Consider the following 144,179-nt stretch of genomic DNA (forward strand, 5'->3'; position numbering starts at 1 on the left):
CTTGTCAGTGAAGAACACAGCTGCCTCATATCGGCACAATGATCTCAAGTGTAACCAACGAGGGGCGCTGTCCGTCTATCAGCTATAACTACTTGACATGGATAGCCTACATGATTGATCTCATCACTGCTGGCCATTTGTGTTTTACTACTATAATTAAAAATAACGTGTAAACTGTATTTTAATATGATATTTGAATGTGTCATATCGAATTTCGGACGTGCATATATTAGGCCTATAACTAATAACAGCTTCTTCAGACAAAGTTTGCAGTGAGGCTTTTTTTTTGTAATGCGGAATCAAATATTTTTGTAAATTAATTTTTGACATTTTTTTTAAAGTATTGTGTAATTTTTCCCACTCGTGCAAAAAAAAAAAAAAAATTGCAAATGCATAAGTATGAACTAAAGTTGATCTTTTATAATACAGCTACAAGTAAGAGAATATTTAAAACAAAGGCTGCATGGATATCTAACAGAATTTGGTTTTGTTTTGCGTGGTAACTTGCACACATCATGCAAATAGATAAATGTCAAGTTCAAGCACATACAAAAAAAATATTGTTGGTCAAAACTATGGCGTTGCCATAAACAATAAGTGGGCTGACTGCCTATTTGTTCCATATGGAATTTGGAATGATGCATAAACTGTAGGCATATTTGATTCACATTTAATTGAAAAAAAAAAAAAAAAAAAGAGATCAGTTTAAAACAACCTCTGTGATAAAGCCGTGAGCGAACTTGCTTGGTGGCTGCTAATAAGATTCCCTCCTTTTCCCCACGCTTTTTGCCAATCAATCCATTAGGAAACAATGCAGGTGAGCATAATGAAAGTGTTGTCCCAATAAAGTGCATCGATGGACAGCTGGGCAGCGGCCGGTTGATTGACTTTGCCTTGACATCTGGGAGGCCCGCTGGCCCCTGGCACGCGTATAGGCTGATGTCGCCATTTACATGCAAATTTAAGGAGATCATGAGGGCCTCGCCCCGTAAATTCACACAAAAAAGAAGACGTCACCCTCAATACGGAGGAGGCTCGTCCCGTCGAGACGGGAGGTCTGCGAAGTCACCCTGTACATTTTTTTTTTATTGGAAACCACGCGTCTCGAGGAGTTTGGTTTTATGTCAGGCCCAAATCTTTGGGGGTTCATTCATTGTGGTCACTGAATAGAAAAATGAGATAACAGGCCCCTGTGTCATCAGCCGGTCATTTAAACGAGCATTCAGCCTGGCTCAATGCGGCCGAGATACAGAGATCAGAAATAGTTTGCACTTGTCTCCCTTTTTGACACCCATCACTTACCTCCAGCATGCGGCTGAGAGACAAGGTTTTTTGGGTTTTTTTTTTTGTGTGTGTTTTTTTGGGGGGGAGAAGGGGAGGGGGTGTGAGTAATGACAAAATGTGACTAAGATCCTGTTATTCCAAGCCCGTGCAAACTTTTCATGCATGCAACCACTAAAAGCAAACGGGGATCAACATTTCTTTTATTTTGATGCGAACATTTCACCTAATGATGAAGAGCGCATTTTCCACGGTGTAAGCCCACCACGCAGATGATCCCACAGAATGAGCTGAGACGGATTCAGGCTCCGCGCCTCAGTGTGTGGAGCAGCTGACTCCCTCTCTCCACGTCCAGATGGCTCCTGCACACAGATTTGCATTCATTTTCCTTTAATATCTTCTGAAATAGCGGGGCAGCTGCATTTGTTGTCAAATACGGTTTAAAACTCCCTTTCAGGACAGCATCGTTACCTACGTGACGGGTGTGGAGATCCATTTTCCCTCTCCAGTCAACAGTATCAGATCTAAGAGGATTTGTCTCAAAGTCGCCTAATTTGATAATCAGATTTAAATCGCCTTGGTGCGTGTAATCAGGGGTTAAGTTCTAATAAGCGACTTGAAACTGTGCAAAAAAAAAAGCAAGAGTGAGTTCTGTGCAAAAAAGATATTTGCAATCTCGGTAGAACAGACAAAACATTTACAACACGCGTCTCGGTTTATTTCATCTAAGAGGAAAATAACAATTAACAAAGAGCCCCCTTTGAGTTTTTCTCTGATATTTTCCCCACAAATTGAAACTTGTATTTCTCTTAAATAATAATACATTTTTAAAAAAAGTAAAAAATGTACACTCTCATTTTGTGACTGGGCAATTTGGCAATAGATTGTGTAGAGGTGAAAGCAACAGCTTATAATTCACTTATCTTTGGCAGCAGCTATTAACCCTCAGCACCAGCTAGATAGATTGCTCAGGATATAGCACACATCTCTCTTCCTCGCTCCCTCCCCTCTCTCCCTCCATCCTCTCCCCCTTTTCACCACTAATGAACCGAATTGCTTGCTTGTCCCTCTCGGACAGAGTCGGACATGTAGGCAGTTGGCTCTTTAAAAATGATTAAGATGTTTCTGATTATTACTGATTTTACTGGACGTGCATGAAATAAGGAAGACACGGAACCATGGATTCGCCTGAAGTTTGTTTAATGCCATGAGACACTGTGACTCTGATTTTTAGTCCATAGAAGAGGTCAAAACATCTGACTTTATCTCCAGTAAATGGCTCAGCGATGTGACTGTTTTATTTTGACATCATTAAAAAACAAACAAACAAACAAAAAAAACCTGTCTGATTTTCAAACTTTTTTCATATTTGATTTGAAGCGCAACAACTAAAGAAATTATCCCTGCGATACACAGCGAAACAATTGAAAGTCAATTATCTGTTGTTAAAAATTGTCAATGAAAACTTAATGCAAATTAATAGATGTATAATCATGTCTGATTTTCTGAAATCAGCGTTATATTAATTAGGCAACATTTTAATTACAATAAAATAACCCGCAGCGTCGGGTTAAAATGCACAATAAAAATATATCAATTATATGAAGAAACATGATCTGCCATTATTAAAATATGATTTATGGCCTGTGTTCTCACAGCTAGTGAGATGCTTTCGATACATCAGTGAACAAACAATCTTGTCAAGTCAACAGAACAACTTTAATCCAATAAATATATCAAATGCTATTAATTTCAATCCTATATAATAAACCTAATCACGGAAATTGCAATCATTAGGCCAGTTAAATATAATAAGCAATGAATCCCGAGTTATTATTATGTATTTTTTTATTATTATTATTTTTTTCCTCATTATGTGTGATGGTTACACCCGGTTGAATTTTCCATATCATTAAAAAAAAAAAAAAAATCAAAACTCACCACATATAGGGCCTAAGCAAGAGGAAAAGTGGAGCGAATGAGTGTTCTCAGGCTGCTGCACTATAGGGCTGTACCCGTACATTGGAGCGCCACTGCCTGACAGGAACCGTCAGAGCTCCATATTTGGTCAAAACCACGCCCCTTCAGCGTCATATTCTGACAGCGCCTCTCCCGTGGGTTTAGAGTTTTGGCTCCCGGGAAAGATTTCAGTCCTCGGGGAAAGAGGGCTTAGTTTTGCATGTTCCCATCCATCCTGCACGACGCGAAAGGGCCCCTTATCCACCTCTCCTGTGTACTAGGAACACCTCCACTGGTGATCAGCCTTTGCCTGTGTTTGTCTTGTGGAGAAGCAGCAGCACCTTTTCAGGAGTGGGTTTTTTATTCAACAAGAAGTCCTGAAGGTTTTGGATGCGGTGCTTCAGGGATGTGGGCACTTTGAGAGCAGCATCACCCACAAACACAAACAACTGCCATCGATTTTTCTGTGAATAGCACAAAAAAAAGAAAAAAAAAAGAAAAACAGAGGAACAATAGCAACACAAAAAAAATCTTGTCTATTGAACAATTCACTTTTCCAGTCTGTGGATACCGCTCTAACTAAGTACAGCACTTTGAGAATTGTTCACATCGGACGGACTGAAGAGGGAGGCAAGACCTGTGGACCGGGTTTTCCCTCGCAAGTCTGAATCGGCTCTCGCTACTTATCCCGTGAAAAAAAAAAAAACCCTGAAGGATAACACGCTTGGACGTTTATTTCCCTAATTTCGCAGGAGGCTCTTTTTCACGCAAATTGTCCTAAATGTTTGGGATTCAGGAAACTATACCGCGGGGTGGGACGACGATGAAGGAGGAACCGCTGGGTGGACTGAACTCGGTCCGCTCTTGGATGCACACAGCTGGGGTGGTGGATGCAAACACAGCCGCCCAAAGGTACGCATGCCAAAAGCATCTGATTTTTCTCACGCATTCCCTCCTCATCATATCGACCCCTCAATCCCCTGAATACTCTGTATCAATTACGGTCTCCCAATAAATGCCCCCCCTTCGGCTTTCCCTTCTTTCATTACATCAGATTACCCATTATTGTGACAAATCAAGAAATCTCCCCCGTACTCAAGCGTGCTTCTGCATCTCCAATGTTTCCATCAGCTTCTCCATCATCTAGTATCCCCGGTGTCCGGTGCTTAACCGAGATGGTCTCTTGTTTTCTCCCCGCAGCGGTGTCGGCTTGGCACGGGCACATTATGAAAAGCAGCCCCCTTCCAACCTCAGAAAATCCAATTTTTTCCATTTCGTCCTGGCGCTGTATGACAGACAGGGTCAGCCCGTGGAGATCGAAAGGACAGCTTTTGTGGACTTTGTGGAGAAAGATAAAGTAAGCGGTGTATTTTAGAAATACATGCACCCCTGTACATAATCAGCACATGTATCGAAATTATGTTCTCTGAAATGGCAATGGGTTACTAAGGGGAAGTCACGTGTAATATTGATTTAAAAAAAAAAAACAACAACACTCAATTCGTTGACGACTGAGAGTCGTTTAAAGCCGTTTCTCGTCTTTTTTTTGCACATCCAAAAACTATAAATAATTTCTTTTGCAACACTCAGACATGTGGCAGTGATATAGGCGGCTTGTTGTATTGATACTGATTTTCACAAACTGTTGTCTTCTGCAGGAACCAACCAGTGAAAAAACTAACAATGGGATACATTACAAACTACAGTTATTGTACAGCAACGGTGAGTCAAACTGTCACTAATATTTTGCAAACACGTGCACACACATCAAACACGAGTTTGTCGGTGAGCATATAACCATACATAGTAATAATAACACTAGGATGAATAATACTAATAACAACAATAATATTAAAAAAATAAAAGGCTGATCGTTTTATAAATGTAATCACTCTTGAAACTCTTTATATTTTTATGACTTGTCACCAGACTGATTTTTTTTGTGGGGCTTTCTTTGTTTATTTATTGCCTACAATTCCTTCAAAATTCTCAAGTGCTCCTCTCTTTTCTCTCCCCAGGCGTCAGAACAGAACAGGATCTTTACATACGGTTAATCGATTCCATGACGAAGCAGGTAAGCTGCTGTTCCACTTGTTTCTGCGCACAGTGCAACCTCGCTGCACGTCTACGGTTCACTTGTGTAAAACCTTAACATGCCGTGCAAATTCTCACCCCTGAGATCCATATGCACTTCTAAAGGATCCCCCCCCCCCTCACACCACCAAAAAAATAAATAAAAAAAATCTGCTTGTAAAATGCAGTTGTGGCACAAACTAAAATCAAATTACCGCTGTAATAAGAAGAGACAGCTTCCATTTTGACTGTTTACGTTTGACCAGATCATATTGCGAGACTCTATAAAGTCAATTTTAGTCCGCCAGAGTTGGGCTTCTTTGTAAGCTCAGTTTGTCCAACATTAAAATTTAAACACTACCTCTGCTCCATATGATCTGATTTGACTCTCCCTGCAAAGAGTCAGAGGTGACGCTCTAAACATATTTTAAAAATTTGCATAAAGTATTATTATCATAAATATAAATATAAATGTTTTTGCTGGGGTGCGTCTCACTCATCCTCCTCCTCCTCCTCCCAAACATATGAGTGATTTTAACCCAGAGCCAAACGCAAAAAAAAAAAAAAAACACCGATATAATATGAGCGTTTTAATCTAACGCAGTGTTTTGCAGACTTAAGTATAATTGTGGAAATAAAATCAGACATCCTTATTTCAGCTCTGCATGTCACGTTGGGTTTTTAAACAGAGGCTTTAGGTAGAGGCTCCTGAATAGAGCCGTGAAGCCTGGACCACTGGTCACAGACAACATTCCTGTGCGAATGATCCGAGTCAATGACGCAGAACAAGCAATTTATGGATTTCTGTTTCTACAGCTGCAAATAGCCACATAAATCAAACCAATATAGATAATCGCCCGGTTCCCAGGAAAAAAAGAAGAAGAAACACATCAGGTCAAGTAGGACAGCTTTTGGAAGCGGGAGAGTGATGCGACCTGGTTCAGATATGTCACTTTTTCAAAGTCATTTTCTCTTATTAGTCTGAAGCGTGCCAGAAAGAAAAAAAAAAAAAAAAAAAAATAGAATTTATTAATAGCTGCAAAATATAAAATATCAACTTAAAACACCATGCTTCTTGTTTATTGTATTTTTGTTATTATGTAGACTATTTAGTCAATAATGTGCTGCTTTGCTTGTATTTACACTTGGTGCCGGTTCAGTACGAGGGAGTAAAGTGTCTATCCTTAGAAATGGAAGAAGGAGGGAGGGATCGAGGGAGGGAGAGAAGAGCGGCAGAACTGATAGCTCCACGCCATCTGTTTCAGCCAATGCTCAAAAATTACTCAACCGTACCGCCAGACACCGCTTTTTATCCACAGAAAGATCATTGTTAGCGGCTCAAAATAAACAACAGATTGCCCATTAACACTTTCCCCCAAATATCCCCAGATTATAAGCATATTGATGACACTTCTATTGGATCTCTCCTTATGAAAATCTCTCTGTCTCCCTCTTTCTCTGTCTGTCTGTCTGAGCCACAGGATATTATCTAGATTAATAAAAAAAATACACTTTATTACTATTACCATTTATTCTATAATTATATTTTTATATTATTGCTGCCATTGAAATATTATTGTTGCCTTTGATATCAATGGTCTTAGTTACTTTTTTTTTTAAATTGTTAATTTAAGAATATACAAATGATGTTTAAATGAATCAATATAATTTATAACACATGGGGATTGCTGGGATTATTTTAACCATGTTTCTTACTCAGCCTTTGCTCTCCTCTATTATATTGCATCGTTTTTCATCATGTGTATTCATGCCCTGATTTATTTTATCAAGTCAAAAAACAATAGATAATTTCATCTAATTATTTGTGAATTTGTGCAAATTAATGTGTGTTTAAGAGATGACTGTGTTTTCACTTTATTTCCATCTCATTTTGTTTCAAAGGCCATAATTTATGAGGGTCAAGACAAGAATCCAGAAATGTGCAGAGTTCTTCTTACTCATGAAATTATGTGCAGGTAAGCACTCTTTTTTTTTTTTTTCTCCCGTTATGTTCATTTTGCAGATTGAGGCAAAAAGTAATTTCCTCCCCTTCAATAAGTTTTGACACTCATGACATGATGCAGCAATCCAGACTGTCCTGTGGTCCTTCAGCAACCACAGAGACACACACATAGAAAGCTGCTGTCATTTCTAACTTTGATATGATGTGATTCAACTTTGATATGAATATGACAGTGAAAATGAACTGACTGTCTTTTTCAGTGAAGGGAAATTGAATGTATAATAAACAGTCAGAGACAAAGTACATAAGTTCTGTTTTTTTTTTTCCTACCTTTTTTTTGGTTTGTTTTTAATGTTTCTTTTCATAATTAAATGCCAGCATTTAAGCCTGCCAGAGACAATGTGTTTTCAGTTATGCATAAACGCTGCATGCTATGTATCATTTTTTTTATTTATTTTTTAGCACAGAGTCAGTTCTCGGTTGATCCCACCTGTCAACAATGATCAGCAAGCCTTTTAGTGTCATTTAACCACATAAATCTCAACTGCTCATATTGCGCTGCTATTCAGCGGTGTCATTGATACTAAAAGGAAAAACGCCTTTTGTTGTTATTGTTGAGCTCAGCATGAGCTTTGTGAACATTGAATTCGGATACTGTCGGTTAACCTCTCCTTTGTTGCACCGGTGCATTGTTCAAGTTACTGGTTGAGAGCAAGTGCAGCATGAGAGCTGAGAATGATTTGTCTTTTTCCATGCATAAACTCATCACTCACGCTCAATTTATACATGCATCCATCACTTATTTGTGACACATTGAATATGGTCGTGCTCGAGAGGTAATATTTTTTTTTTTTTTTTTTTTTGTCAAGAGGAAGTGCATTTTGCTGCTGAATAAAACAACTCCTCGAACTGCTGCTTATTAACACATAAGTCGATATATATATTAAGATATATTATCGAATCATGTCTTATTTTTTAGGTTTGTAATGCACTAGTTTTTGAATTATATTTTTGTTTTGATATTTTGCAGCTATAAAACACGTCTTTATTACTGCTTCTAGAAAGTCATGTAAATCAAGGATATTTAAATAGCGTGTGGTTGACTGACAGTAGCTTTGCACCAAATCTTTGTTTGTCTTTCTGCACCATATGGCATAAATCAATCTTATTCACATTTGTTTATATGTTTTCATTTCAAATTGAAGCTGGGATGATGTATTTGTTTATTTTTGCAGTTTTGATTCAAGTCCCAATCAAAGAAGTGAGAGGCAGCGAGCTATAGGCTCAGGGTGGAGATGGTTGAAACATGTGGTGGAAGATAGATTAGTGCTTTTGAGGCCATAATTGATAAATGCCCCGCAGAAATATTGGTTGAGGGTGGCACCTTGCATCTCCCTCAGAAATAGCAGCTTGGCAATTAGAGGTAAACAAAAGCTGAAGCTGTGAAAAGTGACTCCCCTGCCTCCTGGCCCAATCCCCACTCCCCTCCCCTCCAACACTAAGCCAAACAACACAACATGTTGTTTTCACCATTTTTTATCAGCCATCAGCATCAATGGAATGGATGGATTGAGTGAAGGAAGTCTCATGGCAATCCCCCCCCCCCACCCTAATATAAAAAACACTCTCATGCACTTAATAAATCTATGCAGTTTTGTGTGTATTATTTGTTTATTTCTATTTATTTAGCAAAGTATTTCTTGTCCTTAATCACACTTTCTATGTTTCTGCAGCCGATGCTGTGACAAGAAAAGCTGTGGAAACAGGAACGAGACTCCATCAGACCCGGTGATCATTGACAGGTAGGCTGTGTGCAGCTTCTTCTGTGTTTGTGAAAAGGGAATGAGTAAGTGAATGAGTGAGTGTCAGACTGACTAAATGGATGAGTGACTGAGTGGATGAGCGGGCACACGGATGAGCTCGTGAACAAATTAGTTCCCTCTCGGTGTAGCAGACGGCCCAGTTGGGCTGACTTGCATCTTATAGCCCACAGTGTGGGAACTGTGGGTGACTCTGTGTGAGTGGCTGAGGGGCGCCTTTCCCAGGTACCTGTGCACTGAGGGGCGGTCACCACCTGGATAGGGTTTGTTCAATCACAGGTGGTTCAATCACTAGAGGATCATGCTGGGAATACACCTAATTAGCTTAGGCAACTTCGCATTTATTTGGCTGGCTTCCTCTCTTTGTTTATGACAGTGATGCTTGCACTGTCAATAGTTGTTTTTCATTGACTGTTTCCTTCTCTCAACTTAGCTGTGAGCAAGACGCCATTAAAGTTTTGTTTTCGAAGAGATAAACATTTTATGTCTGCTGTTTTCTTCTGCTCCTTCAGGGAAGTTACATCTGGCACATTTATATTACCTCTAAAGAGGTAGAATAAATGGCCTTCTTTCAAGCATTGACATTTTTCTGACACTGCGAAACTTTAGGTCTTGGTTAGTGTGAATATGTTTAGGTAGGCGGATAAGGGTGTGCGCGCTTAGGTGTGTGCGGTGGACATAGAGGTGATGTAGGGGGTGTAGTTTGAGCGTCGATCTCAATGTAACTCTCACCACGTAGTAGGGAGAGACAGCAATGCTAATGTTTGACTAGCCGGAATCACTGTTTGCTTAGTGGAGAATGCCTGGTATCTGACAGAGGGGACAACTCTCTTATTAGTAATCAAATAGGGCTGAGCAGTTGTTGCTGCCACTCCACTCCAGCGGCTTCTCATGCATCAGGAAGTAGGAGCTGGCTGCCCTGGGAGCCTGGATGGATTACCAGAGCTACTGCTGTCTGAACTCAAACTCACACAGACACACATGTAGATAAACGCAGATACACACTCAGATGAGGACACAAACGCAGACAGAGAGACACCCACCCACCCCCCCCCCACACACACACACACACACACACACACGCATGCACATCCCCACACACACGCCTGTATGTTGGTTATGCTGTGGTCGAATGTTTATATTCTTGATGACAGTCTCAGTGGCTACACCAGAAAAATTCCAAGGTCAGTGTAAGTAAAAATAGAGCTTTTTTTGGTTTTTTTTTTTTTTTTTGTGGCTGTCTACGGGTTTCTTAATTTATTTGTCAGGTGTATTTGTTAGTGACGGGATGATAGTGCAAACGTTAACATATAACTTGAGACGTCTACTTTGCCCGATTTCCGCCGCTTTCATGTTTGCTTTGTGTCGCTCTGCTGCCTTTTACTGTTTAGAGTTTCGCACGCCATTGTTCTTCAATCTGCGGGACAAAACATGTAACTTAAGTACAATAAGCAAAATGAATGCATGGAGAATTAAAGTCGAGAAGAGGGGTGGGAAAAAAAAAAGAACAGGGGAAAAAAGAAGCGGATGGATATTGTAAGCTCAACTGGCTCAGGGAGGGCTCGGATTTTCATTGTGACGAGTCTGAATAGGAGTAGAGTATCCCTTTCCTTGCACAATGAGCAGCTCTGTTGAAACACAAAAGCATATGTTCCTCATTAGACCCTCCCATTGTCTCCATGTCGTAACTATGAGCCCGTCAGCTCACCCTAACAGACCCACACAGGTTCCCAGTGACTGAGGGAGGCTTGCAGAGAGGGGTGCCTGCGAAAGGTTGAAGGGTTTAGCAAGAGTTACCGACACGACCAGAGCACACTGTAGGCTCGCTCCGTAAGATTATTTACTGCAATTACTTGACTGTTACCGCTGTGCATATGGGTAAGCTTTCAGTTAAAGCTTCCATGTTTTACAGCCATTTCTGTTACATCTGTCATTTTCTCATGCACATCATTACAGGCACCTGTGCTGCGGTTGCTGCTGGCAGAAACTGATTATTTCCAATTGAGTAGAACATAGTTGAGTGACATAAACCTAGAGGAGAGGTTTGATTGTTGGATCAGGCACGTCTCATCTGTCTACAATTACGGTATGAAAACCAGCTAGCACTGCCACATTTCCGAGAGAAACAGTAGCATGGCCGAACCTTAAGAAACAGATTTGGAGTGAATCATTGATGGCGTTCATTCTCTGTAACATTTTCCCAGATGGTAAGAGGGGAAAGCGCACACAGCTAGCTGGCATCTAGCAAGACATTAACTGGCGTTCCCATGGATCTGGCATATCCAACGGAGTTTGGGAAACTTATCATTCCAAATGTGTCCTATTTTCCTGCGGTCAAGCCAGACATCTGTTTACCCTATTTTCTCAGAGTTTTGATACAGATTTTCACTCAGATTTTTTGAAGAGGAAGGATTCTCTTTAAAAAAAAAAAAAAAAAAAAAGAGTTGGTTAGATATAGGCCCAACAGCTGTCACAAAGTTTCAGCACTGCTTAGTCTTTAAATATTTCAACACTTACATTTGATGCCTTTGCATAATTCATATTCATTTTTTGGATGAAGAAAGGCCCTATTTTTGTTGCATTTGGGCTGGTTTATGTGTTGTGACTCAAGTTACAGGGTCTTTTAAAAAGTCTGCACATATTTTGTTCTACTGAAAAAAAAAAGAAGTCTATTGTCTGTGAATATTGTGAGCAGACTTTTTTCTTTCCTCCAACATCAAATCCGACAGTAAAAATTTCAAAGTCAGCTGGTGCTTACATTAAATAAAAGAAACAGTAAATTTATCTAGTGACTAATTGTTGCTGTGACCGCATGACTTCGCAGTGTGGTATAATCATCTCTCCCCTTTATAAATCTAGCAGTGCTACAGATGTCACATTTATAAGTTAATGGTGCTTTAAAGTAAGTGGGGGTGTGGGTTTATTTAGTCGGTAATTTGAGTCTTTAGAATTATAGTGATGAGGTACCCGATATCTGATTAGATGCTGTTCCCATTTACAGTACACGTAGTGTATAGGCAAACATAACTCAATTTACGATGACTCTCCTGCTCTGGTATCTGTCTTCACTCTCTTGCATATTGACTTTGTCTTCTCTTGTGTGAAAGATTAGATACATTGTTCAGGCTTACACATGGATTTTGTAATAAGACGGCACATGTTGTTGAAAGAGGAGAGAAAATGAGTCATTCTGCCTGTCAGAGTTCAAAGGTCACATTTTACTCCGGAAAGCTCCGGCAATTTATACAAGAAGAATTGAGCCAGACAGAGAGCAAATGTGATATCAATGTGTATTCTCCCCATATTTGAATTTTGATTTTAATGTTCATACAGTTTAACATCCCGTGTCAATTTGCGCTGCCATTCACAAGTAGATTCTCGACCACATCTAAACATGTCAGCTCCATTTATTCCAGTGGCCACGGCACTCCCTTTCACTTCCTGTCACAAAGGTCAAAGAGCACTGACCTTTGGAGTGCAGCCCAGCCACTGAATAATTCATGACATTGACTTGTTTTTCCCCTTATTTTTTCCCCTTGTCTCTTTTTTCGGTCAGCACACATGGTTCTGCTGTGGGAGGCTTTTATTCATTTAGCTCATTTATAAAGGCCTCACTGCACCTGTTCGTGTGTTAATGCAATTAAATTTTGGCCTAATGTAAATTTTGCTTAGCTTTCTGTTATGTCCCTCATTAGTGAGCCTGTATTTTCTAAATGACTTTGCGTTATCGTTCATTTGTGGAACACCTACGAGGTCATTTCCCAGAGTGCACTTGACTTGTTGTCAAGTTGTTTACCAGAAACAAAAGACCGCAGCCTTAGAACGTCTCACATGTGGTTCCCTCTGCCTTCTAAGAAACAAATCGGAAAATTTGTGTGCTCCCATCTGGTTTTTGCAAAACCGTGATTACCTCCAAAAGCTGAACAAATGCCAGTATTTATAAGGTCAGCCCTTTATGTGGAAATGTGATGTAAATGAGAATCAGCGAAAGGGGACATTAAACAAAATTAAATTCATTGTCTCCTTTAATGTCATTTACATTTTTGGCTAAGCCCTGGACTGTCAAAGAGGATTTCTAAAACCATTTTAATTGCACATCAGCATTGGAAAAGAGGGTGTGTTTCCACTGAGCGGCTGTCTTGATAACCTGCAAAAAGAAGTCTGTTTATGAAGTACCTAAATGACATGTTTTCACTGCATCTGCAGAGGGGCAATTAAGATGGTACTTGGTAGGTAGTGTTAATCTTGCATTGTGCTCCCACCATCTATAATGAAAATGATGCAGTGGATGGGGTCACAGTTGTTGTGATTTAGAGTTGATTGCTGCAGGTGTTTCCCCCCCCTCCCCCTTCTTTTTTATTTTTTATTTTTCTTGTATTATATATTTTTTTTAAAACATCATACCATTGCGCTATGGGACCCTCTCTGCAATGTTTCCTCAGCTTTACACTGAGTCATTGAAAGCTGTTAACGTTTATAGGAAATGCTCTCTTATTATATTTACTCACACTTGCAAACACCGTATTATTAGCGGCTTAATGGCATATCCATCTTGGTGTTGTATTTATGGCTGTGTTTGGTGTAATTCATGTGACAGATGTGAGTTTTTGACGCCCATTGAGAAATGGGAGAATAAAACTGGCCACCCCTGCCTGAGTCGACGTGATGTTTGAGTGAAGCCTGTCTCCTCCCGAGCCAGAGTAGGAAGAGCAGGAAGTGTTGAGAGCGAAAGCTGTACTTGGCAGCTCTCCTTTGGCTTACACTTGCCGAAAAATGAAACCCAGACTCTCTGCAGCCTCCAGAGCCAGAACCTCCTTCCCAGTGCTCCAACATCCAGGATTGGGTAATACTGTTCACTAAGCAAAACATTACCTCAAATTATTCTCGCCCTGTTTTCTATTCCCTCCTCCCTCATGTCGGTTTTATCGCAGTTTGTAAATGTCAAGACACGTACAAAGACGCACAGTATAAATGATATTTTCCAAATTATGCTCACATGTTTGGGTTCACATGAGTGGCGGCTGAATGTAACGTGGTGCCTGACGTTCCCGAGGGACACCCACCTCACTAGGGTAGGATTCCCCAGTGGCATCAGCTAATGGCAAGACTTGACAACAGCAGAGAAGCCGGGGGTGTTGTGTTTTACTAGCGCTGAGCAGGGGTGATGACTTTAACATGTGTGCAGAGAAAGACGGAGATGTTTGTGTGCCGTGTGTGTCTCCGTGTGTGTGTGTGTGTGCGCGCACACTCGCGTGTGTGTGCGTGCCGTGCTAAAGAGAGAGGTGTGCAGTACGAAAAGAGTGGCGCGGGCCAACAGAGCGACGGATTCGGCTCCAGCTTGACGGCAGTGAAAGACGAAACATGGTTCCACATGTGTTGAGAAAGAGCAGTCCATCTGTCCATGGAGACAACCCCTCCCCCTTCACCACCACCTTCTCTTTCCCCCTTTCCTTCTCTTCCTCTCCTTCTCCTGCTCTCCTCTCCCCCTCGCTCTTTACTCCCCTGGTTCACTGCTGACAGAAACAAGGCCAGAGTTGGGGTGATGGGATGAATGCTGGGCCAAGAGCAACACTGGACCTTGTATACACAGTCACACACACGCATGCACGCACGCACACACGCACACGCACGCACGCACGCACACACACACACACACACACACAAGCACATGCTGAAGACGAGTAAGGAAAAGGTTATTACATTTTTTTTTTTTTTGGTGTGTGTTTTTATGTGTTTTTAGTTTGCTATCTTCCGTTGCATTTGCTGACTTGGTTTAATGTTCATGTGATTCACATCCAGCTGTGGAGCAATGTAAGTAATTTATTTTGATATTATGAAAGAAAACAATCTATTAAGATTTATTCACGTTTCCCTGAAAGAGTGCTGCAATAAGCCACCGTGCTGAAAATCGTACATTATTGAAATTAAATCTGAAGTAAATAAAACATGCCAGTCTTTCTCAAATATTTAGCAGCTCTCCTTTATAATTAAACTTTGTAGCTGTTTTGAAGATGTTGTTTGGTTTCTTAAAGCATTAATGACGCAAGAGCTTTGTCAAACAGCTCCTGATTCTGTGAATCACATTTAGGTCACTTAGACCTATGTTTTTTTTTTTGCAGTTTTTTCTTCCGAAAAAGGGTCTCCTTTCTTTCTCTTGGCATGTTCCCATTCCCATTCAATCCTTATTAGGTTTCCCCTAATTGTCAAACAAACTGTTGGGTCAACCTCAGTCGTATCTGGCCGTAAAACAGCACATTAGGCCCTGGTGAGGGATATATGTGGTATTTCATCGGAGACGGAGTAATGCTGGGGTTTTATGGTTAAGTACCAGTTCACGCCCACGCCATTTGTTTCGCATTAGAGTGGAGGTTTTGTAAATCAGATCAATATGTTCGCTGAGATGTGATTCCATGTTGGGATCTCCCGAGTTGTTCTTTCCTCAAGTATTTTTCTTCGGGGACTGGTTGTCGATGCACACTCCTCCGCTCCCCCGCCCTGCCCATCCTTCCCTTTTTCCCCTACCTCTCTCTCCGTCCCTCCCTCCACCTCCACCTCAATCTATTTCCATTTTCTGAATGTAGCAATTTGTAGTGTGACACGGGCAAGATTAGGATGGGAAGCAGTCTGAAGATTTCATCGGACATGGTCCTGCTCCCGCTGGTGTGAGGTCACAGGACAAAGATGGGGGAATTCAGGGATAGGGTCATCAGTTACCTCGGGGAAACGAGCTGGTCTGCTGGCTGCTCTGTTGGCCCCAGGGGTGCCTGGGATGTATCGGAGGAGAAGCCCCTGAGAAAGAGCCCTGAACCAGTGTCATTTATTAAAAGTGACAAGTTATTTCTAACTATAGCTCTGTTTTTATTGTTTTACAAAGCTGTCATTTGGAACAGTGCCCCTCTGTTCAGGAATCACAAACAAGTGATAAATGAACCAGGTGACCAGCTTTTTTTTTTTAACATATACACATGCTCGATGCACTTTAGCGGCACATGTGTGCTGTTAAATTATATTAAGTACAATTGTACTAAATTAAATAAATGTGCAGGTTTAATTAAGATCGACCATCTGATAAGTGTAATAAAAACATTTCACCATTCAGCAGCTTTCTCCAGGACATTTGTTCAGTAAATTAACAACAGTTTACAGTATGAATCTCAAGCTGACCTCTGCATAATCAGCACCAGAAGTCCCACAACATAACCACACTGTGGTGTGTGTGTGTGTGTGTGTGTGTGTGTGTGTGTGTGTGTGTGTGTGTGTGTGTGTGTGTGTGTGTGTGTGTGTGTGTGTGTGTATGTGTGCACAGAGAGTGGAGCTTCAGCTTTTTCGGTTGAAGCTGGCTAGGGTTTTTTTCTTTTATATTCTGGAGTTTCTTCATAAAAAACATAAAATTCACGCTAATAATGGAGTATTTATTCAATGTTTGACCAAGGCTCTTCATTGAGGGTCACAGAGGTACTCTACTCCCCCTCTATTTTTTACTGCCTGCCCCAACTGCGTTAATGATATATGACAGAAATTTCCTTGTGCTGGTTCAGTGGCAAGAAAGGTCCTGGCTAGTCTATATCAATCCATCTGACTTATGTTCCCATGTCTTGAATTACCGCTTGATGGAAACCTGCTGTGGGCTTCTCTTGCCAATTGAAATCAGATCTCCTCCACTGCCTGGTGTGATATTGATCCATATTCAACACCCAGGCTGCAGATCGATCAGTATTGATTTACAATAAAAAACACTCCTCTGCTTGTTCAGCACTGCGATCGATACTTTAAAGCAAAGGGGAAAAAAAAAAAAAAAAAAAAATTTAAAAGAAGAAAAACAAGACTGGGCTTTTTACCATGCGGTGACCAGCTGGAATATATAAAAATGTGGGGAGATGTTTCATTTCATTTGAGGTGTATGAATTTAAGTGACCAAACCTTGACCACCCCAGCAAGCAGCAACCATGTGAACAATGATCCTCTCCCGCCATGTGAGACAAACCAATAAAAATGGTTTAACGGGATGACACTTCTATAAGGACCCATTTATTGAAGGATGTGTGTGTTTCTGAATTAGTGGTACATCTGCACTGCAGCGGGGAGTGCTAAAACTGTCAAATCAAATCTATCAGAAAATTGAAATGGAATGCTAAAATTGGTGGATCACTTTAGCTTGATTTTGGCGTGTTAACATGATGATATGATTTCCTGTGGTTTTGATATTAATTCATGTCTGATTCTCTATCCCACCCGCACACGCCAGACCCCTGCCTCCCACACGGTCATCATTAGGACCCGGTACAATACCGAACACACTGGAACAGACCAAGACAACACATTGAGCTCCATCCAGATCCACTTTCCTCCCTGTCACATCTTAGTCCTAATCTCTCGGACTTCCTCCCCTCTGCCAAATAACTGTTCCCATCCAGCAGGTCCCAGCATTGGCCTGGGCTGCCAACATCTGAAAGTTATTATCCCCAATCTCTGACATCCAGGAGTTTACAGTTATATAATGATGGGGAAAACCACATGTCCCCAGAGGCAGAGAACATTTTTGAGATGCCTCCCCATCTGTTTTGGGGGAGCTGCCCATTTTGGGCCAAACTCAGAATGGCAAGCAGGCAGATATTTTTTCTAATCTTTTATTTTCTACCACTGGAACAGGCCTGTCTGGGAGTCATTATATGGGGTGATAAAGCAAATCCAATTGGGTCAGGTTCCCCTCCACACAGTGCTGGTGGCACCGGCTCTCCCTGCCTCACTGCTCGTCCCTGACTGTGTAAGTGGTGGTTGTTTGTTTGTCCTAGAGAGGCTGGGCTGGGGGACTAATGCAAGCCCGGGGGCCAGCCAGGTCGGAGGCGACGGTAAACCCGAGCTGCCTGGTGTAGCAGTGCTCCCTCGCTGCTGGCTCGGCCTTGTTTGGACTGCAGCTCCGGTTTGCTTTCTTAGAGGGAAGCTGAGCCTCCGTAATCATTGAGCCTTTCGCTTGGGTGGGGAGCGCAGCCGAGACCAGAGGGAGTGATGACATAGGTCCGCAGAGGCCTGGCCCGGTCCACCCCTGCTGCTCTTAGCATATTTATTTTCTCTTCTCATTGTATGGTTTAAGTCACACCATATTATGTTCGGACCTTATGCACGTGCATATTCACTCAGATGTGATGAGGTGCATGGCGTACAGCTGTAGGCTTTGTTTTTACTAATAATGCTGGGGATTAGTGACTTGCTGACCTCAGTGTAATCTTTATTAGTGTGATAACCACATACTCTAGTTATGAATCAGGTCTACCTGATGGGAGTGCAGCTGGTTAGAGGAAAACTAACCAAATTGCATGCATTTATTAAATCAGTACGTAACAGACTATTTTATGTTAGGTCTCGATAAACGTGTGTTTCCTCTAAAGCGTTCCAAATCTTACAGATTTAGATCATTTAAGACCTCCATCTTGCCCCCTGGGCACTCCTCAAAAATGTTTTATTCAGCATCACCACTCTGTTCTGTTTTGTTACGTTATTGAAATGGGTTGTCGATTCGAATAGAGTCAACCTGGTGGGCCAATCTCATTGTAGCCAGTGGAGAGTGAAAGCCATCTCTGCAGCATAGGCTCACTAGAACACACACAGAGATTGGACGAGGGGGGCAGTGAGAGCGAGAGTGCGTTCTCCAGATGGAGATCCCAGATATGGGGGAAAATGTCCGGGCCATTTTCCAGGGTTTCCATAATGGGAATCTACCCCTTGCTTGCTTATTAAGTTGTGCACACAAGGAGGAGTGAGGAGAGAGATGGAGAGGACAGGAGATAAGGGCAGGCGAGGCGAGAGATGGACAACCTGCGTACCGTCACCTCTCTGTTGTAAGTGTCAAGCAGACCCTGTCGGAGAAATCACAGGTCATGTGGATAGATGATTGTCAAAGCTCCAGATTGCTATAAGGGTTTTCCTTTTTTTCCCCTTAGAGCCGTGGAGGGGCATGATAAGATTTGTTTTTGTTTTCTGTTGGAGAGGGAGAAAGTATGACGTTGGGGTCAGGACGGTCAGCTGTGGGGGTCGCGGGGTCGCGGCCTTTTTGGTACCTGAGTAACCTCACATGGCTGAGCCATTTCTCAGACTCCCTGAAATGATGGTGGGGTGCGGAGGGGAGGGGGTAGGTTGATGGGGTGGGCAGGAGAGTGATCTATCAGCGGCAGCAGGAGACATGCAGACAGCATGGCAGCTACTGCAGCTAAACAGAGTGAGACAGATAGGCAGAAGTCTCTCATACGTAACACCAGGAGCTTTAAGACGACACCGCTGAGTGTTATGGATGCTTGACATTGACCTCTTATACAGAGATGGTGTATTTATCAAGGTTGTGGGACAATAGTATATTTGTTTGTAAATTATTTAGTTCACTAGGTGAAATGCTGCTTTCCTCACATAAGACTTGCCACCATTGTAGGATAAGAACAATCTGTTTCCATTCTTCCTTTTGTGCTGCTTGTCAGCTGTTTCCTACAAGGCTTAGAATTTAGGAGATCATATTTTGAACACTGTCAGTTCTATCAAGTCAAATCTACTTTAAAAAGAGAGGAGAAAAAAAAGCTCTGAAGCTTACATTTTTCTCGAAGAGAAATATTTGTGTACAGATAGGCCTGTCATTCTGTGAAACAACATTCATGATTCTTTTATTGGTGCTCAGCCATCACCGCCTCTCTTCCTCTGTGGAAAAAAGGGCTAGTCTACAAAGTGGCTTTTTGTCGTTTGAGAGAAGTAAACTTCATCAGGTCGACGGCGAGGTGTGCTTCACATGTCACTCAGTCGAGCTCCCTCCTAATGAAATGCTGCATACAGATTTCTGCCTGCGGGCTCAGGGGGATAAGACCGTGGTAACAGAATGAAACAAACCCCTTCCCATTCCCTTCACTCACACACACACACACACACACACACACACACACACACACACACACACACACACACACACACACACACACACACACACACACACACACACACACACACACACACACACACACACACACGTGCAAAAACATACACGCACAAACACATTCATACACACACACACACACACACACACACTCTTGCTGGAGAGCATCCATGTGAGGAGATCCAAATCTGCAATTTATTCAAATATTGATATTTCTACTTGTCAGGAGAAAGGTGCCTTGAAATTTCCTCTGAGTACTCCTGTCAAAAAAATAGCAGGAAATATGTCAGATAATTCATAAATGGAGTTCAGCGCTGCAAAGTCAGTTGGGAACAGCAAAAAATATATATGCTTGTCAATGAAGAATAGGAGCAATATTACAGAGCCTGCTGCTCATTCTTCCATCATGTCAAGCAAACAGCTTTTGCAGGCCCATAAGTGTATGTTTCAGCGTCTGTGTGTGTGTTTGTGTATATGCATGTATATTTGTATATGTCTCCGTGTATGTACATGTGTATGTATATTTATGCATGTGAATGTGTGTGTGCTTTGGCTGTGTTGTGACTCCTACTTAGATGTGTTTGTTATCTTTTTCCATCAAGACACCCCATTTCCCGTCCCGGAGCAGCCAATGGGAATGTGTCCTCTTTTTGCAGAGGTCCGTAACCGGACGCTAGCCTCCATGTGGTTTGAATTAGGGCCCCCGAAACTGTGAAGGACGCCTCGAATGACGTGAGGCACTTGCAGACCAAATTCCATTCTGCTGAATGGTGGAGAAAAGAACTCGGCGGAATCCTCCGAGATTTTTTGGCTTGGGCCCGCCAGCGATTAAAACAGGGCGGAAACCAATAACTCAATGAATCATGGGGCAATGTCCCATGAAATCTTTCACTGCTCTGTCACACCCTCATGCAAACCCAAAGCAACGTGAACTCTGCTGATTAGTCTTTTTTCCAAAGTGAAAAAAAAAAAAAAAAGAAATCAGACAAAAGTCTTGTTCTTTCCTCGTGTTTATTGAACACAACTTTCAACACTTTGAGCCGAATAGGCAGCCCTCTCCCTCGCTTTCTCTTTCTGTTACTTGCCTCCATTTTGACAAAGTGTCGGCTTCCTGATGATGCATCGCTTGACCATGCTTTGCCAAGGCAGGACAGAATAGGACCCCACATATCTCTTGCGGTCATGTGATGCCATAGTTCATAGCCGTTGATGAGATGCAGTTTGGCACAGCTTGGGACCCATCTGGGAGATGCAGATACGCAGACATGAGAAGTATTTTACAGCAATGCATCTGCGTGCTTGAAGAGCTATTTAGCATATGCTGCTATACAAGAGAATTTGCTTTGCGGTTGCCAGCTGCAGATTAGTCTTCATTTCACAAAAATCCGACAGAACAGCTGATCTATCGTCCAAAATGGCATTGAGCATCGACCAAATTCATAAATGTTAATGCATCTTGTTATTTTCACATTTTACTGAACTGTGTCTGCATTATGTTGAATAGTTTTGATATAACAATATGAGAAAAAACAATTGTATTTCCAGTTTTCCTTGTATCAACAATAACAACGTCCAGCAGTGCAGTAATGCCGCTGCCAGCACTGGTCGTTTTGTTTCTGTTAGCTCTTGCAGAAGTCAAAGCCCATGCTGCTGCTCTAACTCAAGTGGCTGATATGTTCGGCCATCTAGGGCATGGCAGGCGGTTGACAGTCCATGCAGCCTGTCTACCCACAGGACATCTCCACATAGTGTGTCCACAGCGGGGCCAGCGCTGTCATCTGGGCCCACTATGGACCACTGCTCTGCTGACAGTGAGAGGGTAAACGTTTACCACCTCAATCCCCCATTAACTCGGTGAAGGCACTTCGATCCTCTGTGAAAATAATGATATTGATTGGAGCTTGGCTCTACAAACGAAACGGTTGCAACTAAAAGAGGGATGGGCCCCTGCATTAGAATATGGGATTTTCGAGGATAAAAGAGTGTTTGGATCTTGTTATATTTTTCCTCTCCTCTATCTCCCTCTAGCTTTCCCCCCCACCTCCTTGTCTCCTCTCTTTCTGCATTTTTATGTGTGTGCATGTAGTGTGAGAGCCCGCGTGTCTCCTAAGATTACCCTCCGCTATCCCCGCAATCAAACAACAAATGACAACATCATTGCTCAGGCCTTTCAAAATACGACACAAAAAGTGTGTTGTAGCTACATTAACTTGCAACAACCCCCTAATAGACCCTTGTGGGTTTTGTATCTCTCCCCCTACTCTCTCCTCTCTTCTCTCTGCGAGGCTGTCACATATCCACCCCCCTCACAGCGCGAGCCTCCGAGCCTCGGTGGAGATCAGGAGCTCCCTGTCGGAGGTGCTTTGTCACGTAGCCCAGGGAGCGTGGAACTCACCCAGAGCTGTTGAACAAACACAAGCACAGGGGCTGTCAATAGCAGCTCCGCAAACTAATTGCCTGTCAAATGAACCACCCTCGTTAAGCTGCCCTCACACACAGTCACACTCTCTCACACACACACACACACACACACACACACACACACACACACACACACACACACACACACACACACGCACACACACACACACACACACACACACACACACACACACACACACACACACACACACACACACACACACACACACACACACACACAGATATGCATGCACTGTGACATTCGTACGCTCTCACACACATGCACACCCACCCACACACAAAGCCGATTTGATTCAAAGAGTAGTGATACCTTGTTAGAAGAAAAGACACACGAGTGGCACTTCTCTGTTTGCTGTCTTGTTGCTGCAATCGTTACCAGCGTGTGTAGTGCAGTCACCGTGAGATTGCCTTTTTGTAATTATTAAGGGGAACATAGCATTGTAGATTATAGCTGATGTAATCCAAACACATCCCGCACGCCCTACAGTATATCAGCTGGTGTAATATTTCAGTTTTTAAAACCACTCATTAGATGGTAGCAGAGCTCCATACGCCAAATGTTATTGTTTTTGTGTTTGTTTTGCTTTTTTTTTTTTCTGTAGTCATTAGGCGGTAGCAGTGGAGTGCCCAGCGCCTTGTCTGGGTGCCTGTAACAGTGCTGTCGGATTGACACAGCTGGGGAGAGCAGCTTGAGGCTGCACGCTCAGGAATACACAGGGGTGTTCAAAGCCCCTCTCTGAATCCTGATCAGAGCGCTGCCCCGGCCAACTGATGGCCTATTAAATATACATGCGCAGAGGTCAGAGCTGGAGGTCCCGGCTTCCTCCCAGCCATGTGCACTTAAGCGGAAGGGCTGGGCAACAATAAAACCTCCTCTCTCTCCAGCGAGCTCTCCCCTGACACCCTCACCTCCAGTGTGTACGTCAAATACAGTGCTCACCTAGCGCTATATTACAACTGCCTTTGTGAAAAGGCCAAATGATGCATTTTTTACACGGTTATTATATATTTATATTCAATAACACCAAGGACCACTCTTGTGTCTGTCTGTCTCCCAATATTTTTTCCATTGTCACTGATAAATAGCCTCGCTCAATACAAGCAGAGTTTGAACTCAGTTCATATCCGTAGTCCTTGTAGTTTACCAGAGAAGGAGACAAGGAGGTAGAGGGAAGAGCCCCATAATGGCTAGTCATGATTAACATATTCAGAGTGACACTCTCTCTGTGTTCGTTCGTTAAGCCCGGTCTGTCTGACTAATGAAGTGGAGCGGCAGTTTATCAATTAATCCAGCACTGAGCCATTTGTGCTGGGGATAACGCTCGCGCTGGGTGTCACAGTGATCCAGTTTGGTGCCCTTTAACCTCAACGAGTGTCCAACAAGGCACGACTGTGTGACAATGACGGCAACGCACACACAAGTCCACAACCGGAGATCCACTGAACAGGATTTGTGCCTGCTGTTCGCCTGCAAAATGCAGAGAGAAGGGCGTGGATTGATTGGATAATAGGATCAAGAAAGGAAGAAAAAAAAAAAAGATCTCCACAAACTAACATTGGGGGGTTTTCAGCATTCTCAGACTTCGCATAGATCATAGCAAACAACTTAGTGCTGTCTCTATTAAAACAAGCCCTCCCCTGCCATTATCTTTCCCCCCACTGCTCCTTCCTCCATTTCACATTGTTTGTGTTCATTAAGACATGGGCGACCTGCCTTATCCACACATCAGACCTAGCTCTCAAGAGTAATTGCGATGGTCTCGCAGAGGATAATGTGGTTTAAACTCAGTATAGCCTGTCTATTAGGAGAGACATGATGGCAACCACAAATAATAAAGAACTATTTATTCCTCTCTCTGTGACGCTAACTAGGTAACATATCAAGCCAGCAGCGCTAAGGGTCTCTCTTACTGTCAGAAATGGCACCCTTCATCCATTCCCAATGGCCCTTGCCTCGACATCTCTGCTCTTCATTTTCTACATGAGCCTGGTCATAAATGCACACACACCTCATATATATTTGATAGTTAATATTTATCCTCGCTAGGGAAGTGCACTTTACATGTGGTAACATACGATTACCTGCAATTCTTATAGCAAAGAAACAAAATCGATATGGATATATAATTCATGACGGAGGGGCTATCAGTTTTTATGGCTCTCTATCCAGCCTCATTAAAGTTTTATCGTAATTGACTGCAAGCAAGAGTTTTTAAGGCATGTTTCTCCCTCACTTTCTACCTTTAATAATTAAGTAAAGTTTAATTGGTTGTATTTTGAAGCACCTAGTGGATGATATGAGTCTCCCAAATTCAGAAGCATGAATTATAGAGTGATATGTTATGCATTAACCTGTCAGTTGGTTCATTTGTTAAGGCAGAAAAGTATGGTCCCTACCCCCCAAATCACATCCAGAAATCGAATAACTGGCCGGGCCCTTCAAAAAATTCCTTTTTATGTCTTTCATTGCCGTGTTAATGTAGTGACATGACGCTGTCACTCAGAATGCTCCCATCAACCGCCAGCCCCGAATCGACTCCCCTGATTGGTGGTCAACTTGTTCTCTTGAAGGGAGATTGACAGACGGAAAATTGCACTCTCAGATTTCACCCTTCATTCGTTGCAGTTGTTCTTCCACTCGTCAACTCTCCGCCATGCCTGAGACAGACAGAGGCTTTATCCATTAGCTGTTGGCTTGGCGGGTGGGTGGGCAGATTGAGGCGGGATGGAGGAGGAGATGGGGGTAGGAAGACAATCCTACATTTGAGCACTCTGAGGGAAAATCAATCATGTCATCATAAGTGAGAAGTATGGATGAATTTCATCAGCTGGTTCCTGTCCTGTTCACGCCGCTGGCTTTCTGACTGGCCTGTCCCTCTGATTGGCTTTCTCAATGACCCTTAAATCCGAAAAGGGAGAAGATTTTGAAAACACTTTAATAAGAGAAATCGGACAGCAGTTGCAGGGTTACAATTTCCCACTTTGCCTGCTGCTACACTGTGGGAAACCTCAAGTGGTTTCTCTTGACAAAGTGGTAATAGATTTACCATATGATTTTGTGCCAAAGCAACATTAGGCAGTTTTGTAAGAAAATGTTTCTCAACTATTTTCCGTCTGCAGCAGATATGATGAAGTGTTATAAAGGGCAGCATCGCTCTGCCACTGCAAATTTATCATATAATTTTCCCCATCATCTCACGAGGTCACCGATGAGCACTAAAAGCATCATAGGTTTAGGGTGTGAAGCAATCAAAAATGGATGAAAATGAAGACATGGGAATCACAGATGAGAAATTGACAGCCGTTTACTGCCTTGTTGTTGATGTGAGTGACAGAGTGAGGGAGAAAGTGAGAAGGCATGAGTGAAGAGGAGGAGAGGGGAACAGGGAGAGTTAAAGTGGTGATAAATTTAATGGAAAAATCAAATACAAAACAAATTCATTCCTCTAAACTTGATGCTTCAGTCGTTCTTTTCTTGGCCTGTGCTAAGCCTTAGAATAAACTGTCACTCCTTATCGATCGCATCTGAATTGTTACCGAGATTTCTGAAAAGTAGTCTTGACACACACCCAGCGAATAGTAATCTTTGGAGATGAGAGCATCCAGACTGTGCAGCTAACACCCCTGACTTAAAATAAAAGAGGCTTTTCTTTTCTCCCTTTTTCAAATCCAAGCTAATACACTTTGGTGAATTACAAATTCAGTGATAAATACGGTCCAGTGAAAGATGTGCCCTTGTTGGATTTTATTGTCTTTCCTTGTAAGTGTGAATGCAAAGAGCAGCTTACTATTTTGTCATGGGGGGAATGTTTGTAAACAGCAGCTGAGCATGAAATGTTTGTGGACAATTTGTTTGCCATTTGTGATGGAGATGACATGATCAAAAAAATCAATTCACTTCACATTTGATTTCCAGCAAGCAGTTAAATGACTGCTGTCGACAGCGGCCACTGTTATTCATGTATCATGGTATGGTTCATTATATTCCGATGGTGTATTAATTATGGCTATAGATAGAGAGCTCTGCTGTGAGCGGTAGCCTAGCTGCGGTGTGCCAGGGGGAGCTAGCCTGAGGAGGAAAGCTCTGCTTGTATCCACTCATCCCTCAGCTGACAGGCCTGCTCCAGGAGAAAAGGATTTCTCCGGATTGAGTGCCATTTTCTCTTCTTTAACAAGGAAATTAGTGTGTAAAGGAGATCTGTCAGGATAAAGTGCAGCTTGACTGCTGCCGCCCTCCCCTCCTCTCTGTCTTTCTTTCCCGCCCTTCTCTCCCTCTCCTCCATCCTGCAACTCGCTCTCCACCTCTCTCTTGCTTTCTCTCCCTCTATCTGCCTCTCCTCTCTTTCGTTTCCTGCTCCCCCCACTCAATGGCTCCCTCAGGGGATCTTCCTTGAGCATTAGCAGAACACATCCAATGTCCCAGCTACATGATTTCATGATATGATTTGTACCGGGGATTTGCAATAATCCGCAAATAAAGTTGAAAGTGAATGACTCTCAATAAGAGACGCAGACAAGCAAAACCAAACCTTTTAAGATTTTCTTTATCTGTAATAGCATGAAAAATGAATTTGTTTTGCATTAGATCAGAACAATTTAGCAATGGCCTGAGTATGTTGTTTTGTCTTTGGCTTTTATGATCATGATTAATTCCTGCACAGGAACCTCAGTGATATACATAATGCATCATTCGCTCATTTAAATGTTCAGTTCCTCTGCAGTTGCAGAGAGCTTGGTAGCTCATTACACTTTACCCATGTGTGCCTGGGAGATGGAGTATGCCAGCTTCTCACTTGTAGTCAAAGATACAGTATCTGCTGCTTTAGCAGGATGTCATGAATTGACGACGCGATTAAACTCAGGCGTCATCTCCACCGCACCGGCTTCACCCACCTCATGTTCGTCCCTTTATTTTGTCTCGACATTAGTGAGAACTAACTTTTTACCTCGAGTAGACGGACAGGGATGAGCCCCACTGGCACATGTTAATAAGTCTGCTTCAAAGGTGTAGGGTGAGAAAAAAAAATCAAAACATTCTGGGTTAATTTGAAATGTACTCTGCATCTGTGATGGGAAACAGCCTCACAGGTAAGTAAGGGAGACAATTAGGGAATATCCGTAAGTGCAGGAGCTGCATACTAAAAAACGCAAATCACTATTTCCCCATCTGGCCCCTACTGTGCCGAGAACTGCAGCTGAGGTCCGATTTCACCCGTCAATCACAGCCGCCTCGCTGTGGGGTGTGTGTCCTGGTGAGAGAGCCTACCCCCAAGTCATTAGCACACACAGTCAAACTGTACTGAGAACTGCCCTGCACCGCTCCGCTCTGCACCACGGTTTAAATATCCCCAGCCTGTGACAGGATCAGTTTAGCGATCTGTAGGATTGATCTCCTCTTTAAAGTTTTGCCTGAGGCGACTCTAATTGGGAACGAGGCTGCCTCCCACTCCCCTCACTCCCTTAACTGTCAGTCTTGGCTTTGTTTACTGAGGACATGCCCAAACCTATTTACTCAATAATGAGGAGACGTGGTGGGGATGCTGCTGATCACATTGAGGCCCCCAGCGGGACTTCTGCATGCTGGGAAGGGCGGGAACATCAGTTTAGACTTTTTGAGCTGGTGAAAGTTAGCCTACGCCGTCACTGTAATGTAGTGTAGTGATTATTTTTCCTCCTTGTTTTTTCATCTGGACCTCATTCCTTGATTTGCAGAGCACTTGTCTACTCCTGGGAATCTATTGTTATTTCTCTGTCATGCCATGCAGTTTGCTAAAATAGAACAGCATTTAAAAGACAGCTCATGAGTAGAACCATTTTACACTTATATAATGCACTCCATATGTTTGATGCCATCTAAAGCAGACCAAAAGCCCACTCCAAACATGTAAGGTATCGCCAATGCTTTGCTGTGGAGTGGGCTATTCATGACTGGAGTGCTTTGGCCTTTTGGGCCGTTTCCTTGTCTCTTGTAGTGAATTCCTTAGATTCTCACTCTCATTTAGGTTGTTTTCATTTGCAGTGAATGACAAAGACTTTGGTGTGGATGGCGAGGCTATAGAGTCCATTGATGCCCATTGGGATTATGAATGATGAAGTGGGGAAGCTGCCGCTATCAGAAGGACACAACACTGCTCTTAATAGAAAAGCATTTAGAAAGGCAGCGGGGAGGAGGCGGTGGTGCTGGGGGCTTTCTGACACTCGACTGATAAGAGGCAGCTCTTCAGAGGTGGTAGTGTGTACAATGAAACACGCTGATGGGGATACAATGACACACATGTTGCGTCTGACAAGCGCATGATTTAGACGTGGGGTAAAAAAAACAACCAAAAACCTGGACCACACAACAGAGTTTTATGACGTGATACCCTCGGTGCAGAATTTGCGTGTCTGTCTGTGCATGTTTCTACTTATTGGTTTGATTTGAGAGAAAACGCGTTGTCATTACTCATATCCGGCCTTGACAGATTGAAGAGGGACAGGGAAAGGGAGAGAGAGGAGTTAGTAGTGTAGTGGCACGGGAGTGAAAGAGAGATATGCAGAAAGGGAAGAGCTGTCAGTTTGAGGAATGAGCCTGATAAGAGGAAGGGACTCGGCAGATGGGCAGAAGAAACCGGCAGCGCACTTCTCAATTAAACATGTAAATACCAAAAGCAGGCAGCGACGGAGAAGAGAAAGTTAAATAAACACAGCAACGTGCTGTGATTACAAGCTCAAAACACCACCACCTTTACTACTTTTTTTTTTTTAGTTCCTGCAACTCCAAGGAACTCTTTAATCCAGCCAAACTTCTGCTTTAACATGTTTTATATTTCTTCTTTTTTCCCCTTTTTTTTTTTTTTTTTATCACCTCCTGTGACTAAACTGATTCACGCAGAGTCAGATTCTTGGGGAAGTTACACGCCCACCAGGAAATCTTGATACAGATCTAATTGAGCTACTCATCCATTCTCTGTGCCCTTTGTTGTAATTTCGCTGTTTCAATATTTTTTCAAATAATCGTTGTCCATCATTTTTACATACATGCCCCCACTTTCCACCCCCCATGTGCACCCTGCTGTGAACTACAGGGAGTATCTTAAATACTTCTGTAGGCAGTGTCCCTGACATTAATAACAATGAGCTTGGCATAACCACAGTACATTCTTAGGGTAGATTCACAGTTTGACATTCAGCCCAGATGCTATCGCGGAGCCTCAGTGCTTAAGACCGCGGAGAAGACAGACATCTGTCACTTGTTACCTTTGAAGTGAATAAGAGAGGGATGCAGAAAAACACAGTGGACAAAAGGCCATTCTGACCACAGACCTTCAGTGTTTACAAACGGAAAGAGAGAGTGACAGGAGAAACTCAAGATGAATGGATCACCGCCGTTGATCTCTCCTCCTCATTCCATGTGCTAAGTTATTCTGTGGCTGCTACCCCAGTGGGGGGTGTAGGGAAACAGGAAGTTGAGAGCGGCAGGCAGAGGCAGACAGAATGCCTCAAGGACTCTGGAGGAGCAGAGCACTGCAGCCTGCATGGGAAAAAAAAAACTCCCTAACAACTTACTGTACACTTCTCTAACCTGAGGTCCCAAACATTACAAATGTGAACATAATCCACATTTTAATGAGTAGATGATGCTATATTAGGGAAATATTTGCAATAGTGTTGATTTGCAATGTCGAGACAACCGCATCTATTGCGTTGGCTGTTAATTGTGTTGAGCCTTGATTAGGAACTGAAGTGTAAAGAAACGTATTTTTATACAATTATTAGAACAATGGCCGCATTCATTTATCTTCTGTCATGTCTCCTTAGACCTGTTTCTATTTCAGGTTGCACGTCAAGTGAGAGCAGCTATATCTGGCTGGCAATTAAGCTGGTCCTGCCTCCCCTTGATGCTTGATTAGTCCGATTGATGGAGGAGGCCATATGTGGCGGTGTCAAAACTTGGCAGCCAGTCTCCATCCTCTCAAATGAGAGGCAGGCAATAAAGAGGCAGGCTGCCCAGAGTGGGTGCACGTATGTGAGGCCTGCAGCGCCACGATTTGGGCCCCCTGATATGTAGCATTTTCTCTGGGGGTCTTCGGGGCACTGACCACTCCAGCCAAGTTCTTGTCCGGGCAGAGGTGGCCACCGGCTAGGCGTGTCACTGTACTGAGCCCTCTGGGGCACAAGCTCCAGGCAAGGCGTGGAGAGGGGGGTTGTATAAGGGTGTGTGTGGGGGTGGAGGGGTTTGGGAGGTGTGGGGGGGTGGTAGATGGGGGGTTGGGAGGTTTAGAAAGCTGAAAGATATGGCCCCCTTCCCAATCTCGCTCGGAGACAACAAAAAGGGAATGCTTGAGAAGGGGAAGCAGCGGGAGGAGAGCACAAAGACAAAGGCGCGGGCAAGGTCAGTCTAGCTAATGGGCCTGAGCCGTAGGCTGCCTGGGGCTAGGCACACTTCTGTTCTCTCTCACACACTGGGCCTTCAAAGACCCTTCAGTCCACCCCTCTCCTTCTCTCCTTCTCTCCTCTCTTCCTCCATCTTTTCCACTCCTCTTTTACTCGTTTCCCCACTTCCACTGGTGACACTTCCTCCTTTCAAAAGGCGATGCACGGGTGCCTTTAAAAACACATTTTCCACAAAACACCTCCCAAATACTCACTCGTCCGACGCATCAACAATTGTGTTCTTAATGAATGACATTCCTCCTTGCTGAAATGCTTCAAAATGAACAGAGAAGCTATTTTCTTTCTCAAACTGAGACCGTGCATAATTCCCCAGGTTTCTCTGCCGTCAGCGGCCATCATTAGGTCCAAGGTGGGTCCCGGGAAGTGCTAAAAGGAACTGTTGGAAATGAGGAGGAGGTGGAGTGTTGTTGTCAGGTTGGCTGGCTGGCGTTGCTTGGCTCCACTCGAGGGCTCCTTTAATGTGCAGCGGAGTAGAATAAGTGAGTGGCTGTGGGCACCAGCTGAGCTCACTCTCGTCTTCGCCTGGTAGCTGAGGGGTGAGCCGCTGCCACCTGACACTGGGCACACGGCTCAGGGCTCCTCTTGGCAACATGGCACAGCACACATGTCCCCTCATTTGGATGGAGATTCAGACACAACACACAAAAGCTTTACCCCCCCGGTCCTCCTCCTCCTCCTCCTCCTCCTCTTCCTGCCTTCCCTCCCTCACTCGCTCACTCACTCACTCACTCAGTCTCTCTTTTCCCCTCCTGGTTTTTTTTTTTTTTTTTTTTTTTTTCTCCCCTTCCTTTAGTTTTTGACAGCATCATAATAATCTGAGTATCTTCTTGATCATGCCCCATGTTTTTTTTCTTTTCTTTTCTTCCTCATCTTCTCAGAGATGAGTTTGAAATTGCCTGCGTCAGGACTTTGCTAATTAAAGTCATACTTTCAAAAATGCCATAATAACTGTTAATTAGCTTGATGCTATTTTCAGCATAATTTGCTAATTAGTGGAAAACCTGTACAGCGTTTCTCTCTAATTACAGTATGGCTCCGCACGGCGCATCTGTGCCTTGACTCCAAATGATACCATTACAAAGTCCCGTATTACGCATTCTCTCAAAACAGTTAATTGCCTCCACAGATAGTGAGATACTTCAGTCAGCTGATTTTTATGGTAATAAATGGACAGGCACAGACACAAACCACCCTGGTTCATATTTATGAAATATGAAAAAGGAAAACAACCTCCTTATGAGATGCATGGAGTTAGTTTGGAATATAATCTGGTCGGTTCTGTGATGATTTTGTGTGCTCATGCGTTGAGTTGCTGAGACTTTTAATGAAGTTGATGTTGTTCTTTTTGTAACCTTTTGAGCAAGTAAGCCACGAAGAAAAAGATGCAGAGAGCAACCTCGTGTGGAAAGCGAAGCTCCGACGGTTTGCACTTTCAAAGGTGGTCGCCATGTAAAATACGAGGAGCAACGTAGTGTGGCCGTGCCACAGCTTGTTACCGAGAATGTAACTAACTTGTCGTCCCGCCACTTATTTCCATGTAGCCTGGCAAGGGGGAGAAAATTATGGACATGACCACAGGTTGACCCTGATACATGTGTATACTAGACACAAATTATGACTCATTAAGTGTGGTGAGGAGCATGATTGGCATGACCCCTGAACTCGGGACGTCAGCTGTGCCCATCCTCCGCTTTGCCCTGCTTTTGACAGCCACCAGTCTGACAGGGCTAGCATCGGCGCTGGCTAATTAATGCACCACTTCAGAGACCCTTTCATTTATGGCTTCTGAAAGGCATTATTAAATTAATTAAACCACCAAGAGTTAGTCATTATGAAATCAGGAGGTTTACATGGATGACAGCGTTTATGAATTAAACATCCCCAAAGTTCCTCGCAGGAGATACCCCGAGCTGCATGCGGGTACCTAGTGCGACAGATGTTTGCCCCCCCCCCCCCCTACCCCCCCCCCCCCCCCTCAAGCTAACCTGTATTGCAAGCGATTTAGGTCTCATTTGGGGGTTTGAAAACTAAAGGCAGGAGAGAAAGAGGTTCAGGATAGCTAATGAGCAGAGAAAGAGAGGGGAAAAGGAGGTCACTAGCTCTGTTCATCTGTAGACAGTACAGATGGTTCTGTTTTATACAATACAACAATGGCGTACATCAATTTGTTGATCGCTAATAGATAGCTACTCTCAGAAGGATTGCAGACTGGGATCAGTTGTCTGTGGGTTTTAGCTGAGAACTCTACATTTATAGCCTCAAAACATTTCGAAAAGCTGTATGCTGTTTTTAACTCATCATGTGATGTGAAAACTACAAATGGTTCACGAGATAAATCCCATAAACTTGGGCTTAGCTGGAGAGCAGAGGGCAGAGATGAGTAGCTCACTCAGGAGCCTTGACGATAGACTCCTTTTCATCTGTGGACTGAGATTCACAGATTATCTCAAGAGGCTCTCTATCTCTGTCCTCGTCTCTATTTCTCTTTTTCTGCTGCACCCTCCCTCTCTCGCCCCTCGATTCAGGAAGTTTGCCAGCTACTGTCTTTGTTTACAATGCCAAGGGAAAATGTCAGAGCCGTTGAGAAAAATATCCTTAGAATCTTTTTTTTTTTCATCTTCTTAATCTAACAGTTTACTGAACTTGATAAGTGTCCTATCAACATGCTAATCAAATTACTTCGGAACCAAAATTGACAGTTTTCATTAATTATACAAGATTATTCTAATTGCAATTCAAATTTATTCATTCCGAACAGAAGGTATTCAGTAATATTTTACAAAATTTGCATATTAAATGGAGGGAGTTGTGCATTATGCATGGTAATGTATGCACAGTTTCTTATTTTTAACTTCACGGCCATATGTGGTGTCGTTGTAGGAGCAGGTGAAAAGTCTAAGTGTGTTTAATTTGCTTGACAAACATTCGGCTGGAGCTTGTCAAGGGGAGTATTGTGAATGCCAATCTTTATTCCCTCTTTATTGATTACCCCAAACTCTAAACATCTGGAGGTAAATGGCACTGAGAGAGATGAACTGAATCATGGGATTAGTACCTTCAATGACTGAATCACTATCAATTACTTCAATAGCATAATTCAAGTGTACTGCATAAAAGCTGCGGTACCTTGGTTTGAGCCAGGATTAATATTGCAATTTAACGTAACAATGGGAGCATGGGAATGATATGGATGGCGTCCAACTTTTTTACATTGATGTCATAAAGCTAATGCCGTTATCTAAATACAAATGTATTTAATTCCTAATTTAGGCTTTGTTTGTAGAATGAAAAGGCTCAACGCATTAGGCACATGTTTTAAAAGGTAATGGATTCTGTGAGTAAAACAACCTTATTTATTCACTGAGACGCAAAACCCCCAATTTGCTCTTTGTTTTTATTTCCTAGAGCGGGCAGTGAAGTGCAAACAGCTTACTGGGAAGCTGTTTACTACTGTATATGACAAAGAGTGTGTGTGCATGTCTGCGCGCCCTTGCGCGCGTGCGTGTGTGTGTGTGTGTGTGCGTGCGTGTGTGCGTGTGTGTGTGTGTTTATGGGGAAGGCTGGGTTTTGCTCTTCCAGCTCCACAGGCAAGGTCTTGTGTTGTAATGTAAGCGTAATAATTATCAAACAGCATCGGGGTCTGTGGGCACGGGCTTTAACAGGGGGAGAGCATGTTTGATATGTAGAATCAGCCCATAGTGCATCCATAGAGGGTGACTAAATCGCACGGTTCATGGATCACATTAGTATTGCTCTGCATCCACCCTCACACTATAGGTGATTTCCATTTAGACACACATTTCCACATGAAGATAAATATGACTTGAATCGTAATTTCCCTGAAGTAAATATAATACAAATACAACATAATACAGTGTCAGACCAGGCAGGCTAATAGATTACTAGCGTGTTTTCCATTTGTATGGTAAGTGGTGAGCCTAGGTGGTGGTCTGGCGAGTAACAAATTGAATGTTTAATCCATCTCAGTGCAGATTGAGGGTATCAGAAAGATCGGTAGTCGTTGGAGTTCTCCTGTGACTGGTAGTATATTAGATATTTTTTACTCTTTAGGGGTTTGAGGAATGTTGTTGGATTAACAAGAGGTGCAAAGTGGTAGATAAATTCAATTTCTTATCTTTTCTGAAGTCATCTGTTATTTTTCAAATAGGTGTTTGGATTTGACATGCAAGTGTTTCCAGTCACTCAGGGGTGTAATCTCTGATGTCAGATTACAATAACACTGGCTCTGTTTGAGTGAGATACTTAAACAATATTTTATGACTTTTAATTAGAGAATTTTATATTGCATTTTATATTACAGTATTGAATTATTAACTGGAGTCTCCCTCACCACTTACATATGTGAAAGTCGTTACACTCACTTATGTTATTCTTTCAGAGTCTTCTCCCTTATATGCTAAAGAGATGATTGTGGAGAAACCATGACAAATATGCAAAAGATATGCTTCCTTAATGTTACCAAACATCCTCTAAGTACATATTTAATTCTTTAATAAATGTTTGGTCTGGCATTTTGGAGAAGCTAGATTAGCGTCAACTGCACAGCATCTCGTATAAGTGTGACAAATTGATATTTTTATATAGCTTAATCTGTTTACTATGATGTTTATGCGAGGAATTATTACAAACTAATTAAAGAAATCACTTTGATATAATTAGTCAGAATTCAGGAAGCTCATTAGTAGTAATTTGCATGAAAAATAAGCCCTGTAGTGGTGCTTAGACCCAGCTATCCGATCCGTGTTTTTATCTGGTTACACATCAACCCCCATTGTTTGTTGTTTGAGGCTGTCTGAAGTGGCCTGCAATATTTTCAGTCATTGCCCTGAGAAGCGGCGGGGTGTCTTTCAACAAATTCCTCCCCTAAAGCAAGTCAACCTGTACGTGGAAGCAGACACACGCCCGTGTGTACATAAGGCAGGAGGAGTGAGCGGCAAACCACTGTCTATTCATCTGTCAGGTTCCTGACAAAGAACTGAGCTGACAAGTAAGGGTTTCCCTCAGCAGAGCAGGGGGGCTTTATTCACCGCACTTACATGCCCAGTCTATGCCCAGAGACTCATGTTATTTGCAAATCACACTCTTTGAAAATTCACAAACGGGGCGAGACATGCCACGCTACGGGTTTGTCAGCTGCCTTCACAACAGCAAGCTGTACCGCTAACAGTGTGCGGTTCGGTAAGGAAGCAGCTTTCTCTTAGCATTTGCCTCGCTGTCACTTTTTTCCAACACATGCGTTCTGCGTCTTCATGCTTGGGGTCTCTCCTCCCTCAGAGGGTTGCCATCTTCCCTTTGGACTGACAAAACGCCCTCACTCCCACTGACATAAAAAAAAAAGGGAAAAGAAACCAAAAATAAAACATTCCTGGAATTACATCATTCTCTGTTGGAGCACTTCTTCCAGAAACTGATACGTATATATTATATTTATATAATTAGATAAAAGGAAGTGATAATGATTAGAAATGAATTGAAGTTATTTTAAATGGTGTTTTTTTTTTTAGGATACCCTTGTCTTCGGCTGTGGGGTTCAAAATGCTGGTACAAAAACAGGACCTGTTTATTCTCTATACCCTTTTCCCACCATGGGCGAAATCCTTCCCTAAACATCCGGACAGAGAAGCACTTGTGTGGCGCTGATGTCACGGACCTACCTGGCCTCCCTCTCACAAAAGCTAAGGTATCATTAGCTAGGCCCACACAATGGCCATTCAACCAAGCCACTGCGCTCCTCAGGACTTGGGAACAATGTTATTTTTTGTCTCAGAATTATAAAGACAGAGTTTTGCAGGAAACCTGACAGACAAAACCTTTTAGAGGTAAATGCTCCAGGCGGCTTTTGGGTTTAATCTTTTCCCATTAGCATTTCGCCGCGCCCCCCCCCCCCCGGTCCCCCTCCCCTTGCTCACACACAAAGACCATATTTACAGGGTCAAAAGTAAAGGATCGGAGTCTCAGGAGACTACTTTTTGTGTAGATCTTTACAATATATTTACAACGCTTTTTTTTTTTTTTTTTTTTCCCTGATGTGTTTCATACGGGCCAGTGAATAGTTTCAGAACATTTTAAACAGGTATATTTGTTTATGGTGCTAAATATATTTTTTTCATAACAGAATAGAAAGATTGAGAACCCCTTAACTAAATATTGTGAACGATTACAAGTGCATACAATACTAAAAATGATTAAGCCACAAAAACACAGCTTTATATAATATAATAGTTATATTGTCAACAATACAACAGCTATGCTAAGGGTTCATATATGTGCTACCTTCGTGTGTGTGTGTGTGTGTTTGGGTGCATATGTGCGTGTGCGCACATTCACTTACGCTTGTGTGTGCCTGTGTGTGTGAGCGAGTGTGTGTATGTGTGTGTGACTCCATGTGTGTGATTCATTCCAGGGCAGTTTTAGTCCTTATAAAATATTCATTTTGGTTGTGCAGGGCCCTGTAATTGCCATCTCTCACCCTGAATTATTTATACCTCGCACAGACTGACAAAGCTTTGCCATACGGCCCCAGATGAATCAGAAAGCAGCCATCTCTGCTGCCAACAGCACTGGGCTTTCACACAAATATGGCAGCCACGTCTCTCTGCCTGGCCTCTCTTAATTTGACATTTTCTTTTTCCCCCTGCCTTTGTCCTAGGTGCACAGAAAGGTTACCTGTTAGCTTTAAGCACCGACCCGCTCTCTGTCTTTCCGTCTCTATCCCCCCCTCTACCTACATGACAGTCCACAGTGGGTGTTTTTTTTTTTTTTTTTTTTTTTAAACTCTTCTGAGAATGCGTTAATGTGGTGGCGATGTCAGAGTGGCTGCCTCATGTTTTATGATGACTGACCAGTCCTGACAGCCACTTTAGATGTATGTATTATACATTAGTAATAATACGATGTAGGAATACACTCGCATACATTTGAGCATGCATGGACAGACAGCAAAACCACTGACTCACTGACCTATATGTAACACACACACTTATACTTACACACACTCATGCAAATCAGCCTGATGTCTGTAAATGGTCAAAGCCCCCCTGCTGGCCTTCCCTGTACAGCTGTGTGTACCTCTGCGTCTTGCCTGGGTCTGATCACTCCAAGGTGCCACAGGAGAGAAACGCTGCTGTATGGCTCTCATTGTAAACCAGCTCTGGGGCCTTCCAGAACCCCACATCCAACACCCTAAATACTACTATTCACCCGGGCCAGTTACTCCAACATGTGCTTATCTTCCATCTCACTAGTGCAGGGAGGTGATGACTGGTATTTCCTCAAGGCCCGAGCTCCAATGCTGACCAGCAATCAAAGCGCCACATTTCTCCTCCTGCGCAAAAATAACCCAGCGATACCTCTCTGCCATCCAGCTGGTGAGCAGAGTAAATAGTCCTGAGAGTTGTATTGTTGATAGTTTTTGTAATGTCAGCAACCTCAGGACTAACATTGTTATCACAGTCATTATCAGTAATAATCCTCACCCCGTTTTAACGGTGCCGGTGATGATTCAGTAATATTTAGGGATTCCAGTTTGGATTGAGATGATGTTGGCTCTATAGCGGCAACCGATGTTTGATTTGTTCTTACAGCAGGACCGTGCAAGACAAAACAATGAAGAATTATTTATGTTTTGTGTCTTATTATATTGTGTTCAAAGTCCTGGTAGAGAAAAGCCATATTCGGAGTAAAACAAAGAACAGCGTGCAACAGTACACAGCCACAGCAGTATCTTGATGTGAGGGGATGGGAGAGGCAGAGAGAAAGCTCGGGGCTAAACATGCAGTATGTGGCGGGCTGGAGCTAAAAGCTGCATAAAGCACACAGCCTTAGTCCACTGTTAGCAAGTGATGGATAGTTAGCAGGAGCTCCGAGTCTTCGTCTAATCTGTTACAGTAAACCTGTGCCAAAGCCTGAAGGGAATCAGTGGGGGCTAGCAAGGAGTGGGTTTGACGTGAAACCATTTGTGAAGACGAGCGATTCTCTTAAGTAAGAAACTAACAGTGTCCGGAGAGAGAGAGAGAGAGAGAGAGAGAGAGAGAGAGAGAGAGATAGCTGGAGAACGAGCGAGACAGGAGGTGAGGAGAATGAGTGAGTGTGCTGGAGAGAGAGAAGGAGGAAGAGATACCATAATGAGTCCTGTAGCCATGGAGTAAATGAAGAGGGATTGACAGAGTGAGGGATCCTCAAGTGAAATAATGTCAATGCCACTCTGCCCATTAGAGAGAAAGGGGGATGGTGGAGGAGAGGGTAAAGAGGGATGAATGGAGGGACACAGCTACATCTTACAGTGTAGAGGAAGCACATAAATTATTTGTGACACCCCCACAACACACATACCACTAACAAAAATATGAAATATGAAACAACAAAATGAACTGACAATGGCAGCTGAGGAAAATAAAGAAATAAAAACAAAAAAGGCCTTGGAAATACCCAATAAATTCTCCGAGACATGTGCTTGGGATATTTGTTGTCGAACAATAATAATCACAGTGACATCTGCCTTGCTGCTCTCGGAGGAGATGGGCAGAGCCTGTGAGTGGAAGGGGTTAATCTTCCAAACCCAATAAGGTTGGATAGTGAGGCACTTGTTCCCTGATAAAGAAGTGATAGGATCTGTGGGTCTGGTCCCTCGGTGCTTGTACAGGGGTAGAGCAAATATTGTTAATGTGCTGTGGTTTACTTCAGCTAAGGCGAGAAAAACAGCTCTGCTTGACGAGAGAAGACAGTGGCAAACCAGAATACGACAGGAATGGCCACGCAGCTCACTCCGGCCTCCCAGATACTTAGCTGGCATATATATCCGAGCCCACTCAGCTGCATGAATACGTGTTCGGGAAGATTAGGATCTATAAGTGTCTCTATTTCTCGTTTTACCTGCTCCGCCTTGTCACAACAGGGATCTGAATGCAGTTCAGTGAAGTGCCTAATAACTGGAGCAGTAGGTAGGGAAGGCAGGAGGCTTGACATTAAGACCCTGGCGTTTTGGAAATCCGATACGCTATTGACCCGTGTACTACTATCTCAGCGTAGAGATCTGGTGTCAGCAGATTGTAGTCTGGTGTTGGGAGCCGTTTCTTACAGGGCTCCTGTAACAGGGGCCCATTGAGTCTGGGAGGCAGCTGGGGCCTGATGGGCTGGAGCTGGGTGGTGATCGATACTCACCGCCCTGCAACGGATGACCTCACTGTCATGGCTGCCGGCTGTGGACACTGCATGCTAGTCATTAGTGCCGGGGCACCAATCAGGAGCTTAGAGTTGTCAATACCTGACTCTTACAGATACTGTGGCCATCTGTCAGTGTATTGTGTAACGGTATAGTAAATACGGGGTAGCTCTTTTGAACAATAAGAACAAGGTGTACTATTGGAGGAAAAAAAAAATTTACTCTCAAGTTAGTAATTTTAAAAAATCGGTGAGTGAAGAAAATGTCAAATTGCTCAGGCTTAACTTTCAATTTTTAACAAGTCATTAAAAATCATAAAAATCTGTAAAAGAAATGAATTAAAAAAAAAGTGAATGAAATTGACAGGACAGCCAGTCTCCACTGTCGATAGAGCCTTCTTAATAATACAACATTATCCTTATTTGCCCTCTTCACTCAAATCAAAGGAATGGACATTTATGCATGAGTGACATCAACCCGGCAATTAAGTTGGCCATTTAAATGAGAGAAGGCCTTCCTCACCTCGCCTGTTTGTTTTTTTTCCTCTCTCTCTTCTTTCTTTTTTTTTTTATTCCCCCTCTGTTTGATGATGGGAGAGGGTGAGCTAGAATTAGGGCGATGGGTCTTCCTTTGAGTGTCAGCCTAAAATGATCAGAGTAAAGATAAGAGGGTCTAGCAGCCCTCAAATCAGTCAAAGTGCCAAAGTCGGCCTTTTTCTCCTCAATTACCGAGTCTGTGAAGCCAGGGAGTGGAAGGCGCAGAGCCTGCTGCATTACTAAAGAGACAATCTATTTCCCCTTTGACCAGAGGGAGAGAAATCATTATGGCATGATTAGTAGCTTCGGCAGTGGGCGAGCATGGAGGTACTACAGGAGGATCGTATTAATTGCCTTAGACCAAGGCATGAGCAGGATTGTTTTAACGTTGATTTGTGGACCTGTATGACTAGCTGTCAGAGATAAAAGCCAATGTCAGGTCTTAGTTATACTGGCAGACTTCGGGCATGCAGACAGAGAGAGTTGATGTCAAAATGAGCTTCCGTGGCTGCCCTGGAAGTCTTTCTCTATATGCCTGTCGATGTCTTCCTCTTTGTCTTTCTTCACACTTCATAGTTTTCCTTTACGCCTCCCACTATCCCTCCCTCTACTCCCCCCCCTTCCCTCAGATGGACTACACCCCACCCCTTCCCGCACTCCCTTTCTCTCTCTCCTCCAACTGATAGCTGCCTTGGCCGATTATTTCATCCAGTGCGGTCCACTGAGAGCCTCCTCTCCCGGCTTTGGAAGAGCTTTAATTAGCCATGTTAATATCCCCTTCATTGGCCTTAATATCACTCAACACCTTCCTCCATCTCAGCAGCCACCAGGGTCCCCCTGTCCTGTCAGAACAGCTGATTATTGAGAAGGATAGCTTTAATCAAACCTAATTGCAGTTCATTCTTTCTCTCTATCCCCCTTTGCCCTCCATTGCCAACATCTAATGGCAGCGACGACTTGATATCCCATTAAAAAACAATTAAACAACCTCCTTTTGTCTCTGTGCGTGCCAAAACACCAGCACAAACTTCTGTAGATATTTAAGAAGTAAAAGAGAGAGAGAGGGGCCTTGTCTTAATTGCTCTCCTTTTCACCAAGGACCAATTTGCACTGTGCTCATGGAGAATCTTAACCAACTCAAATGTAATGGATGCTATAGCACCGCCACTGCTGTGGACTATGAAAATTAAGCTTATCTTTTTAGGAGAGAAATTGTGCTTAATTGCCTTCATAACAGTAAACATAAAGGAGGTACTTTATGAAAGCGTGGGCACTCCATTTCTTGTGTTTATTGTTTCTTAACTTTTGGTTTCGCCGTAGTGGAAACAGTATGTAAAAGCTTTAAAGTATCCAAGAAAACAGTCAAGACAAGCTGAAAGTAATGTGTTTCTTTTATGAAGTCAATGCATTGCCCAGGAAATATATTCTATGTCTCAGTCTGACATAAATTGTCTACCAACGGGCGATGAATGTACACACGCACGCACACACGCACGCACGCACGCAACTCATACGCGTGTAGGCGTGCACTCACAAACACACACCATGAGTCTTACCCAATCTGTATGAGAGGCGACAGACAAATAAAAGTCGTATTTCAGGTCTGCTTTCCGCAGATGTCTGCTGCTCTACATTATGACTCTTTGGGGAAATAAAAACAGGGTCAGGGAATTAGAGTACATAATGGTCATCTTGATGATCAGCCAACAGATGCAACCCGAAAACACAGTGAGCACAATCAAGCGAAATGCACTAATGACAAGTCAGGTTTTTTATGGCCTCACCACACACCGACAGGCAATCAGCATTCTGGCATGGGTTAAAACGTCTTTTATTGATGTCCGAGCCAAAGCTCCTTGGATGCGGAGTGAAAATATTTTCTCACCTCTCATCTCCCTCCTGGGCCCTCAGCGAAGCGCAAGGTATAGGAGTCTATCGAAGAACGCTTCTAAATGACCAGTGCATGTGTTAATGTGGCCAGGGTTAGAAGGGTCATTTCAGACTCTGATTTATGGCCTGGCTGGGATCCCACTGGGCGAACGAGAAGTCTTAAGTGTTGTGAAAGCGTCCTCGCAGGCCACACAAGCCACTGTATTTAGCTGAATGAAATGGCCGTGCAATCTATGGTGCAATCTATGGTAATCCAATGAGCCGCTGTTATTCTGTGAGCCAAGTCAGTATTACAATGGAACCCACAGTATTGCATATAGTAATGATAGCGCAATGCGATGAAAAATAAATATCACAGCACTGTATCTATAATGAATCGGAGAAAGCAAAGGCGCAATTAGTCATGATTCTGTGGGGAGAATTTGCAAAAACAGCAAGTCGATTTCGCTGTTTATTCTGTGTGGTCATGTAAGATTGTACACAATAGGCTACGTCTGAGATAATTCCTCTTATTTGCCTTGTTTTTACTTTTCCTCTCTTGAACTATTTTACGTTTGCATGGTCACATCTGATACACAATTCTCAACAGGCGGCCTTATCAATAAATTCAGCGAGACCCGAGAGAAAGCGAGAGAAGAAGGCAGCTTACAAACTAACCAAGGCCAGATCTCACTCAGACGTGACATTTGTTCAGAGACGATTAGCCAGGTTGTAATTTGTGGCATAATTGCCTCACCCACCCACAAGTACACGGGTGTGTGTATGCGTTGTGTGCGTGTGTCTGTGTGTGTGTGGCATACGGTGGTCCCAGGAGTGTCCGCCTAATTGCCTGACAGGACTATAAGTTTTGTGGCGCGCTCTCACCTTGTTAGGTCCTTTATCCCTGATGCTCTTCAAACAAGACCTGGTCACAGGTGGGCCTCATTTGCTTCCCTATTGAACAGGAGAACTTTAATTGCACAGGGGGTGTCCTGGGATTAAAGAGGTGGGTGGAATATCAAGTGACTTCCTGTATGTTAGTGGCAGATGGGTGTTGGGAAAGACCCATGAACTCAGGTGAGAGGATGAGATCACAAAGAGACTGATGCTCTTGATTTTTGAAAGAGTAATAGAGTGTGACTTCCCAAACTGAAATAATGTCATGCTGCTTTCCGACTGACGTGATCAATGAACGAATGAATGTGCAACCTGGGAGTGTTTGAGGAATCTAATTGAAATATTCGGTCGCGCTGCTATTTAACATTTTAGCTTCATAATTAATAGTTTTTGCTCCTCTTTTGTGTGCTCTCTTTCAGATTCTTTCTAAAGTTCTTTCTCAAGTGCAATCAGAACTGTCTGAAGAATGCAGGGAATCCACGAGACATGCGCAGATTCCAGGTGACTGAAATTTATTTCACACATATGCTACAGTCTTTCACTGTCTGTCGCTCTTCTTTTTTTTTTTATGCAGACACTCGCGCGCACACATACACACAGGTGTGCAAAATGCGCAGCTGATAGACTATACTAAGTCACACTGACACAGATTCACATATGAATACATTTTTAGTATTGGCACTGAAGGAGGCAAAAACCAGGGAAAGACCGAGCGAGGGATTTTGTGTCCTGTGCGCTCTGGACAGAATATTTATTAGGGAATACCATCTGACACAAATAAGGATATAGGATTTAAGAGTGCCATCAATTGTGTTCCTGACAGCTTTCTGAGCCTCAGCGCAGAGGGGAGGACGATCCAACCACATGTAACAACAGTGTTAACTCAGGATCTGTCTGGCAGCGGAAACGCATACCTTCTTGCACACACATATGCGCAAGAAATGCATACAGACGCGCACACGCGCACGCACACACACACACACGCTCGGAGCGCATATGTTTGCTTTCTCTATATCCATCTCTCATTCTTACCCACATATGCATACACTTAATGTCACACATATGCAGCTCTCTATATAGCCAATGAAAACCATCTTAAGCCATCTGAAAGCCATCATTATTGCAGGCTGACAAAATTTACACTGAAAGGACACGACCGTTGAGCACTTTTACTGTTTCTTTAACCCTCTCACATCTAATGTGTCAAGTAGTTGAGCCTAGAAATTATTGACCCCCTGCTGATCCATTTATCCCACCCTCCATCCATCCTACCGAGACATGTTCACCGCGGACAGCCCACTAGGTCAAGGTGAGACAGTGAGACTTTAGTGTGATTTGTCCTATCAGGGTAACGACAAACTGCAGGAGGGCGTCCGTCACTGGCAGCACTGCATTGTGATAGACACATGAGCCGGCATCCTCCAGGAGGAAAACCAGACATGAAACAGACAAGACAGGGTGTCCCCTCCTGATGTCACCACCATCAGACCTCCCCTGCCTCCTCAAATCTTCCCTCAGGGTGAATGTGGACTGATTCATGACAGCCACCAAGGACTCTCACCTCTCAGTTCTGTGTGTCAAAAGGAATGCAAGAACTAAGTTTGAGCATCACTCTTTTTGTTAAACTAGTTTGTTTCTAAAACAGGAAGATTTTTTTTTTTTTTTTTTGTATTATTGTTCTCGATTATCATGCATTATCTTTAGTCCAACGGTTAGTATGCCACTTCCCCCAAATAGATTTCCCAGATGCTCCACCATAGGTGTTTCTCTGGCCAAAGTTGTGTATTCTGCATGCCTTACTCTCTACTTATTACCCCCCAAAACCAGCTGGAGGCCAGAAAGGGCCCAATCCATCATCCTCAGCTTGGCCCAGCTCTGAACCTGCTCACAAGAATGGAGCTCTTTCACTTCCCCTTCTTTCCCCCTCGTACCCCCCACCCTTTCCAAACCGACCAAAAAAAGCGCCCCCCCTAAATTCCACTGCTGCACCGAGGTCACTTACCGGCGAAGCAAACCTGAGAGGGGCTCTCTGTTTCCGGCTCAGAAACACTTTGGCCATTCACATACCGCTCACTGTTTGGAATGCGGTAGCCAAAAAACAACAACAAAAATAAGCATTATGAAATATGGAGTGTGGCTTGGAATTTGATCCTAGTAAAATGTTTGTTGAGTGATGGGATGGAGTACGGTTCAGTTGCTAATGACTGCAGTAATATTTTAAAAGGGAGGCCTCCTGTCCTCAAATAGATGGACAAGCTGATCAATAATTCTGAGCTTCGGCTATGATGACAGTTGGCAGAGTGGGTAAACGGAAATGGTATTTTAGTGATTGAAAAGTCAATTAGCTGTACACAAATGCGAGACACTAAAAAGCAAAAACACAATGGCTGAGAAGAGAGGTAACTGTAATGTGATATGTTCAAAGAGAACAACCACTTCAAGAGGTCTGACAATAGTAATCAATACCACAGAGGAATGTACCTGGACAGGACAACATTTTTATGGTATTATTGTATCCCCTCTGAACCAGAAGTTCTCTCTAAAACTAGACTAAACTATTTGTCACTCTTCATTTATGTCTTGAAACTTGCTAGATGTAATGTTTTCCTTTTACTCCTCTTGCAGGTTGTCGTATCGACGACTGTCAATGTGGACGGCCATGTCTTGGCTGTCTCTGACAACATGTTCGTACACAACAATTCCAAGCATGGGCGAAGGGCTCGCAGACTCGACCCTTCAGAAGGTACGCCTCCTTATCTGGAGAATGGTAGGCACATTTTTACATCTTATAATTTGCTCTGCTTTTTTTTTTTTTTTTTTCTCTTTTCAGACATCCTCACACTTTTTTCAGAGCACACATCTCCAGTAGTTGCTTCTAGTCCCTTAGAATCTTTTGTTCCTCCATCACTTTCATTTTTTACTTTTTACTTACATTTTTTTTTTTTTTTGCGTCCGTCAGACCTGCTGTTTTCTCACGACTGGAAATAGTATGCATCACTCCATGTGTTTATTATTTCAGAATCACTGAGGATGTTGATGATACTCCGGCTAATTCATGATTTAAAAATGTTATACTACTTCCAGTCTCCTAATGCACCTACATTTGTCCTAAAAGCGTACGTGAAACATGATCAAATTGCTGAAGAATTTGGCTGTGAGGTCAATTTCCTGCCATTGGGTTCTGCAGATTTAGCTGTGAGAGAGCTGAAACAGGGGGAGGAAGGAGAAAGACAGAAAGAAGGGGGGGGGGTGAGGGACGGGTGGGTTGATGGTGTGAGTGTGTGCGTGCGTGTGTGTGTGTGTGTGTGTGTGTGTGTGTGTGTGTGTGTGTGTGTGTGTGTGTGTGTGTGTGTGTGTGTGTGTGTGTGTGTGTGTGTGTGTGTGTGTGTGTGTGAGAGGGGTGGGGGGTAGGGGGGCTATGAGAAAAACAGAACTTACTGTTTTTCTTCCAACTGATTCCATATGATAGACTGATTGCCTTCTCAGCCAAAAGAGAGAAAAGAAGGACCACCAAACCATGGGAAATCCAAAAAGTAAAATGCACTGAACATAACCTTCTGACCCTTTTGGCCTCCACTTGCAAATGGGAGCACACACACACAGCTGAAAGATTGTAAGGAAGAAAAAAAAAAAAGAACTGACTTAGGCCAATTGTGCAAATTGCTTATCTTCAGATTTCAAGACCCAATTATGGCTGGAGAAACAGTTTATATACACCACTGACTAAAACAAGCTTCTCTGCACATTAATGGGCATTAATGGTTCTATCACCAAAAGCAAATGTAATGTTTAATACAACAACTACTAATACAAAAAAAAAAAAAAAAAAAAAGACTAGACAATTAATATATCTCAGTGCTCTCCAGTCTTAGTGGGGGAAAAGCTAATCTATTTGTTTTTGTCTTTATTAATGACTCCTCTACTGGAGAACAAAATCAAATAATTAAAGTCCTGCCCGGAGCACCAAAGTCATTATGTTCGCTGACGTTCTGTTTGTGTGTTTCACGTTTATGACACGATAGGTGTGGATCGCCTAGCAACCAGTTTCTTAATGAGGAGAGCAATTAAAGAGGTTGAGCCCTCGCCTCCATGTTCCCCCGTTCCCGTGGGACCCCCTGTGTTTTGTGTGCGTGTGGATGTGTCTTATGTATGTCTGTGTGTGTGTGTGTGCTTGTGTTCTTTACAGGTTACCCCAACCCATCCTTTTTTTTTATTCTTCTCTTCACCACACTCTTCAAAGCAGCAGAGTGACGCCCCGTAAAGCAAGAAAAGAAGCTATTGTCAACCGCCCAGTTGAACATGTCTTTGTCTAATAACTTTAATACACCTTCCCTCTGCTTAACCGTGCACCAGTTGAGAGCTGGGTTTTTTTTGGTTGTTTTTTTTTTCTCCCTCCAAGGCTCAGCTCCATAACAAACTAATTTAACATGCATCAACAGCGATCGCTCACTTTGTTTGAGTCACCTTTAACAAACAAGAGAGGGATGTGACACATGAGAAAAGGAGACCGGGTCATAAAATGTAATTCCAGCCATGTCCTCCATAGTGCTTTGACAACTAGCAGGCAGACAGACAGCGTGCTTTAAATTAGCAACACATTCTTCCTCGGGAGTTCACTGGGCGAGAAGCCTCAGATATGTGGCTGGCTGGCTGGCTGGCTGGCTGACTGACTGACTGACAGACTGTGTGGCTGAAAACAGAGAGGCTCACGGCTCACACTACACTTGCACTGCCTGCCTTGCATTGATCAAGAAGTGCTGCCCCCTATTGGCCCAGAGAGGGCACAGCCTGTGGCTGACAGACAGAAACCCACCATGTGACATTTTTTGTTCACTTGTGTGTACTGTCACACAACAAGCATATTATGCATTCAGACAAGAACGTGCTTTGTGGCTGCCTGTCACTCAAACATGTATAGATTCAAGCTCAAAGGTGCATAAACATGCTCACAAATAGCTGAGTCTTTCACACACAGCATCACCCCCACTGCACGCACACACAGACACACACGAACAGCATAACACCAACACACATAGAATCGGTCTCTCTCTCTCTCACACACACACACACACACACACACACACACACACACACACACTCGCTCACTGACACGCACACACGTTCCTTAGCTCAGTTCCACCATTATAGAGCCCCAGACAATATAGGAGACTCAGCATAGAGCCTGCAGCGCCTGGCTCATTTGCATGCCAAGTGGCTGTAATGCTGTTAGGGTTTATGCAATAAAGACAAGTGAATCCAGACTGCTGGGCCTAAGAGGAAGAAAGAGAAGGAGAAAAGAAGGGGGGAAAGGGAGAGGAGGAAAGGAGAAAGAGAAGGAGAGAGTATGAGCGAGAGAGGCTGAGAGTGAGTGAGAGAGAGAAAGAGAGCGAGGGAGAGTCAAAGGGAACAGATGGCCCAGGGAGAGGTAAAAGGTATAATCCCATCAGCTGCACTATCAACCGACCATCTGGACATCCCACAGCACAATTACAACACATTTCAGCAGGCAGAACAAAGGACGGCTTCACGGGGCCACATCAGACCTGTTTGAGTGTCACAATACTAGAGCTAGGACCTCCTCTGCTCAGATCTCGGATCAGTTTTGACGTCCTCTACGGCTAACCCCAACCAGACTGGGAAAAGATTAGAACAGATCACAGATCAGCAGCCTGCGGTCATTTCACGGCAAAGAGGATCTTGAAGTAAATTCAAGCACACCAACAAAATAAACAGGGTAACAATTGAGCATGAAAAACAACGCCCAAAACAAAATAAGCCATAACATATGAATTGAAATCAAGTTTATTTCCTCCGCTGCAGCTCAAAGTTTGCAAAGATTTAGTGATGCAACACTCAGGCCGGCAGGCCGGCTCTTTGCATCCTCATCCTTCCACTCCTCATGATGCCTATCATCTGCTGAGGGGGCATTGTGCGTGTCTGTCATCAGATCGCCTGCGCTGACTGTGTAATCCACTTCGCCACGGTCCCCATTCAGCACATGCTCCCCTCTCTGTCTGTGCATTGAGACATATGCAAATTTTTAGGCAGAAGGGTGGACGGCTTAGGGCCCCGGTCGCTGCCTCTCCATGGGTCCTTCTGTGTGTGGGAGGGGGCACTGGGATTTCCGAGGTGGTGCGTCTGTGTTTGTTTGTGTGTGTGTGTGTGTGTGTGTGTGTGTGTGTGTGTGTGTGTGTGTGTGTGTGTGTGTGTGCGTGCGCGCGCGCGTGCTGGCGCGCGTGCGTGCGCGCGTGATTGTGGATGCCCGTCGTAGGTTTCAGGCTGCAGCTGCCCCCCAACAGTTACCGTCACCATCAGGCCCTCTTCTTGCCTCCTCCTCCTTTCTGCCCCCCCCTCTCTCTCATCCCCAAAGTCAATTTGTTTACAGTAATTTTGAAGGGTGAATTATTTGCTGTAATCGTCCGCACTGATGAAGGTCAGGCCCTTAGAGGGGGCCCAGCATGCCCATAGAGGGTTGGTCCTCTTTCAGACGCTCTGCTTCGCAATTAAGGAAAGCAAATGTCACTCCTCCAGGCCTCACAAATGAAAATCTGTACGAGGTGATTAGCATGAAGTCAACAGCGCCTGTTAAAGTCAGATTCCCTGTAGTACCAATGTGTGTGTGTGCACTTTATGGGCAGGGAGAGAGAGCAAACATGACCTGAACAGACCCAACAGCAAGGCAAACAAAGGGAGATGTCTTGTCTGAGGTGATCCATACAACAATGGCTGACTGTGATTTACTTACTGGATGGAAAGGATAATAGAGGTTTAGAAGTGAGCTTGTAAAAAAAAAAGAAAAAAAAAAGGAACTTGCTGAAATAAGTTGCTCGCATTTTTAGGAGTAGGAAAAACATGCACAATTCATAGTCTATTAAAAGATATTGATGGAAATAGATTAAAGTTGATATTGCTATTTTATGGCTAGCTGTCATGCTATTTCTGTTGTAAACACGGTGTTGTGCTGAACACCATATTAAGGTAATGCATCAAATGACAGTGAATGTGAGGCACCAGATCACTCAAATTAGATTATAATAACAACCCAGACTGTTGATGAATGGCAGAGCTACATAGCAGAAGTCATGCCAGATGAAAAGCATTGTAATAAACAATATGAAATGGATTGAATCGATCACAAAAAGAAAGGAAAAAAAAAAAAGATCTCAGTCTGAATAATTCATGAGTGCTTTTCGCGTTATGAAACCTGAAACTCTACTGCACTGTACTGCACATGCAAAACAAAGGTAATGAAATAACATGAAGCAGCAAAGCTTTAGCTTGTCATTTCCACTTTAACGGGCTTTATTCTTGACTCATTTAAGATGTGTTCAACTTTGAAATTTTACTGTACATGCGGGTGCATGCTTAATCAATTCTGATAGCTACATTTGCCCTGACACATAATTTGCTCCATCAAATCATTTTCCTGGTGAGCCTGGCGTTTAGCCTTTGTGAAGTGGACCATTTGAAGGGTCTGCTTAACTACACCACTCCAGTGCGCTGATAAATGATTTTGATTCTCACGCCTTAAAGGACAAATCCATCATTTTTTTTTTTTTTTTTTTCCGGGGGGCAATTTCCATGATATGTCTTTGTGAGAGAGACATGGAGGGCTGAACGTAGAGGTGATGCAGTAATGTGTCTGAGTGGGAACAGACATGCGCCCGAGTGTTGAAGACTAGGTGCTGAATTTGCTCTTCTCTTTGTCCTGGATAAGCAGCCACCCCATGCATCAAGGCAATCAGCCCTAGCGAGGGATGGACCACTGGAGGAGCCACTGTCATCATCATAGGGGACAACTTCTTTGATGGCCTACAAGTTGTGTTCGGCACCATGCTCGTATGGAGTGAGGTATGATGTCAAATTTCAGATTTCAGTCAAAAGTTTACGTTTTGTAGCTTTTTGGAAAATGTATTTTGAAGTATTTTAAGATTAAGACAAACCCTCTTGCCAGCACTGATAACATACATGCTCTGTAGTTGTTATTGCCGGTGACTCATTGTTTATTTTCTTTTTCTCTGTAAACCAGCTCATAACTCCCCACGCCATCCGCGTCCAGACTCCACCTCGGCACATTCCTGGTGTTGTGGAAGTCACGCTGTCCTACAAGTCCAAGCAGTTCTGCAAAGGTGCCCCTGGGAGATTTGTCTATACTGGTGAGTCTAAATCTTCTCTTCCCCTCTCTCTCTTTTTTTCTCCAGGCTTCTCCTGTACCCCCCCTTTTTCCTCCCTCTCTCTGGACGGACCCCTCAGCCCCGAGTCCATGCACTAATAATGAAGTAACCAGGGCCCTGCTGGCTGAATGTTAAATGTGTGAGATTTGCAGCGCCAGTGAAAAGTTGTTTCGTGGAGGGGCTCCTACAAGTGCAACTTGATCCCCCTCTGACATGCCATCATACGAGGGCGTTGCCAAGCTCTGTTAAACTAAAGTCGACAGGATAACTCATTCTGACAATTCTCTTTATCTGTCCTTTAGCAAGATGGATAATGTTTTCTGGTAATTTGCAGATTTTGTAAGCCAAAATGTGGTTAAATTTTTTTAAGAATCAGATTAGAAAAGCAATATCTAGGTTAAGTGCAGGAGTGTGACTGAAGTTATTCTCGTGTGTTCAGCACGAATTCAGAGGAGGGAAAGTGTGCGAGGAGATGAGAGAGATGTGTATGTGGCAGAGAAAGAGTGTGTGTGTGTGCGCGCGCGTGTGTGTGTGTGTGTGTGTGTGTGTGTGTGTGTGTGTGTGTGTGTGTGTGTGTGTGTGCGACACTCTAAGTAAAGGATCTGATTATCTTGGCTAACAGAAGGAAGTGGTGGTCTTATCTGTCATCATTGGTGAGGAGACAGAGGTTGCGAGGGTCAGAGCCTGTCTGACCTGGAAGCCTCTGTCTGTTCCAACTCTGATGGGCAGAATGAAACAGGGGCACGTTTAGAGCACTCTCACTTCCCCCAGCACTCCCAGGCCTCCAGCACAGCCCTGGCCTTGCAGTGCTCAAGGCCAGGACTGTGCAGGAGACACCCCCCACCCCCTCCGCACCCCCTCCTAAAATCTCCATCCAGACCCCTCCATCCTGGGGCAGCTGTTTCTCATCAAGTCCCCCCACTCTCACTCCCCAGACCTCCACCACCACCACCACTACCACCCCCAGCCATCCGTCCCCGTCTCCTCCAACCGTGCAGTCTGGCCCAGCTCTCCTGCATTTAACCTCCCTAGCAGGAGCGGAGCAGAGGCCAACAAGGCACCAGGATAATGAAACAGGAGTGTAGTGTGTAAGTGTATGTGTGTCTGTTTGTGCGAGAGTAAGTGAGGGGGAGAAAGTGAGTGAGTGTGTGTGTGTGTGTACATGTGTTACTGCACAGCCCTGAGAAGGTGTATAAGTTAAGACATTAATGGCTTCTATAGCACCCTAGTGAAAGTGCCAGGTCCCTTAAGAACAGACCCCATTAGTCACAGAGGCTAAGCGGATTGGGATGATTACCATCAGGTTTTACTGGGGAAACGTGTCCCCTTCTCTCTATCTTTGTTGATTCCCCCCCCCCCCACCCCCATTCTTCCTCTCTGTCTTCCCTGGGTTCCTACTCACTTCCAGTTAGTATAAAGATACAATTACCCCTGGAGGCAACGGTGGTACAATTGATTAGTGCGGCGAATTAAAAGAGAAAGTCACCAATAGACAGGTCCAGCTCCTCTGCTCTGCTATTCCCCATGTGCCTCACCTTGATTGTACAAGGGTTGACGCTTGAGAGAATGAAACCAGTAAAGAGAGCAGAATGCATAACGCCAGAATGAGGTATCGCTGATTCCATATGTACAGTAATTGCGAGGTGAAAGAGTGTTACTCCTCTCAGACATTAAAATGAGAATTGCATCGAGTGCGGGAGGGTGGATCATGTATTTAAGAATGAAACAGCTCATTTCCAACCTTGGAGCGCTTGAACAAATGGCACAACATGAGCAAATAGATTTGAAATGACCTGGAGTTACAACAGCACATTAGATGGGCTGCAAAGGGCATGTAGTGACACATTAATGTCTGAAAGGCACAGAATGTTCCGGTGTCATATTGGAGAGCACCATGTGCATATCAAAGGTCTACTTATCAAAGCATATGGCTTCAAGCGTGACTTGAGAGCACGACTTGAGAGGAGTGCCTTTTCAGACTATTTTTTTTTCATGTTGACTCTTCTTGCACCGCCACCCTAATTGTGGAGATTTAACTCGCTCAATTTAAGAAATTATCACAAATTACCAAAGAGTCAACACAGAGGAGACTGCAGTCAATTCGAACAGCAGAGGGGCACGTCCTTACTCGGGTTAGCACTCTGGAACGACTCCAAAACTCACAATCCATTCTCAGAAAGAGAGCACCCTGTAGTGTATGTCAAATAGTCCTGTTGGCATTGACTGTCGAATGTTTAAAACACTAATGAGACAAACAGACATACCTTATAAAACTTCACTCAGCTATAGTTTACTGACTGCTCAAAGAGCTTATATCTGTTTATTTAATTGGTGCATTTTTATAGGAATGACAAGTTGCCTATTTTTTTTTTATTATTATTTTACAGTCCATACCTTTTACCTTCTAACAGAGTGTTGTCCCTTGGAGCTTGCTAGCCTGTCCTCTGTCTAATCCATGTATTGGTTATCCATTGGTCAGGACAGGACTCTTACAATCAACTGTCAGCAAGGTTGTAGAAAATCAAAAGGAGAAAGTCCTGGCTGTACCTGAGTCAATACTTTATTATACTTTGCACTTTATTACGCAATAAAAACAGCACAGGCCGGCTTGATCGAATATTTTAAAACAAAAAGTCTCAATTTTCAGCCTCATTTGCGGCGTCGTAACCTTTTTACTGCACAGTTACAGAACTCTATGAAAGAGTAAATCATAAATAAAAAACTTGACCGTACAATTTATCCAATTTAAGCTCCTAATTGCATCAGAGCTTTTGGTTTTCTATCTTAGCCAAGTTTCCACGAGAGCTCCCCTCCGGGGGCAACGATGCAGGCCCTTGATAATATGGTCCTGCAAGCAGTCCTAACACACTCAGCCACTATTTATCCTAATCAGTGACATCCACATAACCAGGATTGCTTAAAATGAACCCCTTCCGCGCCCCAGAAAACGCACATTTACCGGGACCCCATTTGTCATGGGTAAATTGAGGGTCAGTAAACTTCGCCTGTATCCTCCAGTGGGGATCCAGGACATGCATCATAACGTTAGGAGAGAATGATTGGCGAAGGCGAGCTGTCACACATTTGTCAGGGGGAAGGGAACATTATTTGCTAATTTCCCAAGCTGGGCACTGACAGGGTGCTTCGTCTTCAGACCTTTGGTGACCAGCATGGCTTCTCAGCTATTAGTACAAGTCAAGTGTTTTTTCTTTTTTTTTTTTCTTCACTGTAAAGCGGCAGTAATAAGAGCCATTCGTTCGACCTCACAAGACTGCAGCACACTGGGTGAAGGATTTTGGATGAAGCAGATGCCCCATACAGAGAGCTGCTCTTGCCAGGCCTTAGTTGTGGCCAGACAGCCTTGAGGGCTGATGGATCACAAACTTTCCTCGTCAAGGTGACGCTATCGACTCCACTGCACCAAAATCTGACAAAATGGGTATGAGGCAGTCATTCATCAACATAAGGACAAAGGGGTCATGTGTGCTTCACTCAATACTGGTGGAGATCAAGAAATGTCAACCCTGCAAGGGACGGAAAAGGAAGATGTTGATGCAGAAGTGAGATTTCTTTATAGATTTACTTTTATGTATGTCAAAAAAAAAACTTACTTTCTGTCTTAATATGCATGTACAATGGAAGTCCAAACTGAGCTGGCAACCTTTTGTGCGCGGCGAATCAGAGATATAAATAGTGATATGCAGTTCTCAAATCCAAAATTAAACTCACTTCCTGCTCCACTCTTAGAAAGAGGAACAACATGTTATGCAGCCTTGGACCCTCCTCTCCCATAAAAATTAAAACAAACAAACATAGACGTCTTTATCGGAGCACATCAGATCGGGTCCCGTGCTGTCCGGCTTGTGAGTCGGGCCTATCCTTACGTCTCCTCTCCGCCCTGCCCTTACTTTGAAGTCCCAGACTTACAAGCTGATTAGATGGAGAGCTTCCTTTTCATTTCCTGTCCTGCAGGGTTGGGTTTGGTACTCTGTCGGTTGCTGGTCAGTGACGGGGTGTGGCCTGCAGCCAAGATATGCTATAATCAAAGACATTCAGGGAGGTATGTAAACAGATCAGCTTTTGAGGAGGACTTACAAATACACAGCATTTACCTCATATGAAGGCTGTATGTTCACAGTGTATACTACATAGCATTTTATTCCTATATTCTTAAAAAAAAAAATCCACCCCGTAGTATGAAGCAATACAATGAGAGAGGATGACATAGGCATTTATAAATGTCATCGCCACAGTCAAGTGGGTTGTAACCAGTTGGCACAACAGTTTTAGCATGTGTCAAAGCATGTTATCCACCAGGCACATCCCCATACCTGCCTGTCTCATTACAACTCTGGTATTTAGCACTAGCTCCACAGGAGTAGCGCAGACACTCGTTGCCAAGTTAGATGGGCCTGGTTTGAAGGCCTTGTGAGCCTGTGTGGAGCGCGACAAGGTTCCACGGAGGAAGGACCTTGTGTCCAATTAGAGGGCTGACGTGACACGTGCTCACACTCCCCCACTGTCAGGCAGCTTGTCAGGTAGGCTTTGAGAAGCACACTGTGGCATTATTCCACAGCGTGTTATCAGCAAGTGACCTGTGAAATCCAGCTCCAGGAAATTGATTGAAATAAGTACTTGCAGTTGAGCATGTATTTTCCCCATTATGTCTCTCTGTGAAATGTATTGTGGTTATCTTTCAAAAGAAAAATGAAAAGCATGGGTGTGTGTGTTTTTTTTTTTCTTCCCAGTAAGGATGGTATTCATTGATTTAATTTTAATTGGACCCACTTTTTGTCCCACAGTATCGTTAGAGGTCTGTTTTGTAATGGCTCTTAAAATGGATTGTCCTCACTAAGTCACAGCATCAGTCCTCTGCCACAGGAAATATAGACAGAGGAGGCAGGGAAGGGGGGCTCTTGATAGACGAGGATCTTTCCCCTCCTCCTTCTCCTCTTTTCTCTACCTCCTTTTCTTGCCCCATTTTCAGTATGATCCACACCCAACGGGCTTTAAAAGAACTCCAGTCCCCCGCCCCCTCCGCTGCCGCATTTTGATTGAAATTCATCGGCAAGTTTATTGAGAAATGAATGAGGGAGGCAGCACGGTATTGACTTTGAGAGGAAAACACAACTCATCTTGAATGAGGGGGAAAATGCGGCCGTAATTTAGCCGTCATCGATCTGTGCCCCGTCCATGTATTGATCTTCATTTTACAATATTAATTTGCGCTTGCAATCAGCTGTGAAGGGAACCCATTTGATTTCTGTTGGCCGGTAATGTGTGAAAGTCCGCTGACGTCCTTAGAGAAGTGGCACACATACTTTAGATGTCATCTAAAAGGATTGAACAGGTGTCTTTGTCCCTTTCTAATAATACAACCGATATGAAGGGAGTATGAAATTATGGATGTGCAATCTGTAACATTGCTCCCTTTTAACCGCGTTAATTACATTTGATCTGTTACAGGAGCAATATCTGCAGGAGACTGTAACTGTCTAGGTTTTTTTTTTTTTTCATCTGTATTGGCTCAAAGTTCATGAAATTTCAATGAACATTGATCTGTCTCCATTGATTTATCTTAACTGCAGATCTTTGAAATTTTAATCTCCTGTTCATCTTGAGACTGCTGGAGATGGAATCACTGAGTGATAACTGGCTGCAGTGGATGGAGATGATATGGTCAGTGTTAAAACAGACGAGGTTTGCTTTGCGTGCGTTTGCTGTGGAAAAAATCTGTTTGGTTTGTTTTTTTGTGTTTTTTTTAAAGATGGTCTCTACATGCATGTGTGTTTTCTATTCTCTCAACACAGGAACATGTCTATACTGAGGAGAATCAGCAGCATCACTTCTGAGTATGCTGCCTTACTTTTATGCACGATATTCAGTTTGAACTCCTTACAGTGACATAGAGAGGATAGTCACTCCCTCTATGTCTGCAGTCGACTCTGCTGAGTATCGGCGAGGGGTCAAGTTGGTGCTGTTGTGAAGTGCATCCATCTAACAGACTGAAGGTGCCTAGAAGGCTTCAGTTTGACTGTTTGACAAGTCAAAAATGCAATAACACTAGAATGAACTTCTGCCTGTGCTGTTTATCTGTCTCCCCCTTTCCAACTCCCACTCCACCTCTAATTTGTGTTAAGGGGAAAGAAAAAAATAACTGCTCAATGGTGTAGGAGGAGTGGAGATAAGCTCGAAGCAGTTAAGTATAATTAGCGAAAGTAATAGCTGGCAAATGGCAACAAGGCTAGGTTTTTATCTCCTGGAAAGATAGAGTTATCGTAATAAGCTGTAATGGCTGGCAGGAATGCTAGTACTCTGTGCAAGCTTCCATTCAGGCTCGTAGACTTAACAAGGAACAATTTCCCTTAAATTTACTGCTTTGCTCAAACATTTCCCTATGTTTATACCCCGATACTGTAAGTCAATACACGTGTTCAATCCACTTTCATATAGACCAAGGGCACACAGTGGTGTATTGCCATGTAAGCACTTCTGGCTGCCAGCGTCGGCCATGTTACGCTGTTCCTGTAGAGCGGTTACTCATGTCCTATTTCTAGAGAACATGGAGAAGGAGCAGCAGACCACACTCAGATGCCATGTACAAGCCATCCACTCTACATTTTAAGTGAAGTGGCAAGACTGATGCTGCTAAAGGAGGTCTCAAAGAAAAATGTGTTAGTGGCATGAAAGGGGGGCGGCAGATTAAGGCGGCAGATCAAAACAAGATTGGGAAGTGCACATTCCAGGATGAGGAATTCCACTGAAGGCCTGCCACGGATGACCGTGCGCATGCGTGATATTCAAAATTGGAAATGATATGGTCACAGCTGCACACCGAGTCATGCATTCCATTTCTTCATATTCTGAAACACGATCATTCCCTCTCTGGAGAGAGAAAATTACTGAAATATTCATAAAAATGTTCTTCCAAACCTTCACGAAGCAGAGGCACACTCCTTAGCGGGTCTGTTCTTTTGTCACTTATCATGTTAATTTTACTCACATATGGCAATAATTCTTTCAGTTATCAGCTGTTTAATTTGAAACATCTTTGCTGTCATTTTGTTGTCTCATTACATTTGCAAAATTTAAATCATCTCGTAAATTAAAAAGCGGACCATCGCCGCAGCGGCAAGGAAAAAGATATAAGCGATATAATTGAACAAAACACGCAACCTGTCTGAATCTGAAGCGAAAATGAGAGAAAATGAAAATTCTATTAGTCCATAATGTTCCCTCTGCCCCCCTCGCATGTGCTCTTCATCTCTCCTGCAAAGTATTCAAATGCAAGCCCTGCCTTACCTCCCCGTGTCTCTTTTTCTCTAATTATCCATGAGGTCAGTAAGCAAAATGGGGAAGAAGCCAGGAGATCAATACAAATTATCCCTGAGCAAACCAGTGCTGACAGTTTGAATTGCAGCATATGTTTACCCAAAATCAGGCAATTTATCTTAATATCAGGCGAGTAATGCAGCAGGGGTGAGAGGTCACACAATCTCTCCACCTCATAATTACCCGCCTCTAAAACAGGAAAGTGGTATTGATTGGCCGCGGGCCGGGAAGCGGGCGTGACTGGAGCGTGCCAGCGACTCAACCCCCCCCACATACGCCCTCCCCTATCATACCTCCCCCAGTCCCCCCCCCACCCCCACCCCCTCCTTCCTTGGTCCCTCCTCCCCTCGGCTAGACTCCCCACCCAGTTCAGGATTTATGGGATGTGTGTGGAGGGTTTCATGTTTCCTCGCAGCGATGGAGAAGCCTTACAGGAGGGGTAAAGAGGGAGCGTAGGGGGGCGAGGGGGGATGCCCCCAGTCCCCCAACCCACCACCCTCTGTTTCACCATATTGTGTTGGAAGGACAAGGAGGACCAAACAAATTTCGGCACGCATGGAGTCATGCAAGGGCATCGCAAAGCTCGATGCGCTCTTTAGAAGAGAGTAAAGTTTACGACAGAGTGTGAAGTTGGAACATAATGATGTGTCAAGGATTAAAAAGAAAAGACACAGGGTGAAGAGGTTGGGGGCAAAAGAGGGGAAAGGCCGCTGTCAATGTGTGTGGCGTTGGAAAAAAGTAAGAGGAGTAGTCCCAATGATTCTTGTAAAAGCTCGGCAGATGAAAGAAAATCTTTGCGCGGAAGAAAAAATGCGCGGAGCAATGCACCGACTACACACGTAACACATTTACTGTCGAGATTGAATATAAGTGCTCAGTATATATCATCAGCAGCTCTTACAGGATTATTGACATTGTCTGTGTCTGTCTGCACCAGTGTACATGCTATGACTACAAAACTGTCAACTCATCAACTGACAGCACCGTTTAGCGCTAATGCAAGTCTCCATCAGCTGTCAAAAGCATTTGCATGAAATCAATAGCAGATGGCGGTGTGTGTCACCAATTTCATTACGCCGGGGTTGTTACAAAGATCATCTCCATGATAGATGAGATGGCGACATGTCGACATGTGGAGATCATGCCTGCCGCTCGAGCCGCAAGTGCAGAGCAGCGGGACATGTTTTCAGCCTCAACTTTAAATATGATTTTTCTTTTGTTTGACACATTTCAATTTCTCTATTTCAAGGCATGTCATGTAAACTGTAAAAACTGTTGATAGTGTGCTTCAAGGATTCAGGATGCCTGACCATCCGAATCACATTTATCGGAATTCTTAGGTGTGCATTTACAGTGGGCGTCATTATAATTAGAAAGGCACATCAAACAGAAGACCTCTCCCAACCTATAGGTCTCGTCCTGTACTGTACGACTCTCCGGCTGTGTTCCCAGCATGCCTGGCGGGTTGTGTAGGCCCCAGCTGAGGCAGAGGACAGGAGAGCGTGATGTATCACCCTGAGAGAGCCCACTGACAGCCTCTGATGATGGATGGCCTGATTATGGAGTGCTTTTTACACATACACAATTTACATCACACTGAGCAGCGGGGTCTGGCAGGGCTGCCGCGCACGTATGCTCTCTCAGCCGGGCACATGCACTCACACACACACACACACACACACACACACACACACACACACACACACACACACACACACACACACACACACACACACACACACACACACACACACACACACCCTCGTGTGTGTGTACACATCTACACATGTATAGGACTGCCAGAGTGCATAGATAAGAAGGGGGGTGGAAATAACAAAAGAAAAGGGGCAAATTCCTTGCTACAGCCTTGTCATGTACGATCAATACGGCAGATCAATCCTTTATTAAGGAGAAGATGGCTTTCCCCCACATTCCGAAGCAGACCTTTGTCGTTCCAGGACACATGATGACATGTCAAATCAGATTTCCTCCAGTGTATGTTGTTGTGGCGTGGGGTTTATTCAGGTGTGTCAGGCCTATAGGGCTGAATACCACTGTATTTGTTGGCCAGATCCTTGCTATCGATTAGCACCCTGCATTGTCCATGCTTGAACACATAATTGCTCCATTTGATCACGGTCGAGCTGGCAATTACTGTATTCAGGTTTTGGCACAAGTGGTGCATGTGTGATTGTACGTGCATGTGTTTTTGGGTACATGAGTGGGTACAGGATGTGTGTGTGTGTGTGTGTGTGTGTGTGTGTGTGTGTGTGTGTGTGTGTGTGTGTGTGTGTGTGTGTGTGTGTGTGTGTGTGTGTGTCCACAGGTTGTGTGCAAGGAGGCTTGTATGTGTATTAAGATGAGAGGGAACAAAACAAAGAATGAGAAACATAAATGTTCGACTCCTTGGCTTGTGCTTCAGTGTGTGTGTGTGTGTGTGTGTGTGTGTGTGTGTGTGTGTGTGTGTGTGTGTGTGTGTGTGTGTGTGTTTTTTGGGGGGTGAGGGGGTGTTCGCTTGCTTTCACATTCTCTGGTGTTCAGCAGGTTCAGCGAGCTGTGCGGTGTTAATGCTGAAATTACATGCTGAGTAATGAGTGATGGGCCAAATTACAGGCTGAACAATGAATAGAGGCAGGCAGCTCTTATTAGTCTCCATAGAAAGCCATTGATTTATGAAGCGCCTTGTTCGGCGGAGTTACTCTCCTGAAAATGATATCTACATTGAGAAGTGATGTTCTCTATTAAGTCGTTCCTTCCCCCTTTACACTGCTCTCCTCCTTCCTTCCCCCTCCTCCCCTGCTCTGCCCTCCCTCCCTCGCCGTGTCCTGCCTATGAGTGTACACATGATTGTTTAGAATCAGGCGGAGCTGTAAGGAAACCTTCAATTACCCATTAGGACTGTCAGACATAAAACGCCCTGCTCTCACCAAAGTCTGGGTTATGATTCATTTACTTTGTGCCTCTGATTCATCGCCCAATATGCCTCATGCCCCAGATTACTATTTGAGGGGTGGGAGAGATTAATGGCTCCATGGGATCTGCTGCCGTATTTCACGGGCCCAGTGTTGCAGTACAGTTGGTGCAGAAGGGTGAAATGACAGCAACTTACACTAGATCAATGTGTGGACAGCCTTTCACAGATTATTAAAGCTCTGTTAGATTAAAAGACCCCTGCTATGTAGTTTGCTGTAGTCAATATTCTCAAGCAGATAAAAAGGGGGAGGGTCCCTCAGAAGGATTCTCAGACTGATGTAGGTCATCATGGCTGTTAATGGAATAGCACTTGGTGGCACAAGTGTCAGAGGGACCTGTGTCATTTTCCATCACTCGCCCCCCCTCCAGAGCCGCTGATGTTTCATAAAACATTGTCTTACCCCTGAGGTTTCCACGAAATTAGGCATTCTGAAATGACTTTTATACTGTAAACTCTAACAGATTTCTCAATTAGTTTCTCCCCGTCTGTGGCAAAATTAGCCCTGAAATGCTTCTAATTTTCATCTTCTCTTTCCTTCCTTCTTTCTTTCTGTCTTTCAGCCCTGAATGAGCCGACCATCGACTATGGTTTCCAGAGGCTGCAGAAGGTCATCCCCAGACACCCCGGCGATCCTGAGAGGTTACCAAAGGTCAGTATAGTCTCTCCGCTGCACAGAAAAAACCCAGACCAGCCTGGGTTGTGATGTCTAAATACTCTGAATGTGACAAATAAACAAAACAACATTAGCGCAAAGCACTGTGACCCTAAACTGCTTTACTTCACATATGTGGCTTAGCCACTAACCAGTGTGGTAATGGTATTGGTCTTGGTGTGTGGAGAGAGGCGCAAACTCTCTGTGTGGTAAAATAGCTCAATCAGGCGTTTTCCTCTCCAGTAGTCTGTGGAGATGGTAATCTGGTCAGAAACGACGTCTGCACCCTCATTACCCCACTCATGTTTTCCTTTCATTTTCTGCAGCTCGATTTGGTTTAATCTTTTGTTTACAGAACCCTGTGCCGTAAACCCCCTAGTCTTACTGCGGCTAATAGACAAAGACTGCATGTCATTACGCTTTGGCTTTCTTATTGTTTTCTTTTGAACCTGAGCGAACGAGTTGAAAGCCACATCAGTTTTAGACACATTGGTGTGGCACATAAATGGGCTGCCATATTGAAAGACTTGAGCATGAAAACTAAGGTGCACATTTTTTTTCTTCCTTTTATTAATTCTCCTCCCCTGCAGAAACTCTTTGATTCTTTTATCCTTTTTCTTTCCCTTTGATTCTTTTAGTCTTTCCATTTCCTATTGATAAAATCTATCTGTGTGTTTGCACTAATTGCTACCCTGCCAGTAACCATTTTGATGACTGACGTTCCAGATGTGTCAAGTGTAATAATATGACTGATTAGTACATTCAAAACCCCTCAGCAGGCAGTAAAGTGGAGGCCACCTCAGAGTTTTAATAATACTGTAAAACCTTTAAAGACCTTATCTATTAAATCCCAGCATGCAACACAGCAATATCATTAATGTCCAACGGACAATTTAATAAAGAACAGACTGTGTGGTAGCTATAGACGTTTGACCAAGGCAATGTGGAGAAATGGAACATCACAGCGAGTCCCTGGTTCACTATATGAAGTGTTTCAATTAGACTCAGTCCCTGTGGAGACAGGAAACAACACCTAGACATGAAATGTTGCTCTAATTTCAACTGTAAACGTAGACCAAAAGGTAAAGTACACTTACCTTTAATATCCACATGACTCGCTCTATCTCCACAGGCATCACCGGTCAATCTAGCTTCACTGTTTCTATTTTATAAAGTAGCACAGTGTCTTTGTGAAATCCACATCTCTCGAACAAAGAGAGCAGCAATGTTAAACACAGCTTTATTACAGAGGAACCTCGCTTCTTTCCTTGAATACAAAACGTTGTTGGCTGTGAGACAGATTTTGACACTGAACCCGAGATTAGTTTCCTGGGTGTGCGTATACTTAATATAGCACGGTCTCCCAGCCTTTGCATGAAACAATCACAGAGTGAGATGAAACCCTGCACTTCCAATAAACAACATAAATATTTGATTTGCTCTCTAATGGACCCAAATATGGGGTTCAGGGGGCATGTAAATGATCCCACCAAGTGATTCGTCATTGTTAAGCTTGCCATCTGAGGGTCAGCTCTCGGGGTCAAAAGCACATTCCCAATAAAACAGCCTGCGGCGGGCTGAGGCTGGCATGTACATTTGGAATGAGAACAGAAACAGCATATAGAGAACAGCCATTACAGGGTGCAGGTGAGGTAGGGAGACTCTATAAAAAGAAGATAAAGCTGGAGGACGCACGGTGTGCATTAGCAGAAAGGCAAATCGACACCAAGCCCACTCGCCGCCTCTACCCCCCCCCCCCCCCGCATGACTTCACCCTCCAGTTGATAATATTACTGCGCTATTGATTTCCACCAGCCTTCTCCCTGGGACCAGTAAGACACGTGGTAATTGTAAGGAGACAGAAAGCCAATATGGGAGTGCTCATGGATAGCGAGGGATGCACGCTAATATTGTTGCTACACAGAGAAAAAAAGGGGGGAAGCTGCCTCTGATTGAAGTTTACCTCGTAATTCTAAGACAACATCGCAGATGACAGTCTGACCCTGTGGGAGGAGTGGAGATATAAAAATTCAATGCAAAGTCCAGGGTGAATATGAAAGTAATAAGTGTGAGCAGTCAAGTGATGAGAAAGGAGATTGGTTTGCGGGCATCGCGTTAAGTGAAGAGAGACTTTGGAATTCACCCTCCTTTTTAAGATCTTGTTATAAAACAATTTTCTATTCATAATATAAAAAAGACAATTTATAATACCATTTTGTGCCCTCTGGCAGTAATGGACAAATAGACTGGATATCACATTATATCACACTCAATTTCTCTCTTCTGTAACAAATTAGATTCATTATGAAATTAAAAGTGGAAACTCAATATTGTTTTATTATTAAGCTGATTGCTTTGGATTCTTTTCTTTCCTCCCAAAATGAGCATAAGCCCATTCTTTTCCAATTCTTTGTGTAATCCACAAGGAGAAAATATTACAAATGTGTTCATGTCAAGCAATTACCCATGTATTTAAATGAATCTCTCTTCCTGTGCTCTTTGAAGTACCTTCATCTAATGGCCCTATGCTTCTAAATGCATTCATTACCTCAGGCTAGAGCTAACAGAGTAATTGCCTTACAGTTTTATAATGGCATTAGCACTCCGAGCTACATAACCTAGGCCCTCTTTTATTAACTGTGATAATATAAATACAACATCCGTGTTAATCTAGTGCTTGAAGAGTCACATTCAGGCTGTTTTAGACCACGTCTCCTTATTGTTAGATATTTTTTATAACACATCATTTGTTATGGCTTCCTCTCATTCTTTTTTTTTTTTTTTCCTCAGCAATAACATAAAACAGCCTCTAAATCTTAGGTGATCTGTCATCGGAGCGGCGCCATTTAAACAGTCGCGGAACAAGAGACCTTTATGCAAAGCATGGCAAACAATAGAAGAAATCTGTCACGCATTTGTCACAGAACAACAGAAATCATTTGAAGCCTTTAATTGTTTCCATTTAACATGGTGTGTTCTGATATGTCTCCATGACAAGAAAGCCAATTACACTTATGCTGGAGCAGTATTGAGATTTACATGGAAATGCCCTCAGAACACTATTCCGTGCTAATCGTATTCACAGCGTGAGCTAATACGCCTGAAAGCGTCTCGTCAGAGGAAAACAAACTTCTTCCTTGATTGGGTGCAGCACTTCTCATCATTCGCCGATATGACTAGGTTGCCACTTAAGCATAGCCCTGCGAGTCAGCTTGGTTAGTTAAGACACCACGCGGTAAACGACAGATTAAGGATGAGAGGCAATATCGTTTTCTCTCCTCCTTTTTCCAAGCTGTCCTTATGTCACTGCTGCAAAGCACCATATGGACAAGGAGGGAGAGGACGTTTTACAGAGAATGAAACATGGCTTGTGAATGCGACAGTCTTAATTGCTTTAATTGTTGTTTAAAATTGAGAGCCATGTAGAAGATCTTGAAATATGATAGAATAGATTATTGGTAATTATTAACTGCAGACAAAAAGAAAGAAAACCACTTTATCTCACTCAGCAAGAGAGAGAGAAATCTGTTCTGCCTGATGAGAACACATCAAGACAGCTGGTCCTCTCATTTAGTCTACCTGCCTCACGACAACCATAATTCTTTATTTGTATGCAAACTAGATGCATGCAACGTTGAGCATACACACCAATTTCAGAGGTAAATGCCCATTCTAAGAGCCACCCATCCGGTAACTTGGGGTGGATTAAGCGATATGTTTCTATAAGAGAGCATGGCATACGCTGGAAGTGGCTTCTACAGTGATTCATCTTGATAAATCAAGGGCTGTGGTAGATATGCTCCTCAGGATGAAAGGGCCCATACACACACTCCGTACACACTACAAACGCTGTGCCTCGGAAATGCAGGCCAAGTCTTGGAGGCCGCTGTTTGAAGGCGCGAAGGCTGTGTTTACATTCATTTACGGCAGCTGCCGTCTTAATCCCACACTGCTATTGCCAAGTGATGGAACACTTCAGACAAATTACCGAGGCCCGCAAAAGAAAACACAGCGAATGTGGGAAGAAAACAAGCACCATCTGAGATGTTTCTGGTGACAGATTTGCATTGCTTTTAACCAGGGTTCTAACAGCACACTCGACAAATCTCTGCTTTACAGCAGGTGACAACAAGCGAGCATTTTAAAAACACACGCAACAGCCATGTCTGCAACTTGCCTTTGTCAGATTAGATGCACTCTAAAAGGAGGAGAGGGTTTTCATAGAGCATATTGCCTTCTGTATTATAGAAAACAAAGAGAGCAGTCTGGTTGCTTGAGAGGGATTTAATTGTAAGTGCTGAATTCAAAGAGCAGATAAAGACACACAAATGGGCCAAACCCCACCTAGCTAAAAGCCCGAAACAGAGTGGGGGGAACAGGATCCGGGGCCAACTCATTTTCAGTGTTAAGAGCCAAAGCAACACAGCTAATCCGCATTGTCAAGCAGGGGCAAGCATGCAGACATGGATAAGACCACATCCTGAGCATCCGTGTCCCCAAGGCACAAGCACCCAGCTCTTGCTGGATGGGAAGTCATTTGTGAAGTCCTTTGCAACAGCCAGTCAAAGAGGTTAATTGAAAAATTCCTTAATGTCATTACAACAGAACTAGATTAACCCAGAGCTAATTCACTTTATTGTTCTGAAGAGAGGGGACTCAGCGCTGAACTCCAGAGCAAACGCGAAGCCCAGAATCAGGGGTGAAGTGTTGTTTTTAAAGGACTATGCCAGTTTAATTAAGATAGGGAACATTATTCACTGCTCTGCATGGTTGGAAGGAGCAAAATGGTAGTGCCGTACAAATGCAGCTCTGGTGCCCCTTAAATCAAGGTGGCTTTTATTTAGACGGCTGACTATGTAAACATCTCTACAGCTCTCCCCGACTCTGCTGTGCAAGGTTGCTTTTCATATTTCTTTGTTACTGTACACACCACTGGGGGTCTCCGCTATGATCTGTTTGGGTCTTAACATTTCCTCTCCCTGTTTTCCTCATCAGGAGGTGTTACTGAAGAGGGCGGCTGACCTCGTCGAAGCCCTGTATGGAATGCCCCACAACAATCAGGTCTGCATCCACACAGCTGCTCTCAGCATGCTCACACCTCTGCTAAATGAGAAACAATTGAAAATGTACTGATTGCATCACCAAAGGGTATTTTCACCACTATATCTGGAACAATGTAGGCTATATGCATTGTGAGTTAACCATATAGCCATGAACCGTGCATCAAAGAAAAAGCACAGCTATAAAAAAAACAAAAAAAAACAACAACCATAAATAACAAAACCTCTGCCTTTTCTGCGCTTCTCAGGAGATCATTCTGAAGAGGGCAGCTGACATCGCCGAGGCCCTGTACAGCGTTCCCCGCAACCACAACCAGATCCCCTCGCTCGCTAACACAGCCTCCCACGGCATGATGGGAGTCAACTCCTTCAGCAGCCAACTAGCAGTCAATGTGTCTGAGTCACAAGGGAATGACCAAGGTATGTGATTTAGGGTATGGCTCCGCAACTCGGGGGTTCTCAAAAAGTGGGGTGCATGTGGCCTGTGAGGGGCCCTTGAGGGGATTCCTGAGGGGTTTGAGAAATAGTTAAATTTCACTTTTTTTTTTTTTTTTTTTTACTAATTAAAATAAAATAAAAAAAAAAGATAGAAATGATATTTTTGAACACTGGCCCCGTCCTCATGGGCAGTTAAAGGGGCCAATTAAGTGCCAATTTCTTGTCTTACTAAACTGCTGAATGTGCTGATACAAAAATGTTTGAGTGCAGCAATACATTTTCCTCGTCATTCACTGTAATCAGCAAACATTTCTCTTGTAAATACTACACAGAAGCAAAGACAGAAATGACTGAAAATCGCTTTCCATCTTCTCGCCCGTGGTATTCAGTGGGCTACAGCCGGAACACCAGCAGCGTGTCCCCCCGGGGCTACATCTCCAGCAGCACCCCACAGCAGTCGAGCTACAACACCGTCAGCAACAGCATGAATGGCTACGGCAATGCCGGTATGAACCTGGGAGTGCCAAGCTCCCCTGGGTTCCTCAACGGATCCTCTGCCAACTCCCCATATGGAAGTGAGTAGCTTGCCACTATTCCACGCCGTAGTAGCACTAAGCTGCTGCTGATTTAATTCCAGCTCCCACATTCGTTTTCACTTCTATGAATCATTTCTGACAGGGTTATAATATTATTGATGGTGATAATATATTACTATTCATTCGCGGGGGCTTGTTTAGTTTTAGTACTTCGGAGAACACACATGTAGTTCAGAACTGAAGAAATATTCATTTTTATGTGTGCTGCACCAAATGCCACTTGTATTCGTTCAACCGGACAAGATGTTGATGGTAGGGGCCTGTGAGTACTGATCGTGTATCCCCGCTGGCAGTAATACTATCCCAGCCTTACCTTAACTGCCCTCTCCCTCTCGAGCACTACTCACAGCACGTTCTCCCTCTCGCCCTCCCTCCTTTCCTCTCCCTCCCTATCGTCTCTGCAGTTAAACAAAAGAGCGCCTTCGCCCCTGTGGTCCGACCCCAGGCCTCCCCACCCCCTCCTGCACCAGCGCCAACGGCAACGGACTGCAAGGTGAGCCCCCCTCACCCCCTCATCCCTTCCCTACGGACTACTGGTCAGATACCGCTGCTCAGGCCTCTGTCCGGTTTGGTGAGGGATTAATCATTACAAATATATGCATTTTGACAGGCCAATTTACACCTTTCAGTTTACACTCAAACACACACACACACACACACACACACACACACACACACACACACACACACACACACACACACACACACACACACACACACACACACACACACACTGCCACTTACACAGAGCATGTCTTTACACACATACACGTGCGAGCGCAGGATCGCGAGTGTCTGTGCAAGCATTCACGCAAACGTACATCCTTGTTGCCCTTTCGTACAAATGATCCCCTCTGATGTCGCAGGAAAAGACCTTCCCCGAATTGTTTCAGTAATTATGTTTATTAGGTTTTGTGCATGTGTCATGACCAACATGATTGCTTTGAAAACAAGCTTAGCCGTAGTGTGTGCCCCAAGATTAATAACATTGGGCTTAATGAAGTGGGAAATTAAAGTTCATCTTGCTACACGTTCATACTTATTAATACATGTTGTGCAGAAATTAATGAGCAATGCCTTGCCATCATCTGCGCTGGCAAACTTAAAAGCATTTCAACCATGACTCTACAAATATACTCAGAGCAATATAATAATATATCATCCCAGCACTTCACCAGTCGCCTAATTGTTAAAACGTGCGAAAATACTGAATATATAAACTCTCAGGGTGAGGTACAGTTGCTAATGATATCCTAAGCAGATGGTCTTGGTAAAATAACGGAAGCTACCTTTGATCTTGCCTAATCTCTCTTGGATAATGACGCCGAGGCACAACTTGGGGGGAAATGTAGGTCTAATGCGCTGCTCAGTGTTGGAGAGTCAAGGATAAAGAGATGAGGGGAGGAAAGGGAAGCGATAGGAGTGAATCTGAGGGGAGTCTGGTACTGTAGCATTGTGGCATTGTGGGAAGTGACCGTGTTGTTGCTCTGCCGTCACCACGGCCGCGTCTCCTGGGAGTCTGGGCCACTGTTTGCCATTACCCCAACGCCAGGAGAAATATCACACATAGCAGGACTGGCGTGCTGGGGGCTGAAATGTCAGAGCAGGAGGGAGGTTTTCAGACTCTCCCCGTTAGGAGGACGTGCAGCGGCAGGCAGGCGGACACGGCAAACACTCACAGGCACATACGCAAACAGGCACATTAAAGGCATGCATCCACGAACTTGCGCACCGTCAGACGGCTGAACATACACGCACGCACGCACACACACACACACACACACACACACACACACACACACACACACACACACACACACACACACACACACACACACACGCATGCACTGAATTACAACATTGTAATAAAGTTTTATATTTTTATCCACGCTTGTTTTAGGCTACAAGACTAATCTCTCTTTCATTTTTGTCTCCTTTTGTCCCCAGCCATGTCCGGCCTGGTTGTCCCTCCAATGTAAATGCACTTTGTTATCATCTCAAGCACCAGTCTCCACACTACCACTTCACAGGACACTCCCCCCAGCACACTGCAAAACGCTGGTGTAATGTATAGTTCAACCGCTTGTTCTGTTTTTAAAGACGAAGAAAAAAAAAAGAGAAAAAAAAGGAAAGAAAGAAATGATTTTCTTTTTAAAAGACTTTCGCAACCTGCAGAAAAAAAGGATTTCACAAGGAACAATATTTTTTTCTGTGGGATTTTTTTTTTTTTTTTGTTGTCCCATGTTTTTTTGCCCCATTTTATCACCCTTGAAGAGGACACATGATGACGAAGGGTTTATTTTGTATACCTGTCGGGTTGTGCTGCGGCCTCGGATATGTTCCAATCGACCACACGTTCAATACTGGAAGGGACTCTGTGGACTCACCATTTGGTTGTAAAGTAAAAACACTGATGTACAGTACATTTGCCAATGAACTTGTTTGCCTCAGAAATTGTTTTTTCTGTTTCAACTCTCTTTTAATAGATTCACAACAGTTGTGTGTCTTTATAATGTGACTTTTTTGTATTTTTATGTGTGAGAAAAATACACAGGGGCCAAGACAGTTTGAATTTCAACTGGAAAATATATGAGATATATAATGTAGAAAAATTGATCATAAAAGTACAACAACTATGAGTGAAAAGGGGCGGGGCTTGGGTGGGTAAGGTTGTATCATGTTTCATTCCTGCATTTTAACTTAAATTTTGTAATTTATTGTAGCTAGAAATCATCTTCAAAAGTAAAAAAAAAAAATCCTCTTTGATTCAACAAGCACACTGATGTGTACAAAACACTGCTCTGTTGATGAATATGATGTACTTCCATGTCTAGAGCTTCCTTTTAAGCAAGTGTGTTTTGCCATGTTTTTCAACTTTTTTGCTAGCACTGTATATTAATGCATTCCTAGGCTACTGTGAAGTCTGTTTCTTGTTGATGAGGAGCAGTCTCCCCCTTCTAGCTCCAACTCCCTTATGTGTTTTATATGTGGTTAAAAATTGTAGACTATTGTGATATTGCCAAACTTGTGCTAAATATTTATACATCTGTCTTTTTCATGTTCTTTTAGATCAACAAAAAACATTTAAAAAACAAAATTAAAATCCATTGACAATGTAGGAGTATAGTAGTTCATCGTCATATTTCTGTTCAAACACACACTTGCGCTCACTGAGGGAAATTTTGTAACATATCAACTATAAATAATGTATTTATCTCTGAAATTTTGTATATTGCTTTTCATTATGTATGTATTAATCGTCATGCCCTTAATATAGTGATGCAGCACAGATAATTCAGCCAAGAACTGTTGCCTTCATTTGTTTTCTTTTTGTATTTGATGAAATGCAATGTGCATATATTTCATGTGTATCCTCAAAAATTTGTGTTACTCCGTCAAGACTCTCTGTCCATTTTTTTTAAAGGGGAAGTCAAACTTCATTGTTTATTTTTATATTGATTTTAAATTATCTATACAGACCATTTTGGAGAAAACTTTGTTGGTTGTATTGTCAAATAAATTGTTTGTGACCCATATGATAGTTGTTAAGACCCAATAGAGACTAATGTGCATGAGGGACAACCTTGGAGATAAAAAAAAACACTCCATTTGTGGTTGTATTTTTTTCTGTTTTGTAGAATGTATAGAAGTCATTTTTACTCACCACTTATGACTCTGCCACATAGCTTACATGTGTTTACAGGGAAGAAAAATTTAAAAATGTCAACATTTGGAATGGAAACAGAAATGAATAAGTGATGTTTTATTAAAATTTTCAGTAAAAACACAACACAAGCTCCTCAACTGTGGACTTCTTCAGTTTTAAGTACAGTTTGGCTGGCAGACAAACTGACAATCAGGACCAAGAAAAAGACAGTAGAAACTTCTGAGGACAAGCCTGTGATTCGTCTGTAAGATGTAGTGTTTAGACATTGCTATAGAGATAATTGTTTGAAACATGTGGAAAAGTGTAACATCCATAAAAGATGAAAACTGCTCTTTACTCATATTCTTTCAGCAAAGCACTCTGACATTGTGACATATTCCTACTGGTCTTTGTATCAGCATATCCTGCATCTGTGGTGCTTCAAAGGTTCATTGTAGTCATTCATAAACAGTGCAAGCTTTTTATTCAAAGCACCCCAAATGGGGCTCATTCAAATCCCTCATTTCATTGCATTAAGCCACCTAGTTAATAAAGAATCAATACATTGAAAGAGCAAGGTTATCCTTTGTCTATAAGGGCTGGTATCGTTTTGAACCTCTTATAGTTTGAGCGCTGAAAAGGGGGGCTGCGGTGAAATCTATACTCATCAAGTGGGTCAAACAGAAGGATAGAAGTGTTTGAGGGAAGAATAGTGGTTCTCCTTAAAAACAACTGAGCATCTTATCTGGCATCCTGAGTGGTCGCGGAGAGCAGGTCACAAAATGTCAATTTCTCATCAAGGCAACATTGTCCGAGGCCACCTCTGCCTTTAATGCACAATTAAACGACAGCAACCTGAGAGGCAATCAGCATATCACAGCTTATTATGTCAACCGGCATGCACAGATCTCACGGCGCTGCAGATAGTCCAGCAGCTGCTGATAGCGCAAAGGACAGATACACTCAAAAAGAGCTATTTAATTTTCAGATGCCTTGTGCTTCAAATCATTCCCTCGATAATCCACTGTGTCTGATAAACACGGCCACACATCTGCCTCCTGACGTTGCATTATCTGTTTCAGATACGCCGCTTCGGATCTGTCGCTCTGCTTGTTGCTGTCTCTATTATTCAATGGGAAATTCCTTTTTTTTTTTTTTTTTTTTGCACCAACTGTGTATTTATTCAGAAATTAAAAACAACTGAGCAGACAGAGAAACAATAAACAAATCTGAAGGTGAAAGAACAATAATAATAAAAAAAAATGACAAGTTGTGTCAGGAGCTGCGAGGCCTGGCAGGCAGGCAGGCTCGAGGTACAGTATATTGTCTCAGCAGGTTTGTCTGTACCCAACAACCAGCCACTAGCTCTGCCACGCCATTCAATCATCGTGAGAGCCTCTTTTATTGGAGAACTCTAATGGCCACCCTCCACCATGATCTTAATGTGTGCATTAAATATTTATAAATCCTGGGTCAATAATGCCCCATAACCAGAGCCTGACAGACCCCCACCCTACCATGTGGCTGCCTCGCTCTCAAACACAGGCAAAGGTCACGGGGTCACGCAATCAAAAGAGAGCGAGGCTCACCACATCCATATGTTGCCACTCTTATCAAGACTTTCCTCAGTACTGGTTATCTGTCAAAGGAAAGAAATATTGAAAGCAATATCGATCTTAACTAGCCTTGTGTTGCCGAGGGCCACTCTTCAAACATCTGCTCGTGCATTGTTATATTTCAAAAAAAAAAAAAAAACTCCTCTCAATAATATAAGCCTGAGCGGTAATATTGAACCTCTGTGTGACGCAGGCTGCCTGAGCATGACTAATAACCGCGTTATTAACAAGCATCGCTGGAGATTTTTAAAAGTTGATATATACGTGCTGAACATTTCTTCATTAGTGTCGGGTTAATTGCGCGGCCCGGCATCTACATGTGTGACTCAGGCTGTTTTTTTTTTTTTTGGTGTGTTTTTTTTTTTTTTTTTTTACCATATCCAGGCTGCGCTCCTGTGCTGTTCAGGTGAAAGATTGTGCTCCGGTGATAGCACACACAAAAGAGCGGCCGGACAATGAGCCAGTCAATGGAGAGCTCCAGTTGAAAGAGCCACAATGGCCGTGCATGCTGGGAATTGGGCTGGATGATATAAAGGAATGAAACCTTCATTGAGGCCATGGAGGACAAGCATTCAGAAAAGAGGTTTTGTTTGCTCTTTATCAATCTGTCGTTTCCCATGAGAAAAAACAATTCAAACTGACCTTAAAAAGAGAATATTACCTTACGCATCCACTTCCTATGTAACTCTTATTGAGAGGCTTATACATTCACCTTTAATGGCATTATCACGTGGTGATGTGATAATACGTTACATGGGTACAGTGTCAGGACGGGCCGTGAAAATAAAAGGTGGACGATAGTTTATCTTCTGTGCTCGGTGGGCAGTGCTGAGATGTACTTTTTAAGGCTTTGCTCTTGGACAGACAGGATTTGTGTAACTGCTGACTGATGTGGTTTTTTGCAGGGGGAAAAAAAAAAAAAAAGTGGCTTCGACTCTCGTGAAGTTTACACACGAGTCGGATACCGCTTCTGTGACTCATAAAAACTGCACAAGCAGAGATCGTAACTTTGAGATGACAATGAATCAAAATAGGGAGTCTGACCTTTTTTTGAACAATTCGACATTTGAATCAAAACAGGGAATGTGACCCTTTTTTTTTTTTTTTTTTTTTCAAACAGCCCCATATTAGCACAGACTCCTGTCTGTGAATCTGTACATCAGATAAGACACTGCTCCCCTGCTACTGTACACTGGGAGTCAGCTTTTCAAGGAAAACTCTAGATCATCACAAAGATTTCCACTTCACTCACTGTAGTCAAGAAGGATGAGCAAAGTATCCCAGTGCTTCAAAATCCATTAAACTTGTATTTGGGTGTCATTTGATACTTCATCAATGTTTCAGTGCATTTCAAAACCACAAATGCAGGATTTTCTCCCGGTAGAAATACAGTATTCACCATATTTCCCTTCAATGTGCTTCACTTAGACCAAAAATTACACTGCAAAGATTGCCTGGTCATGGAGTGCGAGGCTACAGTGATAAAATAATATCACTTGAACTGTATTTTCTGCCACAGTCTCCACCACATAGAGCTCCTTTCATAGTACTCCTCTGTAGTGCTTTGTCCAGTAGTTCTGGATATGATATCATCTATTAATAATGTATTGGCAATGGATTACATAAAAAGGGAGCAGAAATAACATCCAATATTCATGCCCCCTGAGCTTGACTGTGTCCAATCCGTTTGGCCCATAAAACCTTAGCCCCATTTCCATATCCGCTGTGGGTCACAACAGGTCTGCCGCACAAAGGCTCACAGAACAGCTCCACTCAGGAAAAGGGCAGTAAAAATCGGGTGGATTTCTGAACCCTTATGAAACAGCCCCCCTTTGGAAAAAAAGTGAAAAAGCCCTTTTCCGATTTCAGCGCCTGTGAAAAACCTGGTACTGTATTTCCCTCTTTAATTGTGCCACTTGAGAAATTGACGTTCCTCTGAAACATGGCATGAATCTCGCAGTTATTGCAGTCCCCTTGGCAGGGAATGTTGATACAACATCTGCATGCTATAGAAAGTAATGGAAGTAGCAGAGGTGGCAGCTGCAACTCTACAGGAAGTGTGCCATTTTCAGGCAGCGCTGCTGTGAGAACCACTAACTGCCAGCCTGGTCTTGCAGGCGGCTCTGATTGCCAGGACACTATGACAAACACGCAGGGGCTGGGAGTGTTGCATCCTGGGGGATGACAGCTTCTGTTTGATTGTCAATAAGGCTCATTAGCAGAAAAAATGGAGAATGCGAAAAGAGATTAAATGGCTTGAGACAGGGTCCCCCTCATGTTTCATTACAGAGAATTTATCAGAGCTTTTATTTCATCAATTCTAAAAAAAAAAAAAAAAGACACACAAAAAAAAATCTCATAAAATCTCTTATAGCTTCTCCCCCAAAGAAGCTATATAAGTGAAGCGAAATGTATGTTTATAAAATTCCACAGATTCCACATATTTTAGGAAGCGAGCTATTCCAACGTGAGAAATACTAATCGAGCCTTTCAATACACCATCCACACCTTGCATCTACCTCTCTCTTCCTGCTCGGAGCGACTCTCATCTTAAGAACAGTGGCGGATGTTTCCCTCCATCTTAGGGAGGAACGGCCAACAAAGCAGCGTGTAAGGGCCTTTCCCTGAAGAGTCCTTGTCACGCCGCGCCAAACCTCTGTGATTATCGTTGTTTTTGCAGAGAGTGTCCACGCCTGCCAATACCGCTGTTCCATAAATGAATTTGGCCCCTCGTCAACGAATTACCTAACACGCAGAACTGTGTATGTGTCACATCCAATTCCAACTCACCGGCTTTGGTGGTGTGTGTCAGCTGGAGGACTTAATCATCAATCGTCAATCATAATAAGCGAATCACATTGATAGGGATTCTTTTCTTTTTCTTTTTTTTTTTTTTTCTTTTCTACACAGTTAAATAAAGTGTAAAGGGAGAAGTTAAAACTGACCTTGTTAAATTGGGACCACAATTTATATTCCTAATTTAGTGTATGGATTAATTAGTCTTGGCAAGTGTGTGTATCAGTTTTCATGTGGCGGTGCTTAGGAGCCATATCCACTTGATCAAATCATTTCTGACTTTCTTAAGGAAACTCTGGAATGATATCTATCAGTCTCGTCTTGATGTTTTCGCTCAGAACGGGCTTTGCATATTTTTAGCAGCACACTTTTAATTAATACTTAATTGGATCGTTTATAAAAAGGACTTTTCCGGCATTAGTTGCTAATCAATAACCCCCATCTCACATCGTACAAAATTAATCACGTTGACCTGTTATTAGGCCTTAATGCAGCCACACACACACACACACACACACACACACACACACACACACACACACACACACACACACACACACACACACACACACACACACACACACACACACACAAACATGTTACATGCTAACGACCAAAGCATGTATTTTGCACAAGGCTGAGGAATCTGGCTCATATTTTCCCTCTCCCTGATCCAATGCACTCCTCTCCCCCGTCATATAGATCGCAGTCTGCAGGGGCCAGAGGCGCTGACAGAGCCCAGATGCTCCCAGTCTGTCTGGGGGACTGGGGAGACTGGTGCCATGGGGTCCTGGAGCCTCTGAAGTGCCGCCCCCTCCGTCAACATGACCAAGGCTAGACCTGCACTTTCTCCAGGCTGAGACACTCTCCTTACCACGCTGACAACCACGCTGCATAGTCACAGATTGATACATGCAGGGATACGCACTCGCAGGCACTCGCTCTCACGTAATGTATGGCTGTTCATCAGCCGTTCCTAATTAGAGAGCCCCAGACCAACACTTGAGTTCACGAGGTTACAATGACACGCTGAAACAAGGTTACTAATGCACACACACTCGCATTGCCGATACCTCTCAGGGTTACTTTTGCTCGCTCATTTAATCCTGCTCTATCTCATATCTCCAGCCTCACCACTAAACTCGCTCATGTCGGGGGGAGTTTCTTTGTTCTAAAGAAACAAAAGTAAAAAAAAAATAAAAAATAAAAAAAGAAGAAGCGGCACCATACGAATCCTCTGTCCTCCTGCTTTCTCTCTCAAAACACAAAGATCATTATAAGAGCATCAAAGTATGCCGTGTTTGAAATGATATTTCTCTTTGTAGTTGTGGCGTGGCATGGAGTGTGTTGGTATTAGATGCTGCTGTGGCAGCTGTCGTGGCTGGCTGCGTGGTGCCTCGGTGTCAGGGCCTCCGAGGCCAGGCTGTCCCGGCAGACAGACAGAGGGGGAGGAAACCTGATAGCGCAGCCAAGCCCCAGTCTAATGTCTGTCTATCCAGCTATCTATCCCTGTGACTATCTGTCTGACTGACTCTTGGACATTGCCTATCTGCATGCCGGATACTCCTCTGGCTTCCCGGCAACAGTCCGCTGCTTGCAGCTCAGTTATTATGCTCCAAAAAGTTTTACTCTTATTTAAAAGCCCTGCAAAACTTCTTTGGAGGAATAAAAGCAGCTATTTATGAATCACTGATGTGGCTGCGGGATTAACTTCTGCAGGGTCCCCACTAAGCTTGCGACTCGTTCCGAGGGGTGCAGGTCGTGATAACATTAGAATTATGAGCCGACATGTATGAAGAGAAGGAGATGGAGGCACAGAGTGTGTTTATATTTGATGTGGGGGCAGAAAATTGTTCTATAATGAGGAGCGGTTGCCAGGATATGAGATGGGAAGTGGGGAGTTGGAGACAGGATATAAGTTATGAGAAGGAAACTAATGTTAGGAAATGCAGAGGCTGTTGTTGTTGTTGCGGCTGTATAAGCTAAAATGTATCTTACTACCATCGGCCATGATTAATACAGCCCGGCCAGGTCAAAACCCCGCACTAACGCTACGGATGCCACCAACCGTATCCTCGCTCTTTCTGGGACTCAAATGAGTGTGTGTCGTATCTGAGAGAGAGTGTGTGTGTGTGAGGGGGTTAATAAATGTTGAATCAAACGCCGCACGAGACACTCACACTCCTTAAGGGTTGCCCATTAGCGGTGTGTGGGTGCATGGGGAGTTTATCAGTGTCTGGGTGATTTATGAAGTCAGACTCAATATCATCCACTTCACCCACACACATATGGACATACACATGTGCACACACCAACATGCATGGCCACATGCTCACGCACACACATACGCACGCACGCTCATGCACTGGTGTACTCTCGCTCTCTCGCTCTCTCTCTCGCGCTTTGGAATGGAGGCAGATATTAGGCCAAAATTAAAGGTTTCACAGAGATTAACAGTGCGGATGATGAGATCGTCTCAGCCACTTTTAATCTAATTCCTTTTTATCTCTGAGCCAGCGTGATATGGAAGTGGTTCGCATGGTGAAAATACAACAACAAAATAATACAGACATAACAATAACGCTTGCTGCTAAGACAGATAAATAAAGACGCACCACGAAAATGTAAAAGTGAAGAAAATAAAAGGTGTTAATTCTTCTGAAGAGACTCCTCCGGTACCTACGCAAATTACACGGCCAATTACTGGCAGCATGTCTGAAGCTTTGATGCCGGACTTGTTTTTTAACATCAACCGCAGAACTGTACAGACATCAGTATCTCTGGTTGCTAAATTCATAGCATTCCATAGAATTTACTTAGCCACAAGCGAAAAAGGAGGGTGCTTACAGTGCACTTCAGAGTGCGCCTGGCTTAAATGGGACCCCTTGTGGCTGTGTCACAGCTCCCTTCGTTAGGGGGCTGACTGTAGCCTGTAGTCACCACAGGCATCATTAGCCCTCTGTGAAACCACAGACTGAGTCTCATTCTTCATCTGCCTGTCTGCTGCCTCAACATTTACGCTGCGATGGTGCTCCAATGGCAGAGTAAGTGAGTCCAGCAGCACGGCAAGACAGCCACACGGAGCTGATCGGATAAGAAATTCAAAAATGCAGCGAAGTTCAAATGTATTCAGCGAACGGGCCACTTGAATTGGTTCTGCAAAGGTTAGAGCCGAGGTTATTTTTGGAGGGTGGATTATTAGGCTACCTGGGCTGAACAGAGGAGGAATAACTATGGGAAAGTAAGGGTCACTCTGGAGCTGCTCGAGACAGTGAGGAGAATCAAGAATTTAGGGGGGGAAAATAGACTAAAGTGTCCTCCCATCATTGCGAGGAAATGTAGAACAGAAAAATACAGGACACGCTCCATTAAAGCACCGGATTTTTCTAAACACCCACCAGCCCTGCTGCCCTCTCCATACGATCTGTTTAAGAAATAATAATTTATCCCAAAGGGATTAAACGGGCCTGTGATGAAAATAAAATAACATATAAACATTTAAATTACAGATTAAATGTGCAGGATGAATTCAAGGTTGAAATGTTGATTTCTGTTTCCCGTTCTGTACTGCCCTCTAATGGAAAACACCACTCAGAAATAAAAGAAGGAGCTCTGACATACAGAGCTGCAGCAAGGAGAGAGACATACAGCATAATTAATAATGAGTTGAACTGAGTGAATGCTGCATGAAATCATTTTTTAAATTAAATACAATTAAACTGATGAAAAGGTAGGATTTGTCATTTTGAGATGTATTTATTTAAACATGTCAAATGTATTAAAAGTACAGTATATAATGCATAAGACATCTCCACTTGAGGTGGATTATAAGGCAGGAGCAAACAATGAGATCTAAATGAAGACAAAACAAATGCTTCACTACAAAGCTTTGTAGCCGTAAAATTCAGAGCCTTTATCACTGGATGTTGAACAAAGCATTCACTTGGCAGGAAATTAAAAAACCAACGAGAGGTACAAAGACTAATTCTGCTTAGGAAAAAAACAACAACAACAACAATGCAAGAGACATATTTTTAAGGGAATAATAATTCTTTAGAAAAACCATTCCAGCACTATCTGGCAAACGCAACGGAGACCCACGGGAGCATATGTTTGTAATTCCTACTGTTCTCTGTTTAAGTTATTTTTGTACATTCTAATTCTGCAACAACTCTGTATCACATTAACTATGCAGCATCTCTATTCTTAGATTTTTTTTTTTTTTAAAAAGGAGTATAAACTGAATATTTACAAGTAACTCCAGTTGTTCCACAGTGTGTGCCAAGCACGCTAAACTTTATGGCCCTGTTTTGTGTTCTTAGAAAAAGAAGAAGAAAAAAAACAAAAAACAGCCTTGTGTATGTGTGTGCGTGTGCGTGAGTGTGTGTGTGTGTGTGTGTGTGTGTGTGTACTGGATGAAGGACAGTTGGGCTCTGTCATGCTTTAGCCTTCCCCTCTCTGCCTCTCATGGGTGAGCAGCCATTGTTTGAGATGGTCGCCCTTGCCGCTCATGTACGGCCCACTCTGTCCAGAGCTAGAAACGACTCGGTGACAGGGAACGAGGAGAGGAACCTGGCACAGACAGACGCAGAGAGGAATTCAACTCCGAGAAAATAAACATGTGACATTTTTTTTTTTTTTTTTTACAAATATTATGCAACATATTTACATGCAAACATACCAACTTTAAAAATGTTTGCTTCTTATTCTTATTATTTCTTAAAGAAAAAAAAAGTCATTGTATAGTTCAATTTATAAATTCAGTAAGAAGGTTGAAAGTAGCACATTTTCAGTCTGGAAGTTTTAGTCTTTAAAAATATAAATTCCCACTAAGCTCTGATAAAAAACAACAAAAAAACAACAACTAATAGTTGTATGAAAACATAAATACAAATTAGAGCTTTACTGCTTTGTTATTCTCAGGTTGACATTTACTGTCACAGCAGCACAGTAGTTGGGAGGTGTTGATACTAAATATGTATTATGTATGAAAGAATCTCTGATTTACTACATAAACGATGTGACTTAAAAGTAACCAACGTGCAGAAAATGTGAACTGCACTTTTGTTTTTTGGCACTTTTTATATTCATGCACTGCATGAAAACAAAGTGCCACACCAGAAGTGTCTGGTTTGATCCTGCATAAATCCACATTCAGGGTGATGGCTCAGTCTTTGGGTATAAATGTTTTTTACTCTTTAATAGTGAAAAGCAAAGAAGCAATCAAAAATTAATGGGCAAAAATACCAGCAGGATGAATATTCAATCGAGAGGGTGTCAACATTAAGATCTGATAACCCTGTGATCATTAAAAAGAGGAAGTCGGTGGAGCGTTTACTCTTGTTGCAGACGACTGCCAGGGGGGTCCCGAGTTCTTTGTAAACTAAATGGCTGGAGAAAGATTAAACAAGCAAGCCTAAAACACTTCGATCATTGTGAATTCAGAACAAGAAGAGTGGCAACGGTTGGAGTGAATCACAGCAATTATTTCTTTTAAAATATTTTCAATGCTGCCCTCATTTTGTTCTGTTATAGTAAACAGAAAAACATCACAACCACTGCTGCACTGTGCCTATGTTTCTCCAATTTAACCGAGTTACCCCGACTTGACGGTCGCACCTCCAGCCTTTTATATGAAAGTTGGACATGCAGTGTGTTTCAGTTCAAATCCATCATTAAGCCCGCTCCCATATCAACAGCAATAAAACTTTCCGAGCCCCAGATTAACCTTGCAGACAGAGAAATACTGCTCGAGTACTCTGATCAATACTGTTCCCCGGGTTTGGAGGGAGAGCAGGGTACCCTCAAGGCCTTCGGATCTGCCTCTTCACTTGGGGGGGAAAAGAGCACTACACCAGGCTTATCAATACTCAAATCCTGGTGAAGAAGAAGTGCCACAGAGAGGCGAGGATCGATTGAGCACACTGAGCTTTTCACAGCTGAAGCCCAAGTGGAGCGGTGCAACTGACAAGTAATTGACACTGACAATCTGACTCTGGATCTGAATCAGGAGCTGAGGGCTCAGGCTCCCAGCCTCCCTGACGAAAGGAAAGAAATGTCTGTAAAACACGAGACTGAGAGGTATTATACAGCCATCCAGCAGCAACGCCATTGGCTAATGTAGTGCATTAAGTATATAAAGAATCTGGCGCATTGTGTTAAAAGCTCGTCTTAGGTTTATTTGTGCTCATTAATTGATTGCTCTCTATATAAATGACTTCTTCCCTCCTTCTATCACAAAAGCAACATGAGAGGAAAAGCGCAGCGCTAAGATGAGGATGTACACAAGCTACTTCACAGCACATATGAGGGAGAGCGTCTTGCTGGCTGCATTTCTGTACAAGAAGTGTTCTCTGCCTCACAGAGCACACCGGTGGTGCCCACAGCACTACATGGGCAGAGTTAAACAGGCTTTGATCAAAGGGTTTGATCAAAAGAAGACACACCACTTGCCCTCTAGCCCTCCATTTTGTACACAGTGGATTCATGGGCAAAATGATGCGGGCCAGGTTTCCTACAAGAATCAGAGATTTGCAGCGAACACCTACAGTAAAGACTTGAGAGGACGGGAACAAAAGGTGTGGGCTTAAAATTGTGCTGTAGGTAGACTTTTACTCCTCAGCCGCTCTCAGAGGGAGGCGTTTGTTTGGCCATCGCTCATATTCATACACACCTACAGATTAAATTACATATCCTGCACGGGGGAAAACTTTTTTTTTTTTTTAAATCCATTTTATTTGAGAATCCCACAAACCAGCTTTCTGTAGGTAGTGCCTCTTTAAGAAAATGAAACAAAAGAAATGGGCTGAAAATTGTACAAAACATGCTCACTTTAAAATATTTGATCATAAATGTTTAAACGCACCCACACTAAGAATTACACATCATATGTACTGTGTAAAATAATTCGTATTTTTTTTTATTCATTCACTCTTACAGACAACTGCAGCTGTAGAGTGATTTAGACCTTTAAATCTAATGCACCTTGTCTATGCTTGTTTCTCATAATCCACATTACATTTACTTAATTTTACTAGCAATTACTACCTAATGATACATTTTATTAGCAATTAATTTCATGATTAATTTCTCGATTAAAGAAAAATGTCCATCACCATCTCCCAGAGTCTGAGGTGATATTTTCAAATGTTGTTTTTCCCCCCCGATCAATAGTCCAAAACCAAGTGACTGGAATCAGTAATAGATTATTACAATAGTTGCAGATTAATTTCCTGTCACACAACTGATCAAGTAATTATTACATGTCTATATTTAACACCATAAGTGACGTAATGGTGTATCCCGAACGACTTATCAAACTCCATATTTATTCCCTTTAAAAAAGAAAAAAAAAAAACAAAACACTAATTAACTTTGGACTATAAGCAGCTTCCCTATAAAAACAATTACTTTCCCTGTCTGACTAAATAAAGTAACTAAGACAGAAGCCTGTCAATCACTGTCAGACACACTCACCGGGTTCCTCCTCATGGCCCCTCCCACCGCCCGCACCGCTCTGGGGTTTCCCGCCATCTCGGCGAGGCGTTTGTACGAGACCGTCATCCCAAACTTCACATCCCTCAGAAGTACCTGCAGCACGCGGCTGGTGAACGCATCTTCGTCACACAGCAGAGGACAGAGAGGAAGAGGAGAACACAGAAATAGAGAGTTCCTCATTTAATCAATCAAACTCAGACAGCCGACTGAGAGGCTGATGACAGGACGACACTTTGAACATGGATTACACTCCTTTGAACATGATGTGGTGTGCCGAAATAAAATCAAAAGTTTGAGACATTTTTTTTTAATCCACTTAATAATAGACAGTTTAATGCCCTTCCTGGCTCTGTATGATTCCCTCCTTTTTCTTCACAATACTCATTAAACAACTAAATACATAGAAGTCCCTCCATTTGACCTTAGAACTAGTATTAACATGCTAGAGCAGCTGACGTGAGAAAATTATTCCTATGGCAGAAAAATCTAGGTTATGCTTTGAAAGGTCACAGCTAAAATTAAAAAAGTTCGCTCCTTCATTTAAAAGGATTAAGAGAGGCCAAAAAGACTGCAAATCTGCTCCAGATTTTTAATAATAATAATTTGAATGTTGCACACCATTTGTGGCAGTGGGATGACTTTGAGGTTAATCAGACCAATTTGTCCTTTTAATTGCTTTCTATTCAGAGTAGATTCATTATATCATCTTCACTTAAATGGCGGAATTCTTCAAATCATCCGCAGCTTAACCGACCACATTAACGGCTTTGATTTCATTAGCACTTTAGCAGTAGCATTATCTTTTTTTTCTGGATTACCATGCAGTGACTGAAAGGCATGTTTGTCTAGTTCTGATTGCTACAGAAAAGGGGAAAAAAGTATTTGAAGCATCCCGAAACCTTGAGACATTGAAGCACTGAGTTTGTGTAGCAAGTGAAAAACACTTCTTTTTTTTTTTTTTTTTTTTTTTACACTGAGAACAAGATGGGGAACAATAGTCTCGTTATCAAGAGGGGGTGCAATTCTTCTAGTATATACATGTACTCAGTCATGAAAATTCAATTAGTGATCTCCCATTCTCTCTCATTTATATGGTCTAAGAGAGCACATGACAAGTGATCTATGTGAAATCCCTCTAAATTGGCATTGTGTGAAAACATGTCACACCCCTGTCTCTCTTCTACAGAGTGAACATCCTTTGCTCCCCAGGCTCCCTCGCTACCTTATAGTCACTCTCTGCTACACAAAGCCACGCGAACAAGGCAATTTGCCTAAACTGGGGGGAATAAGTGTAAAACCTAAAGGGGATACATTTGATTGATGCGCACCCATGTGAGTTCTTTGTCTTGAACAAGGCCCGTAGGTACTGTTTAATAATTTTTCAGGTAATAATCACGCTGTCAACGAGATGACGGGCTCTTACGCAGACAGACTTAATGTTATGAGGAGGTAAGATACACCCCTGAAATTTCTTTTATGCATTACTCTCCCTCATAAAGCTCGGATTTGGCCACATGATGTGAATGGTACATATTGATATCGCTTTGTCACTGGTGGGTAGATGACAACTTGCCCAGACTACGGCTATGACAAATCCCTGTTGATGCAAACGTTATTGACAAACAACCGGAGTCAGCGTCACACCGGCAGACGCTGCCGAGCACTTTTGCCTGCAAACAGACCGAGCAACAAGCTATGGCGCTGTTTACACCTTTTGCAAATCCCGAGCAGCTGTTTCTCCTGGAAGCTTTCACATCTCCAACAGTTGTGGACAAAAACAAGTGTCTGTGCTTCCCCGCGCCGGTACAGAGGTTAAAGAACTTTGCCCTCATCAGTGTTAGTGACAGAGACTTCATGTGGGTCACTCGAGGTGACCAGCAATGATTTGGAGAGCGGTCCCACAGCCCCTTACTTCATAAAGAGCCTAATACGGTGTGTCTGGGGTCAGGACCCTCTTTAGATCGGGGTGCACTGATGTCAATTGTTTAAATAAAAGTTGAGGGGAACCACTTACATGTTTACAGGCATCCCATAATTATGTCACAGGTCATTACCTAGCATCGGGCCAGGTGATAGGGCTGCTGCAGAGGCAGAGATAGATTGACCCACAGTAAAATCGAACAGGTCTAGTGATTATGAGGATATTGACATATATGATTGATTTGCTCATAATTTTGTGTGAGAGATTTGAAAGCCCCCCCCCCCAAAAAAAAAAAAAAAAGGAAAAAAAGAAAAAGAAAACAATAAAACGGAATTCCATCAGCGCTGCTAATGATAGATTTGGAGAGATGACTTCCAGCTGACAGGCACCTTGTACATGGTTGTGAGAATAAAAAGACAATAGTGGAAATGCAGCTACCTCATTATCCTTTGTGTCTAATGGGAGGGAAGACTTTGACTCCCAGTCAAAGTGTCTCTTGAGTCTTGAGGGATCCATACTTTTGAAGGCTGACGGGGTGCTGATGATTCTCTGATTATTCGATATTCTGAAAACGTTCATTTCCCTAATTCCTCTCCACATCACACGGGCGAGTCCTGGTGAGTGTCTCATCTCGCCCTGCGCTGTGCACAGGGGGAGGTTCAGGCTCCTGCAGGAACACAGTCATTTGGGCTTTGAAGAGCGCCCTTCCCCCCTTCGCCTGGCCCCCTCCCTGCACATTCCCTGTGCCGCTTACCGAGACTAAGATCCTCTCGTCTGTTACATATGGATGTATAATTAATGAGATAAGAATATGCATCGTTTTAAGAACCCACGTCGGTGTCTGTGGTTTTTTTTGAGGGAGCGAGCGGGAGTGCACGCACACGCAAACGCACACGCAAACGCACACGCAAACGCGCACACACACACACACACACACACACACACACACACACACACACACACACACACACACACACACACACACACACGCGCGCACACACACACAAAGACAAGCTAACTGAGCATAACACAGGCATGCACTCACCATTCCTTTACCCCCGTCGACCAAACTTAAGTGTGATGTTGAGCATGACAATCAGTCAGACAGTATAGAAAACTGCACCTCGCGTCTCCTTTCATGTCCCCCCTGTTTCACAGGTATATTGTGACAGTTAATATGAAAAGTGGCTTGTTTTGTCAGAAATGTGTAAATAAACATGGCAACACTTCAAGTGAAGGTCACAACTCAATATTACATGACAAGTGCTGCGAGAGCGCTGTCGCGTTCAGGTTCTCCCACAAGATAACTGAGCAAACAAAAGTTGGTTGTCACAGATTGTAATGACCTGATTAAACTTGTATTTTTTTTCCCAGATAGACAGCGGCTGCACGACTCGATCGAGAAGGCATTTGTACAGAAGCAGCAAGGCGAAAACTAATCTTTAGTATTTGTGAATCAACAAGCAAAAAAAAAAAAAAAAAAAAAAAAAGAGAGAGAGAGAGAGAGAGAGAGAGAGAGAGACCTTCTATTTTCCTCCCTCAAAAGACAAATACTCTTGATGCTCACATTTAACATTTTTATACTGGCATGGCCTATGGTTCTGACTATTGAGAGCAATCTAAGCCTAAACCCTGTATTTACGGAGCCCCAAAACAACAGGCGAGGGAGAGAGGTGGAACATAGCACAATCACCTATTCAGATCAGGTACTAATGAAGAATTCCATCTATCCTGAAATTTAATTAAAACCCCAAAGACTTCAGATGAGATGCGATTTGAAAGAGCCTGGGGCTGGTACACAAGCACTTGGTGGCGAAGGGAATCACACTGAAAGTTGATATCGTAATTGGTCCTGATGTATTTCTGCATTGCCTTTGCGGGAGCGTGGGACTCATAGCTGTATACAGGGTCTCGATGGAGTACCTGCTCATTGAAAATGCCATCACTCAAGCACTGCAGATCTGCATGAAATTAGAGAGCAACTAAGGCCTGATTGAAGGGGAAGAGAGGCACAATTGTTAAATGCATATATTAAGAGTTTTTTTTTCTTCTTTTCTGTGTAGGTGTGCTTCTGGGTCTAAATGAGCGCTTCTGAAAATCTTTAAGTTAAAATGCAAAGAGCGTCGCGGTGTGACAAAGAAAACGGCACGAATCTATGATTTCCAAAAATTAGTTGACATGCTACAGTATTGTTTGTTTCCTCGAAACCAAAACACCACGAGAATAATTAATTTCTCGTTGTTTTTTTCCCCCCCTCCTCAGCATCCTCAATCACTCATTCTGCAGCCACAGCGACCGGTTGAAAAGACACTAATTGTCCATTTTTGGGGTGCTTTCATTTTACTCGCCCTAGGTGACTGGTCAAGCCAACAATAAGCTCATTCAAACTTTACCACCATTCACATGTTCTCATTAAAAAAAAAAAAAAAAAAAAAAAAAAAAAAAGCTTCCTGTCTGAAAATGTCAAGAGTGGAATTCGATCAGTTTCAAAGAATGTGCCAAGAATTATGGAAAAGCTTGCCAAGACTAACACGCGTGGTAAGAGCTGCCACAGATTACTGAACCAAGTTACAGCTCTGTGTTCTGTTCTCTCTCCGTCGCTCACCCACTCACTCACTTCTCTTCCGCTCTCACTTTCTCCCTCTCTCTCTCAGCCATAAAATACTTCATTATAACACAGTGAGCCAGTGAGTGTAAGTGATGTAACTGACAATTAAGAGTGAAAGCCTGATCCCAGTCATGGCTCTGCAAATATTTATCCATGACAGACCTCCTTGCAGGGCGGGGTGGTGAAAGGCAGGGAGCGGGAGACTCCCAGCGGTCTGCGGCTCGCTGAAGTACGCCTGGAGCCATTCGACGCAGCGCTGCAACTCGGGGCTCGTTTCTGCCGGGCTATCGTTGACCACACAGCTCAAGGGGGCCTCGCCGCTCCTGTGAGGGATATAAGGCCGGATGGGGAGGTGAGGTGGGGATCAGAGGAGCAATCATAATACCCAGTTCTTGGTTGAACAGTGCTAAAATATGTCACAAGAGTGTAATAACATGCCACGAGTGACACAGATGCGAGATGACATCATTTGCCGAGTGAAACTAAAGTTGCTAATCAAGACGTGTTTAAAATCTAAAGTTATGCACTTCGCCGAGGCTCCTGTAACTCGGCTGGTGCAAAACATCAGAGCTGCGAGAGACAGAGTGAAGCAAAAGGGAAAAGCAAGATGGAGATCCAGAAGTTTGTTACAGTAGATATACATTTACATGAAGTGCGGCAAGATGGAGTATGAAAGAAAACACTGTCAGGTCATGAGGAACAGCGCTAACAGTTTATTTCAAACAACTTTAAGGAAGCAGAGCTTAACAGCAAAAAAAAAAAAAAAAGGAGTTCTCAAAAGTAGTCAGAAGAAAAGTTAAGAGCACAGCGTTAACAACAGTTTCAACTCTGCTTGGGTCTAGTTTATAGTTCATGACAAGAATAAATGGATTTTTTTTTTTTTTTTGGCCAGAGCAGTTCTGGCCAGCAAAGCGCTGCACTTGGACGTGCATCTTAGCATGAGTAGATGCTTGGAGGAATTTGCCGTTGGTTGAGTTGGCATCACTTAACAGCTGAATTTCTCTCTGCTGCTGACCACCCCCCAGGTCAATGCTAGCAGACTGACCCATATTTGACACTTAAAGACCCTACTGGGAAGGTCCTCTCTTAGCATGTGCATTACTCCAAAGTGGACCTCAAGCTGTGTTGTGGATCTAAAGCAGGCCGCCAATTCCATTAACTGGTGTACAGGACTTATAAATAAATAATATCACCATTTAAGTGCCCCTTTTTCAAAATTGGCTTATCCTGTATGGTATTAATAATAGACATTTACTTTGTTAAACACACAGACCGTCTCTCTCCTGCCTCCCGTAACAACGCGGCCCTAAAGTGTTTTTACACTTCTGCAGGTCACAGTTTGAGCAACGTTTTATATTGGACATGTGAAGCTGAGGTTTACTGGAGTGTTATGACTGAGCGGGTCAGTTTTCAGAGAACCGCTCTGCCTGCTAGTTTGCGGCTGTGTGATGAAAACCTCCTGGGTGCCGTTTAACAGTGGGTGTAAATACAGTAAAAGGTGTAAATACTCTCATTTCTAAATAAACCACACAGCAGTTTATAGTTGAGTGGCGAAAAACTCGGAAACCCACCAGCGGGTTCTGTGCTGAGACCCGCTCAAACAATGGCCATGGCTCATGGCAATCTCTGTCGGCATGGGTGAGTGCCCAGCCAGCCCCTACTTGTCATTGTCTCTCCTTTCTGTCCCCCCCCCCCTCCCCACCCCCTTCCTCCCCCAGCTCTCCCTCCTCATTTCCCCCCCTCTCTATTTCTCTATCCTCCCTCTCCAGCTCTTTTGGCTCCCCACCACCTACACCCCGACACCCCCCCCCCCCCTCTCTTTCCAGCAGCAACGATCTTCAGGCCACTGTTCCCTCGCTACACCCCCCTCCTCCTCCAACCCTCCCCCCCCTTGCCCTCCACCCCTAGCACGCATCCTCCCACCACCACCACCACCACCACCTCCTCTACCCCTCCACACCCCTTCTTTCTCTCTGAGAGGATGTTCCAGCCGCTGCACACTGACAGCTCGGGGATATTGTGTGTGGAAATGTTCCTGTTGGACCCGCAGGCCCTTACAATCTACTGGACAAAGGCTAGTGCACCTTTGCTTAAGGCTCAGCACCTTTGACCTCAAGCTCACACTTCAGACTTGTCACCGTGGCTAATTTCCCCCTTTCCCCTTAGCTTATGGATGCGCCCGCTTTCAAGGTGTTTTGAGTGATACAACATTGACAGTAGTAAAAGTTAATGCAATGCAGTACATGTTATGGCTGGTAAACAACGGCGAAATAAATAAATAAAAGGGGGAACAACATCAGTCGAGCTGAAGTCTGTCACCTCTAGGTGCAATGGGGGATTGTTTTTAAAGAGCATGTGGGCAGTGGAGATGTAGCTCCTGCGCTGGCAACACTTCCAGTCGCTTCAGTGAATCAGAAATCAAGCAGCATCATGTTCCTCGCAGAGTCCAGACTGGCACATTAGACACTGTGCCCTTCAAATGTGAGATGAGAGATGTGTAATAAATGTTGGACTAATTACAAAGACGCCCTCAAAGGAGGAGCGATCTCTATATTGTCCTAAAGTAACTGCCATCCTCTGTATGGAAACCAAGAATTATAATTAGGAGTGATCATAAAGAGGATTTCAATAACTGAGTGTGTTCAAGTTTGAATAAACAATTCAAATTAGGTTAAAGACGATTTGTTATTTTAATATCTTTTGACTCCATAAATCATATTTTTCCAGTGTCCTTCAGTCACTTACTATTTCATCACAGGTAAGGAAATAAGAAACTAATTCCAAACTAACCAAGGATCTGCTGCACTAAAAAGAATATTTCCCTTGATAGAAGATTGTGATTTGAGAAATTTTCTAATATTGTGCTCCTGTCACAATCAATTTCCAATTACCATAAATCATTGTTGCGTAAAGTGGGAGTCATTTGGAGTTCTACCTATTCTCCAGCTCTAATATAAAGAATGAATTGAGCATTTATATAATGTTGAAGGTTATTTCATTCATCGTGGAAGAAACAATCAAAAGAGACAAAAGAAAAAAGAAAAAAAAATAGCTGACATTAAATTTGTCAATTTCCTTTCACATATTTGGTATCTCTGGTTGCACAAGACTTCAGCAAGACTTTTTCTATCAGCTGCAGACGTAAGAATGAAACAGGTTAACCATGGGATCTAATTGAAAGGAATCTGGCGAAGGGTGTAATGGTATAGTGCACAAAAAGGGGGAAAAACTCAGAACTCATGCCTCCATCCTGTGAAGCGTGATGGCGCTCATCCTGACTCGATCGGCTGTCACTTTTGACACAGGCTGCCAGAGTTCTCCTTCACCGATCATGGGTAACATGGCGGGTCAGAGGATGAAATAGAAAAGGCCAAGAGCAGTCCAATATTTTCCTCAGCCTTATAGCTGCAGATACTTAACTCAGAGACGTCAAAGACTCAAGAGAGCATGAAAAAAGCCTAAAATGACTGTCTAAAAAGGGAAAAAAATACAGCATGTCTCTATGAATGTCAAGATCCTGATGGTCTCTGAGCCAAAGGCTGTGATACAATTGTAAGCCACTTGCTCAATGCAGCTCGTTCAACCATTTGAAGATCATTCAGATGCCTATCTAGCTACTGCAGCACTAAAGTGGAGAGCTTTTGGAGTGGTAAGCTGTGAGGAAATGCTTCCTATTCTTTTCCGGGGTGCACATTTTGTGCTCCGCCGTCTCAAAATAAAAACAACTGGGCCGGATAAACTACTCTCCAGATATCCAGCAACTCTTATTAGCGAATGTCCACCGAAGAGGCCGCAACACTCAATCCAATACATAAAGGTGATGGTAAAATACTGCAGAGTAGGCAACAAAGCACACAACAATTAGGTCTTCTCCCAACTGGCTAGCCACAGGAGTCAGTGAAGGCATGTATTACCAGAGCCTTAACTCTTACTCTATTATGTAGTGTATCCACACCCCAACGCAGCAATGTTTATCTACAACAGACTACTGAGCAGTTTCAAATAGCATTTTTAGCCTCTATTCTCAAGTGCCACAGTAAGAGATTCCAATTACCCGAATGGTAAGGAGCCAGTGAGGGAGGCATAAAGTACATTAGGGATCCCCTGTAACTGCAGGGACCTTTTAGAGCCTCCACTGAAGAGGGCCGAGAGACTGGGGGGACAGTGACCCTGCATGGATAGCCTCTGTCAAAATTTGACCACGTCAAGCACAAAGGCATTATGGGAATCCAGTGTCACCAAGTCCTAATTACTGTCTGTGTTCAGAGCAAATTACTGCCTTGTTCCTCTGATTAGCGAGGAGGCTAATCTTCACCTGTGTACGCCAGCACTGCTGAGGGCCCTTGAGTGTTAGCGCTTCGTCTTCTGTAATTTATTTTTAAATCAGTGCCCGCTCCCAAGAGTTTTGAGTGTTTTGTTGTGAACCGCTTACCATGATCCCCACCACCGCCCCCTCACCCCTAAATCCTTGACTAAATCCTTGTTTGGTGCCGCAGGAAGATAAGCAAGAACAACACTTGGGCATAATTGACTCGTACTCCTCTCCAAGATGTCAGAGCAGAATCATCTCTCTGCATATTGCCTTAGTATGTCACACACTGTACACTTCTGCATGTTGCAGATATAGAATCCAATCAAGTTCTAAAACAAACTAGCACAACCCTCACGCTGGAAAAACTTCCCGGTCGACAGCAGGCAAAGAGGGGGGGTGGGGGGGGGGAGAGAAGAAAAAAAAGAAAAGAAAAATACTGCAGGAGCTGCTTTTAGCTGCATCTCTACAGTGAGCCGTAACTCTCGCTCGGCTCCCAACCTCACCCTGGAGGTTCTGCTTTAGAAACCACAACATTTGCAGATTTTACTCTGAGTGAATGTCAGTGTCTCGTCTGCCTGCGTGGGGCGGTTTACAGGTAGTGTGTTACACAGGTGTTGGTTTACACAGGAAATGGCACATGCAGCCTGATTGGGACGGTCCCAGGAGACGCCGGCATAAACATAGAGCACAGATGGGTCCAAGGGCCAGTGGGAGCAGCACCTTAATGAATACGCAGCTGAGTACTGCACTTCACAACATGCAAAACAATATTCTAAGGCCGCAGTAAAAAATAGAACAAAAATCATCTGAATATCATTACACAATGAATTATTCATACTGTTTCTAAAGGGACTACGTCAAAAAGTCTCCCGCCTGCTTTATTGATGATTTCATTCAATATCTCAGCAGATCACTGTTTGTATGACAAAGCATTTTAGTTACAAATGTAAGCAGTTTATATAAAAAAAACAACAACAACAACAACAACAACAGCTCTGTCTATATATATCTGGAAAAAATATTTTAATTGCTTAAAATATGTTAGACTAAATATAATAGACACGGGAAGAGGAGAGAAAGACGGAAAGATAGGAGAGACATTACAGTGCGGAAAACAAGTTGTTGTTGCGTTTCCCGGTGTTTGAGCACATCATGTAAACAGGCCCCAAACAGGGAACACATTTACCATACTGCTATTCAGTGTGAACCAGGACATTGATTCACAACACTACACGAGTGTGAGAAAAACGATAAATGCATCACCTCAGATATTTCACACTACTTGGTAGTGTGTAAAAGCTGTTGTGACAGCTTGGGTATTAGGGCTAGATAGATGGAAAATGTCTGGCTGCTTATGAATGCCAATGTGACTCGAGTGACGGGTTTGACACAAAAACACTCCACCTCAGAACAATTAGGCTGTTCTCAGGCCCCATCCAGTGTTGTCAGTGATAATGGAAAGCTGTGAGGATAACTGGTGATAAATAGACTTTAACACCCTCCTCCTTAAGAGCAGTGCAGTCCTGCAGTCCTCTCATATGCTTAACTAATCATGACCATGGCCGGCAAATTCATACAAAAGACTAATTACTGTTGTACTTCACTTCAGTCTCAAAGGCCTCTTATATAAGGACTTGGGGGTTCTCTTGCCTCTTTTCTCCTCTTGATGGGTATTTTTTTACAAGTAGGCCTCATGCTAGACAAAAGCGTTTAAAAATTGGTGATTGCTTTCATCCGCTTTAATTACATTCAGAAATGGCATTTCTGCCACATAATACACCCCTATTGTTTCAGAATTATCTGGCTTGGGGAGTAAAATCTACAATATTTGACGATGCTCCCGAGCTAAATCGCCTCTTGAAATTGAAATATGCTGCCGAAATACAAAATAAAAAGCCAGGCTTTGCTGCTGATATACTGGAAGCTCCTTGGCTTTCTGCAGAATGCTATTATTATGCATATCCAGGTAGAAAGTTAATTAACCCAAAGCTTAAGCTAATTATGGTAGCAGAATGCTATCAACCAAACGCTTTCAGTCAGACAGCTGTCCAGAATTTCATTTGCTAATCATTTGTCTTTTGCCGGAGCATATGGTACATTTCCCCGCTATCACAGCAACAACAAACAGATGAAAATCATTAACTAAAAACAATGTGCAATGTGAAAAATCAGACACAGATTTATAAGGCTTTGTGTCAGAGAAAAAAAGGGGGATTTATGGCCTGTGAAATATAATGATAATTTTTGGTCTTAGCCACTTAGGATTTTAGGCTGATCACGTGACCCAAGTGTGCTGGGAATTCAGATGCACAAATATATTGTTTATATCTATATGCAAATGAGACAGAATGTTTATCCGTGTAAAATTAATTACAATTTTCTATAGGAGCATATGCAAAACGAGCTTGTTCATAGCAATTTTTAGCTTCTAGCACATTTTGTGTCTGTTTTTTCCGACACAATATTTTTTTTGTTGTTAAAAGTCGAAATCCCTGAGCTCAGAATTAAATCAATTATTTTCCAAGAAATGCTTCATGCATTGTTTTTTTTTTTTTTCTTTTCATAAAAACACATCATACTGGCTGTTTAAGGGTGATGGATATCAGCATTGCCTCGCGACATTATCAAGCAATAAAGGCTGCTCAGGTTCTAATGCAACATGTCATACACAGGCTCCTGTAGTACATTTCTATTGAGGACCTCACAAGCTAAATTGCTTTTTTCCTGCTCCCCCACATCTCAGCCAGCTTGACAGACAAATTGATCAAAGCATTGTAAAATAATATGCTCACAAAATGTCTCGGGGCAGGAGTCCAGTCCTTTTTTCATTTTTCACCCTAATAAAAAAGTGCTCTATGATTTCCTCTGTATTATGTGTCTGTGCTCTGTGTGAAAGAGGCAAGAAGCATCATATTTCAGATAATAGTAATCTCCTGTAAACAAAATGCGTATCATTTTTCTGCGAACGTTGAGGCCATGCTAAAAACTAAAGGGGAAAAAAAACACACAAAAAAAAAAAACTGGTTAACAGGGAGGCTGGTGTGTAGGGCCCCAACAGGGGTTGTTGAGATGTAATGAATTTGTTCATCTGATGGTGCCTTCAGGGCTGTCGTTAGACTGGCAGAGGAGGTTGATTTCAGGAAATGTTCCTAAGATCAGTTAGGAAGCAAAAGGGGCTTGAGACGTTTCTATTAGAAAGAGCTGACGGTCATGGTGTGTAAGCAATACTTCAACGGCGTTTATGTAGCTATAATGGCATTTATCAATAACTATCTATCAATGCCACAAATGCTTTTGCTGCTGCTCCAGCTGTTCAACACCAACCAATAGTGAATGTGAAGAGCACAGAGAGCAAACACGTTCATATAAGCTCTCACAGCTCTGGCTCGCTCACAAATATCGGCTGCAGGTCTGCCTCTATGTTATGCATGGACGTTATCTATTTCCCTTATCCAAAATACGCTCTTAGACATCATTTATCACACTGACTTTCTAAGCCTGTACCACAACACATCCAAAGCTGGAAAGAGCCTTGTTTAGTATGTCATAAATAAATCAATGGAAATGGCTGATCTGAACTATTACTGCTACAGGCAGGCTTTTGTGAGATCTACATGTAAAGCCGGTTGCAAAGATAAGCCTGTATTTTGTCACTTTATCTCGCCTCCCTTAATGCCTGTTTACATTGCGTTACTCCATATATCTGAGGTGGCTCCGGCTCCCCCGTTCCTATGACGATAACAACATATTCAACTGGTCGTGATCAAATCTAAACATTTTTCCTAATGATTTCTTGCTCATACCTTTGAGAACATACAGACAGTGATGTGATCAAAGCTTCACTTATGACCGACATAGCAAATGATATTAAACTGAGAAATGATCTAGTGATGCGAATCATTAAATTCATTTGCATATTCCTACTGAACCCGAACACACAAATTAAACCCTGTTCACAAAGAGACGGAGAAAGGTGCTTGCGCATGGTTACAGGACATCTTCCATAATCAAAATTCCATATTATTAATTTTCTCCCTTCAACTCATTAACAACAAGTGGAATGTTTTTACTGCTTGATGAATTTGAGGAAATAGCAGACAGTCGAGGAAGAAACACATGTTGAGGTATAATATACAAGGTCATTAATGGGTTTCCATAAATTAGAATCTGAACATACATTTTCAAAAGGATAACTTCCTATCCGGGTGCATTTGGAAAAGGTTTAATTTCCCAAACCATTCAAGTTCATCAAATGCGAATCTGCGATACATGGATATTTAATTTCAATCTAATCAAAACTAATCTGAGATGTAGGATGTGAACCTGTAAAAATATGGAATAAGTACTTATTAACGCTGACTTTAATCAGTTTCAATCGCTTCAGTAAGACTGTCAATATCCTTACAATTTTGAGGGATGGGTAGGCCCCAAAATGCAATCACATATTACATTTCTGAATGTCACTTGACACTCAAAGCTACCGCATGCAACTTGAAGGAAACATAAATAAACAGGAGAGAACAGCCCATGCTCCCAGTGGCCTTTGCTGACCCCACAGACATCAGTCCTAATCAACTCCCCTGTGGGTAATAAACAAGTTATTTTTCTGAAATTTCAAATATACTGCAGGAAGAATCACAACCACATGCCATCAGAAATCTAATTTCGAGCCCAACTGTATTCTAGTGCCCCTCATATTTCTAGTGCCTGCTCATATTTGCCCAACTTTCTCCAGGATATTTCTTGTGGGATCTACAAAAATGCCCTGCTTCCAATGAGGAATGGTGGCACTCCATCACAGGAGTGGATTCTGTCTGCCTGTAAATTTCACACCTTTGTTTATCACGTCACCAGCCCGGCTGTTGTACAGTACCTTTCAGCAGGTGCGACATCCATTAGGATCTGGATGGTGTGCACACCATTCTCACATCCACTGACTTGGATCGTCCCCAGGGGGCTCAGCAATGAGATGGTCTTCTGAGTGCACTGGCTCTCCCTCTGCTTCTTCATCTTGCTGCCCTGCTGAGGAAGTACAAATTACACTGCATTCATTGACATATTCATGTGGCAACTTTCACAATTTCCCACACACATTTGCATTGAATGATCTATTGAAAACCTAGCAGGCCACCAACGGAAGATGACTTACATATTTGAACACCTAGCCTCCAAACAATGTCATGATGTGACTTGATCCCCACATTACTATCCAATATTTCTTTTGTGCATTGAAAAGTATACGCCTATCTAACCAATAAATCGCCCATTTTTTCCCCTCTTTCTGTTCTATATATCACATAAATGAGAAAAACAATGCAGTCTGTTCCCTTGTCTGGTGGGGGATTCCCAAGATAGCTCGACATTATTTTCAATCCGTCATTTTTGGTTGATGGCCGGGATGTTTTTCTAGCATTAAATTTGTTCCTTAGGGTGCAACTCCGATGGGATTCTGGTTTCCAGCCCTTAACAACAGCAAAAACGTGCAGCTTTTCTGACGACTGAGATGGATACTGGCAATAACCAGACAGCAGTTCCTTTTTTATTTTTACTTTGAGGGAAGGAGAGATGATTGACTATGTTATATGTGAGTTTTTGAGAGATGGGGGTTATAATAAATAAAGGTCACATTGATTGTAAGAGTTTCAACCAAGGAAACCTTTCCTTCATGGAACCTTGATCTGAAAAGTGTAAAAGGGTACAAATACAATCCCTCTTTTTTCTTTCTAAAATAATCCACTCATAAATTTGTAACTCATATGTTTTTACCTTAATTGTGGCTTGTGCTGAAACTTACTATTTGCATTAGCAATAATTTCATTTTTATGCCGATGAATTTTTCAATCAGTAATTTGACTCTACAGAAGACAAATCAACAGAAAAAGGATAAATGTCCACCGAAGTGTTCAAGGGTGACATTTTCAAAAACAATTAAATAAAGGCAATCCGAGAAGAGCAGCAAATTCTCAAATTAAAAAAGTTGTACTGGAGGCTTTGCTTACAAAAGAGACTGCTTAATGAATTGTGGTAGGTCACTATGTACTTTCTGATGGAGTTTTCCTCTGCTACACTATCAATTAAAATCTAAATAGAAATATTTGTTTATTAGTGGATCCTACAATTATTAACAAGTCAACAGCAAAACTTTTAACACTTACTACATGCAGTTTTGTGAACAAGTAATGTATTCAAGCAACAACAGACAAACAAGAGAGACAATTGATGATCTTTTCATCTTGCAACTACTGTGATAATCAATTAATAGTTGTAATTTTATTCCAGGAAAAATACTAAACAATGCCTGGTTTCAGCCTCTCAAACGTGAGTATTTTCTGCTTTTCTTTGTCTCGTGATGGTAAACTAAATTTAGGGGAGCAGTGAACAGTTAGTCGGACAGTAGAATTAAATGGAGGACGACACTTTGACCTTCAGAAAAATCTTGATGGATATTTTAGACTATTTCCTGACATTTTATATACCCATCCATAATAGTAAAAATAACCTAAAGCTGCAGCCCTAAAACAAACAAACAAACAAATAACAAATAAATAGAAACGCTTCGCTGCTCAGCGCAAACTTTACTTTTAATTCAGGACTGGCTATCTTTTATTTTTAGATTACCCCTTACCCCCTCCTCACTCCTCCCCTCCCCCCTTTCACACACGCACACCACCACATCTGTCATGGTATGTGATCACAAATGCGTCTGCTTCAACTTTCTTGTTTCTACTCTTGCAGCTCTCACTGTATTCATCAGGGGTTTGCCTGAACTGACAATAAAGGCGAGAAATTTCTGAGCCAAACAATGGTACAGTGCACTTTGGATAAGCGCTGCACACACACTGTCTGCCATTTAGCAAGCTGGTAATAGACTCATAGATGGAATAATGGACTTTGGCAATAATGGCCTTGGCTAATAGTGTGCGCTGATTAAAAATAATGTTATCGTGTTTGTTCTGTGCCGTTTTCGGTGCAGTAGACTGGTCTAAGTGATCTGCTTGAATGTTTGGATGTTTACTCAGCTCTTCACGGTGAGGGACAACAAACAATAAGCAGCTTGTGTTGTTAAAAAACCACTGGCAGCTTCCTCACGCTCGTCAATCATTTGACTCGTTTCTCATCCGAGTAGTTTCTGGTCAAACCTGCGTGATTAATTGGGTAGAAAGCGCGCAGTGACTGCGCAGGTGTGAAAATGCAACATGTGTTCTTTCGTGTACCATTTTGGATTGAGGAAATTCACGCCGAATCGCAGACGAAGACCTTCTGCAACACATGAAGTGAGTATGTATCTTAAACCTGGTTCACAACAAAAAAACAAAACACCTATCATATTAAATGTGCACAAAAAAACGTAGAAAGACATCCGGGCTGCGTATCTAAAGGCCTACACTAATTTCAAAAGATTGCTCTCGGTAGCGTCAGTGTACGGATACTTTCTGAGCTCCGCATTGTGCCCAGCATTGTTCGAGAAAATTTAACAACATAAATTAGCCCTGGAGCTTACAAATGAAGCCGTTTGCATCCGTACTTTGTCTGTGCGAAGCTCTTTCCTCTTCCCGCTGCAAAACAAATGTCACAGAAGGACTCTTCCTGTTTCTTCAGGCAGCGTGGTCGAGCCGGCCAATCACGAGAGGCAAAAGTCCGCTCTCGCTCTGTAATTGGCCGGTTGAAAGTCTCCTCTCCTCCCCCTGCCAGGTCTAATAGGTCTTAGGTTGGGATTTGGGGTCCTTCAGGGGGTCCCATGTACAACGAAGACTAGTAATGATAGTGAATTAGATATTTGATTTACTTTATATTTTTACAGAAGGAAAAAAAAAATATGATAATGCGTATTTTGAGCATTAATTTCAAACACTGTTATCTTCCCATTCATAGCTGGGACATTTATCAGGTTCTGGATTTCCAGTGACAGCTTCTCAGTGAGGTCTTTAGGGTCCTAGGCATAATGTTTGTGAAACACCTATGTGACTGCAACAACCAATAACATCTAATGTATTACCAACTAATAAAGTCAGCATGTTATTATAAGCAACACATGGGGCAATCCTTTTATTAGAGTTTCATGCAGTTAAAAGGAGAGGGAGTTGCCTTATGTTGCCTGGAGCAGTCATAGATTAAGTTGAAGCATATATTTCAGTCATTATGGCCAAGTGTGTGGCATCAGTCATGTATTTTTTTTTTTTTTTAAGAGTCTGTTGTCCTCTGCCGCTTTATTTTTTATTTCTGTGGTGCCTTCAGCTCTCTGCATGCCTCCGTTTGGAATGTGTAGGCCGGCGTGGGCCTGTGGCCCACACCCCATCTCAGCGGTGAGGGTGGGAGCGGGGGAGAAAACGCCACCCCTGCAGAGACCATTTTGAAATCTGTGAGGATTTCCGTGCCATCTGGACCCGCTGCCAGTCTGCCCCAGATAGTAAGGGTTGGCAACGGTACCCGACGGTGCAATATGGCTCTCTCTTTAATGAACTACTAACTGTCCCCCGTTTTAATTGATGTGACATTTGAGCCATTTATCTCTGACATTTCAATGAAGGATGATTCTCAGCCTTGCCATTTACTTTTTTGTGCTATTTTCTAAGAGTCATTTGCATTTTTCTGCTCTAAACCTGCTTTTTGTCTCTCATTAGCTAATTAGAGAGCAACATGCACGATTAATAAAAATGAACATAACCTAGTTTGATATAGGCTTGATGAGGGATAATCAGAAAATCACGGTTTTCTTAACATTCATCAAAAATGATGTGAAGGGCTACCTGTGGTAAAAGGTGACTTCCATAAAGCCTTGTAACCTTTACCCACATACCAACATGTAGCCTACAGTGTGGGACAACTTATGTTCGCAGCATGGGGAGAATCAAGCTCAATTAATCAGCATATGATTGCAGTAAGCAGCCCCCTCTGCTGGATCTTCTGAGCCATACTGTTTGAAATCATTTTAATGCTGCATTCAGTGGCCAGATAATTATCATATGTGGCAGTCACTGTGGATGTTTTGTTTGTGTCAATGCAATTACTAAAAAACTTGCTTAAATGTGCAATTTTGAATTTATTAAAAGACAGCTTTTGTTTTTCTAAATATATATATATATTTTTTATTCTATGCTGATTTTAATTACCACTACCACATTAAGGCTGTTTTGCATGTTTCACATTTTATTTGTAAAGTCATACATGTTTATTCCGAAGAGTGCAACTAATTTAATTTAAAAACAGGAAATATTTGAGCCATTTTGTGTTGAAATAAACAAGCTGAAGTGCGTGTGAGTGACATAAGAACTTGCCATACTAAAGGGTCCAGGCTCAATTGTTTTCCATAATGACACATATTTTTAATCTTTTTAAGATATCCTTTAAAAACACGGCTCCACTGATGACGACTGTTCCTTTGATTGTGAGCAGCATCATTGCCAAGGTGTGGTGCCCTGTCTGTGTTGGCAGCCGGGCTGATATCTTTTGTTTGAGACTCAAAGAGCTCTTTTTCCTGTTCAGTTTCCCTCACTATTTTTGTTTGTGTGAGGTGTTGATAGACTTATACGTTGCTCCGCTTCCTTTTAGTGTACGGCACCAGATGTTTGCGAGAATAACAACCCTAACCTTTTTTGTCATCATGACAGAAATTGTTTATTAGCAGCTTTGTCCATCCGGTAATGTATGATTGTCAGAGCTCAGTCATAAACTGCCTGTCTGTGTCTTGCTCTCTTTTCCTGTGTTCGCAATCTCACTCTCATGTTGGCGTGGGAGGAGTTGAAGTCATTTATGATATCAGATATTCTCCAGGAGAGCAGGAAAGTCCTGACAGACTGAACAACCACCATCCTCTCACACAGTGGTGTGTGTGAGTGTGCATTTTAATCAGGAGAAATGGCTCTGTGGGCCTCACATTGCACATTGAGGAGGTCTGGGTGTTCTCATTGTGTATACCCAGTGTACAGTAGATTTTATGTCTGTTCCTCTAAATCAAACCATGAAGCCGACACAGAAAAAAAAAAATAGCAACCTGTTATTTTGTTCTTTTTACTTTGACACTTTGTTATTCCACTCCTCTCATAAGAATTAGCCTGATCTTCATATAAGCAATTCCACGACCACAAAGATGTGACAAAATTTCTTTGTACCCTCTAGTGCCCACTTATTTAGTGTGCCTGTGTGCCTCTGTCCCTCCATCTCTGATGTGATGTGGCTTCTCTATTTTACTGTTGACATAGTGCTATGAATGTCTGAGCATTTTGCAAATGAAGAGGCTTGAACTCCTGACAGGCAGTGTCGCCGGCACCATGACACACTGGCCCGCACATGCTGTGCGGCATAATGATGACATTAGGATCCAGTGATAATATCAGGACGCACTTCAGATAAATGACTGATAAACCAGGGGTTGTGCCTCTCGTATTACACGCTTGACAGAGCAGCTAATCAGTGTCCAAGTGACTGCTATTACATAAATCATGAGCTCGACTTTGATGCATATTCCATCGGTGTTCCCTATTCATCACGTCATCTGGGGGAGACTCTCTGGATGACTGGCTGCCGGGCCAACACACATTTTAAGAGCACATTATGTTTTCATTAGAATTTGATATGATCCATTCCGGTGTTGATTTGATTTTGCGTGCTCGGGTCATTTGATAGGAAGCTACCAAGGAGAGGGAGTGTATTGTTACACTGTGTAAGCCGTTTCCTGTTAGTCTTGCTGGCCACATTTATTGTAAAGATGCTTGTTGATACACAGCACTGTTTCTTCGTGTAATAATTTGATTTTATTGTCAGGATTATTTTTGTATTTTAAATCCATTTTCTTGGTCAGTTTATAAATTGACCCCCAAAAAAGATATTTCGGCAATACGAATCTAAGCAGAGTATCATGGTTTAATTTAGTAATAAAATCAAAATACATTCAGAGATGAAGTTGGAAAGGAGATGTGGGGTGTTGAAGTGAGTCACCATGTATGTTTTATTCTCCAGTATTGGGGTCAGAGGATGTGAAGGTGGGGGTGTTAATTTAATCCCCATTCTTACCCAGAGCATGGCCACACTCTCTAAGGAGCTTTATCTCTGACAACTGTGTCAAATTAGAGAGACCACGAGCCCCTCATAAAGAATATGTCTGTCAGACTACATTGTTCCTGGCCTCTGAAATATACAGCTGAGAGAGACAAAAATAGAAGATAACACTGTAGTCCCACAGTTGGACTTGAACATGATGAAATAATTTTCAAGCCATGTGATCCTGTCAGCGAGACAAACCACTAATAAAACCAATTCTCACATATTATTCTGTACCTTTTGTGCTTTGCTATTCATAGATTTTAATCATATTTGTTGTGCTCAAAACACCTACCTGTTCTGGCATTATTGTTAACACTTGTGTGGTCTACAATTTCTCTTATCTTTTATGCTAATAAAATGCTTGAACAAAATTATTTAGAAAACTTTATTGCACATTAATTCATTGTAATTCAGGCTGGCCGTGTATAATTGATGGCAGTGTTACATTCCATTAGCCATGGTACATAACTCTAGGTCAGTCCAGTCTAATAAGTGCCCATCATTTATCTCCCTGGTAGCATCGCTGTACCACAGTCAAACATGTAAAACAACTCTTAATGTTCTCCCTAGTCCCTTATGGGTGTTTCTCCCTGTTATCATCATTGCCTCTATTCTAGGGGGACTTCCTCTGGAGACAACATTTTCATAGACCTTTGACCTAAACCATATTTTCCATTTGAATGGTCTGACTAGTGAATATTTACAAGGATGTTTAATGTATAATAGATCTCATCTGTGAGTATCAGGAGCCATTTTCTGCTCAGTCAGGTTCTGGTGTTGGCCTTGGCCCCTTTGCTTGAGGTAATATTGACCCCTCTTAAAAACAAAATGACCTGTGCCTCATTTAGGCCAAGTAGTATGCATACGTATTGCACAAGTCCTAAGGGCATACATGTTTATAACAAGGAAAGCTGGCGGTCTCGAATGTAAACATCTTAGCACTGTAATATTATTGTATCAGTAAAGTCCCAGAAGGTGGTAGATTTAATAATGTGGGTGGATTATATAAGAGAGAGAAATAAAGCAGTAATTTGAAATTGTTTGGGGACCTTTTGTGTCAATGGTTATGGAGGCTAAGGGACAACTCCATTCCCTCAGGCCACTGTTAAAAAGGCAATGACTTTTCTTGTACATGCACAGCATTTTGGAATCTACATGCATTACTAGCACCACAGGCTTTTATCATGTGATTAGTAATACATAATACATTTGATTCTATTATCATTCATGGAAAAAAAAAATGAATGAAGATGGTGAAAGGAAGAACATGTTGATGAATAACGTTTGCAGTGAAGTGCTTGAATATACATTTAATACTGAAGCAGAGCTCGGTTTGCTTCTCGGGTGCTTATACAACCACGGGGTTTTTAATCTCTTTCTTGCCGATGAAAGTCCCAGTAATTGCTATATTTCCCTTTTTGTTTCAAGGACCTTTGATGATCCCTTGGCTTGCATCAGAGGGCAAAGTCATTAGTGGAGAAATGAGCTCAAGTGAAGAGAAAGAGATTGCGGGGCTCCCAGCATGATTGGAAACTTTGCCTCACATTGCATCCTAATTTGAATTCAATTTTCAATGTATATTTGATAGATAAAGGACAATTAGAAAATATGTGCTCAGAAAAATTGGTGACTTCAACTGCCCCTTTTTAGTATTTGTATAAATATTTAATAAAATGGTTTACAACACACAATGATGTAGCTGTAAGCAAATATAAGGACAATTTTTAAATATCTATTAATGTACAGTGTTTGTCAACAACTATAACTTCATCTATGAAAACACATTTGTGTGTTTTACATTATTAAATTCAAACAACAACATCCATTTATGAGTGTCCACAGAAGGACTTATAGTTGTTTACATTAATAAACACTGATAGGTGTTTACAATTAAATTAAAGTATGTCATAAACCATTTATTATTAGGATATGTGCTGTTTACAAATACAGTATAACAACAACTATAAATCCTCCTGAGGGCATCCTGTTCTACACAGATAATGAATGAAAACATTGCATTTGTAATAATGTACAATATGTCTATATAGAGGAAGTTATTTGTTGACAAATACTGTACATTAATAATATTTTTTTAAATGACCCTATATATGATTATAAATACATTTTAGCCTGCATTTATTAAAAGTTTATATACTGCTTTGTTTAGTTTATTATTTATCCTCTTTGCATACAATTAATGTAAAAAAAAAAGAACTGCTGGTTGCCCTATTTTCTTCTTCTTCTTCTTCTTCTTCTTCTTGTTATTATTATTATTATTATTAGTCTTATCATTAATATAATTTCACACTTGCAGTTTATAATTTATATTCCAGATTTGACGTTTTGCAGTAGATAAAAACATAAATATAGAGGAGTTGAATTTCACTGGCAATATGTTTTATGTTACAATGCTGCAATCATCATCAAGTTGTTCGGGGTGGGGGCGGGGTGGGGTGGGGTGGTGGGTGGGTGCAGGGACATGTGAAATACGAAATCCTGTCAATCAAACTGCGGTATACAACACTCTGTTGCGGTTGGGTGACAGTGGTTCTTTCATGTAAATCACAGACATTAGAAATAAAAGACAGGCCTGTTGACTTGTTTCATGCTGGGAATCGGTGGCCCAGCATGTGTTGCTCTGTCTGTGCTTCACTCTCCTGTGGAACCGCTGTCCCCTGGGTCTTAGCACTGCTCCCTGGAGTGCACTGCATATAATTACCCACAATCCACCCTGAAACAGCTCTCATTTACAGTAATCAACAGTCTGCACTTCAAAGGATTCATGTGGCATCAGACACCAAGACTCAGTGTGTGTTATTACAAATTATTGTTATTGCCTCACACTTACCTTTATATACTGAAGCTGATGACTATGTTAACTAAGGAGACTGAGATTCCTTCATGTTACTCTTTGCCCATTAAGGGCTGATGAGGCCAAAGATGAACTGCTATGTGTTGTTAAGAACTTCAAAAGCAGGCTTAGTTCAATATAAGGTCTGAACAACAGCAGCGAAAGCATCAGATGTCTGATATTATACAGGAGGGTGTGAAGAGAAATGGGGGGTAAGCTTCATCAAGGGCTTAAATTTACATGACTAACAAATTCAGACTGCAAGTAAGAAATGCTAGATCATTTGATCATTTGGCAGACATGATGGTGGTCTGTGTGATAATGGTCATTATCATAAACCGGAGCCATCATTAGGCTTGATTTCAGATAATGGTCAGTGTGGAAACCATTTTATACTAAGAAATGCCTCTTCCCCATTAAAGACATATTAAGTGAATTAACTCGCATCATGAGTAGGGAATCACTGTGTGGTATTGCTTGGAACGTAATGTGCTTATAATGTGAAGTGATTTTTCCTGACTGGAGACAAGTCAGCCAGTTTACATTCATAATAATTTGCTTTACTGATGCACCATAGAGCCCCTCACCTTAAAGAAAACGTCTTTGTTTTTGTATCTATAAAAATCTATAAAATTCAAATATGTGAATTTACAATATCTTAAATATTAATAATTTGAAACAGAATAGTGTGTAATTTATGATTGATTTAATATATTGTTAATAAGCATACAGTGTTTTTTCCCCAACTATCCAAAATGTATATTTAGTTTTCTTATATTACTTAATTTTAACATGCTAATTTAGTCTTCCATCATGTATTATTATTATTATTATTAGTTTTGACACTAAACTATAAACAAAACATGCAGTATCCTATTCACCAAGTGTGCAAAGCAAACAGTTGAAGTATACAGTAGGAAATCTGTAATTGGCCATAAAAACATACTCTATGTCAATAACCAGTTTATAAATTGCATATTTTACAGTGTAATTGTAACAGGGTTTTTTTTTTTTTTTTTTTTTTTTTATGTATGTATGTGCTCAAATTACACAGTAATTCATAGATTCCTCTCCCATTCCCCTCCTGGCAAAATGGCTGCTGTGCATCCAGAGAGACCACCTTCAGACATGACATCCTCAGCTCTCTAGTGGGAAGAGCAGCGTCCTCCACAGAAGCTGCCTCTGACCCTCTGGCACTGCTGGGCCTCATCATTGCCGGTCCATTAGGGATGCTGGAGCAGGTCTCCAAACGGGCACGGCTGCACCACATTACTCCTACCCCTCACTGCTGGCAGGTCCCCTAGTGGCCAGGTCATGTCATGGCATGGGTGCCCTGTGAGTGAGCTTGTACCAGGTCTGCCCTTGACATGGCCCCCCCCACCGACTCCTCCTCCTCCGTCTCCTCCATGGAGAAGGGAGAGCAGACCGTCCGGATGGGGCACTGGGGGTGCCAGCTGGTGCCAGCTGCGAGGGGAGATATCCAAGGTGGCGGACACCTGTCCTAACTCGCGCCCCCCAGCTCCCACAATGCATCTGGTGCGGCCCTGCAGACCCATCGTGGGGAAATGAGGCGCTAACCTTGAGGAGAAATGCTCCCAGCGTCGCATTAAGAGAGGCCCTAATTGCTGAGTGCTAGCACTGCCAAATGACATTAGGAAGTGCTGTCGTTTACTTTAACATAATGGCTCAGCGTGTTTTTTGGCTAAACTTCCTTTGCTACTCTGAGGTGTTTCACCACAGTGGCCGTTTTGGCCCTGTCATGACCAATCAGTGGAGGACTTCAGGATGACAATAATTCTAAAGGCATTTGAGAGTTGGGCATTCAAATTTAAAACTAAACTCGATGGTGGGGGAAAAAACACTGCAGAAGTCCACACGGTTGCTCCATACAATGAACTCACAATACCACCATGTAAATGGGTGCCATTTGTGGAATAGCGAGTGCATTAACTGTACAAGCTGTGTGAGTGACTGTATTATTTATTCCCTTTTTTATCAAACCACATGCTTGTATGGCTTTGTCGTTTCAAAGAAATACTAACACGGTCCACTCAGTGTGATTAAATTAAACAAGCACGCTCATTACATTATGCATACTGTAATAAGAATAGCCCTGACCGGTCTGTAGCAGTATAGCAGGCTCCACAGAGAATGATCACATGTTTCGCTGCTGTACTAGATTTTTGGGGCACCCATTAGCAGAACAAAAATCACCTTTGATTTAATGAAAGGTCCTCATTTGCTTACCGGCTCCCCTCACTTACGGGCACATGGTTAAATTAAGCACCAGCAACCCACCCCCCATCTCTGCCTCCATACGAAGGAGACACCGTCCCCTCTCCTACAGTATAATGCTGTGATGATTCTATGATCTGGTGTTTCAAGTCTGCGGGAGTGTCAGAAATCCACTGCAAGGTGCTTCTAATTGCAGATACACCTCAGCACTTGAAAGTAATGAATGTGAGCATGGTGAAACCTCCAAGGATCAAACGCTAGTAATACATCATCAGTTCTGAAAAGGGTAATTCGTTTCCCTTCGCCAAGCAAAATATTAGAAGTTCAGATAGGGGGTTTTATTATTAATTTATTCTTCCCCCAACACATGATTTTGTAATTGAAGTGCTATGAATAAAGTAACCCATATATCTTAGCGAGCCACTATGCATCCGTTGACTAGACGTGGGATTTGAGTGTGTAAATATTGTCTGTAGCAAGTCGCAACAAGGATGATTCTTCCTCAAATACACTTTGGTGATATCCTTGATTGGATTCGGAGCCATGTATTTCCCAAGATCATAACAAATCACACTTTATTGTGTCTCATCTCCGATCTATAGTGTTATTTACTGTACTTTTAGCAAGCTTAACTCCATGATTTTGTTTGAGGTTTGTTCAGATAAAATCTCATATTGCTGGCAGGTCTTTTATAATTGTTTAAGTCTTAGATTGAGCAGACTTCAAATTAAGCAAGTATTTGTAGCCTTTTCCGTTCCCATATGCTCAGAAATGTGCATGCATATACAATCCAAATGTTATTTCTAAACTTTGCTTCACCTGATCCATCTGAAGACTATCACCTCCAGTCACCATGGGGTAATCGTGCCACAGGGACCCAGTCAAAATAAGTTCGCCGGTTCACCAGAAGACGGCCTCTTACTGCTGGTTGACCCTTGTGGCCACCAAGCTGTTGACCTCAGGTACGCAGGGGTAAGAAGTTCAAAGCCCAGCTGTCCATGCATGATCTCTTCGTCTAGGCCATGGTCGTGCACCACAGGGGCCACTTCCCCCGCTGCCTTAAACCGGTCTTCACTCAAACAAAATCAGGATATGCCATGCGCCTTCAATGGTGCTCTTAACTACTGAAACTCAGTTGAGCGCAGAGTGTTTGTGTGTTCGCGGGATGTAATTTACAGCCTCGTGTTGAATGCGAGCTACCAACCTTGTGCGGGGACCAGTGTTGCGGCTGCTCATGGCATCTGCTCAGACGGCCACTGAGGAACGAGCATAACAATGTGCCATTCACGGGCCAAATGATATCCAACTGCGAAGAAGAGCTTGGACAGGAAGGGCAGGAGAAGGGCAAAAAAGACAGGAGAGGTTGATGGACTTTACAAGAAAAGTAAAAAAAAAATACTGAACCTTAAATCACAAAAAAAGATGCTGGATAAATCGAGAGAAATCACAGCAACTTGAGTGCAATTCATGACATTTATCAAACGCTTACAGTTACACAGCCTGTCACTAGATTACTTACATAATCAATTCCTTGTTATTTCAATGAAGAGACAAATCAGAGTTGTGGTCTGCAGTTAAAGCCAGGTCTCAGCGACCTGTCATCTGTGGTGTACAGTTAGGAGGTGGCTAACCCCAAGGGGAGAAGAGAAAGTGCTGGGGGGTCTGAGGTGTAAAAACCAAGGAATTTCAGGGGCTGATAAATGAGGCTCTTCCTAACTGCATATGGTATGTGTTTTAAACTGACTCCCCCTCGGCCCTCCTCGTAGCCAGCCATCCTTCATGAAGAGTTCAGGGGCCCTGTGCTGTACATGGGGGCCCTGTTTTGTTGCCAAGACAGGCCCCCTGCATAGGCTGCATATGGGACTATATGACGTGTGGCTTGGCCGGCTTTCATGGATTGTTATGGTGGTGTTATGAAGGCTTCACATTGGGTCATTGTTAATTTACACTGACTTTGTAAGCTATTAGTTTTACAAAGAAAATGGTTTGTCACTCAGGATATACACCTGCTACCTGAGAATAACAGAAGAGGAATTACAATATTTGTAAAAGGAAAACAGTCAAAAGGCACGGAATTGAATGACATCTGTCTGACGGCTTCTTAATGTGATCTTGCAGTCAGCACAGACCTGAAAACAGCTTTAACACCACCTCCCTTCCATTTCCAGACTCCATTTATCCAAGTGTGCAGCCACTCTTTGCACAAAAAAAAATAAAGGCAATACGTGAACATGACACTATGGTGTTTCACAATATCAAGAGTAGGACTTGTAAATTTTAAGTAGTGACAATAATGTGACCTTTTTGGAGCAATAGGCCGACTATCAGCCACGGTGGCTGTTCACTGTCCTGTTCAGTAGAATTTTAACCAGCCAGCTGGACACATATACCCCCTGGTTATTCCACCGGACCTTTACCTCCTCTCTTATAATAGTACCCCACTCTCCCAGTCTTTCGAATGTATTCTACTCATTGTTTACTGTACATGCGGATCCAGAGTAATAATAAATAAGGAGCGTGTGTGCCGTGCCAACATGATTGATTACGACAGGGAGGCAAGGTCAGGATGGAGGAACAGGCTAGGGCTGTCCGACTCATTGAGTTAACACTGTATCCGTATTGTATGAATGTCACCAGCGATCCTGTGATTTATTACTACAGCCACTGCTCAATTCTCCTTTTCTACCTCCCCCCCGCTTTTGGTACCTGACCGAGATACAGGATATGAACAGAAGTGTCGACAAAATTCAGCCTGTCAGCGAGCAGGTTACATCTGTGTTGGAATATTAAAAATGTTTTTTTTTTTATTTAAACATTGTGCTTGAATTACCAAAACATTGATTAAAATAAGGGAAATATTTTCTTTTTTTAACATATGTTAAATATTTTTTTCTACACACACATTTCAGAAATTATATTTTGGTAATTCAAAAAAAGGGTTTCCCTCATTAATCTTAAACTACAGTTACACAAACATACACACCTACAGTATACCTGCACACAGCAGCTCTCCACAATAACAACAACAACAAGAGGAAGAAAAAAAACCGGACTGAATTGTTTATTTGCTTGAATAACACCAAAAAAAGTCATTGTCACTTTCAACAATATATACTGAACTACTCTTTCTTTTCAGAGGATCTAACCTTTCGTCTTGGACTGAATACACAATGCCCCTCTGGACCTCTGGACTGCTCACTCTTTAGTGCATGTCAAGAAGACACCAGTCTGGACTATTTCCTCTGGGAGGTGGGTAAGCAAGCGCCACGCTCTGTCAGTTAGCGTAAAATGTTTCAGACTGAAGATGGATGGAGACGACGTGTCACTATGGCTCAACCGGGCTTTCACTGCTGCCATGGCCATGTCCTGGTCACATCAACCCAAGCGACCGAATCGCTAGGACCTGTCCTTCCTTTTGAGTTAGCATATACACTACATGACAGAGCTTGTGGCCTTCACTCACTCAGGGCAGCACAAAAAAAAAAAAAAAAAAAGACTCTCGGTACGTTAGGTCATCTGAATGAAACCAAATACTTTGATTGATTTGTTTTGTTTTAGGAAACTTTCACTGCTTTGATATAAAAAGAAACCCTGTAAGATGTCAACAAGAAGTTATTTGAATTTCAATATGTCAGGTGGGAGAGATGCAGTAAGCAGATATGTCACAAATACTTCTGCACGGCTTGATTTCCAATCACAGAGAATTACAATTAAAACAAACCACGAGAGCTAGAAAAAAAAAAAAAGGGTCTGACGAGAGAGAACCTTGACATGGAAAGTCTCGGAGTGCTGACCTCTGTGTTTGACCTCCCCCAATATGTTTCCACAGGCAATTCCATAACTCTCTAGCCAACATTTAAATGCTTCCTGCTTGACAGGAAGTTCCACATCACTCTGTGGGACCTGGGCTAATGCTCAACTGTGCGAAACGGCAGCATGCAGAACCCAGAGTTAATTTATATCATGTCTCATCGCCTTTTTGTGGAAGACTGCACCCACACATGTACACAATCAGGCAGAGACAAACATTTGAGCACAGGCCTTTTTGGTCATGCATGCCTTTGTGCAAACACACACACACACACACACACACACACACACACACACACACACACACACACACACACACACACACACACACACACACACACACACACACACACACACACACACACACACACACACACACACACACACTGGACTTGTAAGTACTCCCCATTTGAGTCAAAGGTACAGTATGTAGTAGCCATACACACTCGCTGAAGTAAAAGTCTTTGTATGACAAGATATTTTTCTCACACTTTTACTCTCTCTCCTTCCATCCCTCTCTCCCTCTCTATGTCTCTTACTCACTCACTCACTATTTCAGTGTTGTTATTGGAATGTGTGTGTGTGCTGGTGCGGACTGTGAAACTGATGAATGACCAGCCATGGCAGATTCATAGTCCGGATCCTGGTGCAGCTGGAGAGGAAACTAATGGCAAGCTGGGACTATGGAGGTCTCAGAGCTAATACCTGTCTCTTCCATCAGGAGACCTGGGGGCATTTTTTTACACCCAGCCAAATAAGAGCCACCCCCCACCACCACCAGCACTCCTACTTTTAACACCTTCCAACTCCTCGCCACCACCCCCTCAACATAAACCCCCGCTCTCATGCGCATACATACACTTGCATGCAGGCTGCACGCATGCACACACACACGAGAAGCGAAGCACACAAGCATGTAGCCACACACAGATGGACACCCCCCCCCCCTGCCGAGCCCCCAAACTGTCCAAACTGTGGGGTGCTGGGGGGAGACTTTAATAGTGAATGGGTGGCCTTACAGGTACTGAGCATCAGCTGTCTGGGAGTAAATGTGCGGCAAAAAGACAAGGATGGGCACTTTACTGGACATTGGCTTTTGCTCCCTGCTGATCGGCCACACCATGAAATGCTTCCTTTGTGCAGGCGGTTCAGTCATGCAGCTTGAAGTTGTACCCATGGAAATGTTGTGGTTGTACCCATTTCCCCAGCAACCAGGTTTAATATTGAACCCATGTCTCGATACATATATTAATGTTTGCAGTCGTACGCCTCCCAGTGTTATCCTCATTAGTGTTCTATACTACGCTTATCCTGAGAGCAGGCTGTGAAATAGAATCAGAGCGCTAGTGGAAGTCATTAGTCAGTTTTGAGTGTGCATATGTTCAATTGACCTGCAGTATGTAAATTCCTGCAATGCTGGCCTTGCATATGGGCCGAGTGCCTCACTGGAGGCCCGTCCAGCATGGTGCCTCATTACAGAGCGGCTTTCCAGAGTCCTCTCTGTTAATTAGAGAGCCTTTGTCCGTCACGTGACTCTACTGGTCTGACAATCTGAGGTCACAGTAAGGACTTATGGATCTTCCTCCTGCAACGTCCGTTTGTCTATCTGTCTCCTTTCACTGCACTGCGAGCGCGTTGGCTTTCACATTTTTCATTTTTGGGTGTGTATGTTGGACAGTTCTTCGATTGAAGCGTTGAACTCATCCATCAGCTTTCATGGTCAAAGGCTTAAAATAATTCACCAACTTTCAAAGTCCATGTTTTGGTTAATTAAGTCTGTATTTTTGTAATCTACTGTGAAAAAGAGTCAGGCCGGTCTTGATTTCTTGCTACAGTCCTATCTGTGAAAATTTCCTACCTTTTCACCTGCTTGTCAGACTTGCAAGGCACTCAGAGAAATTATCTCCAGGGTAACAACAAAGCACTGTCAAGATACCCAGCATCCTGCGGCTTAATTGTTATTAATTTACTGCAATTAAAATGTGTCTCTCTGTCTGGTTTTTTTTTTCATGCCTTGACAAGCATGGATATTGTTTACACGCAAAGAGAAACTGTTGAAGAACATTTCCAAGCAATGTCACTGTCTATGCATAGCTCCAAGCAATTCCGGCACACATCGCGATAAAGCCCATATTTGAATAGGAGCGGATATCAAACACATTCATTAGGTTACATGCTTCACTTGATTAATTATATCTGAAGAAAATTGCGGGCACTTCGGATCTTAGTCTGGTAGTATCGCCATGTGCCACGGATCCCTAATTTCCAAAAGAAAAGGGAGGGGGGGGGGGGCTGAAGGGGCTTTTTTTTTTCTCCCAGTCTATCCCGGACAGCCTGCCTCTCTCCCTAAGGAAATGAACGTATTCAAATGTATCTCCATCAATGAGCACAGTAATTATGAATTCAGCACTAATTAGTAGATACACTACTTTCCTTGCATATTTGATTTCCACTGTGAGATGTTAATAAGGGAAGTGCCCATTTTTGTCCTATCTCATAAAAATTCCAGAGTGTTGGAGAGGGGGGAAGAAGGGGAGGGGAGCGGGGGAGGAGGAGGGAGGGAGGGAGGGAGGGAGGGCGTGGGGGTGGTGGTGGTGGTGAAGGAGGGGAGGAGGGGGGGCAGATGGCGAGAGGGAAACAGGGGATGCATTAAGTATGCATGGAAGTCGAAAAAAATAAGTTTACAGATAATTGGCGTGGTTACTGAGGGGCTAAAACAACACTGCTTACCTTAGTTAACATTCTGCTGGCTAAACATGGCTTTTAAAAGACATACATGCATTGTATTACTCTTCTCTCGTTTACTAGACAAATAAAGGCTTTTCACCAGGAGAAAAAAAAAAGGACCCCAAATACAATAATAACGTGTTGAATTACTAATGTCACACCCTTTTCAGGGAGTACACATTAGCATATGAATAATAGACAACCACTGATTTTTTTTCTTCACATTTTATATCTTTGTTCAAATGTCATGAAAAAGTAAAACCCCAAACTGTTTTGCTCTCTTACAACGCCAAGGGGTAATTACAATATTTTCCCAGAGAGAGAGAAATAAGAGAAACCCTCCCCTTCTTTGATAATGTTGCTGAAACATATTTACAGTGCACCACTGCTTGTGATTTATTAATATTAGAAGACAGCTTTTGTTGCAATGTTTTCATAGCTAGTGATTAGCACAGTCAGCTACACTGAATACATTCATAAATGGATTAAATTATCAAAGTGGAATAAATCTAATAATATAAATGTTTATTGGAAGTGAAGGACTTCATATTTCCAGCGCTGTCAGATTAGGGAGCAGATGGTCACCCTTATGCCAGTGTTACTGTGTGAATGCTCATGTCAGAGGCCATACCTTTACCAATAACATGAACATATTTCTGGACAACACACAATTGCATTGGATACAGTGGATTTATCTAATTAATCCAATCATCTCTTTTGAATGGGGATTTCTGTGCCCATTGGTCTCCTCCTTTTTGACTGAGATTGGCGTCTTTGTGCCAGGCTGCCAGGCTGCCAGCCTAAGAGGCTGGTCCCCTTCTCAAGGAGACTGTTATGACCATGTGGTGTTTGTGCCAACCTCTGGCTGTGGCGGGGAGATAGGGAGCGAACAGAGGAAGAAAAAAGAAGAGGAAAACACAGATAGAAATGCAAACACATTAAAACACATAGCTAAATAACAATACACACATGTACTCACAAATGCACTTGTAACATCGATGTGTACACACACACACACACACACACACACACACACACACACACACACACACACACACACACACACACACACACACACACACACACACACACACACACACACAGATCATGGGCAGACGGAGCTTCCACTCTGCGATCTACTTAATCTGTGATCAGATAAACTACAATAAAGGCAAGCCTGGCAATAGAGGGCATGGGCTATTATGAATGATCTGTATGTCACTCAAACACACACACACACACACACACACACGCACACAAACAAACAGCCATTCAAACACACACACACACACACACACGCACACACAAAGACGGCCCCCTCACACTCTTATTTGACTTTGTGTGTGCTTCGCTGGGTTTATTATGACAGGCTGAGCGGCGGGGAGGGAATTAAACTGTTAAGCAGACATCAGAGGCAGTCTAATGTTTAATGCAGGAGCCGGGGCATGTGCTGACTGATAATGAATACAAACAGGCCAACGTCTTATTTGTTGTGCTTTTCATTGGGAATGACTGGGGTGCTTGACATCCACAGCTAATGTACTGTACAGGGCTATTGTTCTAACCCCCCTCTCATCCTTCCTCCATATCTCTCTCTGTCTCACTCTCTTTTTTCATTTCACTTGTCTCCCTTTATTGTGCTGATTCTTCAAAGCTGTGCTGTCACTGCCATCACACAACAAGCCCGTCTTGGGCTCGATGTGACAGGATAATGTTGTAATTCTCGTAGAATCACAATCTCCATCATGATAATGTGTTGATGGGATGTGGTAATAGTTGTTAAAAGGTCACCCAGTGTGCTGTAATTGGCTCTTTCATACTTCACTACGTTTACTACGACAGAAGGCATGACCTCGCTGGCAGAGACGGTAAATATGCCATCTTGAGAGTGTAATTATACAAGCCAAGCCTTCTTGGATCTTTTTCTCCCGCCTCCTTTGCCCTCTCTTGCCACTCGTTTCCTTACAGTCTCACTTTAGATGTCCAAATGTAACTGTAAGTTGGCATGATAAATGAAGAAAAGCTGCAGTACAATACTGTACGTATGCCATGATTGGCAACTGTACAGTATTGTTAGGAATAGAAAACTGTAAAATGAAGATTTAATTTGAAGAGGCATCCATTTTTGAAAATAGATTTATAAAGCTTTGTCCAATTATATAAAATATAAATATAAAAACAAAGGATAAACTGACTGATGCCAGGAATTATGTAAACAAAACACAACTGTATCTGATGTCCTCATAAATGAAACATTTAAATATATATGTCAGCATGTACAAACACTTTAATATCATTGGAATTGCATTTTGACAGCACAGGGAATAAATACAAAAATAACAATCCTACATATTTATTTTTCTAAGACAACAGTTTCAGCGCTGCTTTTAATTAGTTCAAACACACAATTAAGTGGGAAATATGATTTATGTTTTTTGGGCATTAGGTGTTAACTTGAGTAAATACTGTAATTAATACAGTGATTCAAAGGGACTGTATGCAAAAGGCATAATTGGTCTAATCTTACAGAGGTAGTAAACACCTGCATAAGAGACGAGGAATCTTCCAGGTAACTTAATATTATATTTATCACATCACTGCTGTTGTCATTTAGTGTTTGGATTTTTTGTGATTTTAGGTTTTATTTCATATTTTGGTATTGATTTATAGATTTTTAGATTTCTAAAGATACTTTTGAACATTTAATGATTTCACTGGTTTCACTTCAGAGCCTTTTCAAACTCACCCCTCAGCACTCTAAAAACTCAGTAGGTCACACTTGCAGAATATTAAATTCATGAAAAAGTGTCCTACCGCCTTGTTTTTGGTGATCTGTTTTAATCTGTGGTCAAATAAATTACATGTAATTCTCAATGAACAATAATGTGAGAAAACAATAATTATGTTCAGCTTTTTGTTTTGTTGTTCTGGGTCACGGATCTTCTCCCCTTATTAGACTTGTTCTAACAGTATTTAAAAATTGTCAAACAATGGTAAAAAAAAGATGCTTACACAAAAGTCAGAAAAAAGACAAGTTTATCTCTAAATCTCTTTATTTAAGTTATTTTTCTGATAAATTGCTGCCGCTTCTGGCTTTTTCTTAAAATACAATAAATCTTTATATACACTTAAACAGTAAACCCTCCAAATGAAAGAGAACTATTGTATTGCTTTAATTAAAGTCACGTCAAGCTACTATTTAATACTGACTTCAATATGTTATTATTATAATTTATAATAATTTCAGTTGTTTTGGTTTAAATGCTCTCTCACTTTTACCACAGTCCAAATTTCCTTTTATGACATTTTCTAAAAAGAAAACGAACAGAATTTTTTTTTTTGAAAGTGTTTTCTTTTTATCCAGCTTATGCATAATTTCCTACTTTATATTATAAATATATCGTTGTTTTTGTCAAATGAGAAAAACAAAATACAGGAGATAAAATGGATTTTGCACATATTATCTTAAAGATTTGGTCATTTATTATATATAATATATTACTAAAAGTCCGGGCTGGTTGTAATAAGGGATACAGATCCATAGCACCTCCCTGTGGTACTGACCATCTTATTGTGTATGGTATGAGCAGATTCCACTTTCAATATCTTATCTTACATCTCTTCAACTTATAGCCCCTTTTATGTATCTTGTGAGAATGTTCTTTCCATTTTCAGATTACCCTGTTAAATTACAGCATCATGAAACATTAAAACAGAGTGCTTCTTTTAGAAAACTTATCATCCGCTCTGACAATATGCTTCATTCAGTTTAGGCGCCTATTGAAAACTGCTGCCATCATTGTAACATTGTTATGGTAACTGCTTGAGTGAAGTCACCAAATCTTATTGTAAAATCTCCTACAATATCATAATAACACTTGGAAGCGGGGGCAGCAGAGTTTGACAATAATATATCTGTGGAAATCTTTCCCCCTCTCTCCAGATCCTCAGTGAGAGGCACATCAGAGGAGACATTTGCGCTTTATGAAGTGCATTCATTTGGCCATTTGCCATGTTTCCTCACCAGAGGACTGCTATGATGAATGAGAGAAGAGAAGAAGCAGATTTTCTCTCCCACCTCTCGGCTCTCCCCTGTGATTACTAATACAGAGCCCTGCAACCTCCCACACTATATGAAAACTGTAGGCTTGCTCTCATATCCTGGGTAATCCTCAATTTCCCAGAATCATTAAACTGAGACTAGCATCTCTGATGGCTGGAGATACTTGACATATTATGATTATTATCATATGAATACCTTGTTGTTACCGCCGCAGTGGCGAAGTTGCCTTAAAATCGATGTGGAAGACTGGCATAATAGCCTTTCTAGGTTGTTGCGTTTGAGAATTAAAGCCCCTGGTTGTATGTATAAGATTAATCACTGGGAATTCTGTCCCCGGCCACTGTGATGATGGACAAAACAAACATCCGGGAAGAATTTCATGCAGCAACTGAGAAGTTCGGAGGCAAACTTTTAAACACTCCTGCATTCAGTTTTACGAAGACAATTTCATTTTATTGCTTTTCAATCTGCTAAATGTCCGGTTTGTTTCACAGGCTTCGTCCATGCAGCCGCCTGGAATCCGAGCCCATGTCCTGACCATAACTACCCGGAGATGGAGACTCCCTAACTTGCAGAGACACCGTGGGCTTGTGGTATGGAAACCCTAAAACTTTCAAATGCATCATTTACTGTACATATGAACTCATGTTTCTGATTATAAATGCTACCCTTAGGTGAAATGGATAAAATTTATAAAGTCGAAATGCTGAATTCAGAGAATTAGAGTCGGCTGCTACCGTGTTGGGGGGGTATATTCTGCTGTGGAGGGCGGACCTGGAAAATTTATGTGGGAGAAAAATGTATGTTCAGCGGATCGGCTCCAAACCAAACATATTATCTTTTGGTATGCCCTCCTCTTCATAGCCTCAATCAGTTGTTCACAGTGTGTAATTCGCTGACATGTTCACCATGCAGAGACTTAGGAGAACATGCTCTCCCTCTCTCTCTACCTCTGAGGGGAAAGATACGGAGCTGATACTGCAGCTAACCTGGCACCTCTTCAAACATTCAACACAGTTTACTCATGGAAGAGGGGGATTTTTTTTAAAGGTAACAAAAATGTTAGAATCAAAACAGAATTGTGTTTTTTGCTTCACTTCATACCCACTTGGTCCACAATGTACAGAGTGGAAGGTTTTTAAGACTTAAGGCGCTGTCTCCTGCAAGTTAATGACTCAAAATGTCCAGGAGCATTCAAAAACTGGAAGTGAGCAAGAAAAACAGTGCAGCCCCAGAGGGTTACATTAGCAGATCTCTGCTCTGTCTTCTACATGAGTTCTAGTGACAATTTTGGAGGATGGGTCAGATGAAAGACAACAGAAGGAAAGCAGGATCAAAAGCCACATGCTTTCCTGTATCCCTGCTTGTTCTAAGGGGCATACATAGTGCATTGGATTCATATCAAGGTCTTTGTACAGGGTGAGTCGGCCAACATGCAGTGGCCTTATTATTCTTTACTTCAATAACAAACCCACGTCTTCCCCTCTTGCCATCAAAGGCACATCTCTCCAGAAGTGAAAATACACATCATATATGAGTCATTCATCTTCCTTGAAATTTAAATAACTCCTTTGAACATTGTCTTTGGTAAGCTGTGGCCAAATATGTAATTCCACATGCGCTGCAATGTATAACAGTCATTCGAAGACAATTCAGTGGCAGGCAGACTCCCCCATCATTGTGAACACGGTGTAAGAAATGTGCCTTACTTTTCTCATACTGTGAAACTACACCACATAACTTTTCATACCTTTCAATCGACTCCCATTCGCAGGCCGGTAACGACATTCACTCCCTCGCCCTGAGTGACAATAACTAAGTTGTCCACATCCATTTTACACAGTTATCCGCCCGTAGCCTATAAAACAGAAATAACGTGGAGGTTTACTCACAGTGAGGGGTTACTCTCAGACCGGACCTGGGCAGCCATTTGAAGTGACAGGGCCGCCCATCATGCGCCTCTAACGGGGTCAGGGGGCCTTATGGGGACTTGATCCAGAGCGAGGCCAAGGGGACCGGGCCTTTAGAGAGGATGGATGGAGCCCTGGTCAGAAGGAAGGACGGGCTGATTACATCATTTTTCAGACCCACCAAAAGGCCCTGTAAGGACCTTTGGGCAGCTGGATTGACAGTTGGCCTCTCTGCTAATACATTTCGGTGTGATTTGTCAAAATGAAGAAATTGTTCTTGCTGACCTATCTCGCTCAGCTGTGAGTGACTCAGTTGGTGAGACTTGACGAGGCGAGCGACATTTTGCTGAAGCTTACGCGTTGAATATATGAGAAGCCACAGTCATAACAAGCATTCATCTTCATGAAAAACTCTTAGTTTAAAAATGAATAAATCTTTTAAGTCTGAGGAAATGGCATTAGGGGAAACATGTCAGGAGCAGAGTTAATCACCTCCTCAGTCTGTGTTGTACTGTAGGTGGCGTTCACTTCTGTTGGAGGGAAGTGTTTTGTTTTTGTGCATTTCCTGAATACCTACAAATATTCCCTAAAGGCATGCTGCAGTGCGATGTTGCGCCACCTGTTTTCAAGGCGCACTCGTTCCCCGGGGCCCCTCAACAAATCATCTTCCTTGTTTCTCCTGCGGGGAGAGAGACACAGTCACTTCTGGGTTTTGGGTGTCATATCATAGCTGAAAGATGCTAGAACAAATTCGACATTTCCGTCTGTCCCAACAGGTAAAGTGAGAATCAAAAAAGCAAGTGATTGTGAAATTATAGAAGCGGCTGGAAATTCTAAGCGGGAGTTTTCCTTTTAGATATCAATCAAGCTAAAAAGCGGCAATCCCTTTTCTTTGAAATTTTATAGATAGCTAGATTTTGGTTTCTTTTTACACGCTGTTAAACAAAGGGGGATACATTCTTCACTTTCTTTTCTTTTCTTTTCTTTTCTTTTCTTTTCTCTTTAATGCATTAAAATGGCATCACCACACCCTCAGCGTAGTCCTGTATCTTTGTCTCAGCAGTGTAGACATAATGACTGACCTGGATTCATACTACTGTTTTCAATCACCATCTCCCTCCAAGGTTATTGGCCAAAATCCAAAGGTTGTTCTGGGATTCCACTTTATCAGAGGCAGAGGCAGCGCAGCATGCGGAGTTAATAATAATTTGGTCTGTGTTTTACAGCTGTTACACAATGGACACTGTGTAAACCTCTTACGACACCGGGGCCTCGGAGTGCTCCATTTTAGAACTAGATCTGTCTCTGTAAGACAGTCAATGACAGACAAATAAGAAAAAGATATTAGAGCGAAGGAAAGAACACGACCGTGTAATTGGTGTTAATCTATAATGCAAACAGTGTGTTACATTATGTTCTCTTGATGCTGTATTCACAAGGCAGCGACTGTGACGATATGTGCCCTTAATAGAACTAGTGTGAAACTTTCTATAGGTTTTCATTACAGGCTCCTCATGTGGTGTGAGAACGCCGAGTTACAGGACGGCAGCAAGTAGGTGCTGCCACACTGAACATCTGCTTTCTCCATCACAAGCTGAGCCAGAGAGCACATTAAAAGCTACAGGTAAGAGTTAACGCAGTGCTCCTCAGCAAAGCCTGCATTGTTGTAAGCTTTCACATTCAATAAAGATTTAGCCAGTACTATAATAACTTGGTTCGTCCAGGCACCAAACATTGTTAAAAATGGAAATTCCGAAGTTTTGTGCATTTTCCTGCAGAAAATAAAAGGACTTTAGTTATTTACTGCCTGGCCCAGAACACTTCTAATGATGAAACTGACGTCTGTCAACAATGCCTTTTTTTTTTTTGAGGAATAATGAATATATTTACAATGTAATTCAGAACCCCAGTTGCCTCTAGACAGTTGAGCTTCCCCTTCATGCACCTCTGTATTTTATTCAAAGCAGAACCTCACCAAAGGAAAATCTTCTATTATCCAGCCTAACACTGCAGCCTGAGGAGAAACACTGGGTAAAACAGAGACTTAATATTTCATATTGGTTAGATTATTCATCCACACAAAGACATTTCCCTTTTTTCCTCCCTCACATTGCAACGCCCTCATTAAAAATGGGACACTGCACATTGAAACTTTTTAAAAATTCAAATATTTTCTTTCAATCTTTAAAGAGCTTATATCTAATGAACTAAGATTTAATTTGGCATGGCTTAACATCCATTTGCACTGTTCATAATTAGGAATGCAGACCTCGGTATTAAAATGAAGGGGCAAAGCCCTCAGTAAGTTCCCAAGTGAAACAAGAATTGGTTCCACTTTAAGTATTAATTGATTGGCTTTGCAGTATCCCTTACAGGAGAAGAGTACATACACACACATCCACTACACCCACCCACCCATACACACACACACACACACACACACACACACACACACACACACACACACACACACACACACACACACACACACACACACACACACACACACACACACACACACACACACACACACACACACACACACACACACACACACACACACACACACACACACACACACACACACACACACACACACACACACACACACACACACACACACACACACAATTTACAGAGCACTCATTTCTCATCAATCTGGTGCTGCTTCATTTGCCTGTCTCTCAGTCCCCCAGAGAGGGACAACCTATCTGCTAGCGGAGCTTAGCATTTGATCATGAGTGTCAATATCAAACTGCAAAGCAGGATTACACACTGCTGTCGTCAATAGGCGTAATGGTTTTACATGTGTTAAGGTTAACTCAGCCATTTAATGTGCATAGTACCTCCGAGATAATCACTCAAAAAGGACTTAAAAATGTCACACAAGCCTCAACAGACCTGGGCTTCTGCAATGATCACACACTATACTCAGAGGGTCTTGTTGCATTTTTCTCTTTTCTAAGATTTGACAGCTTATGACTATGGAGTAGACAATTTCTACTGTATGAAACTAGTCTTCAAGGTATTTGATTCAAATTTCTTACAGGGAATATCTTCTGTGATGTATGATCACACTGTCTGCAGAGTCACCAGAGATATTATTATTGATCATAAGCCGACCTAATATAAATTCTGTTAACTGTTTATTAAGGAAGAGCTTTAGTCCTGCACAAAGAGTGTTCTTTGTTGATCGTTTTATTTCACTGTGGACCACAATTCTGATGACTTTGGAAACATAAAATCATTTCTGTTCTTACTTTTGCTCTTCACTGTTCAAAATTTAACTAAATGTCTGCCTTTACTTTTATGATTCTTTCTATATATACATGTCTGCGCGTGAGTGTGCGTGCCCGTGTGTAGCTGCGCGCAGAAGTCTCTTACATTTATTTTCACAAAACATAACAGTCTTCCTCTGTAAACCTCTGCCGGTGCAAGTGACAGCTAAAAATCCCCCACAATGCTGTGAATTAGGAACCGGTCTATTAGACACATGATCACATGATGTGGGATTAGTGGACTGAAGTCTTCAAAGCTGCTATTACAACTCCTGAGATGTGATACAGGCTCCCCCACTGCTCTCTGCAGGGGCGTGTGGCTCTTCCTCAGAGAATTACCTGACACCGTCGTGTCTGCGCTCTGGGAGACAAGTGCTGTGGCTCGGAGTGGAACAGCCAACATCAGTCGGAAATGCTCCCTCCATGCTGCGCTGAGCCAACAAACCCTGCATTTAATCCCATGTGTGAGCTGCCATGGTGGCTACATGAGTTGACATCAGAGAAAAGGAGTTAGGGTGCTAAGGCTGGAATGATGGGTGATAAAATGGATTACAGATGGGGAAATGCCATCATGCTTGAATAGTAAATCAGACTCAAAATGTTAATAATGGTGATTTGCCATTTGGTGATCAGCCCTGTATAATCTGGAGATAGTGTCATGTTGTTCGAATTAAAGGTGGAGATGTTTCACAGTTGATTATAAGAGAAGTTTAATTGTACAATAATGCAGAAACTGTCAAATTACCTTGACTTTGAAGAGGAACATTTCACACACGGTTAAAAAATAATTACATTTTAATTGATCTAAAGTAATACTGATAAGACGCCGGCCTTAGACATTTGCACGGCAGGGATTTTATGATTTCTCTGCATGCAAGAATTTTATCTTCAGCAAGTTTGTGGGGTTGTTACTACTGTATACTGCACAACAAAGAACAAAATAGGAAGAAATAAAAGTGAAAAAGACATAATTTGTGGGAGAAAAAGAAAGTGGTTTCATTCTGAACTTCAAGTTACCTTTTCTAAAGCTGAACACTGGGAATTTGGACCTCCCAGCGCAAACATTAACGGGCTGAAATGCAGCTCTGGATGTAACAAAGGAAACAATACCAGGGAAGAGAGCCAAGAAGGCAGAGCTGGCACGCCTGTTCCTGGGACCATGGGAATTTGGCTCCCAGAAATAATGGGGTTGAACAGGGCCCAGCACCACTGCTACTGTAGCTGGGAAAATGGTGCACTGCAAGCCAGGCTCCATCCAGGGAGACTTAAAACAGGGGAGGGAGGGGAAAAAAAAGAAATGAAATATACTGTATGGGTTGCACCTCACAGTGTGAAGTGAGATGAGTAAAATAATGGAGGAAGGGGAAGCCTGTCTTATGTTTGTCCTGAGCAAGTGATTGTAAATCAAAAACACTGCCCAGCTTAGTGGCTGGATGTGAGCTAACATAATACCCTGTATGGACAAACTGCTACCTGGGCAGAAAAAGGAAGAGAATAAAAGAAAAATCACAGACCAGGACATAAAGGGTCTTTCATTTGTGCGTTACACTGTGTGGCCAAAAGTTGAGGTGAACTATATAGCTGTATGTATATTTATAATATTGGTAGTGTTAATGCTAGCAGCCCCTCTCCAGCCTAATTAGGACAATAAAGGGTTATGGGCTAATGTATGACTGCCATGCCAAAGCTAATGAATGCCTGGTATACCTTGTTTCCTCCCAAGCGTCCTTGGACTGTCATCTCCAACCTTTTGATGTTGTATCTGATTATCCAGGCAGCGATTAATCATGATTAAGTAAGCACCAAGTCTCTGAGAGAGAAAGCAAAAGCAGAGAGGGTGGGTGGACAGCAGGAAAGTTGCCCAGGTTCAGGCCTTAATTCTGGGCAGCACATGCTTCAGCTTCTGCCAAGTGGACACTGGTAATGAGACAGCAAAGTAAAAAAATCAGGGTGCTTTTTTTTTTTTAAAGTGTTGTTAAAGGAAAGATTCATTATCCAAGCCAGCCTTTATCCAAGCCATAGTTGAGGCTTCCAAAGAAACGCCTCTTGCCTTCTGTGGTAACCGTCAACTTGGACACCACTGCACGTTTTCACATGCCCGGGCTATTTGACAGCCATTTTTGCATGTTTTGTTGATACACAGACATTTCAATATACCTCTCCGCTCCCTGCTTTTCCTCCTCTCCAAAAACATTTTCCTGCTTTGATATCGGTTGATGGAATATAAATGGGTTGGAGCAGACCTAAGGTACCCACCTATTGGCCTTCATGCATTTCTAATGTAACCTGTTCTGCCCATGCTCACAGAGTAGGGCTGGCTTCATTACTCCAAGGTGCTGAGTCTTTTGCCAGAACCCTGCCTTTTCAGCGAATAGATCACCCTTGTGACCAGGGTCTCTGATACTGTATGCACCACCTGAAAGCTGTAGCTGTTTGCCCAGGTGCCAAAATAATCAAGTTCAGCTCGCATGGCAGGTTATGAAAGAATATTAACTGTGGGAATAACCCGGCTTGACATGCGTCGCCCGCATGCATGATCAAACGAGAGCCCACTCAGAAAAGGAGTTTTCCAGGTAGGCCTACTGGCAGGGAAGTCTGGGCTTGTGATGACACCAACTCAATCATTGTTACTTTGAAGTCAGAGGGGTCAGTGTTGTAATGGGTTTGGACAAAGGTACAATGATTCTCTTTTTTTGCTTCCCGACCTTTTTCTGTTAATGCATTTAACATTCTGCGTCTGTAATGGGTTTCCCAGCGAAGAGGGAGAGTGGAAGCTGTTGTTGAAACACGTTTAATGACGTACCGAAGGACGTAGAGCAGAGGTCCACATTATTGCCACTATCAATAATACAACTGTTTAAGTGGTCCACTTGGAATATAGGCAAATAATACTTCCTTTCTACCACCCTGCTGCCGCTCACTGTGAAAAGTATTTTCTCCAATGAGGTCTGATGTGAAGGAATTTCTTTCGAGTGCTCGTTCTGGAAACCGCACTGCCGTGTCATGGTTTTCCTGTCAGAGTTTGTTTTTGTTAAATAGACCTAAAATTTGATTTTACTTAGAGGATTTAAGGTTTCCACCTTTGTGTTTTTTCTGCACTGCTTTTCCATCAATCTTTCTGTTTTCCTCCCTGGAACCAGTATTTCAAGCTTAAATTATGTCAAATGATGTGTGGTCAGTGTGTTGTGAAGGAAAACAAAATAACCCCTGATGACTGCACTGTAGCTTAACATCTCCCTCAAAACCCAGCGTATAAGTGGAAAACTTCCCAACCACGAGGGCATAAATCAGCCTCCCTCTCCCGTACGTTTCATAATAGAAGTGTTAAATTATATTTCAGAGCGTATGTGAAAACATGGAAAAATAAAGAAGCATGAAGTTATGTATCTTGTACCCATCAGACATAAAGCGAAATTGAGGAGATCACCATATAATTGGTTAGAGTGTGTGTACACATGTCTCCCTCCAGTTCCAGCACAGTCCTCCAGTTCAACACAGGCTTTGAAATGTGGATTCAAAGCTAGCGGACTTCCCTGAATCACTGAAAACCCTCAGGACGTGGTTTGGCCTTTGCGGAGGTGGAAGCCAAATATGAGTCTGAGAAGATGAAGCACCCTGGCCTATCGTCTGTTCCTGGTAGGTGTTCACTCCCGATAAATATTTCATTTTGGTACAAAACAAATAACTTGACATAATTCCTCCCCCTCTCTTCCGAGTAGAATGACAGAGTGGCTGATTTACGCATGGCGAGAGGTGTAAAAAGCATGGAGGCATGCCGCTTTTCTCTATCCACCATCTAATGGATGCAACCCGACGGGCTAACAACTGTTTGCCTTTTTTTTTCAGAGAGCTGTGAAGTGAGGACACACTTGGTTTCATACGAGTTGCTGACTGTGATTTGTGAAGAGCTTTTTGACACATAACAGTTTCTTATTACTGAAAATATCTGGGCATAAGGATACTATTTAAAAAAATAGCAATAATAACCAAATAACATTTGATCTTCTCTTACTTGCAAAAATAATTGTTAAAAGCCTTAATTACTCCTCCACAGGCCTCATAGTTTATTCCTTCAAGAGGATACAGAGGCTAAATAGTTTGACCCAAGCCAAAGTTACATTGAGACATGAAAGGACAAGTGATTTAAACTTTAAATCCACTGTGAAAGTGCATTAACCACTTAACTATTTTTTCATTTCTTTCTTCATGAATGCTCGAGGCTGTCTCTGCTTTGTTGCATTTGTCAATCACTGTAATTTGGGCTCCATTTCCAAAAATAATTATCAGGTGAGTGGCAGCCCTTTGCCTGGAGTGCCAACTTGGAAGCGACGTGCCCAAGAGTATTAATTATGCTGCTCAAAATATGAAGTCTTTTAATAGAGAGGCTGACGTGACATCATTGTTTAGATTCTTTCTTCCCTACAAACATGACAATCACGGCTGTCCCTCTGGTCATCAGCAAAGATGAGGAGGAATTGTCAGAGGAAGTTATTAACAAGCTGTGTACCATGTGATAAAGTCAGTCAGACTCTCACTGGTACCATGTCTGTTGATTCGCATAGAGGAGAAAGCAGAGAGCGCATGAGGAGTAAGTCAACAACTCCAGTGCAGCTGTAAGAGATACAGAGCGAGGTAGAAATATGCAGAGCAACGACTGAGGGGGAGGTATTATGTGCAAAAGCCTCAAATCTTCCAAATCCGTGTACTAAAATTATTGCTGAATGTAACTGTTGACGCTGTACTCGGAGGACCATCCAGTTTCATACAGTCGCCAGCTTAAACCTCTCTCTCTCTCTCTCTCTCTCTCTCTCTCTCTCTTTTGCTCTCTCTCTCTCTCTCTCTCTCTCTCTTTCTCATTCTGCCAATCAAGTGCTCACAAACAGTGCTGCACTGTAGTTGTGGTACACATTCTGCAGTTGCTTCTGTGAAACCCTAAGAGGGAGAGACAGCTTCCAGGTCTCATTAGCATCCAGTAGCGGCTAATGCTGCCTCCCTATTACCGTCTGAGGAGCTGAAATTCAGTTGGAGATGAGCACAGCCCAGGGGGCTTAGGGTTGCCAGTTTAATTAGTGCCTGATAATTTCAATAATGAGTGACAATTCATTGGGGCTTTTTAGGTTGGCCCACTGTTTGAGTGCAAATCGATAATCCTCTGTTTCTTCCCCCACTCTCACGAGCAGATAAAGGGCGAGTGGGGGGTGAGGGGGGGGGCTCTATCCCTTTGCAGGAATTAAATGAAAAGAATCAACTTAGAGAATGTCCCTTTGAAACCAAGAAAGGGAAGCCTATGTGATTTGATTTGCTGTTATTGGATGAGCAGGTGGGTCTTTAGTTGCTGTCGTGGGGTCCAGAGTAAAAACAATTTGCCTGGAGTGATATGGGCTAAGTGAGCAGAGGGTGAGAGGTTCACACTTGTTGTTTTTTTGTTCATCCAAATGATGCTTTTGTGTTCAAAGCAGAAACATGTACTCTTATCTGCGATCATGTGGACAGGATACATGTATCGAGGTAATCTGGAAATGCCACCCTCTGCAGCAGAGACAAACCTACATTCTGCATATTTTCTCAGTGTGTACAGCGATCATACAGTACAGCAGTATAATGAAATGATGAGGAATGCTAATTTATTCAATTGCCCCTAAGCTCAAAAAACATGTTTACCTTGGTTACTTGAGAAAGGTGTTTGAACCCTTTGTAATTCAGTGACAGGCAACACAATCCTGTTAATGCACTGCCAGGACTCTTGTTTTGTTGAGAGTTATTTCACAGCTCTGCGTGCAGAAAAATAGGTGAGGGTGCATAAAGTTTAAACAGGCACTTTTCATATTCACTGAAATAATTATGCAAGGTAGCAAGCTGTTTTACAGTGTTATTGAAAATAAAGAATCAATTTTAGGTGTCACAGGTAGTACATTAAAATGCCAATTAACCACATAACACCCAACCGCTGCCTTACACTTGCATTGTAATCATTGTAGAAACAGGAAGTAGGGGCCCATTATTCCCTAAAACATATCTTCTGTCTTGAAGAGAAAGTGGCTGATGCATGCAGAAATAAATTATCACAGAGAAAAAAAAAAAATTATGTGAAAAAAAACATTGAAGTTGACAAAACACACAAAAGCAGCAGCTTGACATCACACCTGCCAGCATGTGGTGCAGTGCTCTCAACCTGTGCAGCAATGATAATGGTATGGCTTTATTGCCCTTTGTGATGTGTCTGCATTTGACACGGTATATGTTCCACAATATCCTGATACAATACTGAGTCAGCACATGAGCAGCCTCTATATTCAGACTTCACCATACACAGATGGAGTGAAAGTGCAGTGAGAGCACGCAGCGTTTCCTCAGTCAGTTAGCCTGACATATTGTGAAGGACAGTAGCCTAATTATTCCCTGGCAGTGGCACAGACCTGCCAGTCCCTTCAGATTGAGTTGAACCACCGAAGCTGGAGTTTGATTCCTGAGTGCCTGCTATGTTTTGAGTCAGATAGGATCATGTCCACCGGAGATTTAATTTGGACATTCAGTGGCGTGAACCCGACCCTTATTACTTTAGCCCCCTCATCACCCTGACCCATAGTCTTCCTCTATTACAGGCCCAAGAAAAACAGCAATCATCACATTAATACAGAGAACATCAAGAGACTATTGATTGTGGTTACTTGCCGAATATTCCCTCCATGACATGCGGTTCAGTGCCCCCTTCGTGCTCGTCTGTGGAAGTCTTTTTAAATATTCATGACGAGGTTGCCTTATGGTTCTGCAGCTGAATTTCTAATTGGGCCGTCAAAAGAGATACAACATGCCCTTAAGCAGGACCGTAACAGCGGTCAGCTCAAACAGAAATTGTGTGATTCAGCCACAGGGCTAATTAGCGATTAGCATTCACTGTTTACAAGGGTTTTTACCTGTGGGCCAGGCAATGGCTGAATTGAGCTTAAATCACTCCATTCTGCCTTTGAAGCTTCAAGAGCCGCCTGTCCATATCATAATGACTGGGAGGAGAGAGGGAAGCGCTTCTACTGTATAACAACGTAATCATCAATTAAGGCAGGGAAATGGCAGGAAGTGGGGATTTTAGCTCATTAAAAAAGCCCAGAAGAAAAAAGTATCTCTGGGTTTATATATATTTTCACTCTGTCTCTCCTCCGTCAACGTCTGCCATCCTTTAGAATTCAAATGATTTTGTCTTTCAAGATGAGTGGAAATCCCGAAAATATAATTCAGAAGAGTCAGAAGCAGACACTCCTAATAAGGGCTAAAATATGAATGACATTTGCTCCAAGAACATCCTGGATGGAAATGGGATTGCCACTGATTTAGTCCTTCTTATTAGAGCCCCCTGTCTCTAAATTATGCTTAATGCATTTTTACAGCCATAATAACCAAAATTAATGTCACAGAATAGCCACCAGATTCCCGAAATTATTGCGGTTATTGCCAACTTATAACTAAAATATCACCATTATTGCTACTCATACATACTGCATAGCCTTAAGTCATAGTTGCTACAGTATGAATAAGGCTTTTACACAGCAGTATATCTGTAATATGGCCTGCATATTGTAGGTGGAGGAGGTTTAGATTACCTCAGTGTAAAGCACAGTAAGAGTTAAAGCCACCTCGTTCTTTTTTAAATGAAAATATTACATATGTGTGACAAATCCCACCACGTGATATTACAGTTTTGTTGCTGACAATCTCTTAATTTCATATTTTGTCTCCTGCCCCCTTAAAAGATGAAAATGAGCATTTATTTAGTCCAACATGTCACTTTTATTTGATATTTGGGGATACCCAGTGGCAAACCTGGACCATTGTAATATATCATCACGGTGGAGCCACCACAAGGACATACAGTAGCTCATGTCTTCAACAGCTTTCCAGACATTAAAAAGAATATCAGATTCCCCCAACTTCTTTGAGGATGTACTGCCTTTGAGAGAGGACTTCTTTTGAGCATATCCAAACGTTTTCATCTCTCTCATTTTTTTAAATCTATTTTTGCCACAAAGTAGGGACTCAACACAAACTAATTCAGGGTGATAAAAACCGCTAGCGTGAATTTCCTGCCTAACAAAGTACAAAGATGGCTGATAAAGGGCTTATTAGAGGACCATCATTACTCTCACTTTGGGTTGAAAACGTTGACTGAGAAGCACCATTATGTCCTGAATTTTTCGCTGATGTGGCTACAAGCCGAGGTGATGCCAAGGCTTTCCCCCTACTGTCTGAGGGTTAGTTGAGCGGACCTGTCAATGATGATATCCAGACAGCAGGAACAGTGCAAACTCAGGGATAAGAGTCAACAGTAATTAGAATCTATCTGGGGAGGTGGGAACACACACACACACACACACACACACACACACACACACACACACACACACACACACACACACACACACACACACACACACACACACACACACACACACACACACACACACACACACACCCTGCATATCACGTCTACACGGGCTTATGTGTACAAACATTGCTTATATGCACACTCTCCTCAAGAAGTATTTACATTAGAAAAAAAAACTGCAAATATTTCACATATGTTCAACATTAGTACGACTCATACACATGCACCAGTATGTGCATGAACACAGACAACACACATAACGGCATGGAGATGCATCAAAGACGTGTCCTTTAGTATGGAGATTCTGACTGTATATCCCCCTTTTCCTTAATTGCTCATTAATGAGATGGAAATATATTTCTGCCACAAAGTTTGAAAAAGATGCACTCATTGAGAAAGCTATAAATCTAAACATTTGAAAAGGAATTAGTAACGGGAGCCTCCCATTCTTGTTCTCTGAAAAATTAATGCAGCGCATGTTATATTTATTACAAGGCTGACTGTCATTCATTTTACCCGAACTAACAGAAATTAAAAGTGACAGCAACCTCATCAAGAATGAATGCCATTGTATTCTACACGGAGCAGAAAAGACAGGGAAAAAAAAAAATAATAATAAAAGACAAGCTTCAGCGGTGCATCTGTAGCAGGGAAAACCCAAAGCTCAGACAAATGCTGTGAATGAAGGAATGAGGGCAAAAGAAACCATAAAATACAGAGCAAAATGCAGCTTTATAACTTTTATTTCACTTTTTATTTTTATATAATTTTGAAGTTAAAGCTTGATTAAGAATCAGACCCCCAAAAAGCCACAAAATAAATTGCGGTTATACAGTATATCTGTCCAAAATAATAAAAATAATAAAAATATTATATTGAAAATGACTTGTATATTGAAATGTTTTCTGTGGCTACTTCAGATCTATTTTCAAATATTTGCCAAGATGTGTATAATTGCTGGCTTCACTCATTAAAGGAAAGAGGTTCTGATCTGAGTATGCTGCAGCTAAATGGTCAGGTTCCCATGTGAGAGAAATAAATGAAATATTAGTTTATTACATATTTAAATCTCTCTCCCCAGGCTGTCTTAAACTCTCTCTTTTTTTATTTTTTTCTTGGGCTGGTTTGCATTATAATGTTCACCAAACAGCTTTCCCAACTAATGGCTTGCAACAACGTGGTCCTGCTTTCCCCCCTCTGCTCTTGGTCTAGATTTTCATAACAAATTACTGTGGTACACCGAGGGAAGGGAGAAGGCTCCAACTTCCTGAGGAGGCAGAGGGGAAAAATTCATCTTTAAGTGGTACAAAGTTGAGCAATGCCTGTGGAACGTTTTCACAGTGTGTGTCCGTTAAACATTGAGAAGACAGTCAACTGCAGATAATAAGTCAATGTTGTCAGGAAGCTGACAGCAACATTTAGAAATAGAAAATCCATATTGCATGCTGCTTCTTGGGAAAACACTTTTTTCACCAAAGTGTGCAGGATTCTGGTCCTGACAAACAATGGTTTTATTCTTCCTATTGGCATATTAAGTCCAAGGTCATGTTTAAAATTCCAGACTGCTTTGTAAGTTCATAATCTAAGTCCTATCCATCAAAATGCTGATGTATCAAAACAAACAGAGGGCTGAAAGCACAGATACAGCATGGGATGGGCCCTCTGAATAATCGTTAAGGGCAGCCCCCTCGCTCTCCTTATCTCAGGTGTGTGATTAAAATCAATTAAATCACTCCTCTAGTGTCAACCGCCCCAAATCTCCTGACAAATGAAACGGTGCTTTAGGAAGACGAGGATGTTCCTGGTCCTGTCGTGGCTCGGCTCATATTCACAAATGAGATTAAGATTGGGCTGCTGAGGGATTTCAAAGGCCTGTTTTCCATAAGAGCATGAAACAGCCTGTGAAGCCCGTGTAGGCTACATTAAGTAGACTTGAAAGTGTCTGGAGCAGAGATCAGCTCCCAGCCCACAGTGAGAGTAACTAGCTGGAAAAAAGGAGAGATTATTTACCTGCATCTACAGTGTGAGACTTTAATGGCTGGAAGTTGGATCTGTATCACAGTGATGTTCGGGAAAATAATCCAATATTCCATAAATTCTTAAAAGCCCTCAATCTATTTATGACACAGTATTATGATTTGTCTGATGCATTAATGAGTTATTCATCCAATATTAATATGTATTAAATCATGTGTTTTGAGTCATACAGTTTTCAGCACAGCAATGCCTTTGCTGTGTGTCTTCAGACAAATTAAGCCATTTACAGAGCATCAATATGGAATCATTAAATGCCCTTTGTGTATTGTTCTCTATGGTCTATGGACCACCCCTCTTTTCCTCCCTCTCCTTCCCTCACTCACACACACACACACACACGTCCACGCTTGCTTGGCTCATGCATCAGATGCGAGTCGAGGTTTGAGCCCTCCGCAGGCTTCTTTATGACGACAGTCGGTGAGATCTGCTGATCCCATCTCCAATGGGCCTCTGTAACCCCCCTTTGTAACATTAGGCAAAAACGCTAAATCAAAGTGTGGAGTCAGCCCAGTGTGTGTGTTTAACGTCCCCCTGCTCTTGTCACCAATGACCAGGGGCGGGCCGCCACGTGTCCTTGCCCTATCCCCCGGTGTCCTATCACTCCTTTATCTGTCCACAGGGCATGGCCGCTCTCCCAAAGACAACCACACATGCATGCTCAAGAAGGGCCTTTTTTATTCATCTCAACACCCACAGAGAAAATCAGACGTCCCAAATTGTTCCCCTACAGCAGTTGTTTTATTCATGGTTGCATGAGATTTTTTTTTTTTTTTTTCCCACCGTCATATTCAAACATATATCTATAATGATGTCCATTATTTACATGAAACAGGAGCAATTTTGAAAAAAATAAATAAATAAATAAATTAAAAAAATGGAAATCTGTCACAGTGAAATTTGAAATTTAGCAAAAAAACCACAAACTTCCACTTTAAATATGCTGCAGACATGTTTTCGAAACTGCAACAAACTTATGTAGGACACTGACCTGTATTTCATTTTGAAGAGCAAAAGAAAAAAATATACTTTTTTAACTCTGAAGTTCTTATGGGAAAACAATAACAGACAGTATGTTTATTTGCGATGAAGCTACACAGCACAAAGAAAGAGCAACCATACCAAGGGATTTTCCTGACTCTTGAGAAGGGTACAACCAATATTCCCAAACCCATGCCAGGACTTGTGATTCCGCTGTATACTTTTTTTTTTTTATTCCTGCTTTATGAAGGATGATCAAATCAAGCATGGAAGTGTGTTTCATCAGTCTGTTGCAGGGTAAAGAGAGACTTTCAAAATAATCCCTTAAGTAGATGAGACTTTTTTTTTACGCATTGCTTTTTATTGTAAGATGCAGCATGTTTCAAGATAGCAGAGGAAATGACAATTATGTCGAGATGCTATCTCCATGAATAGCAGGACCTTTTTCTGGAACTATGCACGCCACTGTATTGCATGTCCACACATCTGATCTAACAGTGTTATTATTCAGTCTCTTGACAGGTCATATTTTGTCAAATGAAATGCTGAATTGCTTCATACTCGGCACGGTAGCTGAAGTGATACATGTAAGTAGAATTAAATTACTCTATAGCATATTACAGCCTCAGTGGGATTGTGGCTGTTCCTCCATTTTTAATAAGTGCTTATTTCCCAGGGGACCTTGTTGGGCACCATGGGTCAACAGTGTCCAAGAGGGCAAAGCTTGTTCACCACATTCTAGAGCCCTTTAATTGCTTGAGGTTATGTGTGCTATTATCTTCCTTTTTCTCTTTCATTATGGAGGTGCAGAGGTTCGGATTGACCCATCCTCTCAATTTTGAAAGCACTCGCTGCGTTTAGCGCACTTCAATTAAGTGTGCAGAGGAGAGCTGTGATGAGATTTATTTAATTAATTATTCCAGCCCTGTTTTGGCCCATGCATATATTCTTTTTTTTAAATCTTTCCCTGGGTGTCCCAGGTCTGCTCTTATTTATTCTGTTGTGATAATGTTACAACTGTAACAGCAATATTTTTGGTGCTCCCAGGAGTGCTTGGTCTGACTCAAACATAATAACCCACGGCAGTGTCTGTCTGACTCTCAGCCATTCTCATTCCTGCTTGCAGCTGATGCCGTAACCCCGGCCCCTTCCCTGCAGGCTGTGCTGACGGCTGGCTCAGAGCAGCCACACACACGCACTCTCTCACACACACACACACACACACACACACACACACACACACACACACACACACACACACACACACACACACACACACACACACACACACACACACACACACACACACACACACACACACACACACACACGCATAGAAAAAGACCTGTGGACCTGCATTTGCATGGACACAAATGTTCACATGCAAACATATGCAAATGCAATCATGTACACACACATGTAGGCACTAACACACACACACACACACACACACACACACACACACACACACACACACACACACACACACACACACACACACACACACACACACACACACACACACACACACACACACACATACACACACACACATCTTTTATTCCTCTTTACTCTCATTTTACTTCATTCCTTTCCTCTGTTTTTAAGTTATTTTGAATTAAAGAAGTGCACTATGGTACACTGTAGGAGCTTTACATGCTGATTAGTGGAAACAACAAAAACTCGTTGCAAAGTTGCGTTTGGAGACCAGTTCAATGGTGGAAATTGTTTTGGTGCCCATTTAACTCTAAAGCGTAGCACTTGCGGGCAAACATTGTTCCCAAGTAAAGGATTTCGCAGTACAGAGCTGTGGCTTCATGAGGGGATTTGATCACTTTTACCTCTACTGACAAGTCTTCCCTTCAGTTCAAAAGGAGGGAAAGCAGATGACTGATCAATATAAACGCAGGTGTTTGGAGAGAAGCTGTGGATTGATCAGTAATAGTCCCTCAAACTGGAAAAAAAAAAAAGAACAAATCACAGGAAAGAAAGTGAAAAGTTAAGTAGGACACTGTCAGGGATTCCCTGGGTACGAGTCTTGGAAAAACTGCACAGCACAAATGAAAAAGAACAGAGGAGAGCTGGTTGGGGAATTCAAAAAAGAATAATTAAAAACTCAAATCGGGTTCTTAACTGTGAGAAAGAGAGAGAGAGAGAGGGAGCGAGAGTGGGTTTTTTAAATCCACCAACAAGAATACACTTGGATGATAACTGCCTCAGCCGGAGGCTATTAAAATATTAACCACCGCTGTCCGAGCTGGGACTTTCCAAGCGGTACTGAGCAGTATCCTCCCCGGATACTGGGCCTGAGAGAAAGGCTCTGCTCCCGTTCGTTGCCCTGTGGGAGGCTCGGGCTTGCATGAGGAAGTGTTTTAATGTTTCTCAGATGCCTGGCTTACTGAGAGAGCTTTGACAAGGCAACTATCCTGGGTGTGATTTAAAGGTGTGCACAGAGGGAACCAGGTAGTGGAGCTGAGGGCCTGTTAAGCTACCGGGTGCCTTTCTAGAGAGAAAGGAGCAAACTTTTTTTCCCTAAAAAAATTCCCCTGTTGCTGAGGAGAACTCGGTCCCTTAAGTTTGAATCGTTTTTATGATATGAAACAAAAGCTGCTGCTACCTGATAATATCCTTTTAACACTTGAACACTTACAGTACACCTACTGTATATTAACTTGTTGCAAAAGGTGGATTATGTAAAGGACTAAGATATTCCAAAAATAAAAAGAAACCAGGATATCGATATCTGAATTGCTTTGGGTCAAAAGCACATTTGCATGTGTGTCTGTTTCCTTGTAATTTAGTTCAATGACTGATGCTTCCAATAGCCTGCAATTGCCTGGAGCTTATTACACTCATAATGTATAAGCAGATACTTAGTGAGTGTATATCTAAATCATTTAGCGGGACTTCGTTTAGGGGGAACACATGGCGAGAAGCACACTCTTATCTCAAATAGTGCAATTGTAGAGGTTTTATTGACTCTAACAGATAACAGCAATTATTTCTCTGAGTGTGCTTTCTGGTCTCTGCCAAATGTGAGCTGGCAGATTATTAAAAAGACAAGTGGTCTCTTTGATACTGAGACAAAATACAAGGGTGTATTTTTAGCAACTATAAAGGCTTGCCAGCTTTGTTCAGGTGAAATTTCTGCACAGAAAATAATGTACGTTCGTGCGCCGCTTGCAGCCAGAAAGTCACAGATTAAGATACAGCGATACATTGAAAAGTTGTTGAATATTCAGAGTGGCAGGTTCTTTGAATGTTTTATGAGATTACAGAATCGTGGCATGTATCATGGCATTGACTTAAATTGTTAAAGTAGCCTGAAGTTCATCGAAAGGGTGAGGGCTCTAATCTTTTATTCCCTAAACTCCACAGCAGTGTGTCTCTGTCTCTCCAAGTCATGTCCTGCTGTCCTGTCTCTGCCTTCATATTTCTGACACCCACCCATTCGTTCCCACAGCTCAGCTCCCACTCCGGCCTCCATCCTCTGTAGTGCTGCCTTGTCCCAGTTCTCCCACCTCCCCCCTAGTCCGTCCTGCTTTGTCTCCTCTGTTGTCTCGCATCCCCGTATCCCCCCTTCTCCCAGTAATGTCCCATCTCTCTCTGGAATCAGGAGCCTGCCTGGCTGGCAGGCAGATGGGACAGATGAGGATGGCAGGGATTGGCTAATCCCTAATCTGCTGTCTCCTTGCCATTCTGGACCACAGAGGGGAGAGGGAGGCAGGAGAGAGAGAGGAGAGAGAGAGAGAGAGAGGGAGAGGGTGATGGAGCCAGCTAGATGGAGCCAGCTGTCAGATGGAGAGTCTTTCATGGTCCTGCGCACACAACAGCTGCACAGGGCCCGCCTGCACGGCTCTGCATTATTAAGCATCTTTTTAGTTGGTTCCAGATGCAGACCTAGCTGTGTTTACCCAGGCTTTGTGCTTTCTTGCCCCCCTTCCCCCTTCCCATCTACCCCCCCTCTCTCCACCTCCTCTTCCTACTTCACTGTCCCGTCATTTCCTCATTCCCTTGTTGCTCCTCCGCTTCATGTGGTCAAAATCATTTGACTTCTCTCATGTGTTTTTGCTTAAGTATAATGTAATGTTCGAGCATGTGACCTCTGCACATGAAGGTAGCATTAGCACCTTAATAGTTTAGGCTCGTTATGTGTTTCCGTTTAGAAGACAAGTGTTTGAATCATTTAAACACGTGGGGACTTTTTAGGTCGATGCCTTTTCCTTCTTTTTGGGAGGAAATGAAAGTTGAGCTGTGGTTCAGCCGTGCCAAAGTGTTACAATGATATCTAATGACATCAAATGAAAAAGAAATCTTTGCTGTCGAACATATATGGTAATGGCAGAGAAGTAAAATGTAATTACAACATAATTAAATGGTTTCATGGCTGTAATTACACACCGTTTAATGTGCTGCCGTCATTATGACTCTACGTGTCTGCATATAGAACGTGCAAACAGGCAAACTTGTTTAAACACAAACACACAAGCGCATACAAACACACAAACATACTGTATGTGCATACACACACACACACACCCCTTCACACCAACATTCACATATTCACACAGCAACCTTTTGCAAAAGCCAGCTTTGAGAGGGCTAATCTGTGCCTCGGTCCCGTCTCTTGTCAAGTTCAAGAGGGTTAACAAATCTTTACCTCCAGAACAGCCCTCCTCTTCCCCCTTTCATGTCCACATTTGTTCGCTGTATGTCCAAAAATCTACAGAGGCCCGTCCCGACTCAGTTGGGATTGGTTTAGCTGAAGAGCTGGAGGCTTTTCAGTTGCTGGCATCTGTTGTTCCTCTTCCCAGAGCTGCTGGCAGTCAGTTAATGGCCATGCTTGGGACCCAGAGAGAGAGAACAGTGGCTGATTTCCCTATTGCCATCGCACCAATCCCGGCACACCACCAACTGCAGATGAGCCACCAGCAGCTAGAAACATTCAGGCTAATGCTCCGCTTCTCTGAGACTTTGGGGCAGATGTTCCTCACTTTTTTTGTGTTTCGTCACATAACTCAACTCAGTGCGAGTTTGTCTTTTCATTTGGGGTATACTCCTGTGTTCACAGATTCTATATTTTCGGTTCACCTAATAAAAACAGCAACATGATTAAAAGAATGTGCGAAATCTTTACATCAAAAATATTTGCAATTACTGGACAAAGAGCCTTACTCGCGTCCTGACAGTATCAAGTTTAGTTTCAAATATTATGATAAGTTCAACAAGTTCTATATATATATATTTTTTTTTTCGCTTTTCATTCTTATGACCAATACATGGTTAATCCTGACTTAGTGTGGATCATGCATCTTATTATTACAGCCACTCTGGGCTCAATCCCCGGCATCTGCATAATACTGAAGGAGGTTGCTACAGTTTAATCAGTATCTTGTTACTCTAGAGAGTAAGGCTGGATATGTTATCACTAAGGAGGAAGTTCAAATGAAGCTCGATAAATAAATTAATGCCTTGATGATTAGCTGTCACATAAGCAATTAAAATGACTTCAAATTATTCATTTTCAAACAGGTGCAGCGAAAGAAGGGTGTGATTGTTGTAGTAATTGTCAAAATCAAACAATTTGTTTTGATGAACCTTCCATATGCACCTTTTATGAAAAATTCAAGCTGGCTTGCATAAAATAATTCAAAGTTATTTAATAATAGAATTCCATATAGCGTATGTATCAGGGGTATTTTCGTCTCTAGTCTCAGTCCTGCCAGGGCCTTCATTTTTTTCCTCCCCTCCCTAACTCTGCTCGTATAAATGTTCAGGGCTTTGGAAATCGCCATGACAAAACTGTGTATAAAACTCAATCACATTCTTTTAGCAAATTATTAATTGTGACTGTCATAGTCGCAGCATCCTCCTGACAATCACACAACTGCCTCAGAAAAATACACTTGACAGCTCAGGACCCCAAATCCCACAATGAATTCGTCCTTGACACATCCTTAATGACGATCATCTTGATGATTGTAAATACATTATCATATCAGATCACGTCTGTGTTGCAATCATCACCTCCATTTCCTTTTAATTAAACAGCAAAGCTGACACCACATCTGTCAAAAAGGAAGTGAGACTTTTTGAAATCGGTGTGAACTTCTTTTTTCCTTGTTCCTGTTCCACAGCAAACAATAGAGAGGAAAATAGCTTTGAAAATAACAAGCTCTATCAGTGCCTATCTCCTCCTTGCCCTCGCTGTCTTTCTTCCTTTTACTCCTTTCTCCCCCTTCTTTCTCTCTCCCTCACACTCTTACCCCTTCTCCATCTCTTCCCTCTTTGTCTCTCCCGCCACTTGAAAGGCAGGGTAATGAGACAGCTAGAGAGCAAAGGAAGGTGTCCGCGGAGCATCAGTTGTGCATGGAAGAAGTGAAAATTTACTGCAAATGAGACGATGCCAGTAAATTCATTTTTATTCAGATTACTGTCATCATACATTACAGCTTCTCTTGTAAACATTTGGCCTCGGTCTTTGTGATGAGGTGTCATTATTTGCCAGATTACGTTATTAAGCTATTAACACGTCAAGCACGGCGGGCAACAATACAGGGGCACGCTTAAACAAGCTGAAGAGAATGGAGGAGGTGTCACTGGCTTGACATATGAAGGCACTTAATAGCTACTGCTCTGAGGACAGAGGAGAGAAATTAAATAGACAGCTTTCAGCGGAGAATGGGGAGAGCTATTCGCAAGTGCTCAGAGCTGACTGAACTGTCTTTACAGGGTGATTATTTACCAGCCCAGTAAATAAAATGCTGCAATTTAAGTCTATGGAAAACATATTTCCTCTCACATATATGTTTATGGCACCTATTTACATGTTATTGGTGTCATTATTAAAAAGAGGCCTGTGTTTGCTTTGAATTTGAAGGCCTGGAAAAATTATTGTTGGTTTTTGTAACACTGTAAATAACATGGAGAGTTTAAAACCAAAACATTTTTTTTTTAAATTTAACTAACAATAAAGATTAAAAAAAAAAGTTACTGAAACATAATTGTGAGATTATGTAGAGAGTTTTAAAACTGTGTGACTAACCAAAAAGTTGCTCCGTGTTTTGTGTTGTGTTGAACTTTAATTTTTCATCAAATCTCCTCCAAAAAATGTCAGCATTATGAAATAAACAGGGGTCCCACTGGTGACATGAAGAGGCTGTACACGGACAGCCAAGTCAGCGGTTTTGAGTGGATAAATCCATGGTAACCTATTGAAATGGTTCAACCACAGCCAAAATCAGCTACGACAGCCAATGGAGCCAGAGCCCCCCGTTCAGCCAGCACAGCAGCTTAGCAGTCTTAACAGAGAATCCACCACTTATCATCATCGGCATCCAGCACCACAACACTCCACCATGAAGAGGCTTGAGTTAAGCCGGTTAAAATAACACGAGACAATACATCAACAACAGCTTCCTCTTCCCTTTTGATGCCTGCTTAATTTGAATGGTACAATGGGCTGAATCCTGTTCTGGTGCTCGACCAGAGGACCACAGAGCTCTGTCCATCTCTCCTTCACATCAGAGGCTGCTGGAGGAGCGGGGGGCCCCCTGATACTGTGTGGGGTTGGCTGATAAAGGCCTTATTTCAGGGTCTTCCAGTGAGGGGCTGGATTCTACTCCCCAGCAGGGACGGCATGGACCGCGCCGGTTAAGGGAGATGCTAGAAACTGCAGTTAGAGCTGAAACACCAAGAGGGGAGGGTGGGACGGAGAAAGTCGGGGAGAAAGTGGGAGAAGAGATTGAGAGAAGAGGGTGAGTGAAAGAGAGAGGTGTTGACTGATAATGGATGCTACCTAGAGAGTTTTACAATGCATATGACACCTTTAAGCTATAAATTGGGGAGTTTAAAAGTTCAATCTTTTCACTTTCTCTTTTGTTTT

General features: G+C 42.5%; 2 protein-coding genes across 5 annotated transcripts; one reads left to right on the forward strand and one right to left on the reverse strand.

The window, feature by feature from the left end:
* The first annotated feature begins 3,459 nt into the window (after nt 1-3,459).
* Nucleotides 3,460-70,691, forward strand: LOC138617650 (transcription factor COE3-like). The gene is given in 17 exon segments (XM_069692809.1): nt 3,460-4,152; nt 4,441-4,597; nt 4,899-4,962; nt 5,259-5,314; nt 7,216-7,289; nt 9,010-9,078; nt 43,786-43,867; nt 45,992-46,109; nt 51,087-51,217; nt 51,396-51,522; nt 62,407-62,495; nt 67,494-67,559; nt 67,807-67,978; nt 68,386-68,571; nt 68,997-69,050; nt 69,053-69,085; nt 70,540-70,691. Coding segments are annotated over 17 exon segments (1,641 nt in total). The 5' UTR covers nt 3,460-4,021; the 3' UTR covers nt 70,572-70,691.
* Nucleotides 70,692-80,396: 9,705 nt separating this feature from the next.
* Nucleotides 80,397-100,586, reverse strand: mgmt (O-6-methylguanine-DNA methyltransferase). 4 transcript variants are annotated; one of them, XM_069692813.1, is made up of 5 exons: nt 100,514-100,586; nt 97,862-98,010; nt 88,839-88,999; nt 84,127-84,266; nt 80,397-81,222 (listed from the first exon to the last, which is right to left on the reverse strand). In XM_069692813.1, exons 2-5 carry the CDS (start codon nt 97,996-97,998, stop codon nt 81,094-81,096), a joined length of 567 nt encoding a protein of 188 aa, XP_069548914.1. In that variant the 5' UTR covers nt 97,999-98,010; nt 100,514-100,586; the 3' UTR covers nt 80,397-81,093. The 4 variants fall into 4 exon arrangements, with proteins under 4 accessions (XP_069548914.1, XP_069548915.1, XP_069548912.1 ...); XM_069692814.1 differs by having other exon boundaries at nt 97,862-98,007; nt 100,514-100,571; XM_069692811.1 differs by having other exon boundaries at nt 100,490-100,571.
* Between the last annotated feature and the right edge of the window lie 43,593 nt (nt 100,587-144,179).

Source organism: Brachyistius frenatus, unplaced genomic scaffold (genome assembly GCF_029030835.1).
Source record: "Brachyistius frenatus isolate BFR_SWC_R1_liver_20210118 unplaced genomic scaffold, ASM2903083v1 Contig_13, whole genome shotgun sequence".
In the NCBI taxonomy this organism is placed as follows: domain Eukaryota; kingdom Metazoa; phylum Chordata; class Actinopteri; family Embiotocidae; genus Brachyistius; species Brachyistius frenatus.

Coding starts and splice junctions, on each gene's coding strand:
- mgmt (XM_069692811.1), bottom strand. Junction 84,267..88,838: donor CCACCCCGCCCTGCAAGGAG/GTCTGTCATGGA, acceptor TGTGTGACGAAG/ATGCGTTCACCAGCCGCGTG. Junction 81,223..84,126: donor GGGCCATGAGGAGGAACCCG/GTGAGTGTGTCT, acceptor TGTCTGTGCCAG/GTTCCTCTCCTCGTTCCCTG.